The following is a 130,856-nucleotide window of genomic DNA, read 5'->3' on the forward strand; positions in this document are numbered from 1 at the left end:
CTGGGGAATAAGGAGTTCTAAACAAAAGCCCAAATCAGTGCTTCTTGGCTATTGTAATCTTCCACTCAAGGGGGAAATTAAAACAAATCAAAAGGAAGTTTCATCAGATTTTTCTTGTTGTGCTAAAAAAGAAAATTGCCATAACGATTCTTACAATTTATGACCCTACTATAATACAGCTGTGACACACCTAGCACGTAGATGGATACTGTATGGAGTGGCCTAAAAATTCCTGTAGGTTTTGCTTTAAATTTTTGTTTTTCCTGCAATTTACAAATCAACCTTACTGAAAGGAAATTTGCGACATTGCTAAATGCTTAGAGGCCAGGGAACAAAATTAGGGCTGGAAATAGTGACCTGGTTTCACTAGATGTTGCAGGAAAATTACTGATTTATAGGTCACTGATTTTTTTCTACCAGAAGTATCTGACTAAATTGGGTTACAGCCTGCAGGTTCTTCACCTGTCTGTCACATAAATAAAATTTCCCAAGAGCACCCTTTCAGCCCTACTCATTGAATGACGCACAAAGACATTTCAGCCAGTAGAAAGTTTTGTTTGTTTTTTTCAGGACACACTTGGTTCCCCCAAATGTGAATGGTATGAAAATTTGCTAAAAGCCAAAGGTGTATGATAAAAGAATGTTTAAAAGTATCCTTCTGTGTCTAAGATTCTAGAATTCTATGATTGTAAGATACAGAATAGAAATTAGTGAGATGTGTTTCACAAAAGTGAGCTGATCTAGGAGTAGAAGCATGTCATAACTTAAAGACAATCCAAAATTTATTTTTAGGGTACATGAATCTTTGAAAGTTCTTCACTTCAGAAACTAAACCTACTCTAGCTAGTTTAAGGGGGGGTGTAGGGGGAGGGAAGAAGAAGAATTTTATTAAAAGTTTTAAGTAGTTCTAAGAATCTCAGTTAGGGCCAGAGTATCAACCATGGATATTCACTGAGACCAGGAGCCACATGCAGGTTACACAGCATGATGGCTTCAGGGGACACACCACTGTCCCTGAGCACAGACAACCCAGTTCTAAAGAGCAGTGATGGACCTCTGGAAGGTGCTGCCTTTCCCTCCACCTGCCAGGATGGATTCCGTGAGGTACCTCACTCACTTCTGCATGGCGGTCTCAGTCATGTGGGTCTGACTGGCAGAACCTGGATTCTATACCCTAAAATCTAAGATGTCAAGAGAGTTTCTGACTTCTTCAGAGAGCAGACTCTGAAATTAGGACATTGTCCAAATATAAAATGAACCCAAAGGGAAAGGGTGGTCAAAACCGTGACAAATGCCACTTCAGTGAAGTAATATAACCTCAGCTTCCCCTAGGTGCCTGGAGAGACTAAATCACACCTTTCTAGGGGAGTTAATGGCACATGGGGCAGACTCTTGACCAATGGGAGGCTGGGAGTGCGAAAGAGCTGGCAGATGAATTCCTTTGCCTTCCTCTGTCCCAATGGGCTGCCTTGAGAAGCAGTATTTTGATAGCAGATATGGTTGATACCCCAGGAGATGGAATATTAACCATATTTGCTGCCAATAACTGACTGGCTCAAGCCTCCCTCTTATTTGCCCCTGCCTCCCTCTTCCCTCACTCTCTCTTCTCTGGGATTGCACCTCTCTAAAAAGCAGCAGGCCAGAAATGTGTCCCTTAGGCTCTGGTTTCTAACACCACCCAGGCTACAAGAGCATCTCGTTGCAAATGCAACATATTCTCACTAGATCCTTGCCTGGTCTCGAGGATCAGCTTCAATTATTTTCCCTAGAAAACTAGTAATAGAATCTCATGCAGATTTATAAATCTGTCCTTGTCATAACTGTCACTCATATAAAAAACAACTGTTCTACTGCTTCCAACTTATTTTTTGCCTTATATTAAAAAAATAAAATTATTTATTGGGAGGGGGTGAACTGTGAGGGTGAAGGTGGGAGAATTAACTTGTCAACTCTCAGAATAACTAAGAGTCTCCTAGGTTCAAGCTGAATTGGCTTTGTGCTTTGTTATAGCATGCTAACATTTTCATAGTTACCCAAACAAGCCTTTGTATATTTTTCTCTGTGCCCTCCCTTATGCTATTTTCTCTTCTAAGAAACTGTTTGATCTTCCCTTATTACTATAATTAAATGCTTCTTGTCCTTGAAAACTAAACTCGGGTGTCTCCTCTTTAAGCTCTCCAGAGAACTCCCAACCACAACCCTAATTTATGTTGAGCTATGTATTCTTGAAATATCCTGTGTATCATATTTATATGCCACACTGGACTTTAGCTTTTAGTCCTCCCTCAAAGATGTTAAGCCTCTTGAGGACAAGAATCATGTCTCATTTGTTTTTATAGCCCTAGCTTCAAGTAGTGTAACTCGTGTGTGATTATTCAATAGAAAGCTGTTGAATGAATGAATGAATGAATGAATGATATTTGTGGGATAACTGATCATTCCAGCTCAGGTCTCTGCCATGTTGTGGCAGTGCCTGGAAAAACCCCCTATCCAAACTGTTTTTTGGGTGGAAAAACTGCTCTGACCTTTCTCCCACATGTGAGATAATCAATAATGGCACTGCACCATCCTCGTTGGAAAAGTCATGCAATTTCCCTAGGAAGGAGCGAAACCCTGTGAAAAGGTTTCATGTCACATTTCCTGTTGGTTCCTAAGTGAGTGAATGAGCATGATAAGAAATAAAGTGTAATTTCACCTAGGACTTGCCACATAGATGACCGGTGTTTATGTCATCCACATATCACTTCTCCAGCAGACAAAAATAGTTAAAAAAAGACAATGCTCCCCTATTTGGCAACAGTTTGTCCCAAATGTCTAAAACTATCCTCATTTCATACACACGTTCAAATAAGTCCTAATTTTTGGTTTAGAAAATACATACTCATTTATTCATGGACCCACGTAACAAATATTGATCAAGGCCTACAGTGGGCCTGTGTCGGGCTGCAGGTGCAAAAGTGAGCGGAATGAAGATTCATCCCTTGTGGAGCTTGCATTCTGATAGGGGAGGCGGCAGACATTGCAATTCAATAACTTTCTTTAAACACGTATGTGTTAAGTGACATTTATTTATACTTATTAAGCACTTTATTTGTAAATAATAAGTAAATATAAACTTATTTATATTAAGACTTTATTTATATTATAAATAAATAAAATAAGTAAATATAAGTTTATTTATTTATATTTATTGAGCACAACAACTAAGGACTAGAATGCAAAGATACAGGGGTGCCCCATGGCGGTTACTCTTTAGCTCAGTCATCACACAAACAGATAATAACAAGTAACTGTTAGGAAGACAAAACAGTGTAGCGGGGATCCCAAGCTAGATGGGGCTGGAGGTGACCCAAGACCTGATGTTCAACCTGTGTCCAGAAGGATTATGACTAATAAGATGCAAGGAGAGTTAGAGGCCCACTCCTGGTTGGGCTGCTAACATGTGCAAAGGGTTACTGGTATATTTGCGGATCCAAAAGAAGCCCAGGGTGGCTGGAGAACAAGGAGAGAAGGAAAGGGAGGCAAGAAAGGTGGTCAGGCCCACATCATGCAGGATTTGTAAGAGACCATTGAAGGAGTCTGGTCACACACATTAGGGAATAAGAGATTGAATAAGACTGTTGGACTGAAAGAGATTGTTGGTAAAAGTTCATGAACTTCAAAGTTACTTGTCTCCTGTCTTTTGGTTTACATTCTGGTTAAGTCGTTCAGGTTTGCTCTTTTTAAACTGTTTATGTCATGTAAAAATTGGTAATATTAAAAATATTCTAACAACTTCCACTAAAAAGCTCTTAGATTTAGTATAAAATTTGGGAAACTGAGTACGTTTAAGAAACTAAAATGTCAGTTGGCAGTACTGAGAGTTGGAATATGAGAGTAAACGTTTTTAGCTGCCACAGATTCAACAGCTAAGTGCCTCCCTACCCCTACTGCTGATATATCATAAGAAGAACATTCTAATTTTCATACATAAAAGATGAAAGTTTTTCTTGTGCAAAGACTCAAGCATAGGCTCTGTACAGTTGTTTGTTGTTTCTCAGGTGACATCTGGTGGATAAAAACTGAAATGCAGTTTTATATAGTTAGAAAAATGGTGTTCTCAAATTCCACTGGTAGAAAATCATTAAAGAATATGAACTGAATTGGTTGACTTAATTTTGCTTATATTTGTGGCATTAGATTACCCCCAGTAAGTAGGCATTATGGTATCAGATGTGATAGAACACCTCAGTGCTCTGCTGGATTTGGCAGGCTCTGAGTTCTGCTCAAACCTCAGACAGTAGAGAGCTAAATGATTTGATTAGCTACAGACAGATAAGAATCAGATAATATTGGATTTCTCAGTGGCAATACTAAATAAAGGAGACAACAGAACAATATATTCAGCATTCTGACGGAAATTTTCTATCTTGAGGAATCTACCGAGTCAAACCCTCCTGTTTGTGAGCAAAAAAGAAGAATTTTTAGATACACATAAAAGTTAACCTTTCAGAAGTCCTCTCTGGGTTGCTAATTTAAAATGTCATCTTTACCAAATACTAGGTTTTACTTTGTTTTTAGGTATTTTTTCATGCTATTGCAATGTAGGTCTTTATTTTTTTAATCAAGATATGATTGATTCATTATATTTTCTCACTGGTTGTTGTTTGTATAGACGAAGACAACTGATTTTTATACAATAATTTTGTACCCATCCATCTCATAAGTCCTCATATTGTTTGTCATGGATTTATAATTGAGTTTCTTGGGTTTTCCAGGTGTGCAATTATCTGTACACTATAATAAATGTACTTCTCTTCCAATGTCTATACTTCTTACATCTTTCTCACCTACTCCATTGGTTAAACTTCCAGAATTACCCTAAATAACAGTGGTTACTGTAGCTATAATTGTCTCGCTGCAGATTTTAGCGAGAATGCATCTGGGGTCTCCTTATTAAACACAATGATGGCTTTTGGTATATATCTATCTTTTCTACTTTATGAAGGTTTTTAAAAGTCAAGTATGGGTGTTGAAATTCATCAAAAGCCTTCCCAGCATATTTGGATAAAATCATACAATTTTTTTTTCTCCTTTAATCCATTTTATCAGCCCGAGTTCAGCTGCAGGAAACAGAAAGGCATTTAATACAGGAACTGAAAATCAGTGAAGAGCTAGAGGAGGAGGCTCTCTAAAAATAAATCCCAAAACTACACCGCAGCACAGACCCGCCAAGAGACGTGCTCCCTCCCTCTGCCACATTCAAGAAGTCGCGCTTACACGCCCATCATCCATTAGCTCGGGGAGCACACCATCTTAATTTGGTCTGGGAATGAGAAGCTGCCCCCAGAATTCTTAGCTCCAAGAATTATCTGTCCCCTCTGGATCATGAAACTGATGCTAGAACTGTCAGCTCCAGAGTTTCACCACGTCTGCTACAACCTATCCCAGCACAATGTATGGCTCAAGCACAACTTCTTACCTTATTTAACTGAGTTCTGAAATCAAATTTCACGTGAGTGCCTCTGATTGACAAAATGTAATTTACAATAAGGACCCTAGCTGCAAGGGAGCTTGGGAAATGAGGATTCTGAGCTTTCCAACCTCTAGAGTATCGGATGGCACACTAAAAAGAGACTGGAATAAATGCCAAGTGAGCCAACAGACTGCACCCAACCACTTCCTAACGTAGTGAATAATATTGAATCATTCTTATGATCCTATGGAAAAAATATTGTTTTCATTCTTCAGAGATATTGCTAGATAATTTTGCTAAAACTTTGGTAAATATTTTTAAAATTAATATTCATAATTGTTTTTTGTCTGTTTTGTGTGCATGTGTGTGCTATGTTGTCAGTTTTGGATAAAAATCATATGCTACTTTTATTATTAGAAATTGGAAGTTTTCTTCTTTTTGTCTCTGTTCTGGAACAACTTAGAAAACATTAGAGCCTGTTTATGCTATAAGATTTGATAAGATTAACCTTTGAAGCCCTAAGGGTCTGGTGACATTTGGGAGCCCACCATTTTGACAACTTCTTCCTTTTTCTTAGGTTTTTCATATTTAATGTTTGGATTTTTAATTTACCAATTTTAGTAAATTATATATTTTTAACAAGGGAAAATGGCCAAATTTAATTATGTATGTATGTACAGAAACCCCACACCTATAAGAGGTTCAGACGCAGCAAGGTAAAATGAAATAAATGTGACAACCTAAATTTAGAATGAGGTAAGGAGCCTGAGCCTTCAGAGCAAAGGAAGATCTTCACAGGACAATAAGAACAGATATTGGATGTAATAACATCTAATAAGACAATAAGAACAGTAATTAGATGTTTGTCCAGCAATATAAATATATCTTTAAAAGGTATTTCTGGTAATAACTCTTATTATGAGAAAAGGTCCAATTTAAATTCTTTAAGGGAGAGGTGACAGTCTCTCTTGGACATGGCTGGTGTGGCTCAGTTGATTGGGTGTTGTCCTGCAAACTGAAAGGTCACAGGTTCAATTCCCGGTCAGGGCACATGCTTGGGTTGCAGGTTTGGTCAGGGCGGGTATGGAAAGCAGTCAATCAATGCCTCTCTCCCTTTCCTTCTTCCTCCCCTCTCCTCCCTCCAAAATAAAAAATAAAAATAAAAAAAAGTTTCTCTTGGGTTTGCAAGGTCTCTATTGCTTTTGGCTCAAAATAATCCACATGGTAATGTAGCACACTGGGGAGACTTGTTCTGAACACCATCTGAGATTATTTTGATCAGCTGCAATAGCATTCGTGGGTCATTTGTAAGTGGCAGAACCAGGGTTTCAGTAATTATAATAAGCAAAGTTTCTAGACTAGATAACTCTGCTGGTATGTTCATCAGTCTTTTAGTGAATGGGTAAATTTTTTTCTGATCAAAGTGTGTATCAGTTCTTTTGTTGTTTAGTTATACAGACAAGAAATAGGCAGAGATACTGATGCAACATTCAGCTTTAGGAGCAGGGTGGAAGCAGAGGAATTGTTACAGATATCTGTATGGTATCTCCTTAATTCCCCCTCAGCTATTGAATCTCAGCTGTCTGTAATTAAGTACTAAGTCACAAAATGGTTTGCATTGTGCTGCTATTTTAGCGTGACAGGCAGTCTTTCAGCATGGAAATTGTGAACAGTTCACCAGGTTGTATTTTTCAGAAAAAAAAATATTTATTTCATTCGGAATTTCAAATTTATTTGCAGACAGCTAAGCAAAATAGCCTTCTGTGATTTTTAAATTCTCCTTTTTTTTAAATTATGTATATTTGTACTTTCTTAATTTTAATCCTTGATCAGGTTAGCTAGTGATTTATCTATCTTAATTTGTTAAATTTATTTCATCTGGATCATCATTTATCTGGTTTTTATTTTATTATGTTCTGCTTTAACATGTCTTAATTCATTTATCCTTCTTTCCTTTCTCAGTTGTTGATTTTCACCCTAAGCTGGGTGGTTAATTCACTTATTTTTATTCTTTCTTATTTATTAATATAGTTATTGAAACTGCTAAAATTTTTTGTGAGGATTGCTTTAGCTGTACTCCACTGGGACTAGTATGTTGTATCACCAATGTTTTCTAATTAAATTGCAATTTTAGTTTTGTTATCCTCTTTGACTCTAGAGCAGTGATTTTCAACTGATGGCACACTGGTATGTCACAAGAATTTTTAAAATGGTGCAGCCACTGTGGAAAACAGCATGGAATTTCCTCAGAAAACTAAAAATGGAACTGCCTTTTGACCTGGCAATTCCACTGCTGGATTATACCCCAAGAATCCTGAAACACCAATTCAAAAGAACCTGTGCACCCCAATGTTCATAGCAGTGCAATTTACAATAGCCAAGTGCTGGAAGCAACCTAAGTGCCATCAGTAAATGAGTGGATCAAAAAACTGTGGTACATTTACACAATGGAATACTACACAGCAGAATAAAAGAAGGAGCTCCTACCCTTTGTGACAACATGGATGGAAGTGTAGAGTATTATGCTAGGTGGAATAATCCAGGTAGCAAAAGAGAAATACCATGTGATCTCACCTATAAGTGTAACCTAATCAACAAAACAAGTGAGCAAAATAGAACCAGAGACATGGAAATAAAGAACAAACTGACAGTGACCAGAGGGGCAGGGAGAAGGGGATAATGGGGGAGAGAAGGGGAAGGGTCAAGTCAAGGAACATGTATAACGGACCCGTGGACAAAGACAATGAGGGAAGGACTGAATGTGGGAGGTGGGGGGTGAGTAGGGCAGAGGAGAGTAATGGGGGAAAAGGGGGACAGCTGTAATTGAACAACAATTTTTTTTTAAAAAAAGCCATACCTGACAATAGTCCGGGGCACTGACCTCTTTTCCTTTAGATTGCCAGATAAAAAAATTACAATAGCCAGTACAACAATAACTGTCCAATGTGAATAAATCAAAAGTATACATATTTTTTTTGTCAGAGTGGCAAAAAACGTATTTTTTGGTTTGCCGCAGAATTTTAGTAATTAGTATATGTGTACCATGAGATGAAAAAGATTGAAAATTGTTGCTCTAGAGTTTTAAAATTCCAGGTAATTGGGTCTTTTTGTCTTCTCAGTTGGTTTGCTTTGTGATCAGAGAATTATATCTGCATTATTTCTGCTCTTAGGCATTTATTGAGGATTTGTGGACTAAACATACGGTCAATTTTTGTGAATGTTTCATGACTGTTAAAAAAGAAAGTGTAGTCCCTGTTTTCAATGAATAGAGTTCAATATAGTGGATCTATCTTATAAAATTAGATTTACCTTCTGAAGTATGTCATTTAGTCCACCGTATATTGAGAGCCCCCTTCACTATGCCCTTCTCCAAGTAATCTCCATGGATTAGTGGCCTTAAAGAGGTAGAACAGTACTGCAATAGGTGTCTGATAGCTACAATGCCAAGCTGTGCCAACGAGTGAACATCCCTGCCACCCAAGCGAAAAACCAGTCCTTGCAGAAATACTGATCAGCAGAGGAAACAGGCCTACAAGAACGAGTCATCATCTCTTGCGCATTTACACTCACTAGTAGTCACATCAAACACACACTTTGATTTACATATTTTACAAAAGCAAAAAGTTTCTTTTTGTTGTTTTTATGTTCTTTTTTTTATTCCATCAAGGTTTCCACCAGATACTTCCTTCACAGACTGCTCTATATCACCATCTGTGCAGTTTCTCAACACTGTCTACTTCCAAGCTCAAATCGGGGTGGAACTTCTGCTTCCGCATGTTTCCCTGTCCTTTACAACCTGGTCTGGTATCTACGGTCTTTTCTTGGTCCTAACATGTGTTGATTTTCTTGCCAATGTGAGCAAGCCATAAAATGTTTCCATGCTCCGTTATGCCCATCATTAGGCATTTACTTTCTATTATATTTTATAGGCATCGCTTAATGTTAAGCTGGCGGTGTCAGGATTATCTCAGCAAAAATACAAAAGCAGTGGTTTTAAAAATTGTTGGTTGTTTTTCTCCAATAAAAATAAGACCAGAAATAACCAGTATAACTGCTCAAATTAACACATGATAATTGTAAAAAAAAAAACAAGCAAAAACAAAAAAAGCCTGCAATATTACAGAAGTCCCAACCATTCACAGTTTTCTTTATTAGTTTCTTGATGAGTAATTTGTTAACTTCCACATTTATGTATAGGGATTTGTTTTTAATTAAAAATTCTCAAGCAAGAGTCAATATTTAATTGAAAAGTTATTTTGTTCCTATGAGCTAGAAGTTTCTGAAACATTTCCTACAAATGCAAAGGAATATATAGACGATACAACAGTTTAATTTCTATCTATCTGTAAAAGAATGACTTTATGATAACTTTTTCTGAAATTAATGTTAAGTCATAGGTTCATGTTCATTAAATGGGTTACAATTCTCAGGGAAAAGTGCTCTATTGGGACTAAGTGGTATAGTCATGAAACTATCAACCACACTGAAGATTTTTCATTTCCCCGAGGCTGACCTAAGGGATGTAAACCTGAGACTACCTGCAAATGACTAATCCACATCCATTTAAACGCGATTGATTGTCTTCTTTATTCTGAACTCCAAGAAAAAAAATATTTTTCAAAAGAAGAAAAATGTACTGGGATGTTTTTGTAGTTTTGGAAAATGAACTATTAACTCTAAAGTCATATTCAGTCTTAATGCTTGATTCTACCATGTTCTAGCTGTATTATCTTAAAAAGTTTGTTAACTAAAGGTAGGGAGGCAAGTAAATAAGAATGTTTGGCATACAATATGCAATCAAAAGTTGGGATTTTTCTTTTTTTAGCATTCACAATTTTTCGTTTTATCTAGTGCTACCCTCAGACTGCCTTAACATTAAAAGTGTTTTCACTGTTCCTGTCATCATTGTATTGTTAACCAATAACACTTTTTGCCCATCCTCAGGAAAATGACAATCTCTTAGAGAGTATCTGGTAAAATAAGAGCAGAAAAACTGAAAACTTTTTAAACCACTTTTTTTTTTTTTTTTTTAGGTTTCCAAAAACTGAGTTACATTTAAACAGTCGAACATTGTGTATGGAAATAGTCATTTAAAGGTTTATACAAGGAGCTCAACTGTTTTTATTTGAGAATGAAAATTGTGAAGGTAGTTATCACCCATCTATAGGTATGTAATATTGGTGAGCATTTATCGCATTTATTCTGACTTCAGGAGTCAGTAGGGATAAAAACAACTATGGGACATTAATACAACGGAATACTACTTGGCTATAAAAAAGAAGAAAGTTTTACCCTTTGCGATAGTATGAATGGACCTAGAAAACATTATGCTAAGTGACATAAGACAGGCAGAGAAGGACAAATACCGAAAGATTTCACTCATATGTGGAATCTAATGAACAAACTGAACTAACAAACAAAATAGAGACAGACTCATAGATAGCAGGATGACAGCTAAGGATAAAGTGGGTAGGGTGTAGGGGGACTGAGCAAAAAAAAAGGACTGTGTATAATGTGTACCCACATTCTGTGTGCATTATACATGGGATTATTAGAACCATTATTATACCAATTGTATGTAATCATTATACCCATGCATAATGCACATCCTTATTTATCCTCAAAAATTTCGGCAAAAAGTGCTCATTATACATGACAAAATACAGTATGTTGTGTTGGCATTTCACCTTTGATTCTGCAACTCTACTGAAGATATAGTTGTCCAAATATGAAATACTAGTGAATCATTACTTGTAACAGCAAAAGATTGGAAATCACCTAGACATCTATCAGTAGATGACTGGTTGAATGAAACAAAAGAGTATCATACGTTCACTTTAAAAATGAGGGAGATTTCTGTGGACCAATAGCAGTGAGTTCCAGGATACAGTCAGTGAAAAATGTCAGGTGTAGAGTATTATGCATAATATGTTAGGAGATGAATTGTGTCATCCAAAGAGATACGCTGATGTCCTAGTGCTCAGTACCTGTGAATGTGATTTTATTTGGAAATGAGATCTCTGCAGATGTAATCAAGTTAAAATAAGTTTATGTGGGATTAGAGTGGACAGTAATGCACTGACTTGTGTCCTTATAAGAAGAAGAAAATTTGGACACTAAAACACAGGACACTAGACCAAGCAAAGACAGAGACGGGCTGGAGTAAGGTGCTAACAAGCCGAGAACACTACTGATTGCCTACAACCATAAGAAGCTGAGAGAGGGCCATGGAACAGATACTCCCTCTCAGGCCTGCAAAAGGAACCAACCCTGCCACCACCTTGATTTTGGACTTCTGGCCTCCTGAAGTATGAGAGAATAGATTTCTATAGTTATTAACCACTCCTTTTGTGATTTTTTTTTATGGTATCCCTAGGAAACTAATAAATATGCTACATGTTTTTGTAAAAAGAAGAAAAAAATGAAAGTTAACATAGGTATATATATTTATTTTTGCAAGAAAGAAACATAAAAGAACAAGCCAGAACTTCATAAAATTGGTTACACATAATCAGTTGAAATGGTACAGAGAGGATGTGTTTGGAAGCAAGACTTCTTTAAGCATACCATTTTGTATCATTTTGAGTTTACCTATATTACATGTTTTACATATTTCTAAAGAGTAAACTAAAAAGAAAATAAAAGGTGAAACACTGAAATTGAACACAAATACAATCAAAAGAACCCAACTATATACAAACTGATTCTATAACCACAAAGAGAAAAGACAGATTTCAGAAAACTTTTCAACACAACACTCATCTGTCCAGGAGATAGTCTAAGGACAAAAAGAACTGCAAAATCATCTTAAACTTCGCTTAGTGGGTTATTGTTAGTAGTAGCATTAGAATTGTAATTTGAAACCACATAACTGTCGCAAGAAAAAGCAAAAAAGTAAACAGGTTGATATTCCAAGGAACCCAGATTTTCAGTATATAAGAGAAATGAAATGCACACATATTAAAATGTTAAAGAAAGACAAAAACCTCATGTCTTATGGCATTCCTGTCTCTGGCATCTGATAAGCATGGGGCATGCTTTGTTTTGTTTCTTTGAAAAGTGGAATATAGTTTATTGTTCAAGCCCGTCAATAATACTTTTTCATTTAGGTTCAGTTTCACTAGGACTTAGTAGAAACCTAGAAAGTTTTTTATTAAATATATCTATAGCTATAATCTATATCTATAGCTATAATCTATATCTATGATAGATGTAGGTATTTCTAGATATGACAAGAATAAATTTAAGTATGAGACTGAAAGATAATGAATTTTCCTGGAAGTTAGGGAGAGGTGCAGTGTAGAAAGATTTTGTTGAATAAGAGTAGATATGTTTCTAGGAAAAGGTTATACACAGCCCGGCAACTCGCAATCAAACGATCTGCCACCTAACTCGCGCCCCAGCGGGCTCCGCCCTGCGCTCCGGCCCCGCCCGGCGCTCGCGCTCCGCCCCGCGCCCCAGCCACGGCCCGCGCTCCGGCCCTGCAAGCCGACCGAGTCCCGCAGCGCAGAAGAACCGTATGGAGGCGGCAGCTCCCCGCGCCTGAACCCCCAGGTCACGGTAGTTGCAGCGCCCGGATCGTCTCTGGGAGGAAAAATGGCCGCCCTGACGACCGTCGTGGTGGCGGCGGCGGCCACCGCGGTAGCCGGGGCTGTGACGGGGGCGGGCACGGCCACCGGCAACGGCGTGGGAGCTGCTCTGGTGCCGCAACAGGTAAATCGAAGAGGGCTGACAACCTCTATGGTGGTGGACGTGGGCCTGAGGGGTCTGCAGGCCCGGGAGCCTGGTTGGGGTCCCCGGCCCTCGTTGAACAGGTGTCCTCTGCAGCGCAGCCCCCGGAGGCGCGGTGTTAGCCTTCCTTCGCTCGGGGCCTGGCACACATCGGGCATTGCGCTTTGTTCGCTTGTGCGTTTAACTGCTTTTATTGAAAGGCACCTCCCAGTAGTTTTGGAGTCCAAGACGACCTGGATGGAAACCCTGGCTCTGTCGTTTCCTAGTGTGTGATAGGAACATACTTATCCTCCCGGCGACACAGCTGCTTTTCTAAAAAAATTGGAGCTGGTAATATGCACCCTCCGAGTCATGGAGAAAGATTTGGTGCCAAATAATAATTGGTGGATGCTCTATTATTGTACTTGCTCTGGGAACACAAGGAGGAATCAAATATGGGATGGTCCGAGGCACATATGTTTCCAAAGATTCTTTTGGGACCTCTCTGCCCACAGTGAGAACCAGAGGATCCCTCAAGAAAAATTGTTGCATCCAGTTGCTCAGGTCAAAGATCTTGGCTTCTCTTATTCTCTCACAGACCACAACTAAATCATGGGCGATTCCCGTTTGTTCCACCGTCAGAATAAATGCAGAATCCCACTCTTCTCACCATTATCCTTGTCCACACCCTCATTTCTCCTTGGCTGAAATACTTTCCTAATCGGTTTCTATTTTTCCACTCCTGCCTTCCTAAAGCATTCTTAAAAGCCAGCGTGATTTAGTTCAGTAATAACACTGTACTTCTCAGAAGCCTCCAGGAGGTTCTTGATCTCAATAAAAGCCAACATCCTTTCAGGGCCTACGAGCTGCCCCCACCACCTCCCTGTCACCTCATCTTCAGTCCTTTGCTGAGTATGCTGCTGCCAATCTGACTTTCTCGTGGTCCTTCAAAGATGCCAAGCACTCTCCTATCTCAGGAGCTTTGCAGCTGCTATTCCCTTTGCTCAGAATGCTCTTCCCTGTGGTTAGCACTGTCATTGCCTTCAGATATCTTTGTTCAAATGCCATTAGGTCATTGATTCTTTCCATGACCTCCCCAAACTGAATCCTGTTACCCAGCACAACTTGTCCTCTTTTTTTGTTTTCTTTTTCTTGTGCCACTTATTGTCATGATGTATTACCTATTGTTACACCTATTTTTTGTCTTTCTCCATCGTCTACCCACCCCTGGGAAAGTAAACTCTATGAGGGCAGAAACTTTTGGAAGGTTCATTCATTATTGTATTTCCAGCACCAAGAACCTGCATATTAGTCCTGGAACATAGTAAGTACTCACTAAATATTTGTGGATTAGTCCAAACCTAAAGGACAGCCATTGTGAGCTAAGGAAAGGTTCCATTCTTTTCTTCCTCTGAGTAAATGCATGTCTTTACTTACATAAATTCAAGAAATATCACCTTAGGCAAATTTTCTCACACATTCTCTGTAATTCTCTTTACTATTCTAATTCTAGCTGAAATGACTCTGGGAAAAATATAATATGTGAAATATTTTTATTTATTTATGTAAATTATATTTTATTGACTATGCTATTACAGTTGTCCCAATTTTCCCTTCTTTACTTCCCCAATAGCACCCCCACCCCCTCAGGCAATCCCTACCACTTTGTTTGTGTCCATGGGTCATGCATATAATTTTTTTTGCTACTCCATTTCCTATGCTGTACTTTATATCTCTGTTGCTATTCCTATACTGTACTTTATATCCCTGTTGACTACTTTTTGTCAACTTCTTGACTTCTTGACAATTTGTACTTCTTAATCCTATCACCTCTTCACCCATTTCCGAAAATCCCCCATTCCATGTGGCACCATCAAAGTGCTTTCCATATCCATGATTCTGTCTCTGTTCACCTTGTTCGCTCAGTTTGTTTTTAGATTCAGTGTTTGATAGATTGCACTTATTGCCATTTTATTGTTCATAGTTTTCATCTTCTTTCTCTTAAATACGCCCCTTTAACATTTCACATAATAATGGTTTGGTGATGATGAACTCTTGTAGTTTTTTTCTTGTCTGGGAAGCTCTTTATCTGTCCTTCGATTCTAAATGTCATCTTTGCTGGGTAGAGCAATCTTGACTGTAGGTCCTTGCTTTTCATGACTTTGAATTTTTCTTGCCAATCTCTTCTAGCCTGCAAAGTTTCATTGAGAAATCAGCTGACAGCCTTATGGGAACTCCCTTGTAGGTAACTTAACTGCTTTTCTTTTGCTGCTTTTAAAACTCTTTCTTTATCTTTAATCTTTGGTGTTTTAATTATGATGTATCTTGGTGTGGGCCTCTTCGTATCCATCTTGTTTGGGACTCTTTGTGCTTCTCTGACTTGCATGTCTATTTCCTTCATCAAACTAGGGAAGGTTTTTGGGGTTTTTTTTGTTATTTTCTCAAATAGATACCCAATTTTTTGCCCTTTTTCTTCTCCTTCGGGCATCCCTAAGATGTGGATATTGGAATATTTTAAGTTGTCCCAGAGGCTGCTTATACCATTCTAATTTTTTTTTGCATTCTTTTTTCTTGTTGTTCTGATTGGTCGTTTTTTGTTTCCTAATGTTCCATATCATTGCTTTGATTCTCAGCTTCATCCATTCTATTGTTGGTTCCCTGTAAATTGTTATTCTTTTTTTTTTTTAGATTTTATTTATTCATTTCTAGAGCAAGTGGAAGAGAGGGAGAAAGAAAGGGAGAGAAACATTGATGTGTGAGAAAAACATCAACTGGTTGCTTCTCGCATGCCTCCAACTTGGGACCTGGCCTGCAACCCAGGCATATGCCCTGACTGGGAGTCGAATCGGCAACTGTTTGATTCACAGGCAGGCGCTCAGCCCACTGAGTCAGCCAGGGGTGTTCTTTATTTCCATTAGTATATCCTTCAATTCTGCCTGGGTCTTTTTTATGCTGTTGAGTTCCTTGAGCATCCTTACAACCATTGTGTTGAGTTGTGCATCCGATAAATTGCTCATCTCATTTTGTTCTTTTTCTGAAGTTTTGATCTGTTCTTTCGTTTGGGCCATATTTCTTTGATACCTCATTTTGGCAGCCTCCCTGTGTTTGTTTCTATGTATTAGGTAGAGCTGCTGTGACTCTCTGTCTTAGTAGTATGGCCTAATGTAATGAGCATCCCATAGGGTCAAGTGGCACAGCCTCCCCTATCATCCAAGCTGGGTGCTCAAGGTGTACCCTCCGTGTGGGCTGAGTACACCCTCCTCTTGTAGTTGAGCCTTGATTGCTGTGGCAGGTCAATGCAAGGGATTTACCCAGCCCAGTCAGCTGGAAGGACTGGCTATGACCACTGACCAGCAACCTCCACCCTCCGTGGAAGATAAACTGTGCAGGCATAATGTGATGATGCTTCGATGTGGTCTTTAGCTGTCCATTGGGTGCACAAGCTCTGGGGTTTCAGGATGGCTGCTACTTGTGCTGGGCTTGGAGGTTTCCTGGCAAAGCCAAACTGTGATCCAGAGCTGGCTGCTGCTAGTGCCAGGCCTGGGGCCTCTTAGCCAGAGGGGTCGGGGGTGGGGGCTCACTGAGGCTGGTTGTTGCTTGTTTGAGAGGATTCAGGAACATGTGAAGCCTGGGCCAAGACCAGCCATTCATGTGGAAAAGCCACTGTTAACAGTTGGGTGGGCCATAATTTGGGTGAGGTAGAGCCTCAGGGACTCCCCAGGGCAAAGCAAACTGTGTGAGCCATCTTGATGGACTTAGATACGGCTCCCACCTACTGGCTCTGTGGCTCTGTGGGGTGGGAGGGCTCAGAAAAGGAACGATGGCCTCTGCCCACCTTTCTGTCTGGAGGAAATCTGTCCCCTACCTCTCGCTCTGATGCCAGACACTTCAGTTCCTCCCCATATGTCACTGGTACCTTTCACCAGCTGCTACTCCAGTGCTGGAGCTCAGAGGGAATCAGTCTAAGTTGATGCATAAGCCCTTTAAGAGGCACTGCCTCGGACTCCAGGAGTTCCTTTCACTGACTCAAACCCCACTGGTTTTTATAGCCAGAAATTATGGGGGCTTTTTCTTCCTGGCACTGTAATTCTGGGCTGCGGGGCCTCTTGTGGGGCTGGTACTTCTTGCTCCCAAGATACCCCTTCTGAATTTTTACCCACCACACATGGGTGTTAGACCAGCTCGTTCTGCTTCTCCAGTCTCCTACCAGTCTGGATTAATGAGGTTTCTTTAGTTTTGTAGTTGTCCAACTTCTTTCAACTTGATTTCTGACAGTTGTGAATGATGGTTGTTCTGTAGTTTAGTTGTAATTTTGATGTGGTTGTGTGAGAAGGCAAGCAGTGTTTACCTATGCCTCCATCTTGAGTGGAAGTCCCTTCCCCTATGTGAAATACTTTTTAAATGTATGACCCTACTGAATTATCCATCTTGCTGGCTTTCTCCATGAAACCTTTTAGCTTACTTTAGTCAAAGCGATTTCTTCCCTAAATTCTTATAACCATGTTTTTTCCTCCTGTTTTGCTGTTCTCACAAGTTGCTTAATATTATTACTGATGTACACTTTTATCACTACACTACCGTGATTCTCAGAGGTTTGCCTTCCCAAGGGTTGGATCAGAATCACCTGTGGAGCTATTTCAAATCTTGTATCAGTCCCTGACATTTAGTAATGTCTTGTGACATTTTTGGTTGTCACAACTGTGAGGGGCTGGGGGAAAGTTTTGTGTGACACTAACATCTAGTGGGTAGAGGCCAAAGAACAACAAAAAGTTACCTGGTCCAAAATATTAACAGTGCTGAGGTTGAGACACCCTGCTTTATACCCTCTCACTCCTTTATGAGAGGCAGAGCCTCATAGTTGCCAGTGCCAGTCACAGCAGTAATGGGGTGGAACTCCTCAGGGGTGTAGAGGTTTTAAAAAAGGAATTAGAATCTCTGCTATACCCTATTGTGATTTTTTTATTTTAAGTATATGTTAATGTGTTATCTATCTTTGTACTCCCCACTACACAATTATACACTCAAATTCTATAGCCTAACACTGAACTTGAGTATTTGTCATATGATTACATGAATGAATGAGTGTTCCTACTAACTCTAACAGTAAAACCAACTGATGTTTTCTTAAGGTAATTTTCCTAATGACAGCCTCATGATATTAGAGATGTCTGCCAAAGTATCAAAAGTTCCTGTTTTAGTCTCCTAGGGCTTCCATAACAAAAATACCACAGACCAGGTGGCTTAAATAACAATTTTTTTTTTCAATTTTGGAAGCTGGGAAATGCAAGGTGAAGGTGCTGTCTGGGTTAGTTTCTGGTGAGACCTCTCTTCCTGATGTGTGGACCGCCACCTTCCTGCTGTGTCCTCATGTGTCCTGTTCTCTGTGCACATGCAGAGAGATAGAAAGAGAGAGATCTGGTGTTGCCTCATCCTCTTTTTATTAGAGTACCAGTCCTTTTTAATTAAGACCCAATCCTTTTGACCTCATTTAACCTTAATTATCTCCCTAAAGGTCTTATTTCCAACTGTAGTCACAAAGAAGTTAGGGCTTCAACATACAAATTGGGGGGGGTGCATAATTTAGTGCATAACAGTTCCCTGTTATGCACTAAAAATTATTTTGGAGTATTTATCTGAAGTTTTAGAAATATTTTATATTGTATTTTATTTGTATCCTGCAACCTCTGCTGGTTGTGAAATCCCATAGAATTCTCACCCGTTATGAAAAATAATAATGTACTCTATGTGTTTTAATATTTGTGTACTATTTATTTGTAAATCTCCTCAGCCATTGCCTTCCAAGACTGGAGACTACCAATCTCTTTATCCTCTTCTCAAATGCCATTTCCCACTTGGTCATTTTAACTGTTCAATTGTGACTTTTCTGAAATATCTCTAATACAATGGTATCACACTAGTGTATGTCCTAGTTTTGTACCAGGATAGGGCTGTGACTTCTTGGGGTTTTTTGTTTGTTTATTTCTTTGTGTGTTTCTCGTGACCTCCCTGTGATGGCCTGTATTTTATGGCACTCAGCTGCCTGGGCAGTTCTTCAGTAATAAGTATATTCCTTCTCTGACTTTAAATGATTATTCAAAATGGATTTCCTCGAAGATCACACACAACCATGTCCTGGTGTGGTAGACTGAAGAATACACACTACTTTCTGCCAAAGACCATCACATCCTAATCCCTAGCATCTGTGAATATTCAACCTTACATGATGAAAGGGACTTTGCTGCAGATGTGATTAAATTAAGGGTTTTGAGATGGGGAGATTATCCTGGATTATCTGGGTGGGCCAGTGTATTCGCAAAGGTCCTTATGAGAGGAAGGCAGGAAGATCAGACCAGTGGTAGGAGATGTGATGAAGGAAGCAAGAGGATGAAGTGATCTGAGGAAGGGACCAGGAGCCAATGGATGAATGAAGGTGGCCTCTAAAAGATGAAAAAAAAGTAAGAGTGGGTTCTCGTCTGAAGCCTCCAAAAGGAATACAGTCCTTTGAACATCTCAATTTTACTCTTGACCTCCAGAACTGTAAAAAAATAAATTTATGTTGTTTAAGCCACCGAATTTGTGGTGAGTTTATTATAGTACAACAGGAAACTGATACACCAGAGAAGGCCTGAGGTTTTACCTTTGGCTGGCCTTGCAACTCTTTGCAAAAAAAGGAAGTGAAGGCTAAGGTAGAGGTGTACGCTGCTTGCCCAGGTGTTTAAGTCATGCACCAGCATACACATAGATCCCCTCAGCAAAGTCTGGAAGACTTACTTGTAGAAAACCTCTGACCAGGCAATCATTAGCTAACAACTAAGCTAACCCAGCAGAGATTTCAGTGCTACACAGACAAACCAGACTTTATTGAATTAGTTCAGGAAATTGGCTAAGCAAACATCAGCAATAACAAACCTTTAGGGGAAAGAATCCATTGCCACATTGTTATTTAACATGTCCAGTTTTTGACAACAACAAAAAGAATAATATATGCAAAGAAACAAGGAAGTATGATCCACTCACAAGAGCATTTTTTTAAGGCAGTAAAGGTGCACTTCCCTAAGGAAGACCACATGTTGCACATAACAGATAGACTTAAAATCAGCTATTTTTAAAGTATATTTTATTAATTATGCTATTACAGTTGTCCCAATTTGTCCCCTTTGCCCCCCTCCGCCTAGTACCTCCCTTCTCTCCAGCAATCCCCCGCTTAGTTCATGTCCATGGGTCATTCGTGTAAGCTCTTTGGCTTCTCCATTTCCTATGATTCCTTCATTTCCCTATTTTGTTCCTACCAACCATGCTTCTTAATCCCTGCACTATTTCCCCATTCTCCCCTTTCTCCCTCCCACCTGGTAACCCTCCAAATTATCTCCATATCTATGATTCTGTTCCTGTTATGCTTGTTTGCTTAGTTTTCTGTTCTTTTGGTTTTTTTTAGATTCAGTTGTTGATAGTTGTAAATTTGTTGCTTTTTTAATATTCATTGTTTTGATCCTCTTTTTCTTAAAATCCCTTTAACATTTTCTGTAATAATGGCTTGGTAGTGAGGAACTCCTTTATTAGCTTCACCTTGTCTGGGAAGCACTTTATCTGCCCTTTCATTCTAAATTATAGCTTTGCTGGATAGAGTAATCTAGGTTGTAGGTCCTTGCTCTTCATCACTTTGAATACTTCTTGCCAGTCCCTTCTTGCTTGCAAAGTTTCTTTTGAGAAATCCACTGATAGTCTTATGGGAACTTTTTCTGTAGGTAACTTTCTGCTTTTCTCTTGCTGCTTTTAAGATTCTCTCTTTATCTTTAACCCTTGGCATTTTAATTATGATGTGTCTTGGTGTGAGCCTCTTTGTATCCATCTTGTTTGGGATTCACTGTGCCTCATGGACTTGTATATCTATTTCCTTCCCCAAATTAGGGACGTTGTCCTTCATTATTTTATCAAATAAGTTTTCAATTTCTTGCTCTTCCTCTTCTCCTTCTGGCATCCCTACGATCCGGATATTGGCATGTTTGGAGGTGTCCCAGAGGTTCCTCAGTCTGTCCTTGTTTTTTTTTAATTCTTGTTTTTCCTTTTTGTTCTTGTTCAATGTTTATTTCTTTCTTATGTTTCAAATCATTGGTTTGAACCCCAGCTTCCTTTCCTTCTCTGTTGGTTTCCTGTGGATTCTTCTTTTATTTCATTTAGTGTGGCCTTCATTTCTTCCTCGTTTTTTTTTCCCCCATACTCAAGGAGTTCTCTGAGCATCCTGATTACCAGTGTTTTGCACTCTGCATCTGAGAGGTTGGCCATCTCCATATTGCTTAGTTCTTCTTCTGGAGTTTTACCCTGTTCATTCATTTGGGCCATTTTTCTTTGTCTCCTCAATTTAGCAGCCTCCCTGTGTTTGTTTCTGTGTGTTAGATAGAGCTGCTTTTACACCATGTCTTAGTAAAGTGCCCTATGTAGAAAAGGCACCTGTAAATTGTGTGGGGCAGAGCCTTAGGTGATTGCCAGGGCAGGGCAACGTGCTTCACTGCTTTATGGCTAGGACTCCAAGAGGGGACAATGCCACCTGTTGGCTTCTGGTGGTTTGCCTGGTGCTCGCCTCATATCGTCACTTCAGCCCTTCCTGTGTGCAACTGGTGCCCTTCCAGCTGCTGCCCTGGTGGTGAATCCTGGTTGGGTTTGCATACATTCAAGACCATGCTGGCCCTTTAAATGGCAAAAAAAAAGAAAAGGCAATTCCATTTGCTGCCCCAATGCTCTGCTGGTTTTTACAGCCAGGGGTAAGGGGGAATTTATGTTCCCAGTGCTGGAATCCTGGGTTGTGCCATCTGGCCTGGGACTGGTATCACTCACTCCCAAGGTATCCCTTCCGTCTGTGCTGCTGCCTTTCCATGCCACACCGCCTCTCTGCCCATCTCCTCGACTCCGCCCCTCCTACCCTTCTGGATGAATGTGGCTTCTTTAAATCCTTGGTGGTTGGACTTCTATACAGCCTGATTTTCTGATACTTCTGGGTGTTATTAGTTTTGAGATCTAGTGTTAATTCTTTCTATGGTTGTGCGAGGAGGTGAAGTGTGTGTACCTATACCTCCATCTGACCAGAAGTAAATCAGCTGTTTTAAATGTTTGAAAACTAAAGGAAACCTTTCTCAAAGAACTGAAAGTGTGAGAATGATGTCTTACCAAATATAAAATATCTATAAAATGATAAAATTATAACAAAGGAATTAAATAGAAATTCTGGAGTTAAAAATACAATGGCTTAAATGAAAAATTCATTGGAGGGACTTAACCCTAGATTTAAGCTGGCAGGAGAATCAGTAAACTTGAAGATAGGTCAATTTAGATTATCCAGACTGAGGACTGAGGAACAGAAAGAAAAAAAGAATGAAGAAAAATTAACAGAGCCTCCGAGACCTGTGAGACACCATCAAGCATCATGTATAATGAGAGTCCCAGAAGGAGAAAAAAGGAAAAGGGGGAATGGGAAGAATATATCAAGAAATAATGGATGAAAACTTCTCAAATTTGATGAAAATATTAACCTAAATATAATCCAAACAGAATAAACTCAAAGAGCTCCATATCTGGACACATAATCAACCTGTAGAAAAACAAAAAGAAAATCTTGAAAGCAACTCAACACATACGAGGAGTCCACAACAAGATTCATGGCTGATTCCTTATCAGACACCTTGACCTCCAGAATGCGGCAGGATGACCGTCAAAATGCCGAAAGAAAAGAACTGTCAACCAAGAATTATGTCCAGCAAAATTATTCTCTGAAAATAAGGAACACTATATCAAACTAAAAAGCTTCTATGTAGAAAAGGAAACCACCACCAAAATGAAAAGGCAACCTACTGAATAGGAGAAAATATTTGCAAATCACATATTTCATAAGGGGTTAATATCCAAAATACAGGATCTGACACAAATAACACCCTTTTTTATTACAAAATCTTTTTTTACAAAACCATAGGCATGTAATAATTCTGTAACATAACAATATCACACTCAAGCATACCATAATGACATTTTAGGTGAAATGTTTAAACTAAAACTATAAATTATTATAGCCATATTATTACCGCACCACCCACACTCAGACAGACCTGCGTTCTGCTGGACCCTGTATATCAAGGACTCATTCAATTCAATAGCAGAAAAACAATACAATTAAAAAATGGGCAGAGGAACCAAACTGACATTTTTCCAGATATACAGATGGCTCACAGGTACATGAAAGGTTACGCAACATCACTAATCATCAGGGAACTGCAAATCAAAACCACAATGAGACATTACCTCACCCTTGTTAGAATGGATATTATCAAAGAGATGAGAATTAACAACTGTTGACAAGGATGTGGAGAAAAAAAATCCTGTGCACTTTTGGTGGGAATGTAAATTGGTATGGCCACTGTGGAAAATAGCAGACGTTCCTCAAAAAATTAAAAATAGAACTACTGTATGATCTAGTGATTCCCCTTCTGGGTATTTAAATGAAGGAAATGAAAACATTAACTTGAAAAAATATATTCACCTAATGTTCATTGCAACGTTATGAACAATAGGCATCAATGGATGAATGGATAAAATTATCCTGTGAGAAACTATATTATTGACATTTCATCTTTGAAAAAAATTCCACCTTCAGCTTTTACCTTTTTTTATTATTGTGGGTAAACTTATTTTTATTTCTCATGCAGAATGATGGCTGTTTTGGTACTTCAGGTGGAATTCGTCCTTTTCAGCTTCAAAACTGGAAACAGAAAGTTAGTCGGACTAAGAAAGCAGAATTTTTACGCACAGCAGAAAAATTTAAAAATCAGTAAGTATAAAAACATTATCTTCAAATGACATTACTAGCCATTTTATTATGAACAACCCATAAAGTTAATTCTACTCTACCCTATCCTATCCCACATTAAGTTACAAAATTTTGGTCACTAGCCTTTCAAATATAAAACAAGAGAAAGGTGAGAAGTGTGAAATAGACAAATGATAATAAGCTATTTAACACAAAGTTAATTTTAAGAACAGTTATTTAAATTGCATTTATTTTTACCATTTTGAACCAGTGTATTTCAAGAGAAAAAAAGCTGTTATTTCTTTAGACTGCATGTTTCAGATAACAGATTGAATACATTTTCATTTAGCAAGATAAGCACTTGGTAAGTATTTTTGAGTGAGTGAATAATTTTAATGAAAAATCTGTACCCTCGAGTTATATTTTTGAAATATCCTTTTATTTGGCCTCCCTCCCTTGGTCTCTGTCCCTTTCAGATCCATCCTGAACATTATGACTTGACTAACTGAGAAACTTTTAATTTGTAGTGTATATATATTTTTTAAAATCCAGGGATACGTATTGAATGTTCAGTGTTGACAGCAGCTCCATGATATGACATATATCATGAGGAATGACAAAAGAATTAGAACTCAAAGCACTCAAACCTACCCTATAGTTGAAACTTCATGAAAAGACTGCTTTGAAGTCACACAGTATCAGTTTACTAAAGAACTCAGAGAAAAGGACACTTTTGAAAAAGGATCTCCAGACCAGAAGTAGTGGCAGTTGTCTGTTTGGAAATTCTACCAATAAAAAAGTATACTGTTTGACATTTGAAAAGTTATACTATAGCTTTGGGAGATTGAATTCTCAATTACATTTGTATAGTACTTACATAGTACTTTTAATATTCAGAATTTGAGAATGTACAGGTTTTTTCTTTGATTTCTAAAATGTACTACTTTAGATAGAACTGGAGTCTACATTATGGATTTTGGTTTACGTTTCTCTCTAGATAGGTAATCTACAAAGTGGTTAACATCCATATATATAGTAAACCAGTAGATTATGCCAGTATTGATACCTTGTATGTTGGTTTTACACTTCTCATTAGGCTTTCTCTATCTGTGACAAGGTTTTGGAAAAACTCATTGGAAAAGTATTAGAAAAATCTGTTGGAAGAATATTTCTATCCAGCACTTCTCATTGCATACCAAGAAGAAAACAATTTGTAGTATAATTTTGTTTTACTTTCAGAGTAGGTAATACTCAATACGTTCACATGGATTAAAAATCAATACATATCAAAGGGTACCCAGTGAAAGGTTTCTGTTTGATCTGTGACCCCTAGCCACCCACTTCCCCTCCCTTCAGACAACCACTATTTTTAGTTTCTTGTGTGTTATACCATAGATATTTTGTAATCTGTGCTTATAAGAAAATAAGTACTTATATTTTGTTTTTTTTTATATAAATGGTAGCAATGTTCTGGGTCTTGCTTTTTTTTTTTTAACTTAAGAGTATATCTTAGATACAAAGGATTTGATCTTGTCAGGCATAATAATGGCATTATAGTGATATAAGTCAAATATCTATAATCTCTAGAGATGCACACTGAAGTAGGTTGGGGTGAAATTACATAATAGAGTGGATTTAATTTAGAATATTTAAGCAAACAAAAAAAAAACGGAAAAGAAAGGTGAACCAAGAGAAGAGGTAAAATTGTGGAGTCAGAGTGATACACAAGGGGAGTCAATATAGCATTTTTGTATTTTGGGGTATGAATAACATTTTCATATAAACTATTTGTTATAAAAAGAGTGGAGATCTTTGGAATCTTTTCTTATCAGTACATGGACTGATAAGTCTACTGCATTGTATCCCAACGTATGACTATGACATAGTTTAACCTGCCCCCTAGTGATGGACATTTAGGTATAACCTAATTGAATATATTCAGTCTTTCCTTTTAAGATTTTATTTATCTATTTTTAGAGAGAGAGGAAGGGAGGAAGAGAGGGAGAGAAACATCAGTGTGTGGTTGCCTCTTGAGTGCCCCCAACTGAGGACCTAGCCCACAACCCAGGCATGTGCCCTGATTAGGAATCAGTCCTGCCACCCTTTGGTTCATAGGCTGGCACTCAGTCCACTGAGCCACACCTGCTAGGGCTCTATCTTTTATTATAACAAACAATACTGCAATTAATTGCAGTATTCACATAACCACATCATTCTGCATATGTGTGACTACGTCTTTAGGAAATATTCCTAGAAATAGAAATGCTGGGTCAAAGGTATATCAATATGCATGTGTTGTATTGCCAAATAGTCTTCCATAGACAATTTATGATATTTTTATACAGTTTTATCATTAGAAAATATTATTTAAACTTGTGAATTATTTTGCCAGTCTGATAGGTGTACAGTGTTATTGTGTATATTTTTAATTATAATTTCTCCTATTGTGAGTGAAGTTGAGTGTTTTTGCATGTGTTTGGCAATTTGTCTCCATTATTATCTTTTGACTGTCTATATAGGTTAATATTTTCTAATCCAGGAATGGCTGGACTTAACTAACTTACTATAAGAGCATAACCTATGTCAATGCGAGAAATTTCTATTTGATCACAGTAATTTCCCCCACCCCCAGACTGGAGCATAGATGGGCTTCCCAGCCCCAGCACAGGACTCCGGGATCCACCCTCAATCCAGTAGAATTGTCTTGCAGGCTGAAATCTATATGGTGTCTCTGTTCTAGCCATGGCTTCCTCTGTGAAACACAAGTACTAAGTTATGATCCCCTCAGTCTTTGGGGCAGCCATGTAGGGCCGGGAGCAGTCTCATCTGTTTTCCCAAGTATTCCTTATAAATATCAAGTTTTTCTCTTTTTGTGCCCAAATGAAAAAGATCGGGAACTCTACCTTAGATAATTGTCTCTCAGGTTGTATGAAAGTAAATAGCCAGAGCTGCTCCAGCACTCCTTAAATCCAAGATTAGTGGAGAAGTATTCATATTAATTTCTACCTTCTGGGAGAGAGAAAACAGGTGTCAAGAAAATAAATTTCTTTTTCCAGCCAGAAAGTTTTCTTATTAGTACAGCGCTTGTTTGTCTTACTCCAGGATTCAAACTAACATTAGACCTTCTTACTGCTAGGGGGACTAAATCAAAGAAACTGTGAAGTAAATGTAGACAATATCTCTTAAATATACTAAAATTTCTGTCTTCATAGATGTCTCTTGAAGTGTTAGTTTTATTAATAATATTAATAACTTGCATTTCCATAGTGCATTTTTACAGTATAAATATCCCTCATGCATATTATCTCATAGTGTTAATCACAGCTCTGTTGGGTAGTGGAGAGCCGTTATTATTCACATTGTAGTGATCGGGAGATTCATATCAGGAAAGGGTAAATGTCTTGGTTATAAAGTCAGCAGTATTTTCTGATGAAAGCAGCCATCAACAGTGGTGGCGATTTTTCAGGCCACAATGAGACGGAGTTGGAATCAATAGTCAAAGGCCTATGTACTTTCAAAGCAATGCTATGACCACATTTTCTTAAATTAACATTTATAATTTAAATAATTCAAATTACTTGTGATTTTTAGTTGAACTTAATTCTTTTCTAACTATTTTGACTCCTTAGCCTTCTCATCCAAATCATTACATTTTGACTCCTTAGATGAATCAATCCAAATATAAAGTGCTGATTATTATGAGTGTCTTCATATTATAAATAATTAAAAATATATTTAAGTCATATTTATACCATTTGTTTCTTTTCCTAAAGAGTTATTAACATAGAAAAAGATAAACACAGTCATTTCTACAACCAAAAAAGTGACTTCAGAATTGAGCATAGTATGCTGGAAGAATTGGAAAATAAGTTGATTAACAGCAGAAAAACAGAAAGTAAGTTGAGTTCATGATGAACAAAAATTGTTAAGTGATATATAGTTGCAGTTTTTCCCTGTGCTTTGTATTTGTACATTGACTGTTATATTTTCTATCAAGATACTTTCTACTTAGTAGTGAGTTTGTCTTTTTAGGATATGTATTTATTTTTTCAGGTTACTATTTAGTGATTCTAGCTGGATTATTTTCTGTGTGAATTTCTTCTAATTTAATAGGAAAAAGAGGGTTTTGTTGTTGACAAATTGGTTAATGTTATTAAAATTTCTTAAAATAAACAGAAATTTATTCCTAGGCTGTCTGGTCTAAGCTCATCACCCTGATGTTGTTGTTGACTGAGACCTGGACTAAGAGAACAGCAACAGAGTTAGAATGTGTACCTAATGATAGTATGAAGTGATCAGGCCACATGATCTCGTAAACTTGAGTTTACTGTCTGTGGTATAACACCTACCACTTCTGCTTCAGGGTAACTGTACTGTCCGTCCCATGAGATAATATATGAGAAAGTGCCTTATAGATTGCATAGAAAATGTTTTATTCTTTGATGTGGATATCAATCATTGTTAGTAGTATACTAAATGTTAGCCTTAAAAAAGAATTCTACAAGTATACCTTATTTCATTGTAGAGTACATTTTATATATTAAAATAAAAATACTGCTTAGCATTGCTTAAAGGAAAAATAATGGTTATCAGCTAATTAAGCTTTATAAAATATTGACTTATATAGAGATTATACTGCTTATGGAAATCCCTTATAGCCAATTAAAAGAAATTCTTAATAAGTTTTTATTTCAGAATGTAGCATTGCACTATTTTAAAAAGTTACCTTTTGTCAGGTAGCAGCAAGAATCATTCTCCCTCTTCTGTTTGAATAACAACAGGACCTAATATGAAGACCAAATTTTCAGTTCTCTTTAATTCATAGAGAAATCTAAACATCCCTAGTTTAATATTTCTTAATTTCCCTTAGTTCTTTGTAGACAGCTTAGAGGCTGATCTCTCAGTCATGCCGCCAAGTAGAATGTCTTTATTCTCTGCATTTTAAGTCATTTCATTTTCTCTCTTTTTAAGAAAACTTTATTTTTATCTTTTTATTTCTTTTTCTGCTACATTTTTCCCTCTCTTTATTCACACTTGGTGTTTATCTTATTTAGGAGAGGAAGGAATGCAGTTAGTATAAGGATATAGGAGTTTTCCCCTTCCCCATATTACAGCCCAGAAGTAGAAAATACCTTTTCCTTACCTCAAATATCATGCCACAAATTTAGCCTGTGCTTAAGTAATACTGTACTTAAATGGTTTGCCTATAGAGTGCCAAATGAATAAATAAAAAATCACTTGCCATGTAGTGATGTTACTGCAGCTGATCAAACTGTGGCAAAAACAAAACAACAAAAACCCTTTCCTAATTCTTTAACTTTACTAGAGAAGTTTCTTGACCTGAAGTTCCAGCAGTGAATAGGACCCTATAAAAATACATTGGATAAAGTTTCTGCTTTTCTGGAACACTTGAATTTTAATTAAAATAAGCCAAAGTCATATTTTTGTTTTGGATATTAGCACCAGCTCCAGGCCTACATATAGGTAAATTTTTTAAATTGCTTTTAAGGACTTTCAGACAGAGCTGTTTTGGTGCTTCATGTACAATTGTGAAAATGTTGAAAAAAAATGGAAGGGCATAAATAAAGTACCCAAAGATGATAAAATGACATTACTATTAAATGTATTATACACATATAGATTTGTGAATGTAAATATATGATTTTAGCCTATAGTTTAAATAAAATACTAAAGTAAGATTATTATTTCATAGAGAAAATATGAAGGAGGAATCCAGTCTTTCTGTTGCTGATATTGAACATCTGAAAATGTATTTGAGACCCTCCTCTGTTTTTCAGGCTTATATTGTGGGCCTAACATTTTCAGGCTGGTCCTTTGGATGAGTTTGGCCTCCTGTAGGGCAGATATACTAACTGGCACCTGAACACTTCATCAAGACTGTAACAGTGACGCTATTGAGTATCATGAGCCCCCACCGCTCAGAGGATGTGATTAGATTAAGTTAATTTTCATTAGGAAGTTTGTCAGTATTCATAGAATTAATATTGTTTAGACAGTTTTAATATTTCCAGAAATAGAGTGTAGATCTATTTTCCATAAATTATAACAAGTTAAAAAGAAAAGAAAAATCTATTGAAGAACAAAACCTGGCAAAGCACTAAGCTTCTGATCCATGTATTTAAAACAGTGTCCAATAACTCTGTCTCCACAGAGGTTAAAAAAAAGACTTCTTCTTGGCACATGTTATAGTAGATTTAACCCATTGTGCTTTTAAATATTGGAAGAAAATGAGATATGCTTTTTTTAGAGCAAGGATACTTATTAAAATCTTCAGGCTGTTTTGACACCTTAGTAGTAACCATCTTTTGTTCATTATTTAATTGCTTTTGGCTACCTTTTACTAAGTGAAGATGATTTGTCTCAGGTGTAGAATTCTGATTTGTAACAATGTTTGTCATAGAATTATTTTAAAGTACATACTTCCTCCTTATAGGAGCAAAAATCCAGCAACAATTGGCCAAAATACATAACAATGTGAAGCAGCTTCAGCATCAGTTAAAAGATGTGAAGCCTACGCCTGATTGTAAGTACATTTAGATTTTATATTCTTTCTTATATATTACTGTTTTCTGTTGTTCACTAGAAAAATGTATACTTTTCTAACAAAACCTTTTCTATTTGACATTAATGGAACTAAACCTTACTTTATTGGTTAGGGATTGATAAGGATACGTTGGAGAACTGTACTATCTGATGTTTATGTGGTTTTTTAATCTTTAAAATACTATAAATCCTTACAAATTATGAAGTGGGCAGAACAGATAGATATTAGGGTCATTTATAGGATGGAGAATCTGTGCTATGTAAAAATTCAGATTCAGCTAATGAAAAGGAAAAAAGACTGATTAGGATCCTGATTCTTAGTCTAGGGGTTTTCCCATCATTTGCTTTCTGAAATAATTGCCTTTTAGGGGCATTTCAAATACCTAAAAAAACGGTTAAACAGTATTGGGGCAAATATTTGTCACTTGTAAAAAACAATATTATATCTTTGCTTCTCTACTTATATCAACATTCATTCCTGAGTGATTGAAGCAGTAAAGTGCTCATAATGAATGGACTTAAGAATCAGATGTTGAGTAGAATCTCTGATCTATCAGTTATGTGATTGTGGGCAAGTCATGTGATTTTTCTGAGCTTGCTTCTCCTCAGCTCTGAAATGGAAATAACCATAGGGCCTAACTCATAGGGTTGTTGGGGTGTTGAAGTGAGACAATTCACAAAAAGCACTTGGTACAGTGCTTGTAACATAGTAATAAGCACTAAAAAATAGCAAATTTGAATATTTTATTGTTTTGTTAAATTAATACATGGAATCATAAAAATACTAGAAGAGAACATGGGTATACATTTTCATAGTGGTATTATAGTTTATAAGAATGACAAAGATCAGAAACCATAAAGAAAAACAAAGATCAGAAACCATGGCACTCTCCCACCCTGGAGATCCCCTGAGGCTCTGCTCTACCCAACTTACAGGCCCACCCAAGCTGTTAGCAGTGGCTTTTCCATATGAAGGGCTGGTCTTAGCTTCTGCTTCACAACTTCCTAAATCCTCTCAAACAAGCAACAGCTGGCCTCAGTGAGAGCACTAGCAGCAGCCAGCTGAGGTTCACAGCTAGACTTCTGGGAATCTCCAAGTCCAGCACAAGTAGCAGCCATCTTAGATTGCTTTATAGCTTAGGCTGGGTGGTCCCAGGACAGAACACAGGTGGGGCTTGACCTTGGCTGTCACCTCCTGGGACACTCCAGAGCCTGCAAACCCATTAGACAGCTACAGACTACCTCTGAGCGCCATGACCAGTGCCTGCACAGTTGCAAGAGTAAAGCAGGTAGTTTCCTACAAGGGAACAACAATTAGACTGCCATCAGATTACTCAACAGAAGCATTTCAGGCCAGAAGGAAGTGACATGAAATATTCAAGGTGATGAAAAGCGAGGACCTAACCCTGGCTGGTGTGGCTCAGTGGATTGAGTGCCAGCCTGTGAACCAAAGGGTCACTGGTTCGATTCCCAGTCAAGGCGCATGCCTGGGTTGCAGGCCAGGTCACCAGTAGAGAATGTGCAAGAAGCAACCACATATTGATGTTTTTCTCCTTCTCTTTCTCCCTCTCTTCCCCTCACTCTAAAAATAAATAAGTAAAATCTTTAAAGTAAAAGAAAAGAAAAGCAAGGACATGTACAACCAAAGACACTTTACTCAGCAAGGCTATCATTTAAAATCGAAGGAGAAATACGGAGCTTCCCAGACAAGAAAAAGCTAAAGGAGCTTGTTAACACCAAATTAGTACTGCAACAAATGGTAAAGTACTTGCTTGAAGGAGAAGGAGAAAAAGAGAAAGAAAAAGAAAAACAGAGGAAAACAGTCTAACATTAAAGTGGCACTACATATATATCTATCAATAATCACCTTAAATGTAAATGGCTTAAATGCCCCAACTAAAAGAAATAGGGTAGCCAAATGGATAAGAAAACAAGACCCATATATATGCTGCTTCTAAGAGACCCATCACAGATGAAAAAGATAACACAGACTAAAGGTAAAGGGATGGAAAAAGATGTTTCATGCAAATGGAAAAGAAAAAAAAGCTAGGGTAGCAGTACTTATATCTGACAAAATAGACTTTAAAAACCAAGACTATGGTAAGAGACAAAGAAGGACACTACATAATGATAATGGGAACAATCCAACAAGAGGGTATAACCCTAGTAAATATTTATGCACCCAACATAGGAGCACCTATATTTACCTATATATGTAAATCAGTTCTTGATGGACATAAAGGGAGAAATCAACAGAAATACAATCATAGTCAATGTTTTTAACACACCCATTGACTTCAATGGATAGACCTTCCAGGCAGAAAATCAACAAGGAGACAGCGGTCTTAAATGACGCACTAGATCAAATATATTTAATTGCTATTTTCAGAGCATTTCACCCCAAAGCAGCAGAATATACATACAAGTATATTGCAAGTGCACATGGAATGTTCTCTAGCATAGAACACATTAGGACACAAAACAAGTCTCAATAAATTTAAGAATATTGAAATCATGTCAAGCATTTTTCTCTGACTACAACACTATGAAACTAGAAATCAATTACAAGAACACTGAAAAACACACACAAGATATGACAACTAAATATTAATAATATTAAACAATGAATGGGTCAACAACAAGATCAAGGAAGAAATCAAAAGATAACCTTGAAACATGAAAATGAGGACACAACAATCCAAAATCTGTGGAACACTGGAAAGCAATCCTAAGAGAGAAATTCATAGCATTACAGACCTATCTCAAAAAACAAGAAAAAGCTCAAATAAACAACTTAACTTCACATTTAAAGGAACTTGAAAAAGAATAACAAACAAAGCCCAAAGTGAGTACAAGGAAGGAAATAGTAAAGATCAGAGCAGAGATAAATGAAATAGAGTCTAAAAAAACAATACAAAAGATCAGTGAATCCAAGAGCTGGTTCTTTGAAAAGATAATAGACAAACCTTTAACCAGACTCATCAAGAAAAAACCAGAGAGGACCCAAATAAATAAAATCAGATGTGAAAGAGGAGAAATAACAACTGACACCAAGAAATACAAAGGATTGTAAAAAAAATATTATGAATAATTATATTCCAACAAACTGGGCAACCTGGATAAAATGGATAAATTCCTAGAAACATACCATCTTCCCAAACTAAACAGGGAGAATCAGAGAATCTGAATAGACAGATTATACCTAGTGAAATTGAAGCAGTAATTTAAAAAAACACCCAAAAATAAAAGCACTGGATCAGAGGGCTTCACAGGTGAATTTTACAGTACATTCTGATAAGAACTAACATGTCTCCTTCTCAAACTATTTCATAAAATTCATGAAGAGGGAAGGCTTCCAAGCTCATTTTATGAGGTCAGAATTATAGTTCTAAAACCAGATAAAGACACTACAAAAAAAGAAAATATAGGCCAATAACCCTTATGCATATAGATGCCAAAATCCTCAACAAAATACTAGTAAACCAAATACAGCAATGCATCAAAAAGACCATACACCATAATCAAGTGGGATTTATTCTGGGAACATTCACAATCAATAAATGTGATTCACCACATAAACAAAAGGAAGAGTAAAAACCACATGATCATATTAATAGATGCAGAAAAAGCATATGGTAAAATCCAGCACCCATTTATGAAACAAAAAACTCTCAGCAAAGTGGAAATAGAGGAGACAAACCTAAACATAGTAAAGGCCATATATGACAAACTCACTGCCAGCATTAGACTCAATGGGCAGAAACTACAAGTGTTCCCCTTAAGATCGGGAACAAGATAGGGATGCCCACTTTCACCTCTCTTATTCAACATAGTACTGGAAGTCCTAGTTACAGCAGTCAGACAAGGAAAAGAAATAAAAGACATCCAAATTGGAAAGGAAGAAGTAAAACTGTCTGTATTTGCAGATGTGATAATGTACATAGAGAACCCCAAGGACTCCACCAAGAAACTATTAGAAATGATAAATGAATTCAGCAAAGTAGAAGGATACAAAATTAATATCTGGAAATTAGTTGCATTTTTATATGCCAATAATGAACTAACAGAAAGGGAAATTAAGAAAACAATCCCATTCAAAATTGCTTCTAAAAGAATAAAATACCTAGGAATGAACCTAACCAAGGATGTAGAAGACCTATACATGGAAAATTATAAGGCACTGATGAAAGAAATTGAGGAAGATACAAGTAAGTAGAAGCACATACCATGTTCACGGATGATAGGAAGAATTAACATCATTTAAAGTCCATACTACCCAAAACAACCTATAGATTCCACACAATTTCTATCAAGAGTCCAGTGTCATATTTCATAGAACTAGAACAAATATTTCAAAAATTTATATGGAACCACAAAAGGCCCCGCATAGCAACAATGATTCTGAGAAAGAAGAACAAAGTTGGAAGAATCACGCTACCTAATATCAAACAATACTATAATGCAGCAGTCCCCAACCTTTTTGTGAGGGACCAGTTTGGGGATGGGGGCACAGGAGGTGGAGCTCAGGTGAGCTTTACTTGCTCACCCGCTGTGGACTGAGGGGGGACAACAGGTGCAGAGCTCAGGTGAGCTTCACTCGCTTGCCCTCTGTGGAAGGCTAGGGGAGGAGACAGGTGGCAGAGCTCAGGCAAGCTTCGCTTGCAGTTAGATTTCTAACAGGCTGTGGACCGGGGACCCCTTCTATAAGGCCAGAGTAATCAAAACAGCATGGAACTGGCATAAAAATAGATACAGATCAATGGAACAGAATAGAGAGGTCAGAAGTAAGCCCATACCTTTATAGTCAGTTAAAATTCGACAGGAATCATGTACATACAAATGGGCTAAAGATAGTTTATTCAATAAGCATTGTTGGATAAGTTGGACAAGTATAACAGAAAAATGAAACTAGACCGTCTTCTTATACATAAGAATAAATTCAAAATGGATCAAAGACTTAAATGTTAGAATCAAAATCATAAAAATCCTGGGAGAAAACATAGGCAGCAACATCTCAGACTCTGCTCATAGCAGTTTTTTATTGGATATATCTCTCCAGGCAAGGGAAACAAAAGAAAAAATGAACAAATGGGACTACATCAGGCTAAGAATTTTTTGCACAGCAAAGGAGCCTGTCAGCAAAATAAAAGGACAAGCCACAGGTTGGGAGCACATATTCATCAATAAACCTGATAAGGGGTTAATATCCAAAATTTACAAAGTAATTACAAAACTCAACACCACAAAAACAAAAAACCCAATTACAAAACAGGCAAAGGAACTGAATAGACATGTCTTCAAAGAGGTCATACAGATGGCCAATAGACATAAAGATTCTCTCAGTCATGAGAGAATTAAAACCACAGTGAGATACCATCTCATATCTCTCAGAATGACTATCATCAATAAATCAAGAAATAATAAGTGCTGGTGAGGATGTGGAGAAAGGGGAACACTTTTGCTCTGTTGGTGAGAATGCGGATTGGTGCAGCCCCTGTGGAAAGCAGTATGAAGAGTGTACCTCAAAAAATTAAAAATGTATCTGCCTTTTGACCCAGTGACCCCACTCCTGGGAATATATCTGAAGGAACAGAAAACATTAATTCAAAAGAATATAAGCACCCCTATGTTCATTGCAGCATTATTTACAATCGCCAAGATATGAAAGCAGCCCTAGTGTCCCTCAATAGATGAGTGAATAAAATAACTCTGGGACATTTACACAATGGAATACTCCTCAGCCATAAAAAAGAATTAAACTTTACTCTTTGTGACAGTATGGATGGACCTGGATAACATTATGCTGAGTGAAATAAGCCAGTCAGGGAAAGACAAATACCATATGATTTTATTCATATGTAGAATCTAATGAAAAAGCAGAACTAACTAGGAAAATGGGGACTGGCTCATAGAAGGAGAACAGATGACAGCTATTGGGGAAGGGGAGGTTATGGGGTGGAGGGACTGAGCAAAAAGGGAAAAGGACTCATGGACATGGACACCAGTGGGTGATTGCTGGGGGGAGGCAGGTATAATGGGAGTAAATGATAGTGGAAAAAATACAATAAAGATTAAATTAAAAAATAAAATAAACATTTTTGTAAATAATAATGATATTTAATGATATGTATACATTGGAAAAATATGTAATAAAAATTAGAGTCATAAAAATTAGCTTTTTAAGAGCACATTTTTCTTGTTCTTTACGCTAAGAAATGTTTTTAAATTAGGGGAACATTCCATTTTTTCCTAATATTCTTAGTAATTCTGAAATGATATAATTTAATTTTTTTTTTACAGTTGTTGAAAAGCTAAGAGAAATGATGGAAGAAATTGAAAATGCAATTAACACTTTTAAGGAAGAGCAGAGATTGATGTATGTTTTAAACACATTTTAATATAAAATTACTGACCTATATATATTCCCAATAAATCTCCACTAGGTTGTTATATGTAAATCATTTTATTGTTATGTTTAATATTAGTTTTATGCAAACACAGTGTAATACCATTCTTCTTTTGTTTTAGGTTTTAGATTGCTTTTTGTGTTTAAAGTGAATCCCAGATATGAATTTGAAAGATTGTTTTATTCTCTGAGGAAACTCAAGACTTAGATTTCTAAATGTAAATAATGTTAAGTGGAGAAGATGATGTAAAAAGAGCAATAATTTAAATAAGAGGAAAGACAAAGGGTTAATATGGATTGGTTTGTATCTTATTACTCAACTTTATTTTTGAAATTTTAGATATGAAGAGCTTATTAAAGAAGAGAAAACAACTAACAATGAGTTGAGCGCCATATCAAGAAAAATTGACACATGGGCTTTGGGTAGTTCAGAAACAGAGGAAGCTTTCAGGGCAATGCCAAGCAAAGTTCCTGTAGACAAAATAACACCAAGTACTCTTCCAGAAGAAGTGGTAGATTTTGAAAAATTCCTTCAGCAAACAGGGGGGCGACAAGGGGGCTGGGATGATTTTGATCATCAGAACTTTGTAAAAGTGAGAAACAAACATAAAGGGAAGCCAACATTTATGGGAGAAGTTCTAGAACACCTTCCTGGAAGATCACAGGATGAAGTTCAACAGCATGAGAAATGGTATCAGAAATTTCTGGCCCTAGAGGAAAGGAAGAAAGAGGTAATAATAATTATGAAAGCCAATGTTTGTTGTATATTTCTGTGTTCTATGTACTGTGCTGAATTTTTTAATGTTTATGAACTTGACAAGTCTATGAGGCATACTGCGGCTTCTAATCCCCCCTCCCCCATCTTATAGAAGGTGAAACAGGCATTGAGAAGTTAAGTAAGTTTACTTAATTAATGGAACTATGGTTTGACTTTCTCAAAGCTAAACATTTCTACCCCCAAAAATAGTACAGTGGGCCAGAAAACTTCTGATTGTGGGCAAAGCCCTGTATGTCCACCAGAAATGTGGGGAATCCAGATCTGCTCAGGCTTTGGATAAAGGCATCTTATCAGCAAAGGCCGCATGGTTTTCAATGAAAAATACAGAGGCAGTAGAAAAAGTTCTTTGACTCTTAAAAGTTTCTTTGAGGTTTAGAACTTCAGCCTCGTTGCTTATTTGAAAAGACTCAAAATTTTGACTACCCTAGAGAAAAGAAGCAAATCTCTAAAAAGTTCCATTTTCACAAAAATATTCTTCTGGCTTTAGTTTAGTTAGGACTTCCCAACCTCGGCACAGTTGACTCTTTGGGCTAGGTAATTCTTTGCTGTGACCACTGACATGTGCCTTGTAGGATGATTGGCAACATTCCTGGACTTCCATCCTTTAGATGCTAGTAACACCCCCTTAGTTGTGATTATCAAAAATGTCTCCAGACATTGCCAAATGTCCCTAGAGGGCAAAAATTGCCCCTCATTGAGAACCATGGGTTTAGATACTTGGAAGTCTGAGTCACACTTTTTTGTAGACTTCAGCTATTATAAACCTCAACTCATTTGATGTAACAACAAAAGTATGACTATTCAACAGATCACATACCTAGGGAGCATTAAAGAAATATTGATTCCATGTGTAGTCTAATTTTTTAGAGAAAATAGCTGGGGTTTATTGTTTTATCTATCCTAAATCAGTTAAATGTAGGCAGATTGAAATTTGGGACTTTAAAAACTCAAAATAACAAGCTATTAGGAATTATTTGTGCTTTTTTCCTGGATACTAAAAACATGGGGTCCCTGGACCAGCAAAGTGGTCCATGAACTAGCAAAATCAGCATCACCTGGGAACTTGTTAGAACTTACCAAGCCCCAGCCATAGATGTAATCCAAACTCTGGGGATGGGGCCAAGGAATCAGTGTTTTAACAAGTCCTCTAGGTTATTCTGTTAAAGGCTAAAGTTTGAGAAAAAACTCTCTAAGGAAAAAGAACAGACACGGTGCCTCATGTAATAAAAGTAAAGCACCTTGAGTCTAGCTTACTCTTGTTCCCAACCACTGCTTTCTGATATTTGGTGATTGAACGTAGGGGTGAGGTAGGAGGGGCTCTGAAAACGGAGGTGCCACTTACTGAAGTAGGGCATGTTGGAGGAGAAGGAAATTTGAAGGAAAGTATCAGAAATATAGTTTTAAATCTACTCAGTTTAAGATACCAAGTAGGAGATTTACCATTTTTATCTTCATTTGCGTAAATAAAGATACTTGTTTATAGACATGGCCTGAATTTTCCCTGATATTGCTGTGGACTGGCACATTGAGTGGCAAGCACTGTACTAGATGGCATTTGGTATTACTTTAATTATGTATGATTCCTATCACATTGCCTTGTATAGAGTACATATGCAATTAGGATTAATTGAGTGAATGAATGATACACCATGAAGGATGAGGGAACAGTTTCCTGACTTGAAAACAAAGAAGTTTAGTGAATGTCTCCTTTATGGCATAGAGAAGGCTGCTAGGATTTTAAATAATCCTCACATACCCTATGTAATTTAAGCTAATTTGTTGTTTTTGTTTTTGTTTTTCACTTACAAAGTACTACATGCCAGGCACTGATTCATTTAATCTTCACAATATCCCTGTTTGAGCGGTACTACCTACCGCTCAAAAAAAAAGTGGCACTTTCACAGATTTTGGAGCAAAATGAAGACAGACTACCTCAGTGACTCATCCAAGGTCACATCTAGTAAATGGCAAAGCCGTGATTTGGTCCTGAGCATCCTGGCTTCAGAGCCCATGCTCTCGACCATGCCACTTTTAATTCCTCTTCTGATAGTTGAACTAAGAAGGGTCACTCAGAAAGGATTCTAAGCTTAGGAGGATTTGGAAGCATGAGTGAGGTGATCAGAGGAAAAGGGTGTTTCCTATGAACACAAACAAATGAGGTGCAGTCCTTATGTACCTGGTGATTAAGAGAGGACAAGGAAGGGCAAAAGAATTAATAATTATTCAGTGTTTTAAGACACACATTAATTTTTTAAAACAAGTAGAAAAATTAAACTGGTTAAAAACAACAACAAAAAGCACTTGGAAATCTAAGACTATAGATCCTTCAATCAATATTCTTTCTAGAAAGATGGACTTGAGATTGTATTTTAAAGTGCTGTTATTAAGAATATTTTTGCTCTGTTTTCTTAATTAGTCTATTCAGAATTGGAAAGCTAAAAAACAGCAAAAAAAAGAGCAAATTTTCAAGTTAAAGGAAAAGGCAGAGAACATACCTGTGCTTTTTCATAACAAACAAGAAGGTAATCAAAAGCAAAAAGAAGAACAAAGAAAGAAGAAACTGGCGGTGGAAGCTTGGAAAAAACAAAAAAGTATAGAAATGTCAATGAAATATGCTTCCCAGTTAAAAGAAGAGGAAGAGAAAGAGAAAAGGCAGCAGAAAGAGCGTCAGCGCCAGTTTAAACTAAAATTACTACTAGAAAATTACACCCAGCAGAAGAAAGAACAGGAAGAATTTTTAAGACTTGAAAAGGAGAAAAGAGAAAAAACAGAAAAAGCAGAAAAAAGGAAAATTGCTGCTGATGAAATTTCCAGATTTCAAGAAAGAGTGAGTAAATTTGTTTCCTAAACAATTTGCAATGCTGCATATAGAGGTATTGTTTCTAGATTCAGTTCAGGAAAAATTGAGTACTTCTTATATGTTAGGCTGGAACCTACCAAAATGAATAAGCCATGCTCCCTCATTTCAAGTAGATTATAGTCTAGTGGGAAAGATAGATGTGCAAGTAGATTTCTATATAATGTGGTAAATAGTATGGTGATTGAGTTGTGGACAGGGAATTTTAGAAGGTGGATATGCAGGGAGGGAAGCTTACCATAGCTATTAGTATTAGAGAGAAGTGATACTTGAGTTGAGTCTTGAAGGAGAAGAAAGGAGTCTAACAGTGGTTTGTGGGGGAAGCCAGTTCTGAAGGCATCAAGTGGAAGATGGGAACAAGCAGGAGACAAGGCTGGAAAGGTAGCCAAGGCCAGGTCATGGATGTATTTTCTTTGCCAAACTGGGGGGCTTTGCCAAACTCTGCGGTGCTTTTCCCCACAGGCGATTTCCTTATTTGTTTGCTATCTTCCACCATAATAGAAGCTCCACAAAGGCAGGGGTTTTGTCCTTTTATTCATTCCTGTACACTGTACATTTGCAGGTACTCAATACATACTTAAAGGAAACAAGGTTATTGCTGAGGGGTGGCATCATAAGTGATTGTAAACATATATATACAAGAAAAATGCTAATCAGACAAAGAGATTATAATTTTATCAGACAAAAGTGGAATTCAGTCCAAAGAGTATTGAAAAGACAACGAAGTTTACTTTAAAATGAAAAAAGGTAGAAATGAAACATAGCTATTATAAATATAACTGTTATAAAATGTTATATGCATCAAAATACATAGCAACAATACTCGTAAAGCAAAACACAAGGATAGTACAAAAAATAGAAACATTATTAGTGGGATTTCTTTTAGTCTATTAAAAAAAACTCCCTAAATAACAAAATACCTCTTTCCCCATAAAAAGCAAGCAGGCCACATAATAAAAGATGTGGAAAAAAGAAAATCTGTGAAACAAAAAATATGAGAGATCTAAAAACCAGACATATCTGTATTGATAAGTGAAAAGTACATTTAATTCTCCTATTAAAAGGAGTTTTAGATTGAGCCATAAAGTAAGAGACATCAAAAAGAAAGTGATTCCAAAAGGATATGTGTGTATTATATTTATATTCAAAGAAAGTAATGCTTTATTCCTGTTGGAAAAGGTCAATATTGAAGGAATGTTAATATTTAAGGTGATTTAATTTTACTTCCAAGCAACTAAACTTTGAAACAAATTCTAGTTCTTTTCTTTTCTTTTTTTAAAGATTTTATGTATTTATTTTTAGAGAGAGAAGGGAGGGAAACATTGATCCATTGCCTATCGCAGGACCCTAACCCGGGACCTGGCCTGAAACCCAGGCATGTGCCCCAACTGGGAATCGAACCTGTGACCTCAGTTTGCAGGATAATGCCCAACCTGCTGAGCCACACCAGCCAGGGCTTTTATTTCCCTAATATTGTCTTTTTTTGTTGGTATATGATTTTTAGGATTTACATAAGCTTGAATTGAAAATTCTTGATAGACAGACAAAGGAAGATGAACAGGCAGAAAAACAAAGAAGACTGGCAAAATTAAAAGAAAAGGTACTCTGTATTGAGATTAATTTATTTTTATTGTTGTTATCCTAATTCCTTGATTTGTAAGGAGAAAAACATCCATTTTCTTTATATTCAGCTTTATTTCTATATCATCTTTAAAATTTATACTTATTTACATAACTATAGAGTAGTACAATTTAAGCAACTATTTTTTTAATTCTACCATTTCATACTATAAGCTCTCATTTTCTTTTATCCTAAATTAATCCTCTCTTTCTATTCTGTTCTTCATTGTTTCTGTATAAGCCTCTATTTAGACCAATGTCAGCTATGAGCATTGCTTAATTTCAGTGGTGATACTCAGAGCTAAAGATGTTGGTGATGCTCATGGATAAAACAAAGAACTTACTAGTCGTTATTTATCCTAAATTTATTGTCTGGTTATGCCACTGGTTATCACACTTTGCTGTATTATATTTCTGTCATAATAGATATAGAATAAATAATTGAACTAGAAAAATTATACAAAAGTAACAGTTTATTAATAGATTGATGTAATCCAGATTTTATTTTAGTTATATGAGCACAAATAAAAGTTTGCTGAAGAGGTTATTAACGATTTTATTTTTTAGTTAATATTAAATACATTTCTTAACGTTGATGTCTTAGTAAGATCCTTTCTATGGATCGTACTCAAAAGTACAAACAATATTTCAGATAAATTAACTGGCATTCATTTTACTGTTCATTACAGGTTGAAAACAATGTTAGCAGAGATCCCTCTAGGCTTTACAAACCTACCAAAGGTTGGGAAGAACGGACTAAAAAGATAGGACCAACAGGCTCTGGGCCACTTCTACATATCCCACACAGGTAAAAAGGAATTAGAATGGGTGTTCACTTCATAATATAAGCATGTAATAACTGCATGCTTATATGTTATGCAATTTCTGTATGTATATTATAGTTTATAGGAAAAAGTTAATAAAACAAATCTATATACGTTTTTAAAAGTTAACATTTATTCAGCACAACTCACTCAGTAGGTGGCCCACATCTACTCGGATGCATACTTTTTGCTTCTTTCACAGCAATGCCCGTACCCTGGCCTCTTTCTTTTTCTGTACCTGAATAAAAAACTTGCTTAATAAAAAGATAAAATAAAAGTTAACGTTTAATCAGTTAGGATTTTAAAAAAATTTTTTCCATGTATTTATAATTTCTCTTCTCTTCTTCTCCTTAGGGCTATTCCAACCTGGAGACAAGGAGTTTAGAAAAGAATATGAGATAATGAAATTGGTGTTCAGTTGATGAGAATGTTAGCATATTCTGCTATAACAGGACAGAGTGCTAACCGTGTTTTTTAAATATCACTAGCCCAGACAGACTGATTATTGTAAATTGACAGTCATTAAATTCCAAGTGGTATTGTCATTAGTATTTCCTGTTTATACTAAGAGGGCATTTAATGTGTATGTTGGCCTATTATTGATGTAAACGTTTTTTGAATGAGTTTATGTTACAAACAGTATTTCATTTAAAATACTCAGAACATTTCAAAGGTATTTTGTTTTTGTCATCGCACAGCAAAATAAACTGGGACAATCACAGAGTGACATTTTTTAAACCAAAATTTTGTAACATTTATATTTTGGAGGTAACCTTGAGTAACAAAAATGTAAGGTTTTTTTTATTTGTTTGAGTTTTGAAATGTTAGTACTTTTTCTAAGTTTAACAAAGTGGTAGTTTGTCAGTTACTAAATTTTTGTGTAATAAATATTTTGTATTTGTTTGAAGCATGCTTTGTTTTATATAAAAAATATTAATTTTTAAAATATGCCGCATACGTCACATCTCACATCTACTCTGTTATTCGTATCATTGATAAAAATCTTTGGGTTTCCTTTAGCTTTTCCAAATTTCCCTCCTGCCTTTCTGGACTTTACACATTTATAAAATCTTTGTGTCTTCCACATCTTCCTGGCTGATTCAGTTTTCTGCTTCTGTTTGCCTCAATATATTTGGTCAAAAGAGTTAATTTTAAAATTTCCAAACTCTTGTACATGACAATATAATATAACAATTTAACTCAGCTTTTCATATTATAAAATCTTAGCTACTAAATTTAATTAGTTCTCATCTTATAGGAAACTTATATGAATAATAAACTTATTAGGAAACATTTTTTATGACTTTTAAGAGTATCTTTTATTATAACTTGATATATTTAAGTCAAATGACTCAGAAATTTACAATGAGTAGTGGTCAAAACCTTTTCTTATTTTACACTTACTATCCAAAGTAGATATAACTTCCAAAGGAAACTGAATTCTAGTTATAGTTATTGGTGCAAAATAGAATTAATTTAAGATATCCTTAATCAGGAATGCCTATTTTATAGTACTCATTTTCCATGACTTTTTAAAATGATTTGAGGCAGCTTAGAAATAAAATAGAACAGGACAAGGGAATTTAAAAACAGAATTGAACAACCAGAATATACAGAAAAATACAGGTTTTTATGTGTTGCTTACTAATGTGTTGCTTTGTTTTGCACACAAATGCAGCTTTCAGTTTTGTGCATCTAAGGTAAGCATACTGGGCAAATGTGATTCTTACGGGGTTTTTTTGTTTATTTTTATTTCGTTTTTTAATAAAAGGTATGGAAGTTTGTTTGAAGAGAACCGTCCTAATAGAATCTAAAATGAGATATTTGTTACATGGATGCTTTCTATAGACTATGTAGAATAAACATAAATGTCTTCAGTTGCAAGCTCATAGATGTTAAACATTTCTTATACTGGTTTTAAAAGTATATTAAGACATGTAGAAAAACAGTAAAAATATTATAAAGCACCTATAATTCTACCACTTCACAATAACTTTTCCAAGAGTATACCTACATACAGTGTGGTTAATTCATTTGTAACTTGTAATGAGTACTGAGCAAGCAATGAGTGATGAAGCATTTTCTCTTACTGGGCAGCGTTGTGGCTCATACAAATTCTAGCAAGTGCAGTGAGCCCCAAGCAAGTGCCAAGTGCTGAAACTTTTTTCTCATCTAAATGGGACGAGTACAGGGTTTGATGAGTTCTGAAGCTGATGAGTACTGAGGTATGGCTGTATTTTTAAATAGCTACAGTAATAGAGTACATTTTAGTCATTATACTGTAGGCAGTTAACATTATGTTACACATTTTCCTATCTTTATGTATAATTCAAACTATCACTTAATGTCTAAATAAGATTCCATTAAATGGGTGCTCTTTCATTCCCATACTTTGAAGACTTGAGCTATTTACACTTCTTAGCTAATAATGCAGAGTAGCATTTATTGTAGGAGTTAGATTCTGTCATACACATGTCAAAAACCTTGTATTATCAAAGTCACCCATGAAAAGCCTTTTATTTACATAGGAGGGTATTATATTATTTCTCAATGAATCCACTGTAGAAATATTTCCTCCAGATTTGGATCAGATTGCTGGTTCTTGAGGTGAGAATCAGATGATATTTGGCTTCCCTTTAAGGGCCAAGTTGAATGGGATTGTCTTTCCAAGCACATGTAGAGTGTGCATAATTGATTCTATTTATATATAGTAAGTTAAATGCATGTGATATGACTCTATTTTGAACATCCTCAGACATTTGCTTGTGTGCGTGCGCACGCACGTGTGTGAGTGAAAGAGATCTTAATTTTAATAATGTATTGAAAACAACTCTAGATTGGGCATACCTGAAGGGCAAGGATTATGGCCTCCATACTTGTAAGGAAGCACCGACAACAGCCCTCTGCTTATACCCAGCCATTTGATAATGCAGTATTTGTTAAGACATACACAGGAAAAACTGTGAATAAAATAAGTAGTACCTAAAGTTATATAAGGCACTTTGGATTGTTGAGTAAGTATAACTACAGTCCACATGGTACATTTTTTAAGAAATACATTTTCTAACAAAGCTATTAATGAAAAGTATACCCAGACTTCTATTAGTTCGATTGATTATTTAAAAGAAAACAAAACAAAACAACTAGTTTAGGCCTGATCCTTGGGTGGATTTTTTTCCCCCTCAAGGTTTCCTTTTGAAGTTTGATAGGAAACATGGCTGAAGTAACTTACATCGCTCTTTTTGAAAAAATAGCTAGAAACATGTTATTTTTTTTTCTTTTTTTTTTTAGTCTATGCGCAGTTGGAGAACATGTGGAGCTTGCTGTTGGAAATTGCTAAAAACTGTGATGCTGGAGTCAAAACATTCACTCAAGAGTGCAATCTTAAAGTCGTAAAAGAAAACTGATAGAAGTCACACGTGCGAATATATGTATGTAGTGCACTTGGATACATTTTAAAGTGATTTCTGATACTCCAGAGAGGACTGGGAACGACTCAATTTTTATAATGTCAATAATTATTTAATAAACATTTATCCCCATAGCTTGATTTGTAGGTTTAGTTTCCGTATCCATTCAGGTTAAAACCGTGGCCTGCCCAAAGTGAGTGTTGGAAAATTGATACCGAGTCATTCCTGCTTTTATATATACCATATCCTCACTTTCTTTAGGGCCTTGATCTAAAACTATTGACATTGTGCTTCCTCTCAAATACCGAAAGAGTATAAAAGTTTGGGTCGTGCGTTGCCTAAGAAAAAATCCGCGCGGTAGAGTGCTACGTGCGACTTCTCGCGGACTGTGTACAGTCATTTCACCCAATTCACCTCTAGGGGTTCCTTAGTGCCGCTCGCCAATTCCTTCCGGGTCACGGCTAGGCGTCGCTTCCGTAGCAGTATGGCGACCACGGAGGACGAGCGGCAGGTTGGGGACTGTGAAGGAGAGCGGCTGGATTTCCTGCGGGATCGGCACGTGCGGTTCTTCCAGCGCTGCCTCCAGGTTTTGCCGGAGCGCTATTCGTCGCTTGAGACGAGCAGGTAACTGGTGACCACAGTTAATAGGTCCGGCCCGAGACCGCGGGCCTCAGCGGAAAGGAGCCCTGGAGCCCGACGGCTAACTAGGCGTCCGCAAGGGTCTGCGCCGCCGCCCACCTGGTACTGCTGGGTGCCTCCGCTCTCCCCTGGGCCTGTGGTCGGTCACTCACTTTCCTCTGAGCTACGGCGAGAGGGTGTGGGAGCTGTAAGTCTAGGGCTTTTGGAATAACCAGTTTCCGCCTTTTTCACTTAACATTTTTCATGTCAACTTTGAGCTCCCTCTTTACTTCGTCTTTCCGGCCTCATTACTTTCGAGAATAAAAGGAAAAAAAAGCGTTTGTTATCGTATTTTAAATAAACAGCGTCTCCTGTGTTTCCTTTTCTAATTCATTGACCCCCCCCTTTTATTTAATTGGTAATATTGGTTAATAACATGATACAGGTATCACATGTACAAAATAATTCGGTATCTGCATACGTATTGCGTGCTTATCACTGAAAGTATGTTTTCTTCCGTTACTGTCCATTGGGTTCATTAACTCGTACCTGGGCGACTGAAATTAATTGTAGTGTGTTTAATGTGTAGGAGCAGAAGAGATCCTCTAGGGTTTGAATAGAAATTAACTTTCCAGGAACTATAAATCTATAGAAGAAGATTGGCAAAGGAGGTGCAAAGTTGCGTGAAGCAGCCTGGTAAAGTATACTTGCAATAGCCTTGTAAGTTGGAGGTGGCTGAGGAGTGTGATCTGGCAGAAGCTAAGAAACTATGAATTAGAGTAAAAGTCTGGGGATGAGCAGAACCAAAGGAGGAGGCGACCTCTGCATTGCTGTGTTTTAAAGTGAGGCTCCAAAAGCTGCATGGGACTGGGTGGGAAGAAAGAGCAGATTGTTTTTAGCTCTAATATCTCTCCACGTTTTTCGAACTCGTAGTCTCTGGTGTATTTTGAACACTGAGACTGGGTGTGTTTTGGAGGTTTTATAGATTCCTTCTGCATACTTGTTCAAGAAATATTTATTATCTTAGGTGCTGGAGTACAGCTGACCAAGACAAGCAGTTTCAATAGAGTTCTATGCTATGTTAGTATAGGGTTAATGGGAGCATATAGGAAGGGCAGGTACCTAATCTTGATTTCTTTAGAGATGCCGTTTCTAATCACCCTTTGCAAAAGACACTGAAATTATATATTTATTGGTTTACTTCTTAATGTCTTTTTTCCCACACTGAATTGTAAACTTAATGAAGTTTACAGGGTCTTTGTTTATCTTGTTTATTTTTGTAACACTAGGGTTGCCCTGTCCAGTACAGTAGCCACTAGCCACAATTGGCTATTTAAATTAAAATTAATTAAATTAAAAATTCAGTTATATTTGCAGTAGCCACCGCAGTACAACTGCTCTGTTACCACATTGATCAGTGGCTTTTTTTTAATATTTCAATATTTCTGTCATCTCGGAAAGTCCTATTGGACAGCATTGTACTGGGACATTAAACAGAATTTAGCATATTAAGTAAATATTTGTTGAATAATGTGATCTGAACGCTGAAAGATAAAAAAAATTCCTGTTTTAAAGAAAAGAGTAAAGCATTATTTATATGCGTTTCTCTGTCCATAGGTATTGATTGACTAGCACAGTCCATGCCTCGACTTAAGATTTCCATTTATATAATGTCATTAAGCAATATTACCTCAATAAATTTAAGAAAAAGAGTTCCAGAATTGTATGATGTAGGATGTTAAGAAATATTTTAATAAATCACATTTATATTTTATTGGGATTAATTTTATGTGAATTCACAGCATTTGGATTTAAAAAATCTTCCTATTGTGATTGTTGATCTTTGCTTGTAGCTATTATAGGTCTGTGGTTGCATTTTCAAAATGCAGATGTGTTTGGTCTATTCTTTAAAATTTCAGCACGGACAAAAACCATATAGACTAATGCATGTTGGCAGTAAACTGTGTAGACCTGGTCACAGCATAAGTAAAACAGCAAAATTGTTTGAACTAATATAATAATTGACTTAATAACAGTACTATAATTTTAGGATCGCTGCCAGGCATTATATATTAAATAATAGATATATCGTGTTACTTTACATTAGTGAAGAGATATCATGTCTTTTTTATGCCTCATATTTGTCACTTGAGTAGAGCTTTTTAAAATCATTTTTGGTTTCTTATGGCTCAATTAATAGCACATTTAAGATAATCTGTACATATCAGTTTTTGTACTGATTTTTTAAAGTCAGAGTTTCAGTGTCCTGATTTACAGTCTTTATTTTCCTTAGTTTAGCATAAAGTTCTCTTGTGGTGTATGTGATTCATAACTGACTTTAAAATACTTGTGAGGAAGCTCCAACCCTTTAAGCTAAGGTGATTGGTCACAAAATTTCTACTAATACTAGAGTTTTATGATAAAACAGTGGGTTGACAAAGACACAGTTCTTACCCAGTACTGCAGTTCAATTCCACAGTCATTTATTGAGTGCCTGCTCTGTGCCTGGGTATGGGGATATGGTATTGAACCAGTGATTCAGGTGTTCTGTATTCATTCCTTTTTACTGATAGATATGAAACAGTTGATTCTTAAGAAGGCTAATATTGGACCTAGACATTTAGGTACTTATTTTCTGATCCACCATTTTGGCAAAATTATTTCATTTCCCTGTTTCCTTTAGTCTGACAAATAGGAATAATTTTTACTTTTCTAACAGTGGCTTTCTGAAAATTCAAGTGTGTGTTGCCTGTTGTTTCACTTGAGGTTTTTCTTTATTAGCTTTGAAAAGTGGTAGTTACTAGTTACCTCAAGGAAATATTAAACCTTGGGTTGTGAGCTTTGTCAATTAACAAGTTTGTTGTGGGTGGTTTAGAGAGGTTTTTTCCCCCACTATGTGTTATTGTTGTCATTTGTATTTAGTTAAGAGGAATCAGAGTAGGCTTTTTTTATTATTATTATTAATTGAGGAGCAAAATACCGAGCATTTTCTATTATGTTAGTTTTACAGATTCAGCTGTTCTAGGAGAAGGGTTTAGATAGTTTTTATTTTACAAGACATTCACAATCTATGTTATCTTTCTGCCTCTGAGTCTTTCCATATTCCCCTGTGTATCCTGTGTTGCAACTGTGGCTGCCAAGCATCTTGAAGCTTTTCTGTCTTTTTCATTTCCTCCCTTACCTGAAGAGTATCACAGTCTAGCAGTGTATCCCTCAAAGTATGGTGATGGTGGGAGGCTCTTAATCAGTGCTATCAGGGTACTTAAAAAAAAATGCAGGTACTTGGGCCTGTCCTCAGATTTGCATTGGACATTGTGTGGACCTGGGAGTCTAAATTATTGCAAGCATCCCAGGTGGTTCTGGTGTGCACTAAAGACAAATTGTTTGCCTGATAGAAGAAACAAATACACAGGTTACAGTGGTGCTGCCCAGCTCTAATGTGCATATGAATCACCTGGAATCTGACAGTGTAGGTTCTGATTGCATGGGTCTGGGTGGGTTATGAGATACTGCAGTTCTGACAAGCTCTTCAGTGATAACTGATGCTGCAGATCACCTCACCACAGTTTTAATTTGTTTGCACAGTAATTGTATTCATGGGGCATTGTGGAAGCCCCTACATAGCTCACCCAGTGTTTCCAAGCTTCTTAGAAGTATCCCTGGAGCTAAATATTAAAATATGTTGGGGAAGGGGGTCGGTTTGCTGTATGTATGTTTGTTGGTGGATTATAGGCAAATAGACAAATAGGACAATAAAGACAGATGAGTGCTGAGCAGAGAAACCTCAATCAGTTCTCTAATAGTTGTTCACAATGTAAAGTGGGCTTGGTAGGAAGTTAGTCTGGAGAGGTAGACTTGGGCCAGATTACGGAGGGTTTTGTGTGCCACTTCAGGAAGCTTGAATTTATTATCATGTAAGTGATGGGAAGTAGCCAATCACTGGATCTTCCTGGTTAGATATGCATTTCAAAGTAAACATTGGATTTGAGATTGGTTGTTGTATTAAGTGAGGCAAGACCGGAACCAGGAGACCAATTAAGGAAGCCTTTGCAGTGTCCAGAAGCCAGGTCCTGGGGCAGTGGAAGTAGGTATAAAAGGAGGAATGAAGGAAAAAGGAGGAGTCCCAGTATTAAAGGATTAAAACTACCATTAAGTCTAGAGAAAGAGTTGAAAGGAGCAGGTTTAGAAAGGAAGAAGAATAGGACTATAATAGTTCTTATCATGCAGCTGCTTAGTTTTTTCCTCCCATAACTTAACCTGCTTAAGGTTAGGAGGCTTGTTTTATTCATTTTTATCACAAAATCTAATCTGTAGTATATAGTCAGTAAATATTTTTTATTGAAAAATTACTTTGCATGTTAAATAGCTCCAAAAAAAGACTGTACTTAAAAATATTTATCAGATGAGTCAGCTATTTAAAAATGCCACAGATGAAGAATAAGGCTTAAAATTCTAGAATTCATTCAGTTGTTTATCAGCCATTCCATGTTATTTATGTGGGCCTCTATCTTCTATGTATTTTAACTCAATGATTAATTCTAATGTGTCCTTGAAGGCTCTTCATTTCCACTGTTAATTTTATTGAGCATCTTTGTTCCTATTTTTTTAAATGTAGCTACTTGTTTATAATTTTAGAAGTCTTTGCAATGTAATTTAGCTATAGCCTTGCCTAAGGTCTAGGCAGGGATGTAGCCCACTCTTAAAGACACTTGGAGATAGCATTAAAGAGATTGTATTAGAAAGGGGCAGAGCAAGTGATCCAAAGTTTGGGAATCTAGTCACCTCCCATAAATCAGCATTCCAGTGTACTCCCAAATGTTCACGCACCTGCTCTAGTATGACAATATACTATTTGCTTAGTGGCATAGGAAAATCATATTAGTGAGGCTAAATTCTTTTTTTCAGTTAGCCCAGACTGTTTTTCCTTTTTTAAAAAAAGAAGTTTTTTGGTTCTGTTTAATCTTTGTGTTTTTTTTTGTGTGTGTGTGCTTCTGCCCCTCTTCCCAAACAATTTGTTCTTAAGCCTGAACATTTTGAGATCTTTTGGAGACAACATTTGTGATCCGCTGGTGAAGCAACTTGATGTAGGGACAGAAAATGTTGCTTTTTCATCCATGAGATACCACACTTTTTATATGTATTGTTCAGAGTAGAAGAGGCAGGAAGACTTGGCTTGCTTTGGTTTTTCAGACTACAAAGAGTTCAATTCTAAGGGAAAGAAGAAAGGAAGAGAACAGGCAGATGGTCTCCAAGGGAAAAATAAGAATAAGAATAACCTCTCTGGCCTGATATTAGGTACATGCATGACAAAATAACCCTTCCATATACCTGTACTAGGGCAGGTTGCACAGCAATCTATATCCCAAGTAGCAGTCATCAGGACACCATAAAATCCCACATTATTTCTCTTAGAGGCCCATAGCCCCAAGTGCCTCCCTATTTCCTGGGACCTGTTTAATTTTCTTCCTCTCAGAGTTTTAGGATTACTCGAGAACTCTAGTGTGGTCAGAAAATGAATACTTTCCTAACCTACCTTAGGGTAGTCCCCAAATGACTTCTTGATCCTATCTGCCAGCCACTGATGAGCTCTTCACTTTATAAACGTAAGCTTTGCTCTGTAGCTGTGTTAATCTTATAAACCTAAGTTTCAACTGCTGTTGAAACGGGGTGTAGGTTTAACAGGCATAGGCTTAATGGGGCATAGGCTGAGAGGCCCCCCAAAAGCAGCAGCACAGGGATTGAGAGTTATTTTACATATCAATAACCACAGGCTAGCCTTCTAGCTTGCATAGAGCCAGGAAGATGGGCTTGACTTTGACCCATGATGTTACTAGGAGGCAGCTCCATGGACTGCAGAGCCTGTGCGAGAGCTTGGAGATGGTTTGCTCCATCCTGTGGGTACACGCCTGCCCAGGCTACCTATGGCAGCCAAGAAAGGCGGAGAATAGGGAAATGCTAGCAGGTGTAGCCAGTTGTGGGAGGATTCGGAAATAGGGTTATAGAGGAAGATCTGCACCAGGATTTAAACCTAGGTGTGGCAGCCAAGCAGGCACTTGACCACTTGGGTTTGGGAAGCCAAGAGGGGGCTCTCTTGACCTCATGGCTTAGGAAGCAGGAAGGCAAGATGTAGCAGCCATGTGGAACCCTCTTTATTAATGTTTGAAAGGATGCAGGAAGATTCCCTGGCTTGCCTCAAGGACGCGGTTTTGGATTAAGAATGGGAGCCTAACCGAGCTAGGGACTTCTACTTTCTTTTCCTGAGATACGGTACCCCTGACTGGCCTGGTTTGGCAAGGGGAGGCAGGACTGTGTGTGTTTGCGGGTGTTTTAAAGGGACTTCTCAATTTAACGGCGATATTCTGCCATTACTCTAAACCTGTATAACTTTTGAATAAGTAGTTGCTTTTTACCAAGCTCTGGCATTGAGTGGCACAGTTCATTTTGGCGGCGGGCAAAGAAGAACCACACAGTAACAAGACCCCCAGGGGCAGGGGTTTTGTTTCTGTAACACTATGAGTTGAAAATGCTAGACTTTTAGAAGTCTTTAATAATTAAATATGCAAAAATTTTAAATAGTGTTTCATCAGATGACTGATTTCTGGTATTTGCCTTCATACCCAGGAGCAAGTAAAATAAAAAGCAGATCATTAAATAACACTTACAAACAGATAATATGACTTTAAAGGATGGTTTCTCAACTTAAGCACTTAACATTTTGGACCAGATACCTCTTTACTTAATGGGGTTGACCTGTGCATCATAGGACATTTAGTAGCATCCCTGGCCTTTACCAACTAGATTACACAACCTTCCCTATTTGTGACAACCAAAAATGTCTTTAGAATGTTTTCGAGTGTCCACAGTGCCTTAGGACCGCTGCCTTAGGGCTTTTAAGTCTTAATCCTCTTTTAGAATCTGTTAGAAAGTTAAAGATTGCCTCAACTGGCTCTGCTGTAAGATTTTAGACCAGACAATTTGAAGTATTTATTTATCCATATTAGTCGTAGGAATTACTAGAATATGGAAATGGGATAACCATGCTCAACTAAACAACGTTCTGTAATAGATCTCAGCACGAAGGGAACTATACATAACAGGCTCCTTATGTGAAAAGCAGTCACTGAGGTACTAGTTTTTGTATGAAAGCATGTTTAGATTTCTGATTTAGTGCAGTCTTGGAGGGGGGAATGAATGTTGTCTTACCATTTTTCATTCCATCAAAGAATGATCCTCTTTGGGAGAATTGAGTTGAAATGCATTTGTATTTTTTAAGTTGTTCCTTTCTAAAATTCATTATAAGTTTTTTTCTAAGAGGTCATGTTTTTTGTTAACAAATTTAAATAAAAATGGATTTATTCTGACATTCCTTAAGAATTAAGCAGCAGGTATAAGCATAATTACTTTTACCAAATTAGTGAAAATTGAGATTTCTATATATTTTTCCAGGCTTTTGACTTTATTAGTACTGAACAAGTATAGGAAATTCTCTTTTTAAAATCTACTCTTAGCCTTCAAGCCACTAATATACAGGCTTCAATAAAGTCAGATGAGTAGGACTGGTTTCTTAACTCCAAAATATCCCTTTTTAAAAAATTGAAACAAAGGTTTGATTGTTACCACTTAATTATAAGAGTATATTTGTTTTTTGGCTTTTGCAAAATGGGAGTTTTGTTTAAAGTAATTGGAGAATTGGAATGAGTTTATTATTACTCTGAATTAGAAAGTCTTCAGTGGTTTGATAGTAAAGATGGAATCTTACGTTTTTTGGGTGTTTTTTTTTTTTCTTTTAGGTTGACAATTGCATTTTTTGCACTCTCTGGGCTGGATATGTTGGATTCCTTAGATGTGGTGAACAAAGAGGATATAATAGAGTGGATTTACTCCCTGCAGGTCCTTCCCACAGAAGACAGTGAGTGAGTTTTTTGCATTTTATTTTTAGTGTGACTAGTTGTACCTGGTGTAACCTGTTGGATTAATTTATCTTTGCATTTATTCATAAACTATTAATATATTTTATTCATCTGTGTTTTTCTTGTAATACGACACTCCCATTTTGTTCAGATATTTCACATAACAAGTCTAATCTTTAATCTTTTGGGAGAACAATTTCAAATTGTCATGGATTAAAGATTCACAATTGTAACACCGTCCTGTGTTGTGCACTTTCACATTGATGACTGATTATTAATTACCTATATTTCATTTATGTTTGATTAGTTTAGTCGCATTTGCTCTTTTGTGTGTGTGTCTTCAGTAAAAACCTCTCCATCATCAAAAAGTTTCGTTTCAGTCCTCTGGTAATTTTCCCTCTAATGTTTCATTAGCATTTGTTTAATGATTTCTTAGCTCTTACTTTACAGTTCAGTCATTTTTATACTTCTTAAAACATTACAGATTTTGATCAATTAAATAAATTCTCAAAATTTAGAAATTACCTGATAACTAAATACACACAAGTTTTATAAACTACTTTGTTCACTCTATTAAGTGTAAAATACCTAACAGTGATTTAACTTACGAATATTAGAAATTCTAACCTGGAAAAGATCAAGCTAAATAAGCTCCCAGGAAATCACACAGTTTTTATCAGAGGTCACCACATATCTCTTTTAAGGGTCAGCATTTATAAATTAACAGCGTTGTCCATTGTTTGGAGTAATCATATATAATCTCACCTAGATGAACTTTGCAAAAGCTTTATTTAGTAAGAAAGAGTTTTGATATATTAGCAGATGCTGTTGGACATTGTTTGTGGCTTTCTGCTTTGTTCTAATTGAAATTCCTAGTGTTTGTTTTCATATGACTTTTAAAATCTGTGCCTGTGGGTGAATTCTTGATAAAAATGAGCAGTTTGCCCTGGCTGGTTTGACTCAGTAGATTGAGTGCTGGTCTGTGAACCAAAGGTCACTGGTTTGATTCCCAGTCAGTGTGCATGCCTGGGTTGTTTTGTCAGGTCCCCAGTTGGGGACATGCAAGAGGCAACCAATCAGTGTGTCTCTTGCACATTGATGTTTCTCTGCCTCTCCTCCCTTCATTCCCGTCTCTCTAAAAATAAATAAATGAATAAATATATATCATCTGAACTAGGTTTATCAGAACCTAGTACATAAATATTTAATCTTTTTTCACCAGCTACATGAAGCAGCATATGTGATAAATTGCTCAGTAGTTGCAGATTCTAATATGTTGGCGAGTAGGATTTATTGAATGTTCTGCTAAGAGTACTCTGCTAAATGTGTGCAGAAGGGCTTTGATAAGTTACAAGATATGGTCCTCAGTCTCCAGGAGCTTATGGTTGACATGAGGTTCTAGTAACCTGCAAATGGAGGCAGTTTGTATTTTCCTTTTGTACCAGGATTTTTCTTTTTTCACTAGCCTAAGTGGAAGTCTGGGTTTTTGTTTTTGTTTTTGTTTTTTAACTTGGATATTAGACAGAAGTGAAGGTAGTATTAAAGATTCTAACTTTTGTTTTTATACTAAAAATGTACACCCTGTTCAAATTATACACTGTTGTTTCTTAAATATATCTCACATGGTACAGATAGGAAATTTGACACTGTTTTATATAGAAAAGCGATTCTGTAAGTTTTTGCCAAAATATACGTTGTATTTTATTGATAGTCATTCCCCTGAAATAAAGTAGCCATTGTTTCTATAGAAAAGTATGGACTGTAATATTTTAGTGAGAGAACTCATACTATAGGTTACAATTACCAGAATATTAACTACTTGTTCACCATGCTTCCTACTTTTGTCTTTTCTTATATTTTTTCCTCCACCTTTAAGAGCTGTTTGCTGGCTCTGTGATTGAGCTGTGTTTTTGTGTGTTTAGTATGTGTTTACTTTCCCCTACCATTTTATTAGTGAAATGAGTTTTTTATAACACTTTAACACCCATGTGTTTTTTCCATGGCTGCTTCCTTTTCCCATTATTTGATCTTTTGTTGTGAGAGATTTGCTGACTCTTTGAACTTTCCTAATATCCATAATAATTGTGTTTGCCACATACTCACTAGAATGGCTAAAATGAAAAAAAGCTGGGGGGAAAAAACAAGTGTTGATGAGAATGTAGCACAGCTGGAACTCTCAAATAATGCTGAAGGAGCTTTATCACTGTTATTTATAACTACCATTTGGCAGTATTTACTAAAGCTGAACATAATGTACATTCCATGACCCAGCAGTTCTTCCCCTGGCACAGAGCCGAAAGATACTATGTACCCAAAATATTATAAGATACTAGAATGTTTATTGCAGTACCTTTCACAAGAGCACAGAAGTAGGGACTATACAAACTCCTCATGTTGGTGTAGTTGATAAATGATGTGTTAGAATATTTACATAATGGAATACTGTGTAGTAGAAGGAAAGAAAATTTTACAACTGCGTATAAGATTTGAATGAATGTCACAAACATGTTTTAAGAGAAATAAGTACATAGTATATTACTCCATTTATACAAAACACAAAAATAGGCAAAACTATTCTCAGCTTTTGAAGAGTAGCCAGAAGGAATTAGGAGGGGGCTTCTTGGTGCTGTTGTTTACTTTTTCCTGAGCTGAGTGCTGGTTTTACAACTGAGTTTACAGTACTTTATAAAAGTTCATTGAGCTGTTTAATTATCATAGGTGTGATTTTCTGAAGTTTATTATACTTTGGTGAAAGTTTTTAAATTTTTTTAAATTAGGGATGGTACTCACCATCTCTTTTGAGACCAATCAGAATTCTCTTCTACATTGTACTATCATCTCCGTGCACTTCATTGGTTTGAAGCCTATTGCTAATTTTTTGAAAAATTATTGCTGCTTATCTATTGCTTAAAATGTTTTTGCTTACATCCTAACTGTAAACTTCTAGAGGACCGAAAATGTGTTTGCCTCACATTTCTCTTCTGTCACAGTACCCAAGCAGTGTTGCGTATCAGCAGCTGATGGATTGTTAAATCACTAGTACCTTCTCCAACTTTGCTGTTCCTCCTGAGTTTTCACATTTAGCCTAGAGCATCCTCTGCTCCCCCCCCCCAATATTTTCTCATTCATAAGGCATTTGTAGACTTGAGTGGGATATGCTTTCTGTGCCTCCTAGCTCTGTAATTGTCCTACTTTATGATAGCATATAAAATCTTAAAAATCTGTTGGGTTAGCTAAAAAGTCTGTTCATTTTTTTCTGTAAAATAAAAGACATGTTTTTCATTTTTACCAAAAACATGGTATAATGTTGATCTCAATTAATGTCTTTATTTGATCGATATTATCCTCAGTGGGTCTGCCTGACCATGGAGCATTGTCCAGTGAGAAATCTCTAGCACAAAACTTCACAAACCACTTTTGACACATTCGCTCAGTCACAGTAACTTCTCAATACTCTGCATAAATTCTTTTTTGCATTTCAGTTGCATTTTTTACCTTTCTTGAAATAATAAAGCATAATATGCCAAAAATATTGCATATTTTCTTCCATCTTCAATATGAAAATGGCTACACAAAAATTCACCAGTTTTGATAACTTTTTTTAATGTATGCTCATGTGAGAGCTGTAACAATGTAATCTTAACAGTTTTTTCAAATGAAGTTAAAGACAACTAAGTGCTTCTAGAGCCATCTTACAGAAAAAACCAACAAACTTTTTGACCAACCAACCCAGTAAAAATGTTAAATGAAAACCAGAGACCGTAAAGGAAAAATTTGATAGAGTTGACTAAATAAATATCTTAAATGTTTTGTAATGGAAGATAAAAAGATAAGTGACAGACTTGGAGGAAATTGTTGTGATACATAATAGACAAAATATTAACATTGTATATATTGCCTGCCACAAGTCTGTCTAGACTGAAGAATACTTAAAGATTAAGAAGAATATGATATATTACTTTAGAAAATGACAAAATATATGAATAGGTAAATCACAAAGGAAGTACAGATAGTCAACAAATACATAGAAAGAGAAATAACCTTATTAGAAATCAGGGAGATGTAATAGAAGCAATGATGTTACATTATTTTTCACCTAACATGTCAATTTAGCAAAAAGTTTTAAAAAGTTAGCAAGAATGCTGAGGAAAAAACACTTTAATATTCTTTTGGTGGAAGTAAAAATTACTATAACCTTTGGAAGGGCAGTTTAGCAATATAATTTTTATTCTGTCTTGACATATTCTCATGTGGGTTGAAAAATGGCACCAAAGGACATGTTGACCCAGAACCTCAGAGTATGACTTTATTTGGAGTAAGGGTCTTTGCAGATGTAGTTAACATGGTGATCTTGAGATTAATAACTCGTGTCCTTATAAGAAAAAGGAAAGAGAAATTTGAGACACAGAAGACAGGCAGAAAGCTAAGAGAGAGGCAGGAAATGGATTCTCCCTCAGAGTTCCAGAAAGAAGCAGCCCTGCCAGCACCTTGCTTGTAGACTTCTGGGCTCCAGAACTATGAGAAAGTAAACTTCTGTTGTTTACAAGACATCAGGTTTATGAGAATTTGTTCCTAGCCTTGGGAAACTAATACATGTGCACAAAAATGCATGTAGAAGAATGTTTTGGCATTATTTATTCCAGTAACAAATTAGAAGCAAAATAAATGTTCACCAAAAGTGAAACAGTCAAACTCTGATCTGGTAAAGAATACTATGCATTAGTAAAGTGATTGAGGTAGTTCTATATATGTACTGACATGAAATTGTTCATTAGACATGGTTAAATGATAAATACCAGTGTATACAGAGGCATTTTGTTTTAATAATTTATAAATATAAATATAGGAAAAACTCTGAAAGGATACATGGAGAATCTTTGTGAATGAATGGGGAAGATGAGAACAGAGATGGGGATGCAAAAATAACAATAAGATACTTTAATTTTATTCTATATATCTGCATTGCTTGAATGTTTACAATTAATATGTTTCAGAATTTAAAAATTCAAGTTAGAAAAAGTCAGCTTAACTTCTCTTCAAAACATCAAAAGTAAGCATTTATGAACTAAACTTAAAGTTACATTAAGGTTATACATAAATACTGATATTTTGCTCATGGCAGAAATAATGCTGTGCATTACTTATTATTTTATAAATTTCAAAAGCATTGTCAAGTAGTTTGTTAGATTTGTTCTTCCCCTGATGTGCCTTTCCTGAAAGAGGAAAATGAGAGGGAAGCAGTGTGATTAGGAGGCCTGCCCAGAGGCCACACAGATACGTGGTAGAGCCAGACTGGCTTCTGACTCAAAAGTCCCAGTGCTACTTTACATAGGAAGTATATATGTCCCCAGTGGAGACTGTCATGTGTAACACCTAAGTACATGGTGAATAATTAATCAAAATTAACCCTGGCCTTTCACTTAACTCCAGAGTTGTAAAGACCCTAGTGGTATCCTACTAATCAATGTGTGGTCAGACCATTGAAGGACTGGGACCCTTCTCATCAACCTCCGCAAATGTTTAGGAATCACGGAGGATCAGGCTGGGAATTGTGTGCTCCTTTCTCTGATCAAGAACACAATTAGAGAATTTTAGAGCTAGAATAGAGCAAGGAGTATTACAGCCTGTCATTTTACAAATTAGGATATTAAGGTCCAGAGAGATTAATCATTTATTCACAGTAATATAGCTAGTTAAGAGTAGAGGCAAATTAGAATAGTTTTTTGTTTTCTAGTGCTTCGTTATTTTCATTACTGGTATCTGTCCTTTAGTAGATCCCACAAAATATTAGGATTAAGTGTTTGACAATGTAGATAAGGTGGTTTAATATTAAAAGGTGAGATGCTTAATTATTTTATTAGTTTTTTAGTCAGATTACTGCCTTTTAAAAATCATATGCTTAAAATATAAGCAGTTTCCTGTGGCTAAATCTAACATGTTTCAAGTTTAAAAAATTGTAGAGAATCTGTTTTGAAAGATTGTCATCAAGAATTTTTTGTAAAGATCCCACAACGGTTGGTTTGTATTCTGAACTGTCCCTAATTGTTACAGAAAAAAAGTGAGGTTCAGCTGCCTGCCATCAAATATAGGCATAAGACAAAGGTTGTTTGGGAAGGAAAAAGGTCTTTATTAAAATGTTGCACAACTTGGGAAAATGTAGGACTCCCCAGCTCCAGGCTCCTCTCTTCTACAAAACATAGACAAAACCTATTTGTCTCCCAAAAGACTCAAACCCAGAATCAAGTCCAGAAATCCCACTCCATCTTTATCTGTCCTTCTGGAACCCAAGGCTGCTAAGCGGACAGCTCTCCAGCTTCAGGCTCCCTCCCTCGAGAGTCTACTTGTACAGGACCAGGGACACCATTGCTGCACCGCAGCTTCTTGCACTGGGGGCCCGGAGCCTCTGCTAACAACCGTACCTGGTCATGCAGGGGCTCTGTCCATGGATCCCAGAGGAAGAGAACAGCAAGTCTCTGCCCCCCCTGTATTTAAATCTCCCAGGGCAAGCCTCTGTGCTCTCTGAAAGCATCCAGCTCCCCAGGTAATCCCTCCTGTCTCTGATTAGACTGGCGGGTCAGCACCTTCCCCTGCAGCCATGTTAACCTTTAGGTACACAGGCTGGTATGACCTGTGGTTTTTCTTTAAATCAGGAACCAGAAAGGGATAGGAGGGGTTATCCCTTCATCACACTCTAGCCTTGTGCAGACTCCATGCAAGGACCCCAGCTGCAGCACCTCTGGCCAGGTTGGGTAAATCTGTCCTCTAAATGCTGCCCTACATTGGTTACTGGGGCAATGTGATGTTTGTTTACCCTTTACCAGGGATGCATCCTCTGCCGTGCTGCCCCAGGGCCCTCCCCTCTGCCTAGTGATCTCGCCATGTCTCCATGTGTCAGTGTATCTGATGGGCCACGCTATAAATCTCTAATTCTAAATTCTCAATTTACCATGTTGTTAGAGGAAACACTGTTAAATCTCTAATCTTCATGAAAGAAAATCTTCCACCTGCTTTTAATTGATTTAGGTGCAATTCTAAAAGTAATCTGTGAAATTTAGAAAATGTTATTAAAAAAACATTTTTAAGCCATAGAATTTTGCATTGGACTTACCTGTATCTCCCTTGACATCCAGGAAAGGGTTGTGTAAGGTGTGTCCTTTAGTAGGAAATCCTGTGTTTGTTTATTTTTTAATATATTTTGTTGATTATGCTATCACAGTTGTCCCAATTTTTCCCCCTTTTGCCGCCTTCCACCCAGTACTCTCATTCCCTCTAGCAGTCCCACCACTTGGTTGATATCCTTGGGTCATGCATGGGAGTGCTTTGACTTCTCCATTTCCTATGCAGTTTTTAACGTCTCCCTGTCTATTTTGTACCTACCAGTTATGCTTCTTGATCCCTGCACTTTCCCCCCCATTCACCCCTTCCTCCTCCCAGCTGATAACCCTCCAAATTATTTCCATATATATGATTCTGCTCCTGTTCTGGTTGTTTGCTTAGTTTGTTTTTGCTTCTATTTTTAGATTCAGTTGTTGATAGTTATGCATATTTTGCCATTTTAATATTCATAGTTTTGATCTTTTTCTTTCGTAAGTCCCTTTAACATTGTATGTAATAATGGCTTAGCGATGATGAACTCCTTTAGCTTTCCTTGTCTGGGAAGCGCTTTATCTGCCCTTCCATTCTAAACAATAGCTTTGCTGGATAGAGTAATCTAGGTTATAGGTTCTTGCTTTCATCACTTCGACGACTTCTTGCCATTCCCTTCTAGCCTGCAAAGTTTCTTTTGAGATATCAGCCAAGTCTTCTGGGAACACCTTTGTAGTTAACTCTCTGCTTTTCTCTGGCTGCTTTTAAGATTCTCTCTTTATCTTTAACCTTTGGCATTTTAATTATACCTAGGGTGGGGCAACTTGCTTTGCCTTTTTTGTGGCTTTGTGTGGGAGGAGGGCTTAGGCAGGGGATAGTGCTACTGCTTGGCTTCCGGAGGTTTGCCCAGCACTCGCCCTCTTTCCAGACACTTCAGTTACTCTCTGTATGTGACTGGCACCCTTCCAGCTGTTGCCCTGGTGCTGAATTCCAGAAGGGGTAGGTTTGTCTAAGTTTTAAGTCCGTGCGGGCCCTTTGAGCAGTCTCCTGAAAATTGGCAATTTCTTCTACTGCTCCAACCCTCAATGATTTTTACAGCTAGAAGTTATGGGGATTTATCTCCCTGGCGCTGGAACCTTGGGCTGTGTCGTCTGGCCTGGGACTGGGATCCTTTGCTCCTGAGGTATATCTTTCCCGATTTTTATCCACCACATGTGAATGTAGAACTGTCCGTTCCACTGCCTCTCGGTGCCACACTGGGTCTTGGCGCCTGTCTGCCCTTCTCTGCGTCTCCACCCCTCATGCCCCCTGGATGAATGTGGCTTTAAATCCTTGGTTGTTGGACTTCCATACAGTTTAATTTCTGGTTGTTCTGGGTGTTAATTTGTTTTGAGCTATGGTTGTAATTTTTTCTGTAGTTCTGCTAGGAGGAGAAAAATATTTACCTATGCCTCCATCTTTACTGGAAGTCCAAAATCTTTTGTTTCTGTAGTCATCAAATATAAATATCAAATTTTACATAGAAAATGCCACATTATTCACTTGAATTGTTTGCTTAGTGCAAAAACTGAACTTCTGAAATGAGGATTAGAAAGTTAAGAACATGACCAAATCCGGTTTTGAATTATATTTAAGGAGCATGATCACCATTAATAGTGCGGTGATATTTTAGTCTAAGATTGTTCTTTATTAGAAGCCCCTTAATATAGCTTTGAATGTATTTTTAGTTTATCTTTAATAACATTTTATCTTAAAAGAGGGGAAAATATACTTTCTTATGAAAAGCAACTCCACTAATTAAAATATTTTTAAACTTTCAGTAAACTTTTATATTTTATAGTTGATAACTTTGACTTTTTAAAGACTATAATGCACTATCTTTGCAGTGCTTGGCATACGGTTTGTGTTTATTATGAGCTTAATAGTAAAACTTTAAGTTTTAAAGTGAGCTATGACCCAATCATCAGGCAGGAATTAGCTTTGTGCTTAATAATTGTCTTTCATGCACAAGCATGCAAATAAAGGGATTGTTTTTCCTTATAGTTGATAGCTAAACATGGCATATTCTTTAATAACTCATCTCTCTACATACTCAACATATACACATATATACATATTATATCCACATTCACATTCCCAGTTTGGCTGCTGCTTTTTCCCATTTACCCAATTTCATTTTCTGAAGTAATATGGATTTTTATGATATATTACTATCTAAACTACTCCCATATAACAAAATAAACTTGTTTGACTTTATGGCTCTACCATGGTGGAGGATGCATCCACCAAATTAGTGGTTCTCAGTTCTGTGTATCACACAAGGATTATTTTCTCTTTTCACATGTGATTGTCCAAGCCCAACTCTCAGGGCTTTTATGTGGACTTGGGTGAGGACCCAAAGGCATCTGTATTTTTTTCTAGACTATACAATTGAGTCTGTTAGGCTGTCAGAACTCTTTCAGGGTTTTTGTTTTGTTTTTCTATTACTGAATGAGAACACTAGGTGGTGCCATCTAATAACCTCAACAAATTTAAACTGCCATGAGTGTGCATCGAGTTGTAAATTTGGAATGAATGGCAAGTTTATACTAAACAGTTGGTTAGTAACAAAAAAGGATCTAGGATCCTAACTTGCCATCCAGTGTCTATTGTGTTTATTCAGTTCTGGGCTTTGATGATAGGTAGGTACCCTTTGCTTAATTATAAACATAATGCACATATTTTTGTATCTTTTACTCTTGACTATATATATTTCCTCATGTTGCTACATACTTTCCCCTAATTATTACTTAATAGCAATATAGTGTTCCTTTTGAGTATATACAGTATGTTATATTTAATATGTCTAACAATCCCTGTGTGGTACACAGTCAGAATTGAGAACCACTGATTTAGTGGAGAGTTTTAAATTTGTGAGTAAGGTTTCCTAAATTGTTCAAAGAATTAATGTATAAGCTACTATTCTATGTATTTCAGGGTATATAAAGCTGAATAGAGCACAGTACCCGATTTAAAGAATAGAAGAGTGGCTGGAGCTCCGCGTTGGTCAGGCCTGAGTGGGCCCAAGGCGGACGTGAGCAGGGTCGGACCAAGATGGCGGTGCAGGCGGTTCATCTTGAGTCGGATGCTTTCCTAGTTTGTCTCAACCATGCTCTGAGCACAGAGAAGGAGGAGGTGATGGGACTGTGTATAGGGGAGTTGAATGATGACACAAGGAATGACTCTAAATTTACATGTGCTGGAACTAAAATGCGCACAGTTGCTGAAAAGGTTGACACCGTCAGAATTGTTCACATTCATTCTGTCATCATCTTGCAACGTTCTGATAAGCGGAAGGATCGCGTTGAAATTTCTCCAGAGCAGCTGTCTGCAGCCTCAACAGAGGCGGAGAGGTTGGCTGAACTAACAGGTTGCCCCATGAGAGTTGTGGGCTGGTATCATTCCCATCCTCATATAACTGTTTGGCCTTCACATGTTGATGTTCGCACACAAGCCATGTACCAGATGATGGATCAAGGCTTTGTAGGACTTATTTTTTCCTGTTTCATAGAAGATAAAAACACAAAGACTGGTGGGGTACTCTACACTTGCTTTCAGTCCATTCAGCCTCAAAAGAACTCAGAGTATGAGAGAATTGAAATCCCAGTCCATATTGTACCTCATGTAACCATTGGGAAAGTGTGCCTTGAATCAACAGTGGAACTACCCAAGATCCTGTGCCAAGAGGAACAGGATGCATATAGAAGGACTCACAGTCACACACATCTGGACTCAATAACCAAGATCCATAATGGCTCAGTGTTTACCAAGAATCTGTGCAGTCAGATGTCAGCAGTCAGCGGGCCTCTCCTACAGTGGTTGGAGGACAGACTGGAGCAAAACCAACAGCATTTGCAGGAGCTGCAACAAGAAAAGGAAAAGCTTATGCAAGAACTTTATTCTCTAGAATAAAGTGGGATACAAAATGGGGGAAATGAAAGTATCTAGATATAAAATTAAATAAGCTAAATCAATTTTGAAGACAAAGCGGAAGGACTCACATTACCTGACTTCAAGACTTATTATAAAGGAAGAGTAATCAAGATGGTATAGCATATGACCAGCTGATTTTTGACAAGTGCAAAAGCAATTCAGTGGAGGAAAGATAATCTTTTCAGCAAATGGTGCTGGAGTAATTGGACACACAAAGGCAAAAAATAAACTTTGACATAAAGTGCACACCTTATATAAAAAAAACTCAAAATGTATCATGGACTTAGATGTAAGATGTAAAACTATAAAAACTTTAGAAATAGCCCTGGCTAACGTGGCTCAGTGGATTAGGTGCTGGCCTGCAAACCGAAAAATCACCAGTTCAATTCCCAGTCCAAGCATATGCCTGAGTTGCCAGCCAGGTTCCCCAGTTGATGGCATGTGAGAGGCAACCAATCAATGTATATCTTGCACATTGATGTTTCTTTCCATCTCTCCCTCCCTTCCCCTCTCTCTAAAAAAAGATTAATAAATATATAAAGTCTTTAGTAAATAAAAATTTACCAAAAAAATTACAAATAAAATCACAGAAAAATTGTTATTGTCTTGGGCTACACAACAGGTTTACAGCCTTCACCCCAAAGTACAATTCTAAAAAGGAAAAGTTGTTATATTGGACTTTATCAAAATGAAAAACTTCTGCAAAAAATTTAAGAGGATTAAATTATTGAGAGAATTATTTCCAAATCATATATCTGATCAATCTAGAATACGTAACAGTAAAAACCAACAATCCAATTAGAGAATGAGCAAAGTACATAGACATTTCACTGAAGAGAATAGCATGTAAGCACAAGAAAAGATGCAAAACATACATATACCATATGACCTAGCAGTTTAACTCCTAGACATTTTATCACAGAGAAGTGAAAACCTATGTTGGCAAGAAAACTTGTACACACATGTTCTTATCGTCTTTATTTGTAATAGCCCAAAACAAGAAGCAGCCCACATGTCCTGCAATTGAGTGGTTAAACCAACCATAGAATACTATCCAATGAAAAGAAATACACACACAACCTGGATGGACCTCAAGGGTATCGTGATGAATTTTTTTTTAAAAATCTCAAAAGTTCACATACTGTATAATTGTTTCATATAACACTCTTGAAATGACACAATTATAGAAATATAGAACAGGTTAATAGTTACCAGGCATAGGGACTGGAGGGGTATAGAATATATGTGACTATTAAGGGCTAACACAAGGAGTTCCTTTGTGTTGGTGGAACAGTCCTGTACCTTGATTGTGGTGGTAATTAAATGAATTTATATATGCCAAAACTACATAGTCCTACACACACCCGCAAGTGAATGCCATGTAAGATTGAAATAAGTTCTGCAATTTGGTAAGGAGTATTGTACCATTGTATCATGTGAAACTGGATAAGGTTTGCAGTCTAGTAAGGAGTATTGTACCATTTTCAATGTGTTGGTTTTGAAGTAGAACTATACTTATCTAAGATCTTATTACTGGGGGATACTGGGTGAAGGGTACATGGGACTCACTGTACTATTTGCAACTTCTGTAAGACTATTGCAAAATAAAAAGTTATAAGTATTAAAAAACAGAAGAGTAAAAACCAGTTATTATGAATTAGTCATGTACCAGTCATAAGAGATAGGAAGCTAGTTCCTCAGCCTTTTTTTAAATAAACTTGATTTTTTACTAGCTATACAAGTACACCCTGTTAATACTACATTTCTACCTGATACATCTATCATGCTGTTTTTTAATTGTTGTGAGACTATTTTTTATTTTACATTTAAAAAAATTTATTCCAGCTTTATTGAGGGATCACTGATACATAACATGTAAGTTTAAGAGGTACGGGATGATGATTTGATAGATGTATATGTTGCAAAGTGATTACTACATAAGGTTAGGTAACACCTCTATCCCCTCACATAATTACCTTTTTGTGTGTGTCTGTGTGCTAATAACATTTAAGACCTACTCTCAATAACTTTCAAGTATATAATACAATACTGTTAACTATAATGACCATGCTATGCATTAGATTCCCAAAATTTGCCTTAAAATTCTGTATATTTGGCCAGTATGTCCCCACTTCCTCCCCCCCCATCCCCTAAACACCACTATCTACTAGTTTAATGATTTCAGCTTTTATACTTCACATATAAGTGAGAACAGAATTTGTCTCTAACTTACTTCACTTAGTATAATGCCCTCAAGGCACATTCATATTGTTGCAAAAGGCAGAATTTCCTTTTTGATGGCTGAATAATAATTCTCTGTGTATGTGTGACATTTTCTTTGTCCATTCATCTCTTGATGGATATTTAAGTTGTGTCCCTGCCTTTGTTTTTGTGAATAATGAATGCTACAATGGACATGAGAGTACAGATATCTCTCTGAGATAGTGATGTCATTTTCTTTGGATAAATACCCAGTAGTGGGGTTGCTGGATCATATAGTGGTTCTATTTTTAATTTTTTGAGGACCTTCCATACTGTTTTTCATAGTATCTGTACCACTTGATATTTCCACCAGCAGTGCACAAGACTTCCCTTTTCATGATTGTAACTATATTAAGTTCCTAGTTATATTTCATTGGTATCTTAAAAATGAAAGTTTTTTAGATAGAAAAAATATGAGTAAAATTTTGAACAAGTAGAGACAAAGTGGTAACTTAATGTGTTCTACATCAAAGCAGGTTATTAGACTCATAATGAGGTTTGTCTAATGCTAAACTACAAAGTACATACATTTTTGTGACTATAGATCAGTTTATACCTTCCACTTGCTCCCCCGTAAAGAAGCAATGTTTTAAAGTAAAAAAAAAACAAACAAAAAAACCCTGGATGGGAATAAGGATTCTAGATACTTTTGTGTTACTAACAAAGAATTACCTTGAACATGTCACTGAAATTGTGGGCTTCTGCTTTCTGTTCTGTAGAATGAGGGGCTGAATATGTTGATCAGAGAAGAAAAGTGAAAGCATTTTGTATACAGTAAGGTGGGTTGTAAACTAAAGGTACATTGTAGAAAATCATTATTTTGTCCTGACTTGTTTGGAAATTAAATGAGGAAATTTCCATAAAGCTCCTAGAACAGACCTGGCACATAGTAAGCATTCAGCATTAGCTAGTATGAAAACAGAGATAGTGACAACAGCTTTGGTACTAAAATACTCTGTTTCTGAAAGATTGTGTAATTGAACTGCTTTAGCATCTGTACAAAAGTAAGGGATACTTAAAGTCCAATGTTTTTATTTTCTAGGATCAAATCTAAATCGCTGTGGTTTCCGAGGCTCTTCATACCTGGGTATTCCATTCAATCCCTCAAAGGTCAGTTCTCTTTGGATCAGGAGAAAGGAGGAGGGAGGTGGGGAGATTTCAGTGAGGAAAGAATACTAAGAAAGGATACCAAAAGTACCAGGCTTCCAAGTTTCAATACAACGAAAAACTGTCTAATGTATATTATGAACTGGAACTCTTTAAGGGAAAGCTGTACCCACCTTGCTTCCTGGAATAATGCGCAATACATATACACAAAAATTATGCCTCTCTCATGTCCTGTGTGTGTGTGTGTGTAAATTATTGGTGATTTCCTGGAGGAAATGGAATTAAAGCACTTACGTGCTTGATACTTGCTCCCTAAGAAGCCCATGCACTTGTGTTAGAGGGACTTTAGAGATGCTTCTCATTTCTTAGTTTAAAAAACAAACAAAAACCAAAAAAAACCTCTTGCTAGAGCAGTAATTGAAGACCTGAGTAGCAATGAATTTGTTGACCTCCGTGGCAATAGGCAGAATATCTTCAGGATTATAACCAGAGGCTTTGGTACCAGCACACACAGATATAGAAAGCATTGAATCCTAACAAAGTGAGGAACTTTTTCTTCTTTAAAGAAACAGACCCAGAACAAGCTTTGTAGATATTTCATCTGTGTGCAAAACACCAATATTTTTCTACAGTGGAAAGCTAGAAAAACTTTATAATTTTGTCAGTAGGTTTCACAAAGCAGAAACTTTTTCCTTGATGAGGTCAGTTTGCTTTTGTATTGGTTACAAGGTAGTATCTGGCTATATTGAGTGTGTCAAGGTTTTCACCTCCAGTTGCAGTCTGAAGGCAAACAGCATATGCTGCCACTTTTTCTATACTCTGCTTCAAAATTTTGGAATAAATAGTAATTTTGTAGAATGTGACATGAGTTAATAGAGGCACTACTTGAACTTTTTTCCTTTGCCTTAAGCTATAGACCAACTTGCCTATGTTACAGTGATGAATTTGCCAAGGTGTTTTCAATCATGTATGCCTATTGCTTTTAGCAGGGAATCTAAAAAAGGATTTGTAAAATATGAATATATATAAAATTGAGGATTGTTTTTCTCAATCTGATGTCTATAGACAACATTTTAATTTTACCTATTCACTGAACTTATTTAATGAAATGAGTTTTTTATTTCATTTTACTAATTAACATAATTAATTTTGAATTCAGAATCCTGGAACAGCTCATCCTTATGACAGTGGCCACATAGCAATGACCTACACTGGCCTTTCATGCTTAGTTATTCTTGGAGACGACCTAAGCAGAGTAAATAAAGAAGCTTGCTTAGCAGGCTTGAGAGCCCTTCAGCTGGAAGATGGAAGGTATGAGTCATTCTTTTTACTTTCTTTTTTAAAAGAAAAATCTTTTGAAACTAAAAAAATGAATATAATTCTATATTAGAACTTTAAAGCTTATCATAAATTCTTATTAATCTGTACTTTTATTCCTTTAGTGATAGGAGGAGAAATGGATGAACATTGAATATTGTATTACAGTGTAGGTAATTTCTTGACACTTTTAAAGGATAGAAAAAGAAGTTAATGAGATCATTAATATTTGATGGTTTGTGTGGTGTGTCTAATTAAAGAAGAATTTTCCTGGAGAATTAAGGTGAAACTTTTTAAAGTCCAGGAAGTGATAAAGCAGTAGTGTTATTGTCTAAAGAAAAGACTGCAAATAAATCCTGCTATGTTTTAATTTCTTTGTCTTATCTACTGTTATCGCTACTTTCCTGTAAATGTTTTTAAAATGCTTCTCTTGATGAGGGGAAAGTTAATATCAACATATAAATTGACATCAATTGGAAATACTAGAATACTAAATAAGTATTTAACTCATGTACATGTGACTAATTTCTCAGTACTTCAGCAGTCTTTGTTTACAGCTACCTTATCTTTGTTTATAAATGAAGGAATAGATAAGAGATAACAGACTATTACCTCTCTAAAACTAATTAAGTAGGTAAAATATTAAATTCAAACACTCTGCTTAATTAATTAATGGTTATCCATATATAGTTAGAAGAAATTTCACATAACAAAACCTGGTTTTAACTGCTACTTTTTTTTTTGTTTGTTTTTTGTTTTTTTTGTTTTGCCTTTGTGCTGTAGCTTTTTCGGGCTGAGAACAAACTTACTCTTAGAGGTGGCATCTGGGAGGAATAACTGGTAGTATGTAAAGCTACCCAGAAATCAGAACGTTGGAGTAATGATTTAGAGATAATTATAGATTATTCAAGTTAATAGTTCTTTATTGAATAATACAAGTAGTATATGGTCTTTTAATCCATATTTAGATTTTTAAATCTGTTTGTGATAGAATAATATTATAGTACAGTATTATTAGTAAATCATATTGTTGTTATTTTCAGTTTTTGTGCAGTACCTGAAGGCAGCGAAAATGACATGCGATTTGTGTACTGTGCTTCCTGTATTTGCTATATGCTGAACAACTGGTCTGGCATGGATATGAAAAAAGCCATCAATTATATTAGAAGAAGTATGGTGAGTTATGTTGCTAAATTGACTTTTTTTTTTATGTTATTATTACTGGTATATCAGGGCTGCAGTTTAATGCATGCCTCATCTCTTCCAACAAGAATAGGGAAATAAGGACAGTAAGATCGCTTTTTGGTTATATCATGTATCAGAATAGACGTACATACATAATCTTCAAAGACAGATGAACTCTTTGACCATTAAAATTTAAATGTGATCTGATTGTATCTAAAGAAACAATGTCTTTTCCAAAAGATTTGTCTGCTTTAGAAGCAGGAAAAAATAGTAAAATCTCAAAGGCAAATATTTATAAACTGTCCTAGCAGGGACCCGTGGGGAGCTTTGACCAAGGGTTACAGAAAATTATGGCATCCTTGGTGAGGTTATTCCTATATTGTGTGTGAGATGTGAGTTCGTTAAGACATTTGACTTGCAAGACCCAAGTATAACAAGGTTTACTGGACCAACAATAGATTTTTTAATCACTTTTGGTTTCCTAGTAATTTGTTTTAATCTAAGGTTTATTTTAAGGAGAATACCAAATAGATACGTTATTTTTTCATATAATACAATTTAATCTTTTTATTGACAGCTGTAAGAAAATCTTAGTCTCGGCTAGAATTATCTTTTTCTCTACTGTTTAGTCTCTTATATAAAATAGGAGACATGGAAGTCCTGCTTCCCAGGTTTTATTACTTTCCAAATAAGAATTTTTTAAAATTTTATAAATAGAATATTTTAGGCTGTTAATTTAACTTTTTTACTAGTTAGAATTTCAAAATGAAAATGTAAATTCTTAGAGAAATTATTTTTAACTGAATGTGTGCATGTGAATCAGAGTTTGTAGAAGGCACAAATAGTACAACTTTTTAAAAAGCTGTGGAGGCAGAAAGAACAAACCTTTAAAGGAGTTTTAAAAGGAAAAGAGATTTATGTCATATACAGGGTGGGTGATAGGACCTTCCGCATCAATACTACAGAAGCAACACTATATTCTTCTTGGTGCATTGTATTTGGAGGTACAGATGTTGATCTGTTTATTTACTGGTAATGTTAACTTTGATCACTTAGTTAAGTTGATGTATGCCAGATTTTTCTCTGTAAAATTAGCACTTTTCCCTTTGTAATTATTCAGCATCTTATTGTGAGATATTTGGAGACTATAATTTTTATCTGCTAGTGTCAATACTAACACTAGTATCATGCATTGATGATTTTCCAGCACTGTCATTCCTTCTGTAATTATCAATTGAAATTCTTTTAGCAAAAGCGTTTTCTTTGCATCTGTCTATCTATCTATCTATCTACATTTCTCTATGGACACTAGATTCTTGTTTTATTCAAGTTTATTATCAGTTACCAGTATGTATTTTGCTGCTCATATTGTCCCAGATTTTGCCAGTGAGAAACCTTTCAGCAGGCTCTTTGTCCTTTTGATATGCCTGCTTCATTCTTTGAATATCTTGCTTTCTGGCACAAGATGTTTCCAGGTTCATCTTTTACTTTCCCAGCCTCAGCCCTGGACTTGGTCATGTCTTCAAAGAGCACTTTGAAAAAATGATCTTCTTATTTTTCTTATTTTCTTATCTTTCCAACAAGAAATGTCTTTCTTATTGGAGGTGGTTGTTTAGAAACCAGGATTTTGGCACTGGATATGCTCATTGGTATGGGGATATCATTGTTTCTAACCCCTTCCTCAGCAGGCAGAGCTAGGAAATGTATATATGTATGCATGTACACAGATACCGCCTTATAAAAACCTATATCTATTTCTGTATCTATTTATCTATTTACATATTAAAAACCAGGAGTCGATAGTGATACCTCAGATTTCAATTCATTATCTCAAGGTTCATTTTAATCTTTCTTTTTTCATTTTAACTTCCTTCTCTGACATTGATAAACAGGGCTCCATTATCCAGAATGATTCTTTCTGTTTAAAGCCTGAAGTTATATATTCAAAATATATTTAAGAAATACTTAGCCCCAGTTGGTGTGTCCCAGTTGGTTGAAGTATCATCCTGTAAACGGAAAGGTCCCAGTTCAATTCCTGGTCAGGCCACGTACCTGGGTTGCAGGTTTTGTCACAGGTAGGGATGTGTATATGAGACAGCCAATCAATGTTTCTGTCTCACATTGATGTTTCTCTCCTCCCCTTCCCCCGCTCTCTCCATCCTTTCCCCATCTCTCTAAAATCAATAAGCATGTCCTCAGGTGAGGATTTTTAAAAAAAAAAGGATAAAAAGCTTAGTTTCCTTCTTTTATTTCCCCCCTTTCAGTGTTCTGTTATTTATTGCAAAAAAAAAAAAAATGAAGTTTATTTCGGTTTCTTTTTAGGATTCCCCCCGACATACACACACATACATAGACTTCGTTGATTTTATATACCTCTGTGAAATATTAACCTGATTCTAGAAGTCAGAACTACATAAAAAAGTGTATTCAGAGATCATAACTTTGGGGTCCTCCTGTCCTTTCTATATACCACCCCCATTTTTAACCATGTTATTTACCACCTTAGCCCCATTCACTCTGTAGGCAACCATTCTTACTAATTTTTGGTTTGTCTTTCCTATACTTTTTGATGAGCAGATATGTATATTTTTATTTATCCTTCAATTTCTTACTAAATGGCACTGTACCACAAGTACTTTTTTGCAGTTTCCTTTTTTCACTTAACAATACAGCTTGAAAATCATTCCATATTAGGTCATAGAGATTTTCCTCATATTTTTTTTTTTTAACAGTAATGGTATTCCATTGTGTACAAGTGCCATAGTTTTTTCAACTATTCTATATATAGAATACATATTTTCCAAATACAATGTTGAAATTAATAACCTTCTGTATATATGCTTATGTATTATTCAAGATATATCTTTAGGGTAAATTCCTAGTAGTGGAATTGCTTGAGCAAAAAGACAAATGCGTATGTAATATTATTAAATGTTGCCCATTTTCTCTCCAAAAAGTATGGACTAAATTATGTTTCCATCAGTGCGTGGCAGTGCCTGTTTCCATGTTGCCTCACAGATGAAATATGTTTTCTTACTTTGATTTTTACCAATCTGCTAGGTGAAAAATGTAATCTCAATGTATTTTTTAATTTATTTTTTCAAATACATTTGTCTCTGCCTTCCCCCCACCGCTTTCCCTTGCCCCCTCCCCCCATATTTTTAATTTCCATTTATTTTGAGTAAGAGCGACCTCTTTCTTAACTCTAGGACTATATAAAACAAGGCCACAAGCCAGATTTAACCTGTATTCCTGGGTTGGTGACTCCTATTTCTAGTCTATTATTTGGCTTTTTCCTTTAGGTATTCCAGATTTGTATATGTTCTTTCTTCTTTGCTTATGTTTGATTTCAACCACTTTCTCCTTGGCCCTTCTTTACTTTATCTCATTTTATTCTCTTGGCTGTTTTTAGTCTGTCTTTAATGACCCTTACTGTCTTTTCATTTGATACTACTATTCTTTAGGCATCCTGTAATTTAGTCTTTGTTTCTCAGTTTATTTTTGGTCTTTTTCTTCCCTTTCTTTCCTGAAATCATTTAACTATCTCTTTATTTCTTTTTACTGATTTGTTTTTTCTGTTTTTCATTTAGAATTTTCTTTTCTTATTTCCAAATGCTTATTTGAGGACAAGTAATTGAGTTTGGGGTGCTGTATGAGTTTTTTTCTCCTTTATCACTGTTTGGGGGAGGTAGAAGCAGATTTTCATATACTAAGATGTTTTCATTTCAGTTTCTTTGTCTTCAGCTTAATTACTTTGCACATATTTGGCTTTTCTTGTTTACTCATTCAGTGTATTATTTTTCCTTACAAGAATTTTTTAGTTTGATTCCCAATTGTTCAATGCAGAAACAAAGTTTGACTTCTTCCTTTCTTTTTCTATAAATTTATTTTTTAAGTATATTTTTTTTATTATAGTATTACATTTGTCCCATTCTTTTTCTCTCCCTCTTATCCCCCTCTGCCCAGTACCCCTTTTCCCTCCAGCATCTCCCTCCATTACTCCATGTCCATGGGTCGTACATGTAAGTTCCTTGGCTTCTCCATTACCTATACTGTTCCTAACCTCCCCCTGTCTATTTTGTACCTGCCAATTATGCTTCTTTCTCCCTGTACCTTTTCCCCTGTTCTCCCTACGACCACCCCATTCATAACCCCCTGCACATGATCTCCATGTATATGATTCTGTTTCTGTTCTAGTTGTTTACTTAGTTTGTTTTTGTTTTTGTTTTTTTAGGTTCATTGTTGATAGTTGTGAATTTGTTTTCATTTTACTGTTCATAATTTTGTTCTTTTTTTACGTATAAGTCCCCTTAATATTTCATATAATAAGGGTTTGGTGATGATAAACTCCTTTAATTTTACATTATCTGGGAAGCACTTTATATGCCCTTCCATTCTAAATGGCAACTTTGCTGGATAGAGTAATCTTGGGTGTAGGTCCTTGTCTTTCATGACTTTGGATACTTCTTTCTAGCCCCTTTCTGCTTACAAGGTTTCTTTTGAGAAATCGGCTGATAGTCTTATGGGAACTCCTTTGTAGGTAACTGTCTCCTTTTCTCTTGCTGCTTTTAAGATTCTCTGCTTATCTTTAATCTTGGGTAATTTAACTATGATGAGTCTTGGTGTATTCCTCTTTGGGTCCAACTTGTTTGAGATTCTCTAAGTTCCTGGACTTATATGTCTATTTCCTTCGCCAGATTGGGGAAGCTTTCTTTCATTAATTTTTCAAGTAAGTTTTCAGTTTCTTGCTCTTCCTCTTCTCCTTCTGGCACCTCTATAATTCAGATGTTGGAACATTTAAAGTTGTCCCTGAGGTTCCTAAGCCTCGCCTCATTTTTTTTGTTTTTTGTTTTTTTTTGAATTCTTGTTTCTTCATCCTGTTCTGTTTGAATGTTTATTTCTTCTTTTGTTCTAAATCATTGATTCGAGCCCCGGTTTTCTTCCTTTAGCTGTTGGTTCTCTATATACTTTGCTTTATTTCATTTTGTATAGCCTTAGCTTCTTCCTTTATTTTTGTATCTATATGCAATCATTTCTGTGAGCATTCTGATTCACAGTGTTTTGAACTCTGCATCTAATAGGTTGGCTTTCTCCTCGTTGCTTAGTTCTTTTTCTGGAGTTTTGATCTGTTCTTTCATTTGGGTCATATTACTTTGTCTCACTGCCCCTGTTACGTTGTAAGGGACAGAGCCTTAGGTATTCACCAGGGCGAGACAACCTGCTTCCCTGAGTTGTGGCACTGTATGTAGGGGAGGGGTTTGAAAGCGAACAATGCCAGTTGCTCAGCTCCACCCTGCTTTCAGGAGACTGTCAGTTTCTTCCACCACCACAGCCCCCAGGTTTTTACAACCAGAGGTTCTGAGGCTTTATTGTGCCTGCCCTGAAAGCTGGGTTGCATGGTCTGTCTCACTCCCCAGTGATTTCTCCCCATTTAGCTGCATGCAAATGTGGCACTGCCCTGTCCACCAGCCACCACCTTGCCGTGAGTCCTCTCCACCCCTCCTACCAGTCTGGATGAGTGTTTCTTTAACTTCTTCGTTGTTGAACTGCCATACATCTCGATTTTCTGGCAGTTCTGGTTGTTTTTTTATCTTTAAATTGGTTGTTTCCTTCTTTTGGTTGTGTGAGGAGGCTAAGTGTATCTACCTATGCCTTCATCTTGTCCAGAACTCCCAAAGTTTGATTTCTTTCGTTAGTGTTGGGTGTTTTTTGCTTTTTTCTTTTTTTAGGATTTTGAGTTCTATGACTTTCAGGTAGGAGAGAGGTTTTCATGTTTCTCAGGTCTCTGAATTTTGCTCTTTTGAGTTTCCCTTTGCACACTGCCACCTTGACTTGCACTCTCTTAAGTCCCTTCCCTAAAGTCAGTGCTCAGAACTGTTTCAGTTCAAGCAGCTCTCTCTTTGTGTGGTAGTGCCAGACTGTAATCATGTTCATGCAAGCTGAAATGATACAGAGTGATCGTCATCAACTGGAAAAATTAGGCTTGTTCTGTGACCTTTACAATTTTTTTCCAAAACACCAAAAACTCTTTTACTGTCAGTTATAAATGTATAATTTTTTAATGGTGAAACCGATACTTATTTAGTATACTGTAATTTAAAACATTAGCGAAATTGAGAAATAAAGTGTTTTCTTTGTAAAAAAATTTATCAAGAGTAGTTTGGACAGTGCTTTGCTTCTTTCATATGACTTACAGTGTGAAGTGGAGCAAGCATCTTTTCTGTCTTGGTAAATGATTATGCTTCTTCATAAGTTTGTATCAGCTTCCAACATTTTATTCTTTGCATTTTCATTTTCGTACTGTATCTCTGAAAGTTTCTTTTATGTGAAGTTTTTTCCCATTATTGCTTTTCTAGAATATCTTTATTCTCTTCGACACAACCACTTTCTTCACCCCTATAGATATTTTGGCTTTACTTGGTTCTGACTGTAGCACTCTCAGCATTCCTACTATGATTGATTTCAGTTTCACTTCCAGTGTTACTGCTCTTCACTCCTTACTGCACTTTCATCTTCGGTAGGCACTGTCATGACCTCTTTTGGCTATGCCTTTTGTCATATGGGTTTGTCACTCAGAGAAAAGAGACAACACAACCGCCCAGTTGTTCTATCTGCATGCACTGAATAACATTTGCAGCGACAAATTACTAACAGACTGAAAAGAGTGATGCAATCAGTCACTTGTCATGATGCATATTTATTATTTATGTAGTGATTTGTGGACGGAGGAGCTAGCAGCAAGTTTATGCAGTTCCTCATAGTTAATGTACTGTGGTTTACTGAAATTTGAGTCATATTGTGTTATTTAAGCCATGGAACCTTGAATTTGTGCATATTGGAACGGTGCAAAGCAAGGACTGCCTGTATTTCACACTTCGGGCGGAGTCTCTCTTTCAGGTAGTGAATTTAGATGAGATCTCAGACCTGCCACTAGCTTCCCTCCTCTCTCTTCTTCATGATCTTTCAGATTGCCCTTGCTCTCTGCAAACGTGTCAAGAGTATGAGAGATGGCTTGCTGATTTGATGTGTATTTTTCTATAAACAGGTGATTTGAAACTTGAGCATGTCCTCCAGCTTTGCTAAGGTTTCAGTTTTATATAGTTGTATGGTTTTGATTTTTGTAGGATATGTGGGGAGATTAAATTTTAGGCAGTCACCATTATCCTGAGCTACCCAAAAGCCTCAAAATAGATTTGTTCTGTGTTTATAATGTTTTTGAGTATGAAATCTTTACATTTTCCTTAAATGCATATATTCTTGCAAGTGGGAAAGGAATAAGAATTGACTCTTTTTATTAGGTAGAAATTGAGTACAAATAAGGTGCCATCTTAGAACAATCTATTTTCAGAATGTGCCTAATGTATGCATTTTGTAATTTAGTGTGGTGAATAAGACAAGAGCAGGTACTTGAAAATGCCTATATATACTTCTTTGTGGAAAAGATATAAAAGAGAAATAAAATTAGGTCAAGTGTCAAAAATTAGCATAATGACAATTTATTTATTTCCCTATTAAACCAAACAATGTTTTTCTTTTTCAGTCCTATGACAGTGGGTTGGCACAGGGAGCTGGACTTGAATCTCATGGTAAGGCATCTTAAAGTAAATAAACATGTAGTTTCTTTAAATAACATCGTGGTATCTTCAACATGGAGGACCCTCAGAAGTTTGTGTCAGCCCTTTGTACAGCCTGACCATTTTCTTTCCTACTTCTGTCTTTTGACACTGTTGTGCCAGTTTAAACTTCTTCTAGATCAGTAATCACTTATAAATTATTCAGACCAGAATTTTCATACAATATTTTTTAGTAATCTTTTCAAGTGTTAGCTGCACGACAGTATCTTAGGGTGATTTCTTTATTCTTTCTTTTTTTTTTTTGAGGTTCTATTTATTTATTTTTAGAGAGGAGAAAGGGAGGGGTAAAAAGGAGAAAAACTCAAAGTTTGAGAGAAACATTGATGGGTTGCTTCTCCCACACACCCCAACTGGGGACTGGGTCCACAATCCAAGCATTTGCCATGACCAGGAATCGAACCAGCGACCCCTCACTTTGTAGGACGACACCCAACCAACTGAGTCACACCTGTTAGGGCCTTAGGCTGATTTCTTAAGATATTGTTAAAAAATAGCAAGTTTCCTTCTTTGGCATAACACTAAAAGGCTAGGTGCAGAATATTAAATATGAATCAGTGAATTTGTGAAGAAATAAATTTTTATTTACTGTCTTTAATGTAATTATCCTAAGTCATAGTCATAAAACATTTTGCTGCATAAAGTGTGTTCAGTATATTGATACAATCCCTCCCTTCACATTTTTCCCACTTTTGGCACAATCGGAATAGAGAGATAACAATCACTTAGTTTGTCAGCACATCAATAGCCTGAACTCTTTCAAATTGAATATTTCCACATAGAAGTAAATAAGCTTTCATGCTCCCTTTAAAAAAAGAAAGAGGCCAAATCAAGCAGGCTCTCTTGAGTGAACTCCTTGTGTTATCTTCATCACAGAGGGTTTTTTTTGGTACTCAGCTGTTGTGCCCATCCCTCTGCTATGCGATGCAATGGAAAGAAGAGGTCAGTATTCAGGTCTCACCCCTGACAGTAGCTTTGTGATCTTGGCTCCTCACTTACTGTCTCTGAAGGCTTCCTCATCAAGAGTAGAAATAATTGTATGTTTTTTTTAAGATCATTGTTAGGATTATAAGAGATGGGCGTAAAGTGGATTGTAAACTATAAAACGTGTATAAAAAGATTTTTTTAATATATATTCCTCAATCTCATATCCTTGTACTTCCCCTGGAATCTTGTCCTATCAGGTATCTTTTTCCCCCTCTCACATCTTACTGCCTTTTTTGATGTAGGTATTTATAGAGTGTGTCACTAAGGGTGTAGAAGAGTGTCTCGGGTTTTCCTCTGAGACCACACTGTAATTAGGAAGCCATAATTCTTGTGTGTGCCTGAGTGCACCTGAGATTAGCAATGGGGTAAGCTGGCAGGACAGTAGCAGTTATGTCACCAGTCATCACTGCTTAGTAAGGGAGGATATACTTACCGTTACACAAAGAGGAAATCTGGCATTTGTAAGTATTTCCGAGAAGATGGGGTCTGCCACTTACTCTTGTAAAGGATGTTAATGGATGCACTGGCTGAAGAGATACCTTCCCAGTATAGATGTGTGGGCCCGACACTGTTGTCCCCGAGAAATTGGGATTACATTCTTAGGGATGTGAAACAGAGCGCTGTACAAACATGATACTCTCTAAGGGATCCTGCCAGGAAAAAGCCCTTGCTGAGTCACACAAGTAGTGATTTTGAGTCAATATGACTTGCCTAGGATTGTACCCATCAAGATCAGCAGTGATGGACTGTGGTTCTTGCCAAAAAGCTTACATTCTTCTTTTATCTCTAAATTCATCTTGGCAGGTTGGCAGCCTAAAGACCTAGAAGAGGGCTTCCTAATCACAGTGCTCCATTATATTGATGGACCGCAAAAGGGTTCTAGATGTGCCAAGCTATTGCTCCCTTAGCTTTTGCAGCAGCCAAGAAGGAACTGGGTGTCTGGAGCCCCTGGTAAGGGGGCCTTTGACCAGGAGCACCCTCCTCAGGACACTTAAGTATGTCATACAGATATCAGATATTCTAGTTCTTTGTGTGTTCTGAGGTTAAATAGGCTGAAAAGTACTATTCTAGAGGACTTTGGGCTAGATTTCCTTCCCTGCCTTATTTTAGCAGTATTTACACTGATAAGTAAAACCTCTTTCTAAAGTGTAGTCTTGCAGGTTGGTCACCCTGTGAAGTCATTGTATATTCCCTTTTTCTTTCCATTGTTAATCTTTTTAGAATAGTGGTCCAAATATACTGAATGCCCTTCTATAAAACTGCCTTTTCTTTTTAATTTTTTATATGAGCCTTCAGCAACTTGGGGTTTCTCTAAATTTTAAAGTCATAAATAATCTGTATTTCAAATACAAAGTCTCTTTCTCATTCCTTACTTTCTCTGTATTGAAGCTTTTGAAGTTGTTAACCTCTCACCCTTTTTCCTTGAAACATCACATTTTTCTTTTCTTGCTTCCTGACAAGTTGTTTCTAGTTCCTTCACCATTTTTGTTTCTTCTAACCTCTTTACCTTAATCTTTCTTCCTTCCTTCCTTCCTTCCTTCCTTCCTTCCTTCCTTCCTTCCTTCCTTCCTTCCTTCCTTCCTTCCTTCCTTCCCTCCTCCCCTCCCTCCCTCTCTCTCTTTTTTTCCTCTCTTTTTCTTTCTTTCTCTTTCTTTCGAACACACTATCCCTCTCTTTCCTTTCTCTTTTTCTTTTCTTTCTCTCTCTCCACCCCCAGTTAACCCTTTATACCCCTCTCCCCCCTGCCAACTTGCTTCTTTTCTTTGGGTAGTTCATCTTTCTAAATCTCAGTGCTCTTGTACTTGCTCTTTGTGTAGAATCCTCCATCCCCAACCCTAGCATATATCTGGCTTTATTTCACATCCTTTAGGTCTTGGTTTATATATTATTGGATAAGCCCCCTGTTAAAATTGCAAGCCACCCACACCCGCACACACACGCCCTATTTAGAATCACAAACCAAGCACATATACGTGCCTTATTCCCTATCCCCTTCTGGCTTTATTTTTCTCCATGTCATGTATATTTTAGCTGTTTGTTCATTGTCTGCTCACATAATGTAGGCCTCATAAAAACAGAGATTTGGGCTTGTTCTATTCACTGTTTTATCCCCCATACCTTTAATACATGTGGCACACAGTTGAATGAACCAGCAGATGGTTCTTTATCAATTATCCCTGTGTTGATATTGCTCAAACTATGTTTCCAAACGTGGTCTGTTTCTGAGCTACATAGCTCCCTTTTCTATCTGCCTGCCAGGCGTATCTACTTTGGTATCATGTCAGCATCCCAAGCTGCACATGTTTAAACCATTCTTCTCTTTTCTTCCTCCTAAGCCTGTTCTTGTTATTCAGGAATGTGGAACTACTACTACCAGATCTGCTGATTTTTCAGAGAAGCCAGAAATCCAGAATTTTGGATGTTTTAATCTCTTGTTCTGTTATTTTGTGTGTGTATATAATTTGCCAGACATACCAGTCGTCCCCTGTAAGTCACCAGTTTTTAATGTTTGATCCTTAGACTGAAAGGAAAATACTTTTTCTTATTTAGCTGCTGCTGTACCAACTACCATTTGGTCTCATTTAATCCTCATGCCAGCCCTCTGAGGGCAGTCATCTTTGTATTAGATTCAATCAAAGAAGCAAAACCCCTACAAATATTAAAGAATAAGGGTTTATTACAGGAATAAGATTTTACTCAGTTGCAGGTAAAGATGGAGGAGGAGCAAGGACCTGAAATAAATAGTTGGCGGATTGCAGAAAAGTCACTGACAAGCCCTTCTGAAGCACTGACACGGGTTGGCCAGTGAGACCTTGCAGGGGACTCTGGAAAGCCAGGTACATCCAGCTGCCAGAATGGTGGAGTCCGTGGAGGGCTATTGCTCCTGCATCCGTTAATGAACCTGGTGTCATGGAGGCAAGAAGTAAGAAAAATTTGGATTCCAAGTATATGGGAGTATAAGATCAAGCAGGAATCTACCACCACCTCTGCCTTTGTCTCTTACATCCCCTAAAACAACCAAGGCAGTGGCTGCTGCTTCACTTCCACCTTACAAATCTTACACTGATTTCTCTAACTTAAGGCCATACAGGAAGTTCTAGCTTAGCCAAGTTATTACAGTACAAAACCACTGCAATAATTATTGTCATTCACTCAGAGACCTTAAATATAGGCTGAAGAGAGAATGTAATGTATTCCTCAAGTGTTCCCACATGCCTTTTCACCTCTGAACTTTGCTAATACTTTTTTTTTTTTTTTGTCTGAAATGCTTCCCCATTCCCCAACCCCCTACCTGCTTTTCCTTGTTTCCCTTTCCTTAACCTTCAGAGTTTTATCTCTCTTTCTATGCCTGGTTCCAGTGTTACATTCTCTGAAACTTCATCATCTGTTGTGATTCCCCTGCCCCAGCCCTGAGTAATTTCTCCCTTTTCTATATTTCTGTAATACTTGGGTCATACCATTTTCATGACGCTTACCTCAGTTTACTTGATTTTCTCTGCTAAAGCTGATTGTGTCTTACTTTTTGTCTTATTCCATATGTCCTTGGTTGTAATGGTTCAGTAAGTATTTAATGAATTGGTTATCCTATATTCTATATCTCAAAGCTAAGAAAGCTAAGTTTGTGATATGTACTGCCACAGTTAGGTGATAATCAAGTTCTTCGTGTGCTTTTCTTACTAATTCTGCAGTCTGAATGTTATTTAACACACTTTTTGTTGTTGTTGTTCATGCATTCTTCTCCAACTACTGCCTAACCTGGAGACTATTTGTCATGAAAACTAAACAAGCATGTTATACCATTCCAGGCCATGGTCATGTGATGAACCTATTTATCCTAGTGATTCTCATGATAGTATAGTTCGTGTTTGTGAGAGTTGGATTTCCATGCTTTTCTAGGATTAAAACTCTTTGTTCTCTCAGGATGCATAATGTTAAAGGAAAAGTTCAAATAAATTAATTTGATTTCATGATTCTTTTAAAATATCTGTACTCTTTAATGCAGAAGATAAATAAGAGTAAACTGTCTTTGGCCTAATTTCATCAAAGCATTCAACTTCTTTGAATCTACCTCATTTGATCCTTTTCATGTGATGTTCAAGTGTAAAATGGTATACTTATTTATTTACCTAATTATTTAGCTTTCTACTTTAGCTATGTATTGTTGACCAGCCATCTTAAATTATACATTTTAGAGCACATGAATTCTTTGAGATAATTTGGTATATACAAATAAATACTAAGAGAATGCTTACAATTGAGCTGTACAACCTAATGGGAGCAGTAAGTTAATTTATAACTGTGTTACACTTTTAAAATACAAGTAAATCAGCACAAAGAACTAGAGTCAGGAACACCTTTAGCCTCCACCTGGAAGACCTGGAGAAGGTTGTTAAAAGAGAAGCTCCATTATCTCTTCCAGTGATGTTTTATGACTAAGATAGTGTACATATATTAATTATTCATGTAACTGAAGGATACCACTTTAGGTGGCAAACCTTTAGTAATTTCAGATGGAAATCTTTTATTTTATGTGTCTTAATATTTTTACTTTTAATGCCTCTGATGAGGAAGGCTATGTACTTTTTTTCATTGTCTCTTTTTTTTTTATTGTTTATGCTATTACAGTTGTCCCACTTTTTTCTCCTTTGCCCCCATCCGCCCAGCCCACCCCCCACTTCCATAATCAGTCCCTTCACCATTGTCCTTGTCCATGGGTTCTTCATTTGTGTTCTTTGACTAATCCCTTCACCTTTTTTCAATTAGTCGCCCTTTCCCACTCCCCACAGCTGTCAATCTGTTCCATGATTCTATGCCTCTGGGTCTACTTTGCTCACTAGTTTTTTATTTTTATTTTATTTTTTGAAGTTTAGCATCATTTTTTAATACTGTCACACTGCACATTGACAAGTCACACACTTTGGTCTTGTGTTCGCAGTAGCAACTTAACAGTGAGTCAAAAGGCCTGAGCGCCAGACTGTCCTGCAGGGAACAGGCACTCTTTCCAGTGCTCCTCCCTCCATTCCTTGTGAATTCCATCAGGGGCCTGTACAGAGAGCAGCACCTGCCATAGACTGGTTTCATTTGAGTGTACACCAACTTTACACAGAATTATAAAAACGTATTTAGAGACATTCCACAGTGCTCCTATAATCGGGAGCAAAGACCCTTTTATCAAAAGGGATTATACCTAGGGCTGTGCAAAATTCCAAAGGATCAGATTCCTTTAAAAGAGTCCAGAATCCATTAAACAAAAGAATGACCCAGGCCCGTGGGAAGCCCCTATGTGCCAAAGATAAACCAATTATTTACAATAAATATAAATAAGATCATATAATATTTATCTTTTGCTGGCTGGCTTATTTCACCTAGCATAGTAGTCTCCAGTTCCATTCATGCTGTCATAAACGTAGAAATTCCTTCTTTCTGCTGCGTAGTATTTCATTGTGTAAATGTACCACAGTTTTTTTATCTGCTCATCTTCTTATGGGCACTTAGGCTATTTCCAAATATTGGCTATTGTAAATAGTGCTGCTGTGAACATAGGGGTGCATAAATTCTTTTGAACTGGTATTTTGGGGTTCTTGTACATTCCCAGTAGGGGAATCACTAGGTCAAAAGGCAGTTCCATTTTTTTTTTTTTTTTTTTTTTTGAGGAAATTCCATACTGTTTTCCCCAGTGGCTGCCCCAGCCTGAATTCTCACCAACAGTGCATTATGGTTCCCTTTTCTCCACATCCTTGCCAGCAGTTGTTGTTGGTTGATTTATTAATGATGGCCATTTTGGCAGATAGGAGGTAATCTCATTGTGGTTTTGATTTGCATCTCTGATGGCTAGTGGTGTTGAGCATCTTTTCATATGTGTATGGGCCATATGTATGTTCTTCTTGGAGAAGTGTCTATTCATGTACTTTGCCCACTTTTAAGTGGATTATTTGTCTTCCTGGTGTTGAGTCATATAAGTTCCTTCTATGTATAGTTTGGAGATTAAACCCTTGTCCGAGGTATCGTTGGCATATATGTTCTCCTGTTATGGAAAGCCAGACTCAAGACACGATTCAGGGAACGGAGTAAGCCTTTATTCACACGCGTGGGCTCAGAGGAGGCAGTCTCCAAATTCTGAGCCCCGAATCGGGGTTAGATCGGGGTTTATAAGCCCTAGCATTCCGGCGGGAAACGGATGGGCGGAAGGGATTAGCATTCAGGTGGGAGATTGATGTGCTACCCCAGGCAGGGGAAGGGATGTGAAAATGGGCTACAGAAGCAGATAAGCAATGATTAACAGTTAACCTGGGAGGGGGTCTCTGGCTAGGCTGCTCCTCCCAAGTCATCTTGCCGTTATCACTCCCATACATTTGGTTATCACGGGGAGAGCCATGGTGGAGCATGGGGCTCCCAGATCTGAGGGTTACTGTCCAGAGCCAGCTGAGGAGGGAGCAGGGCTCTGAATCCCGCAGAGCCCATCCTGGGGTTATCATGGATGGGGGCAATAAACACTAGTTGTCACAAACAGTTCTATGTTTGCCAGGAGAGGAGACATGGCTCTTCCCTCTAAACACCCAAACCCCTATGTCTAAAGGCTTTTATTGAGAACCATATGCACAGGGATATACAGCAAAGCTCATCAATCAATGTCAAAAGGCTGTATTTACAGAAAACAGATCATGGGTAACAATTGGAGGAACACAAGAGATCTGCCTCAGGTCAGGGTCTATGAATAATGTGAATCTCCTTACTTGTATGAGCCAGTTATCATCGCTTTTTAGGGGAAAAGCAAAGCATGCTTAGAGGAACTTAACTTCTAGGCCTTATTGTCCCCGGGAACCGCCTGATCCAGTTTAGGGCTGTACCTGCCTTTAGTATTGTTTCAAGCCTGAGCCAGGTGGCGGAGCCATGAAGAGATAAGGAGACTTTTTTCAGAGAGAATGAGGACTCTGGCCCTGTCCAAGCCAAGGGGTGCGGGCCTTTATACCCTTCTTCCATGTCCCCCAAGTCCTTGTGCCGCTGCCCGTACCAGCCAATGTCTGTCTTAGGTCATTTTCTCCACATGAGAAAAACTTACCCGTCATGGATCACCGACTAAAACAGGGTCAAGCAAGGTGATGTGAGGGAGGCTGCGCCCCTGCCAGGGGGACAGGTTTCATCTCCTCAGTGGCCTGTTTTCCCAAGGCCTCCTTGATTAGCTCCAGCCTTGGAGTCCTCTTGCCCGTCGGCGAGGCTACAGTCCCTGAAACCAGGAGGGACATTTCTCAACAGTTGGTTCCCTTTTTGATGATGGTTTATTTAGCTGTGCAGCAGCTTTTTAATTTGTTGTAGTCCCATTTATTCATTTTTTTCCTTTATTTCCCTTGTCCTAGGAGATATATTGGCAAAAATACTGCTACGTGAGATATCTCAAATTTTACTATGTTTTCCTCTAGGATTTTTATGGTATCACCACTTACATTTAAATCTCTTATCCATTTTGAGTTTATTCTGGTATATGGTGTAAGATAGTGGTCTAGTTTCATTTTTTTTGCATGTACAGTCCAGCTCTCCTAATACAATTTTTACTCCATTGTGTTGCTCTTGCCTCCTTTGTCAAATGTGAATTGACCATAAAGACATGGGTTTATTTCTGGACTCTGTTCTGCCCATTGATCTGTGTTTGTTCTGATGCCAGTACAGGACTGTTTTGATTACAGTGGCTTTGTAGTATCAAGTTTGATATCAAGTATTGTGATCCTTCCAGCCTTGTTCTTCTTTCTCATGATTGCTGAGGCTTGGGGTCTTTTTTGGTTCCATATAAATTTATGGAATATTTGTTCTAGATCTGTGAAATATGGCATTGAAATCTTAATAGGAATTGCCTTGAATCTATAGATTGCTTTGGGTAGTATGGACATTTTAATGATGTTAATTCTTCCAATCCATGAACATGGTATATGCTTCCACTTATTAGTATCTTAATTTTTTTCTTCAGCGTCCTATAGTTTTCTGAGTACAGGTCTTTTGATGTGGCTCAGTAGATTGGGTATTGTCCCACTAACATAGAGGAATGCTATTTCGTATCTTCTTGAACCAAGGCATATTGAACACAATTTAACCTTTTCTTGATGAATTCAGATCATTACTATAAGAAGCAATTCTTGTATAGTACTTTAATATAATGATGTAATATTCTTGAAGTTGAAGCTTATAGGAATCGTGTCTGCTGTTTTATCATATTCCTCAATTTACTTATTGTAAAGATGTTACTGTGTTTCTTGCTGTTTTTATGTCTAACATACTGCTTTTAATCTAGGTTTTTGGAACTAGTTTTTTAGAATTTTGTGTGAAACAACCTTTTAGGGGTAAATTTTGTTAAATGAATTTTAGCTTAAGTGTAGTCTTTTGTAATTACTTTTTTTGACTACTCAGAGCCTAAACTTCAGAAGTTAATACTTTCAAAATCTGGTGATTTGGGCAAAGTAAAAAGTAGTTCTACTTTGAATTGTACCAGTTTGCTTTAAAGAATCCTAGCAAGTAATTGGATAGTAACAATTAAATGTTTTATTTTACTTTTTAGTAGTTAATTTTAAAGATGACATACTATTAGAGGCTTTATATTTAATGATGTTATAATACCTGAAGTCATGTGCAAGTTTTCATGAAAGGGAAGTTGAAACTAGTAAGTTATTGAAGAAGAGCTAAGATTTATAGATGCTTAATAGAAATTATTCTAAAAGGTTATGATTGTTTTTACTTTTCTGTTTTAATTCGCTCATGACTAGCACAGATCTCCCAACTAATTGGGGAAAATTCTAAAGATTAAATAGTTTCTACTGACAGTAATCCATATGCTGTCATAGTTGCCTTTAGTTTTCTACAGGGAATGTTCGTTTTTCCTTTTCCAGAGAACACTTCCAAGATTTGTAACAACAGAAGGAAAGTTACAGGATGAGGAATATTAGGAACTATCATCTATTTAAATAGCTGAAATAAATAAAAATTACTAAGTGGCATCGTAATAAATTGGAAATATAAGTATTTTAAAATTGTTTGTAGTTGACAACAAATAGTGCCAATGGAAAGTGTTGTTTCTTTTCTTTATGGAAAAATACTGACTTTTCATTTCTTAGGAAAGTATTAACTTTGTGAGCATATTGGTTTTCTATTGCTGCTGTAACGTTTTACTGCAAACTTGGGGGTATAAAATGACACAAATTTATTCTCTTAATGTTCTGGAGGCCAGAAGTCTAAACTGCATCTTATAAGACTAAAATCAAGATGTCAGTGGGGCTGGTTACTTCTGGAGGCTGCAGGGGAGAATCTGTTCCTTTGCCTCATCCAGCTTATGGTGGCCACCAGCATTCTTTGACTAGTTGCCACATCACTCCAGTCTCTGCATCCATAGTCACATTGCCTCCTCTTTCTGTAGTTTAATCTCCCTCTGCCCTCTTTTAGTGACCCTTGTGGTTATATTTAGGGCCCACCCAGGTGATCCAGAATAATTTTCCCATCTCAAGATCCTAAACTTAATCACTTTTGCAAAGTCTTTTTTTGCCATATATGGTAACATGCACTGTTCCAGGGATGAGGACCTGGATATCATTGGTGGGTATTATTCATTCCACAGCAGTGAGTATGGATACTCACTTTTCATCTACTTCCAGCTACAGTTTTCTTCTCCCCTGCCCACACATACCATCTTCCTCTCCCCTCACTCAAACTTTTTTTCCTTAAATTTCTTAAGCTGACTAGGTGTCATATCTGCATACCAGCTCCTAGCTTGTTTATGTTATATGTGAAAATTAGCATGTAGCTTCAGGCAGATGGAAGCTCAGTTAATTAGTAATATACTATCTTTAAGGGAATTAAAATCATACTCAGGTGATAGAGTCCTTCACAGGAAATAGTAGTTTGTCCCATATTTTACTTTCAGCTCTGCCATTAACCATTTGATTTTGAAAAAGTTTCTTAGTTTCCCCAAACCTTACTTATTTTCATAAGTAAAATGTTTCTTACAGCTTTAACTTACTTTAAATTATTTTCTTTTTATCAAATTAATATTAAAACTTCAGTGCTTAGTGGCTATTTAAAATTATAATTATCTTATAAATTTAAATTACTTTTATCTCACTATTTTCTAGAGTTATTTAACCACTTTTTTTCCTCCAGCCATTTTATATCATTTTGCTAGGCATCTGTTTTGAAGTATACTGTGTGCTTTTGATTAACAGGAGGATCCACTTTTTGTGGCATTGCGTCACTGTGTCTCATGGGTAAACTAGAAGAAGTTTTTTCAGAAAAAGAATTGAACAGGATAAAGAGGTGGTGTATAATGAGGCAACAAAATGGTTATCATGGAAGACCGAATAAACCCGTAGACACCTGTTATTCTTTTTGGGTGGGAGCAACTCTAAAGGTAAGAAAAATAATAAAAATGAGAAACCTATACATTTTGTTAATATCAGCTTTGTGTAATGGGTTTGGTCTTGTTGCTGTCCATTAAATATTGTTAGGTTTAAGCTACTTTTTCCTGATGCTCTGGCAAAGCTAATGTCTATATAATTTTTTGATAGAATTCAGTTATCTGTTGTACTACTTGAAAATGTACATTTCTATAAAATTCAAGTGGCCCAGAACGTAGTTAAGAAAGTAGGTGTAAAGTCATAAAAAACCTGTTACTGAAACTGATCAGTAAGTAGTCCATCTGGAGCAAGGATCTATCTGAACATACCAGTAAAGATTTTATGGGAAGATATTAATCTTAAAAGAAAAATCACAGCTCATTTTTTAAATCATTTAAGGTTTTCTATTTTTTATTGATTTATTTGTGTGAACCTTCTGAAATGTATTGCTTGATATGTTCACACATCTTCCCCCATCACTACTACATCTTCATTTACCTAATTCCATAAGGTTATTAGCCACTGAATACCTGTATGCTTTCTTTTTCTTAAATTTGCATTTCATCTTTAGAAAATATCACCTAACTCTGATATTCTAGAATCTATTCTGGATTCTAACAAAAGTCTATGTTCATCTTCTATATAATTTCCTAACTTTTTTCTCTTAGACAAAATTCATACACATGGTTGAAATAAATTCAGAAAATAGAATGATTTTAAAATGAAGGCAATTTAAAATTGCACCATTTATAAATTTTTTTAGTTGTGGAAAATGTCAGCATATTGAAAAGTAGGAATGGTATATACTAAACCCCTCTATATCCCTCAGTCAGTCTCAGCAGTTCCATCCCTAAGCCAGCCTTCCTTCATCCATACTCCTGCTCACTACTCTCCCCCTCCTTAGATTATTTGAAGGCAAATCCCTGATACCACTTTTATATTATCTGGAAATTTTTCAATATACTTGCTAAAGAAAAGTACCATTTTTGAAAAACAGAACTGCAGTATTATCACATCTAAAAAATTAGTCATAATTCCTTATTATCATTAAATAGCCAGTCATTGATGATGTATATTTCCTGTTGCATCACATGAAGGAGCACATAATCTCTGGTTGTCTCTCCTTTTAACAAAGAGCTCCAGAGTTGTCAGACCTGATTTGTCAATTATGAAGTTCCCCATTAGCTTCTACTTTATTATTTTTTTATGGTGGTAAAATATTTGCAAAGTAATACTTGTAATACCAGTTTAACTGCTTCTAAGTGCACAATTCATTGGCAGTAATTACATTCACAATGTCTTGTAACCATTACCTCTATCTACACCCAGAAAATTTACATCATCCTCAATATAAACTCTGTACCCATTAAACCGTAACTCTCTCCATTCTTTCCTCTATCCAGCCCCTGGTAACCTCTGTCCTACTTTTTATCTCTATGAATTTGCCTATCCTAAGTGTGTCATATAAATGGAATTAGATCATTTGTGTCCGGCTTATTTCACTTAGCATAAATGTTTTCAAAGTCCATCCATGTTGTATCATATAAAAATTTCATTTTTTTTTTTATGGCTGAGTAATATCTGTTGTTTATCCATTTATCTGTTGATAGATGTTTGGGTCATTTCCACCTTTTGGCTATGTGAATAGGTGGCTATATAATCAAAAATATTGTAATAACTATATATGACATTAAATGGGTAATAAACTTATGAGTGATCATTTTGTAAGGTATATGAATGTTTAATCACTGTGTTGTACATCTGAAACTAATATATGTCAACTGTAATCGAAAAATAAATTTAAACAAAAAAAAGGTAGCTATGAACATTTAGGTACAAATTTATATTCAAGTCTCTGCTTTCATTTCTTCTGGATATTTACCTAGAAATAGAATTTCTGTATCATATGGTAGATTTATGTTTAATTTTTTGAGGACCCCCCTCAAACTTTTCCACAGCAGCTGCACCATTTTACATTCTCACTAGCAATGTATGAGGATTCCAGTTTCTCTACAACTTCACAAACACTTGCACATCTTTTAATCGGGCTGTTTGTTTTCTTATTGTTGGGTTTTACAGGTTTCTTTAAGTGTTCTGAATATTGATCCCTTATCAAGTTACATGATTTGCAGACATTTACTCCCATTTCTTGGTAGTCTTTTTACTCTGTTGATGAAGTCCTTTGATGCACAAAAGTTTTTTAATTTGATGAAGTCTAATTTATCTATTATTTCTTTTGTTGCCTATGCTGTTGATTGTTATATCCATGAAATCATTGCCAAATCCAATGTTATGCAGATTTATCCCAATGCTTTCTTCTAATAGTTTTATAGGTGTAGCTCTTGAGTTTAAGTCTTAGATCTATTTCAGTAATTTTTGTATGTGGTATAAAGGGTCCAGCTTCATTATTTCACATGTGGATGTTCAGCTATCTCTGTATCGTTTGTTGAGAAGTTGACTTTTGGGTCCTTCTGATAGACCTTGATAGTCTTTGACAACTTTAAAGGCAGCCACTTTTAAATGTTTTTTAAAAACTAATTCTTGTTGATAACTTTAAATAATAAATAATATGCTGATATCTTGACTCATCATCTCTAGGGATTATCTTTGATTCTCAACTATGAAAAATTAGCCTCCTCTTTTTCAGCAAGTTGTTACTAGTTGTGTGTGGTGGGGGGAGGGGGTGCTGTTTATAAGTTTGGTTTTTAGTTTTGAAACTTTTCTCCTCTTCCACCTTATAATTTGGTCAGTTTAACTTTTATAATGTCAAATTCAGTAACATTCATATTTTATGTAGTAATAAAATATTTTATGCTTAGCCTATAGATTGCTTCTAAAATTTAAAAATCAATAATCACTTATTATGATTATGTAAATACTGTTTTTTGCTGAACCAAATATAGTGTTAAGATAATTTCTTTTTTATGTGATGACCTATGTGCTACTTGATGGAAAATGTTTCCAACATCAGGGTTCTAAGAGTCTTTCCATATATTCTTTTTTTTCCTTCTTTTTAAATTATATTTTGTTAATAATATATATTACATTATATTGTTTATGCTGTTATAGTTGTCCAAATTTTTTCCCCTCTGCCATGCTCCACCCAGCTCCCTTCACTCCCTCAGGCAGTCCCCACACCTTTGTTCACATCCATGGGTCATGCGTGTATGTTCTTTGGCTACTATATTCCCTTTGCTGTACTTTACATCCCCATGGCCATTCTCTAACTACCAACTTGTATTTCTAAATCCCTTTACCTTTTTTGCCCATCCACCTGACCCCCATCCCATCTGGCAACCATAAAAACTCGTTCTATATCTATGGTACTGTTTCTGTTATGCCTATTTGCTTATTTTGTTCTTAAGATTCAGTTGTTAGATATACAGGGTCTGGTACAAATAACACCCCTTTTTTAATACAAAATCATAACCATGTAATTCTGTAACATAACAATATCTCACTCAAGCACACCATATGGCATTTTAGATGAAATGTTCAAATTAAAACTATACATTGTTACACCCCATTATTATCCTACCAACCACTCAAGCAGTCTTTACTTCTGCCAGACCCTATATATTTATTGCCATTTTATTGTTCATATTTTTGATCTTCTTCCTCTTCTTAAAGAATGCTCTTTAACATTTCATATAATACTGCTTTGGTGGTGATGATCTCCTATAGCTTTTTCTTGTCTGGGAAGCTCTTTATCTGTCCTTCAATTCTAAATGGTAGTTTTGCTAGGTAAAGTAGCCTTCGTTGTAGGTCCTTTCTTTTTATCACATTGGATATTTCTTGCCGATCCCGTCTAGCCTGCAAAATTTCTTTTGAGAAATCAGCTTACAGTTTTATGGGAATTCTCCTGTAGGTAACTGATTTTCTCATGGTGTTCTTAAGATTATCTCTTTGTCTTTAACCTTTGCCCTTTTAATTATGATGTGTCTTGGTGTGAGCTTCTTTGGGTTCAGCTTGTTTGGAACTCCACACTTCATGGTCATGTATGTCTACTTCCCTCACCAAATTAGGGAAATTTTCTGTCATCATTTTTTCAAATAGGTTTCCATTACTTGCTTTCTGTCTTCTCCTTCCAGCCACCCCCATGATGTAAATGTTGTGATGCTTGCAGTTGTCCCAGAGGCTCCTTATACTATCTTCATTTTTTTGGATTCTTTTTTCTTTTTGGTGTTCTGATTGGTGGTTTTTTTGCCTCCCTATATTCCAAATAGCTGATTTGATTCTTGGCTTCATTCACTCTACTGTTGATTCCCTGTAAATTGTTTTTTTATTTCAAGTAGAGTATCCTTCATTTCTGACTGGATTTTTTTTTTTTTACGCTGTTGAGGTCCTCACTAAGTTCCTTGATCATCCTTAACACCAGTGTTTTGAGCTCTGCATCTGAAGATTGCTTATCTCCATTTCGTATAGTTCTTCTTCTGGAGTTTTGATCTGTTCTTTCATATGGGCCATGTTCTCTGTCTCCACATTTTGTCAGCCTCCCCGTGTTTGTTTCTGTGTATTAGGTAGAGCTGCCATGACTTGGTGTCTTCATAGTGTGATATAATGTAATAGGTGTCCTGTAGGGTCCAGTGGCACAGACTGTCCTGTCACCCAAGCTGAGTACTCAAGGTGTGCCCTCCATGTGGGCTGAGTATACCCTCCTCTTGTAGTTGAGCTTTGGTTGCTTTTGGTCGGTCAGTGGGAGGGATTTACGCAGGCTAGTCACCTGCAAGGACTGGCTGTGAACACTGACCACCAAACTGCCCTCTGTGGAGGATCAGCTCTGTGAGGGCAGGATGGTGGTGCTCTGACATGGTCTGTAGCTGTCCACTGGGTGCACAGGCTCTGAGGTTTCCTGGATGGTACAGGCCAAGGTTAGCCCCCACCGGTGTTTTGTGCTGGGCAACCCTGCCTGAACTATGAAGCAATCTGAGATGGTTGCTACTTGGGCTGGGCTTGGGTATTCCCAGGCAAAGCCAAGCTGTGAATCTAAGCTGGCTACTGCTAGTGCCAGGCCTGGGGCCACTTAGCGAGAGGTACAGGACTTGCAGCAGCCAAGTGCTTCTTGGCATGAGCCAAGACAAGCCATTCATATGGAAAAACCACTGGAAACTGCTTGGGTAGGCTGAAAAGTTGGCTGTGACAGAGCCCCAGGGAATCACCAGGGTGGGGCAAACAGTGATAGCCATGTTGATAGAGTCTCAGATATGGCATCCGCCTACTAGCTCTGTGAAGGGAGGGCTCAGAAAAAGAACAATGGCTTCTGCCAGCACTTCTTTCTGGGAGAAAGTTGCCCCGTAGCTCTCACCCTGAAACACACAGTTCAGTTCCTCCCCGAATGTCTTTGATGCCTTTCAGTCTGTTGCCCCTACACTGGAGCTCAGAGGGAGTGAGTCCAAGTAAGTCTGTGTGGGACCCTTTAAGAGGAACTGCCTGGGATTCCAGTGGTTTCTGTCTCTCACAGCCTCAATCCCTGCTGGTTTTTACAGCCAGAAGTTATGGAGACTTATCCTCTTGACTCTGGCACCCAGTGTGGGTCTGGGACCCCCTCACTCCTGAGATACCCCTTCTGATTTTTATCTGCCACACATGGGTTTGGAACCAGCCTGTTCCACGTCTTTGCCCTTCCTATTTGCCCCTCCAACTGGTCTCGATGTGGTGGTTTCCTTTTTAATTCTGTATTTGCAGGAATTTCATGCAGCTCAATTTCTGATGGTACTGAAAAATGGTTGTTCTATTGTTTAGTTTTAATTTTGTTGTGGTTGTGCAGGAGGTGAGCTGTGTTCACCTCCTTGAACAGAAGTCCCTCTGTATATTCTATTAATTAAATCAAAATGAATATTGTTTCGTATTTGTACCATAACTTTTTAATTTTCTTTTTGAAAAATAATGCTTTTTCATCTTCTGTGCCCCTCTGAGTCATTAACACACATTCAGCTGCTTTGTGTCTTACAGAAATTTCTTGAACTCTCTTGCCTACTGCTCACCATCCCCTTCTCTTGACATTTCATTTAACTTTCATTTTTTCTATTTAATGGGATTTGCGAGAGAACAAATAATATGTGTCCTAAATCTTTAAGCTACACAATTTTTATGCTGAAATTATATTTGTATCACCTTTTATTTTTCCTAATTAAAGAACTAAATTGTTTTATTACTCTCAAACATAACTGTTTCTGGCATCTGGTTAATACTTTTTGTTGCTCTTTTTTGAAATATTTTTAGTTTTAGTTGCTAACAGGTTATAACTTAATAGCTCAGAAGCTTATCATACCAGTTAAAGTATGGATAGATAAAATTGTACTTTTTTAAATGACTGAGGAAGTTGAACTGATTGACAAAGTTGTGTCTTGAACATGGCTAAATATGATGCAAAGAGATTAAGTGGGCATGGCTCAGAAGAAGGAAACAGTGAGTGGGTCAAGAAATCAGGAGAGTAGATTTGACAAGGCAATAAAAAAAGATAATGTGGTTGACTACTTTAAGTGCTTGGGTCCCCACAGGCTTGCTCTGAGAGCCTTAGCTAGAAAAAAGCATGTTTAAATGACGTGTATCAGAAAATTGAGCACATTGTTGATTTGTACATCATGTCATTTCAGCTTCTGAAAATTTTCCAATACACTAACTTTGAGAAAAATAGAAATTACATCTTATCAACTCAAGATCGCCTGGTGGGGGGATTTGCCAAGTGGCCAGACAGTCATCCAGGTAATTTATTTTTGTATGAATCCCTGACAGTTTTCCTTTTGTTTATTTCTTGACTAAACCTTCAAGCCTCTTTGTCAGAAATGGCATATGATAGAAAATTTAGCTATAGTTGTAAACTCATGTTAAATAATACTTTTTTAAAAAGGTACATTGTTTTTAGGGTAGATTTAGGGTATTGGCAGTATAAAGGAAAGGTTTGATGATCTAGATGTATTGGTATAGTTTACACTTTTCCAAATACTTTATTTAGCATTGTTTTACTTCATTTGAGACACTAAGGCAAATAGTCTCAATAAGCACTGTCCAAATTAGAGAATCACAAAATCTTTAGGATTATTGCCATCACTTGAGCTACATAGAAAAACTTGCTTTCAATCCAAAAAGGAACTTGTTTTTGCTTTTTTCAGAAATTATTAAATCAAAAAATCTCAAATCCTGAATAAGTTATTTTTCATCGTCCAGAATTTTATTCTCTGGTTTTTGGCAGATGGGAGTTATTTTTTTAGATGCTTTGCTATCTGAATTCTCACCATTCACTATGTAAAACTCAGGAACCCACTTGATTCAGACAATATAGTATTCCATGCTTTCCAAACCAAGGAATGATAAAGATGTAAAGAGCAAAGGATTTATGTATTTCATAAGTACTTTTAAATGGTTTCTTTAGAAATATTGAAAGATCTGTGTTAATAATGACTTTTCTTTAAAATATATGAATAATTCACATATTTTCCCAAATGTAGACAGACTCCTAGACAAATTCAAGGCAGACCTTGTAACAGGCTGCTTACTCTTATATAAAACTGCCTGCTCAGTAACTACATAGATACCTTCCACAGCCCCTCCAGACCTTGCCTACCAACAGAATTTGTTATCTCCATGTTCCACCTGACCCCAAAACGTTAGTAGCATTGGATCCAAGTTCAGGCCTAGGATTCTGCAGAAGTCTTATCATTAGTCTTCCTGCCTCTAGTCTAGTCCCCCTCATATTGATACTTTGTATGTGTGTTATGTATATGTGCTTAAATGAGAGGAGAGGGACCAAAGCTTTTTTCAGACTCTCAAAGGGATCTTTGATGCAAAAGAAGGTTAAGAACCTCTAATGTAAACTCTTAATTATTAGATCTATTTTAAAAGTCAAAGACTTTCTCAGCATTCATAGTCAGTTCTTTGCCATGGCACACAAGGCCCTCCTGGCATTTGGCTCCTCTCCTACCTCTGGTATCATCTTCAGGCTACTGGTCCCTCCCCCTTATGTTTTTACCTCCAGCAAAATGAATCTATTTATAGTTTCCAAAAAATCAGTTGAAAATTTCTTAAAAATAATTCAGAACCCTGACATGTTTGATAAGCAAGTAGATAAATTATTAGCTATAAATATATGAAACTAGATTAAGGAATGATCATTTTTGCAGTATTGCAATAGAATCATGGCTTTTATTAATGGTTTAGAACCTTTTCAGCTCATCTCTTATCATAGAACTGCTCTGGTCAGATATGTTAGAAAAGTGACTCAAGAAAATAATTATTTTGGTTTTCATGCCATTGCTTTCAGTAAGTGCATGGCACTATTTTAACAAATAATGGGAATAGAGAAATGACAACCTCTTGGAAAGCATTTCTTATATAAACATACTTGAAATACATTTTGACTATTTGCAGTAGCTTTTTCAAAAGAAAATTCTTGAAGCTTTTTTCTTGCAAGATCAGTTTCTAACTTTAACATTTGTATAAATACTTAGATGAAATACTTTTTACAGGTATTTTACAATGTCTTCAGAACCTGTACACTAAAGAGCATAGAAAATCTTTGTGTGATAAGTTGAACTCAGGTCGATAATCCTGTTTCTAGAGCCTTTATTTATAAAAATAATTTTAATGAGTCTTTAAATTAGCTAATTCTTGGTCCTAATAAGTCCAGTAGCATATTTGACACAGAGATTTTATATACATTTATAGAGGAAACAATGTTTTTTATGAAAAAAAACCATATTCAACATCTAAAGTGCATGAATACATTATCACTTTACTAATGAGGAGTTGTTTTGGGGTGTTTTTTTTAATATTTGAGGTTTGAAACAGTTAACTGCTGGTTCATTGGATTTTACAAAAATCCTTTTGAGGAAAAAAATGTTAATTTTTACATTAACTGAAAAGTGTAAGACCCTATTTTAAGTTATTCTAGATGTATTTTCTCTTTCTATTGCATTTTTTTCTAGAAAAGTTTCCTCATTTCTAGATAGTAAAACAATGTTGCTTTGTATCTTTTATAATTTGAGAACAGCTGCAAGGAACATGTAATAGTTCAGGGAAATTCAGATTTTTTTTGTGTCTGTGCTTTGAAAATTAAAGGAAAATGAACCAGAAGAAACCTCAGCATTCTCTGAAAAGACAAAGAAGGGCCTCCATTAGTGAAATAACTTTTTCACAAATAACATATAAGCACAACTATTTGCTTTTCCTGTTTTGAAAAGTAAATGATACTTGTGTGAGTAAAACTTTCTCTTTAATTCTTTTGAAAAGCTTGACTTAGATGTTTTGAACTTTAAGATGTTTTGAACTTTAAGATGTTTTGAACTTTAATAGCTCCTTAGGTCATAAATGATGGCCAGATCAAAAATAGAAAAAGAATTTTACTGCTACAAAATCTGTGTTTCGTAGTGTTCCCATAACTGCAGAAGTCCATGTAAGGCTCTCGGGCAGGCAACAGCCATGTGATTTAAGTGGCCACTTGAATAGAAGAGGGTTGCTGATCCCTGAAGAACACTAGTAAGGACAGTATAGAAGAACTGTCACTCTATAAGCATTCACATTATTATAGCCAAGTAGAATGTAAGCTTGTTTTTATTGTCAGGTCAGATATGTTTAGAATGACTGACATTACCCTAAAGTGGAAAATTAAATATGGAACAGCATTCCAGAATGAGTTATTTTTGTGTAAGTGCTTTTCATTTAAAACAGTATTAGAATAGTATATGGCTTAGGAACTTTCAGAAGTAAGGGGAAGGGTATTGCTACTTAGATTCAGAGGTTTGTTTATTTTCATTTTTAAGAAAAAATTTTCCTTTTTATGATAATAGAGCTAAAGCTCCTTGTTTTCATATTCTATAGTAAGCAAAGGCAAAAACCCACTAAAGTGAGTAGTCTTTATTTTAGTGCTACTCTTCCTTTTTGTCCTTTAATCACAAAGGATGTTGGGATATCTGTTCTTCAGCAAGAACTGTTTTCCTTTGTTAATATTATTGTCTTGAATCAAATATCATCAGATTTTGATTACCTGGTTATTTAAAAATTAGTGTTTGAGACTTTGTGAAAGCAAACATTCCAAAAAACCTATATTTAGAATTTTTCTAAATTTGTAATGTAGTGGTGGGCTGATATATATGTAACTAAAGTATTTTGTAGCATGTACAAATCAGAATGCCTATTGTATTGTTTTTTTTTAAATGCTTCATTTTTAGATGCTTTACATGCATACTTTGGGATTTGTGGCCTGTCATTGATGGAGGAACATGGAATTTGTAAAGTCCATCCTGCCCTGAATGTAAGCACGCGGACTTCTGAACGCCTTCGTGATCTCCATCAGAGCTGGCGAGCCAAGGACTCGAAACAGTGTTCGGAGAACATACACATCTCCACATGACTGACCTTAGATTGGGGTGGGGCGGGATTTGTAGCATAACTGTAGCTCAAGGTTAAAAGCCATGTATAACCAAGTGTGCTCTTTTTTTAAGAGGTAGAGTCTTACAATGAAATCTTGTGCTGGTGTCACTTTGGGTATGGTCTTGAGCTAGTGTTTGTAGTGGGTTTCAAGAAAATCTTTGAAATTTGAACTGAAGTGGACTCTCTTGTGGTTCTTAAATGTTTATACTGTATTTCTAAGTTCTTTTGAGGAAAATTAACTGTATATATGTAGGTTATCTTTTTTAAAACTCTTCCTTAAAAATTGTATTATATTATAAATTGGACACAAATCTTCAAAACAAGTTTACAGTTCACATAGCAGTGATAATCTTTAGGCGAATACTTGGTGATCATTTTAAAAGTTTGAGTGCTGGTGGTAGAAAATTGCTTTAATGAATTAAGTATCTGTGATTATTCTTTGAAAACAAATCCTGTAATTTTTAAAAAGAATGACTTATTTTGTCTTATTCTTAAATGCGTGCCAATTAAACTTACATGGCCTACATAAATGAATTTAACTTCATAGCAAGAATGAACAGGCTTAACTAATACAATTATTTTCTAAAGGGAGATTATTTTAAGAAGAGTATTATGTAACTGAGGGGAAAAGTAATTTAACTGTACATGATAGTGAATGGGAAAGTTTCGTGTTGTGCAGGTCATTTATTTAGATGTTGCTGGGCTGAATAACAGTTATATTTGATTTTAATGTCAAATTATTAGTTGCTTTTTTTCTTTATGGGAAGAAAACAGTATTATCTGGAAAGGAAAGATGTTTAGTGGTCTTGTTTATTTTTTGACATATGTGATGTTATAAATTATACTTTTATAACTGAGTTATGTTTAGCCACTTAGATTACTTTAAGTTTGTTGCCCCATGTTTTAGCTGCTCTGATTTAAAACTGATGATTTTCTAATTTTTTCAAATTAAAAAGTAAAAATTTAACTGAAAAGCAGGACCACTTAAGTAAATGTAACGGTTTAGCTCCATACATGGTCATTTATATTTTTATATTCTCAGGTAAGTGGGAGGCATTAAAGACTGGGGTTTTACTTATGTTTTGTTTTCTTCATTCTGTGAACTTGCTCATTGTAAATGAGGTAGTATAAACATTCATCTTGTAAGTAATCAATTTATCAGCAAATCACATCAATCACTGTTGCTTGATGACGTTCAAAGATATGAAACCAGTACCAAAATGGAGAAGGAAAATGCTTCTCTAAAGGAGCTGGATTTTAAGTTAAGGCTTTGGTGATAATAAATGTTGAATTATTTGTTCTCCAAGTATTAGTATAAAAACTAAATTACTAATACAGCTGTTTAGGCATAGTAATATTTAACATTTTTTTTTCATTTCTTTCCTAAATTGGAGGAAAAAATCTTAAATAATGGTCCTTCCCAAAGGGATAGCTACTTTATACTTGGAGGAAATGATTAGTTTTAAACTTCAGTTTGCCAGCCATTTTTTAAAATTAGAAGTAAACTCAAAGTAGTGGAAAATATTAAAAAATACGATTGCTGATCAAAATTTAAAAAATACAATCAATTTTCTGATGATGGGGAAAACAATAAGTTTAACAACAGGTGTCAGCCTTCCATGAATTGCTTCTGCTTAAATTCAGGCAAGTTAAGACATCCACATCTCAAACTACGTCATCTTTTAGCCAGCAGGAGTTAAAACACCGTGTACGTGATGGCTTTAGGACTACATGCAAAACTCAGAGGGTTTTTCCTGAATCGACGTTATTGTTTGGAATGTTAGAAAGTTAGTAGCAGTAACTGTTCATAAATGAAAGAGAAGTCTATGGTAAAAGTATTTCGTAAAACTATTAAATATTTTCTTAATCCTTGTATAATTTAATAGCATAAGATTGTAAATTAAAATATGGTTCTAATTGATAATATTTGTGAGAGGTATTATAAAACTTTATGAACCGGCGATCGCCACATTCCATAGCAGCATATTGACCAAAAAAATACCAGGCTAGTGTGAATTGTAGAGAAACTATTTCTAACTTTTTCTAAACAGTTATTTGCAAGAAAATTACTTATTAGTAAAGTAAATTATAAGTAATATTTTACATATATACTTTGTTTTTTAGCAGTGGTGATATGAGAAGGGAAATATGAAGTCCAAAATCTCAACTCTGTTCCCTTTGCTGTACTCCTACCCTTAATATGGTATTTTTTAGAAGATAGTAGGAGCTTTGCTTTGAGCATGTTCATAAAAACAAGGTTGATAAACACAATTCAATCTATTTATCATCTGCAGTGTTTCTAGATTTGACCTGTAATGTGCATATATTTTTATTAGATGTTTAAGTAGTTATTTATAAATATTTAAATTCAAACAGAAGTTTTGCTGACAGTAGTACATAGTTTGAAAACTGTTGGACCTGATAATATTTAAGACTCAGTAAATGGTTCCTCTGGAATCAGACAATGGATCTAAATCCCAGATCTGCCAGTTCATCAATGAACTCTTGAACCCTAACTCCCCACTGATAAAACAAGGAGGGGAATCTAACTCTCATGGTTGAGGATTAAGGAGATGATACATATAAAGCACTTAGCATGGTAGCTGAATAACCATAAATACCTAATTATAATTCCTGTCATAACCACCATAAAATTATTATTATTATTATTATTAAAACCTCTTTTCTGCAATAGACATCTCCTAGAGTTTAAACTTGGGGGGAAATGATGGTGGCGATAGAGTTTTTGAGTCTCCTCTTAAAAATACAGAGTAACTAGGATAGCCACAGACCCTATTCTACAGAACTAAATGGTAGAGTGTCCCCATGAACAGGAATATCCAAATGAGGACAAATTACTGACTGACATAGTTTCAGCATCTGTATGGAGGGAGGAGGGAGGCAGGCAGCTGGCCTCTGACAGCCTTGAGAACAGGAGAACTAGAACGCTGCCGACCGCTGCTCACTATAAAGTGCAGTGGGCCAGTCTGAGAACAGAAGCTGAGAGTGGGAGGGGTTCTACAGGTTCCCATTTTCAGGTGAGTGTTACAGCAATATAATAAGGTGTGAGGATCGTGCTAGAGCAATCTGTACCTCTTGAGAGTAATGAGACAAAGCCTAGCACTGAGGAGAAACTTCTAGAATTAGGACAGGTACAATAGGACAGAGACTAGAAAGTCCAGATAAAAATTGGGAAGGAGAGCCAATAAGCAGAGGCATTATTTATAGACATGTATAATCTTTTAAATTACTTGGTAAAAATGAACAGGGAGTGTTAGGACTGCGGATCTAAGAAAAGCCACCAATCACCCTCCCTCCTAAAAGTAGAGGAAAACTCGAAGATGTGCACCGAGGGGGATTGCCTGGGCGGGGAGCGGGGCAGGGGTGCGCAATGGGGGAAAGGGCAGGACAACTGTAACTGAACAACAACAAACAAAAATTTTTTTAAAAATGGGCAACTGAAAAGGATTACAGTCAAATCCCATTCAGAGTTACAAGAACGAAGCAGATGAAATCCTCACAGGTGATGAAAGCACACCAGAAACACATGACCACAGGACTGATGGGGGCCAAATGTACATACTTCTAAAAAGCAGTTATGACAGAAAATCTATAATATTTAGAACTTCATCAATTAAAATGGAAGCAGCTCAAAGTTAAACTACCAAGTCTTAAAAACTGGAGGAAAAAGCAAACCAAAAGAAAGCAGAAGGAAGGAATTAGTAAAAAGTGGGGAAGGAGGGGAGAATGAGATACACAAACCACCAGCTAACCTACTCAAGAAAATGGGAGGAAACAAATTTAAATGACAGGAGAAATAACCATAAAACAGGAAAACTTTCAAAATTTTAAGACTACTTCCAGTAATTTTATATGATTAGGAAAATAACTTTTTTAGAAAGATACCAATTGCCAAAATTTACCCTAGCAGATAAAGAAATTCACAAACTAATTACCATATACCATAGAAGAAACAAATAGTTAAAGGATTCCTTACAAAGAAAAGCATCAGGCCCAGATGGTTTCAAGGAGTTTTATACCAAAGTTGTGTGATTAAATAATCTCAATATTTAAAGAATTCCAGAGGCTAGGAAAAGTATCTTGAACCTCCAAGTGCCAAAAAAAAAAAAGACTTCCAAACTCATTTTGTAAAGTGAATAATAGTGTCTCCAAAACCTGACAAAGTATACCAAAAAGAAAATTAAACTGTCACTTAGGAATATCACTGCAAAAATTTTAACAATATATTGGCAAACAATAGCACTTTCAAAAAGTAGTAAGTCATCACGAGGTTGGGCTTACAGAAATGCGAGGAAAATTAGACAATCTATTGATACTATGTTAAAAGAGTTAAGGGGGAAAATCATACCATTATCTCCATCTTTGCAGAAAAGGCATTTGACAGAATTGAGCACTCATTCATGTCAAATATACTCAAGTAGAGGTTGATAGTAATTCATTGACATTGGACTTCTGCCCAAAAGCCAGCAACTTAGTGTTGAAACAGAAGAGGCTTTCCAGCCAAGTCAGAACAAGACCCAGTATCTCCTCTACTTACTTCACATTGTGTTAGAGGGCTTAGTTAATGAAGTTGGATAAAAGAAAACAGAGACATAAATTGGGAAGGATGAGGTACAACTATTTGCAGATACGATTTTATATCTGGAAAAAAGGCATTTGTTGAAAAATGAGAACTTAGTAAAGTAGCAATTTATTAACATAGAAATATCAGCAGTCTTCTGCAGACACAAAAAGAGTGCATACTCTTTAATTGAAGTTCAAAATGGGAAAAACCTCTGGTGTCAGAAATCAGCACCCCCTTTTAGTCACCACCTCCTTTCCCAAAGTTATTATCATGACATAATCACCATCGATTAGTTTTGCCTGTTTTTAAACTTTATATAAATGGAGTCATAATGTATGTGTTATTTGTTCAACTGTCCTCTTGAGCTCCACAGGGACTGGAAGAGCACAAGGCAGCTTCTGTGGTGCTGCTGCTGTTCTGTTTTATGACCTAGGTGCTGGTTCCATGGGCACATTCACTTTATGAATATGAAGCTGTACACTTAATGATTTGTGCACTTTTCTGTATTTATAATTTTAGTTCAATAAAAATGTTTACTAAGAATAAAAGACTTTATATATATACACAAACCTAGTTAGAAAATATACTTGAGAATATCCCTTTTATGGCTTCAACAAAGAAACTTACGTGCAAACTTAAAATATGTCCAAAACTTCTGAGGAAAGCTTCAGAAATAAAACTCTTGAAAGGCTGAAAAGTCTTGAACAAATGAAAAGATACACCATATTCTTAGATGAGACTCAACATCAAAACATGCTTTTATTTCCCTTAGGTTAATGCATAAATTTAATTCTATCCCAATAAAAATTATGTTTATTTTTATTTGAGAGAACATACAAGAATAACTATGAAAACTAAAAGGAAAAAATAAAAAGAGGCGACTAGCCTAACTAGATATTAAAACATACTCTTATATCCTCCAATACCACATACATAACACAGATACACATATATAAATATACATATGTAAATAATATGAGATAACACTATATATTCTGTACTATAAATATTTTCCATTCAACAATATCCAGGGTCCGGCAGAAGTAACACCTGCTTGAGTGTGGTTGGTAGGGTAATAAGATGGGTGTAATAATTTACAGTTTTAATTTGAACATTTCACCTAAAATGTCATATGGTGTGCTTGGGTGTGATTATTATGTTACAGAATTACATAATTATGATTTTGTAATAAAAGGGGCTTTATTTGTGCTGGACCCTGTATTAAGAATGTCTTTCACTGTCCATACTTTAAACAATTGCATAGTATTGCAATTGTTTATGCAATTGCATTGCATAAATGTATCAATCAGTGCCTTATTTTACACAATCATAAAAATTTTGCTTAAGATCTTTGAAAATGTATCATTGCTTAAACTAAATTCATAGATGTGGACTTGCTGGGGCAAAGAACATGCACATTATAAATTCTGATAGCCTTTGCCACAGTGCTTTCTGAGGTGCTGGTGTACACTAACTTGACACTGAGATTTTTAAACGTGATCAGAAAGCACTCTTAAAATTCACTGGAGAAACTATGAATTTAGGCTCAAAGCCAGTTTCCCTCATTTAATCCTAGAGCAAGTCAGGGAGTTTGGTAGAGCTTTATGAAGTCTCTAAGGAATGAAGGAAAATAATCAACTTTAAAAAGTGTACATAAGTAGCTTGCTCTAGAATGTTAATGGATTTTCATCTTGTCATTTAAATTTCAGCAATTGAGTACCATGCTAGAATACTATGTGACAGAATGTCTTTTCTGTTGTAGGATGTACTGTAGAAAATTACTCAGTGGTTCAATTATAGAAATATGCATATAAGAATAATTGTTCAGACAATATCTTTCCTTACTTTTGTGACTGACTTATTTTAATATTTCTCACCTTAAGGTTATTTCCAATTTACAGATGTTGCTGTGAACATCATATATTTTTCTATGGTTTTCCTAGGTGGAAATTTCTGGATTAAATAATGTATACTTTAAAAAATATTGATAATAACTGTTAAATTGCCATCCAAAACCAGCATAGCTTTTCATAAACTCATCAACAGGTTATTAGATTACCTGTTTACTCATATCCTCTGCAATACTGAATGTTACCAATCTTAAAATTTTCCCATTCTTCATGGAAAAATAAAAAGTTTCCCTTGTTGATAACAATATATAAAAAATAAGTTTGGGGGGAAGTTTATGCTTTATATGTTGTATGGCTGAATGCTAATTGGTGTATGTCTATGATAGTGAAATCAAAAAAAATTTTATTATTAATGTAGGACTTGAAACAAGTTTTCAAAGTGTGTTCTGTAGAAAGGAGTAGATGCATCATCTGGGAACTTTCTAGGAATGCAAATTCTCAGGTCTTACCTTAGACCTACTGAATCAGAAACTCTAAAGGTGATCCTGGTCATCTGTATTTTAACAAGGCCTCCAAGTGGCTCTGACGCAAATTTGAGAACCAGTCACTGATTTCAAAAAAGCAGCTTGGGCAGGAGAAACGAGAGAGCACCCCATACACTTAAAAAAAGGGGGGGGGGGGTGTTAGTTTGCAGTAAGCGCAATATGATTCAACAATGTGATCTTTACTCCTACCCAAAAGAGCTAATAATGATATTAGTCCAATTTAGTACAGTTAAAAATGTCACAAATGCTCAGATATGCAAAGAAAAGATCCCATTTATTTTCTCAAATGAGCCCAATCTTCATTTGCTTGTATTTTCGGCTATCAAGGGGTAGGAGAGGGAGGGAACGGGGCCATTTACATTGGTCAGCTAATAATTTCAGTCTCTTCTAATACCAGTGTTTTGTTTTTATCTCCTGCTCCTTGCTGTGTGGGTATTGGTGGAGGCCTCTGCTGCAGGTTGCTGCTCTAGTTTGTTTCCCAGACTGGCGCCTACAGAGGTGTCTGCCACTGGTCTAGTGTGGCCTTTTGAGGTAGGTTACCTGCCATTTGCCTCTGATTGCACAGTCCCAGCATTATGGCCTCTTTGCCCTGATGCCAGGCCTCTACCAACCTACCTGATCTTAGTAACTCCATATGCACACCCTTCAGTCACCTACACACTCTTTGCCATATGCAGAAACTCCTCTTTGGCATATGCAGAAACTCCTAGATATTTATGCCTGAAGCACTGTGTCCATTTTGTGTATCTAGGTACCTCCCCCCCGCCCCCCTCCCCCGCCACTTCAATGCTACCGAGCCACCCTGGATGTAGATAACAGCTAAAATCTTCCCAGGACCGCAGTGCCTCCTAAGCAATGCCTGGAGAAGCAGTTCAGAGGCCACCTCACACACCACATGTCTAAATATTTGATTTACAAATCAAATAGAAAAATTGTGGCCACCTCACACACCACATGTCTAAATATTTGATTTACAAATCAAATAGAAAAATTGTGGTCTATCATCTTAGGCTGACAGATATCATGACATTTCAAAACACAGCAGGTCATACCAAATAATTGTTACTAGCGCAAACCCATGATCGACTTCATGCTCCATCCCAGGCCGTGATTTGGCAGTGACTGCCCCTGGGCTGGAGCGAAGTGGACAAGGGGAGATTTCTCGCTGGCTTGCTGGCTTGCTGGCCCTGGTTCGGTGCAATCATTGGGAATGGCCACAGAATAAAATCCACTTTCTCTTGGACAGAGGGAAGCGGGTGTTTCTTTCCTTCCACATAATCTCTCTTCATCCACCGGCACCCCCTCCTGATCTCAGTTTGCCTGTATTTCACACCGAGTCAGGCAATCTTTGCTCATAATGCATGCCCAGCCTCCTGTCCCACCAATATCACTCTCAAGCACCTCAAAGGAACCTGAGTTTTAAAGGCCAGGTTCAGATTCAGAAATCTTGGCCTGAGGGTTCCCAGCCCAAGGCCAGTCCTCCTTTTCCCACCCTAGGCACCTATCCACACCTTAAGGAGCTCCCTCATGCCTGTGAGAAGTTTCGTATCACCTCTGACTCCTCCAAACAGCTGTTACATTGTCACATCTTGGACGGGGGGCGTCCACACCCCGGCAGCACAGTCCAGAAAGGAGCCATGGGAGAACCCCATGCAGACCTTGGAAGTGTGCTCAGGCGAGAATGCCGGAATCTTTGGTACCTGGGGCACGCTCTGGAGGAGACCCCGCCCACTCCTGGGGAGCACGGAACGGGGTCCTCTACAGAGGACAAGGGCCCCTCTTACCCAGATCTCAGGGCAGTACTGGCAGGCCACCAGCCCCTATGTTCTTAGGTCTCTTCCTGACTGTCAGGACGTTGCTACTGGGCAATCCATACACATCTCTTGTGCCCATGTCTTTCATCCTTCCCACGCTTTCCCACAACTGGCGGTAATATTTCCAGCCTTGTTTGTGGCAGAAACTTTCCTGTCTTCATTTCCTGAGTTCTCGCTACCACTACCTTGACATGCTCATTGGAGTTTAAGAAATTTAGAATATCTTTTGTCAAGTGACAAAGCCTGGCTTTATGATTCTTACTTTGCTTCAGACTCTGAAGGTGCATATTTCCTTTTGTTCTTGCTAAACCTCTGCAAGTAAATAAGGGCCTCAGGTGGACAAGGAAATTCAAAAGCAAAATGTACATTAAATTTTTCAAAGTTAGTACCGCTGCCACATTAATAGAAATCAAGTAGCTAAAATGAAGGAGGCAGTGACACCACAGTGCTCTGTATTGTCAGCACAATGGGTTTGCGGTCAGAAGTAGGAAGATCAGGCTTTTCAAGGGGGCATGGAGAAATATTTAAATATGTAAAGAGCTCTTCCATGGAAGGAGGTTTACATCTGGTGGCAAATCCAGAATTTCTGTTTAGGACGGGCTTAGAGAGTGGACACCAGTAAGGAGAGGCCTAGAGGACTTGCCCTGAAGGTGACCTGTCTGTTACTGTACTCTTTACCGTGCATTTACTTTACAGAGAGCAGGTGAAGATAAGTTGATCTTAACATTTACCCTTCGTTAGTCACACACTGGCTCCACCAGTAACTGCATTGCTCAGAACTCTTAACAAATAACATTTGTTGAATAAGGGAATTAAATGAATTGCCACGTGGGAAACAACTCTGCAGCATCAGAGCTGCATGAAGCTGGACCCGCCAGCCAGGTAAGTCCCCTGCGGTTGGAGCGGGGAGGGGACAGAGCATGAGGACTTCGGGCTGGCAGTGTAGCTGGACCCACTTTCAGATGGCATGCAGTTCGGACAGAGGTGTTAAACAGGAAAACAATTATTTTAGAGCATTACTCCAGTTCTCTAAAATCTAAGCACTTACGTTGCCTCTTCTGAACAAACTGTATTGTCAGAGTAAACAGATCATGCTAGTTGATGAAGGAACTTTTTCAGAAAAGTTCTCAGTTCATACATGTAGAAGGAATGTTAGGGGTAGAAAAGAATTAAAATTAACAAATGTTGATTTTAGGCAGCAATCATCAGTACACAGAGAAATTACCAGGAGAAAAATTGACAGAAAATTTTTCAAATGGAAGCTTCACCCAAAAAGACTAACCCAACCTACAGTATCTAAAAGTGGAACAGGCAGGCATTACCAACTGCCTGATACAACACCATGTGAGGCGCGCTTACACAAATCCATCTGCTAGATCTCACTTACAACAGGTGAAATGGGAACAAGTGAAATGGCACCACAAGGAAGCAATCAGTCATATATCAGAAGGTAGGACTTCCCCAAAGACAAAGCTGGTCAGTGGCAAAAAAGTAGAGGGGGAAGGAGAAGCTTAGATTAAAAGAAATGTAAGAATAACACATGAGCTTGGTTTGGGTCCTAATTTGAACAAAATGATATTTTTGAGAGGATTAGAAAAATTTGATTATGAACTAGACATTAAATGATATTAAAGAATTATTTTTTATTTTGTTGCGATAATGGTTTGTGTTATATAAAAATACTTCTCATTTTTTAGAGATACATTCAGAATTTGGGTTGACAAATTCAGAGCTTTGCTTTAAAAAGATTATAGTGGCACTCACTTCCAAAACTACTTATTCAGAGGCTATAGTAGAGACAGGAATCTTTTTGTAGTTTTAAGCCCCATGGGAATTTCTGATGAGATGTCAGGTTTAGGGATCACCTTATTAAATAACTCAGAAAAGTCTCTTCTTACATGGAGAGTACATGATTTTAAGGTGACTTCGGGCTGACTAATGTCTCTTAAAGAGTAGTTAAGAACAGCATCTTTAAGAGGCAGTTAAGTTTCTAGCAAAAAATACTTTTTTTCCTGTAGCAAAAGTATTTTTTTTCCTGGGAGGTTCATCAGTAATTGGAGGTCCAAGGATTTGAGGAAGAAAAAAAAGGATCCCAGCAGCTTTTCGGTGTCTATATCAGGCCTGGCTGGACTAGGCTTTGCCCAAACTGGAGAAGGAAGACGTTCTTATTGAAAACACTTAAGAAGTGGGGTTTGGCTCTGTGTTAGTTATTATATAGAAAACATTTGTGTTTTACCTCTACATCCCTCATAAGTGAAAGCTAAAAATGTAGGAAGAATGACCACGTGTAAGTCCTATTAATAGGTAAGTAGACAAATGAGTTTCAGGGAACACTGCTATTAAGTTTTTTTCAAACATTTTACTGCCTAACAGGAGGAGAGGAAGCACAGATTACAGGAAGTAGAGCTCCAAACCAAACTATTTCAGCTTTTATTTTTATAACAAGCATGCACTGATGTTAACTTTAGTGTCTAAATGAGTTTGTAGAGCTTACGCTACTATATTAAAATGAGATTTTACTTAAGTCATAAGAGATTGCAAACTAGGTTATAACGAATGTTGAATACTTGGTATTTATGGGAAGCACAATAACACTTCTCTGCTTATAAATATATAATAGCATGCTGGAAGTTATCCATTAAAATTTTAATATTTGATAAAGAATATATCTGGCATGTGCTTTCCCCCAAAGTCCTATGATAGTGAATTTGCAGGGGAGAGAAAAGTTGGTGGGAGAGGCATCAGTGAAGATGCTTGACTGTTAAAGAAAAATGCCCTTCCCTCCAGTTCCTTTTTTGTTGTTATGTTACATCTCATTTCAATTATGTTTCACTGTAGTCTGAAAAGAGGGCAGAAATTGTCAACTGAGGACACAACTGAAAAAAATTCTGACTTACAGTGAATTTTTGATTTCAGAGATTTATTTCCTTATTAACATGCCCTGGGTAATTAGCAGCCTGGCTTTAAACCCAGGAGACCTAATGACTTTTATGTTTTCCCCTTAAGCACGCAGTATAAGAAGAGTTTCAAGACTCTCTGCCCCCAGAGGAAAAGTGGTTGTTACTCCCCAACCAGTGCCTCGACTCTTGTCTTTTCTTTTTTTACTTATTTTTTAATCATGTTTATTCTATTACAGTTGTCTCAATTTTTCCCCCTTTGCCCTGCTCCACCCCTCCCACCGCCCCCCTCACCCCCACAGTCAGTTCCCACTCTGTTGTCCGTGGCCCTGGGTCATTCATACATGTTCTTTGTCTAGTCCCTTCCCCTTCTTTCCACCATTGTCCTCCTTCCCCATCCCCTCTGGTCACTTTCAGTCTGCTCCATGTTTCCTTGCCTGTGGTTTATTTTGTTTATTAGTTTATTTTGTTGAACAGAGTCCACTTATAGGTGAGATCATATGGTATTTGTCTTTCACCGACTGGCTTATTTCACTTAGCATAATATTCTCCAGTTCCATCCATGTTGTGGCAAAGGTAGGAGTTTCTTCTTTTTTAAAAATGCAGATTGATTTTATTTTTTTAAATGTCAAAATCCACTATAAAATATTTAAAAATTTAAATCCATTATAAAGCCTCAGCAATTAAAACAACATGACACCAGCACAGAAATAATCAAGTTCGATCAATGAAATGAGTGTTCTAGAAACATATATCTGTCTAACAATGTAATATATGATTCAACTGATATTTCAAATCAATGGGGAAAATAAGGCTTATTCAACAAATACAGTACATGGACCACTATTGCTTGAAATAAAACATATAGGGCCCTATTTCACACATTATAAGAAAAAAAAAACATTCAGGTGAGTTAAAATCAATATGTAAAATCTAAGGAGTTTTAGAAGAAAGTACAAAATAATATTTTGACAATATGACTATATTAAACATTTAAGACTACACAGTAATATACATATGAAAAAGTTAAAGGACAAGTAATAGAATAGGAAAGTATTTGCATCACATCTCAAAAAGGGTTAATAGGTTTTTTAAAGGAAAAACTTCTATAAACATTTAATCAAAAAATTGATAAAGAATACCAAAAAGTCATTTAAAGCTTTCTGAAAGTAATAGAAAGAGGCAAAGAAATATACAGAAACAGGTTTAGTTTCAACAAATAATTAACAATTAAAATAACACATCATTGTCACATTAAGTATTAAAGTCAATAAGTATTAAAAATATTGGTAATATCAAGTACTGGTAACTGTGACAAGCCTGGGTATTCATAGACTTTTTTCTTCATCTTCTTAAAGCAGTCCCTTTAGCATATCTTGCAATGCTGGTTTGGTGGAGGTGTATTCTTTTAGCATTCTTTTGTCTGGGAAACTCCTTATTTTGCCTACCTTTTTTTAAAAAATATTTTATTTATTTATTTATTTATTTTTATTTTTTTGCCTTCCATTTTAATTGAGAGCCTTGCTGGGTAGAGCAGTCTTGGTTGCAGGCCTTTGCTTTTCATGACTTGGAATATTTCTTGCCATTCCCTTCTGGCTTACAGTGTTTCTGTTAAGAAGTCAGCTGCTAACCATACTGGGGCTCCCTTATATGTTACTACCTGTTTCTCCCTTGCTGTCTTTAGGATTCTCTGTTTGTCTTTGATATTTGCCCTTTTAATTAGGATGTGTCTAGGAGTGGGCCTCATTGGGTTCCTCTTGAATGGGACCCTCTGTGCTTCCTGGACTTGTGGGACTTTTTCTCTCCTCCACTGAGGGAAGTTTTCCATCATGACTTTTTCAAACAGGTTCCCTATCCCTTCCTCCTCCTCTTCTCCTTCTGGTGTCCCTATTATACGGATATTATTATGTTTCAGGTTGTCCTGCATTTCCCTAACTGCCTCTTCATTCTTTTTGAGTCCTTTTTCATTTTCTTGTTGTTTCTGGGAGCTTTTTTCTACCTTATCCTCCAGCTCGCTGATTTGCTCCTCTCCTTCATCTAGCCTGCTTTTGATTCCTCCTACTGTGTTCTTCAGTTCAGAATTGTATTCTTCATTTCCTCTTGACTCTTATTGATAGTTTCTATGTCCTCTTTCATGGTGATATAGTTTGCAGTAAGTTCCTCGTAGTTTCCCTGTAGTTTTTGGTAATTCTCTCTGAGGTCACTGAGCTCATTGAGCTTCCTTAGAACGGTTGTTTAGAACTCAATATCTGATAGTTTCCTTGCCTCTATTTCACTTAGTTCTCTTTCTGGGGATTCCTCCTTTCCCTTTGATTGAAGGGTGTTTCTTTGTCTTTCCATTATTTGTGAGACTCTTCTTTTTCGCTTCTGGTTCTTGAATTGATCTGTCTTGATTTCCTGACTTTGTGGTGTGAACTTCTATGGTAGGAGACTACTGTGTTTTCTTTCTGGCCTCTGATGATGTCAGATGTTGATCCTGTCTGCCCTTAGGCAGTCTGTTTGAGACTTCCAGGAATCTACTGCCTGTGGCTATTTCCTTCAGCTGTTAATCTAGTCACTTTGCACCTAGCAGTCAGGCTTAGGCACCAAAGGGCGGGGCAGAATCCCTCTTGGGGGTAGGGCTATTGTGTCCTCTCAAGCTGTTGCCACTGAGGGGAGTGGTCTGCCTGAGCAAGATGGCTGCTGCCGCCTGGGGGATGAGTCAGCCCTGGGATCCCGCTGGCTATTCTCTCAGCTCTCTCCCCAAAGCCTCCTTCCCCAGACTCTCCTCAAGTGTTTCTAGCCCTCTCTGCTCCCACCTTTGCTGGAGCCCAGGGTAAGTGGCTGCAAATAAAAATTTATGTGACTCTTTAAATGACTCTTTGCACCTCCAGCCACCTGTCTCTGGCAGAGAGCAACCCTGCCACTTTTCGCAGCAGGCTGTTATCTGTGTACTTTTTGGGCTCTGGTGCTGTAGGCTGGAGATCCCTGCTTATGGTTTATACCCCGCTCATCTCAGGGGGATCCAACTGGCCATTTCAATATCCTTCTGGTGCTGCTGCCCATGGGTGCCCACCCGCCTTTTCAAGCCTCTACTGTACTCTTTACCAGTTATGTTGTGTTACAGCTGATTCTTCTCTCCGTCCAAGATTATAAGGCTCCTCTCTCGCTGTTGTTCAGTTGTTCATTCCAGGAAATTTCTCTACAATTTAGTTGTAATTCCAGATTGTTCCTGGGAAGAGGTCAATGTGACTTCCACTCACTCCTCCGCCATCTTGATTGTGTTTTTTTCTGTTTTTTTTTAAAGATAAGCAATTAAATCAGAAAAATTTTAAACAGGATACAAAGGGTAGCACGGACAACAAGGTCGCCTTCCCACACCCAATGCCTCATTCCCCAGTGCTCTGCAAAGTATGGGCAGTTTGTTTTCTAGAAATGGACCTGTGGATACAACCACATATGTCTGAATATGTTTATACTCACACTTACATATAATGGTGATCCAGAGACCAACTGACTTCGCAGAAATTTAAATTTTTGTTTATTTGACATAACTTACCATTTTCCTATTCCATAGATCTACTACCACTATTAGGAAAAATGGCCAATTTAATAATCTTTGTTATATTTAAGAAAGGATTGAGGAATGTCTTAATAAGTAACTTATAAACCCATAAAAATAATTAATAATAACTGGAAGGTGATAGAACAAGATTTATTTTTTAATTCCACCACTCCTTATTGTTACTACATAAGAGAATCTTTTAACTTAGAGCCTGGTAATATCGGGCTGCTGCAGAAACTGCCACTGGCTGAGATGAACTAAGTCCCACTGCAGAGGTGAATTGGAGCTGAGATTTTCATCTCCAAATGCTTGATGCTTGAGGAGACAAGGCTCTGGGCCATGGCAGCCATTAACATCAGTTGCTTTGGGTAACTGGGACTATTTGCTGTGACATTACCGCTTCTTAGTAGAAAGCAAGACAGGACAGGCCTGGTTGTACTGGCTTTGCATCCTCACCATCTTCACATCATAGAACACATAGAAAATACTGTTTGTAGGGCACCCGCAGGAGGCAGGGTATAAACCCAGAAGGCAGCTTATGAACAGAATATCCATCCTCCTAGAAGCTATGTTAGCCTAGGTCTTACCCTTTGAGAGGAACAGCCTTTCTCTCAAAGGGCTGGAGGTATATATTAGCGTACAGGCAATCCATTCCAGGAACTGGAATTTGTAATCATTTACTACCTAAGTGAGGCCTTCCGACCACTTTATTGTAGCAGCAGCATCATTTGGAGTTTGTTAGAAAAGCTGACACTCAGACTCATCAATCAATACAAGCCCCGCAAGTAACTCCTGTGACATTTAAGTTTGCGAAGCATTGTTCTACAGATATCTACCTCCTTAGCATGCTTGTAAGGCCCTTGGAGAGCAAAGCCCTACCTACCTTTCTAGCCTCACCTTTGGTCATTCCTCTCTCCCAACCGAATCACAGTGATCAATTCCTGAAACAGTCTGCTCTCTATTCTTACCTTTACACTGGCTGACTCTCAGCCTAGAATGCCCTTTACCTACTCTTCCAAACTTTTACTTGTTCTTCAATTGTTAATTTAAAAGTCAAGCTTCACATTACAGGCCTAGCTCAAGAAACAAGAAAAATCTCAATTAAACAACCTAACCTTTCACTTAAAGGAGCTAGAAAAAGAAAAATAAAGCCCAAAGTGAGTAGAAGAAAGGAAATAATAAAATCAGCAGAAGTAAACAAAATAGAGTTTGAAAAAAAAAAAAACAATACAAAAGATAAATGCAACCAAGAGCTGGATCTTTGAAAAGATAAACAAGGCTGATAAAATCTTTAACCAGATTCATTAAGAAAAAAAGAGAGAGGTCTCAAAATCAGAATGAAAGAGAGGTAACAATTGACATCACAGAAATACAAAAGATTATAAGAACATATGCAGGGGAAAGTGGTGGTGGGAAAATGTAGACAAAGGTATCTGAACAATAAAAAAATGAAAATTCTAAGGATAAAAAAATATTATGAACAACTGTATGCCAACAAATTGGACAATCTGGAAGAAATGTTTAAATTCCTAGAAATATACAATCTCTCAAAACTGAATCAAGAAGAAACAGAAAATAAGAACAGACAGATTACAACTAATGAAATTGAAGCAGTAATCAAAAATCTTCCAACAAAGTCCTGGACTGACTTCACAAGTGAATTTTACCCAACATCCAAAAAGAACTAACACATATTCTCAAACTATTCCAAAAAATTCAATAGGCATGGAGACTCATTTTATGAGGCCAGCATTATCCTAATTACAAAATTAGATACAGACACTACAAATAAAGAAAATTAGAGGCCAATATCCTTGATGAACATAGATGCAAAAATACTTAACAAAATATTAGCAAACTAAATCCAGCAATGCATCAAAAAGATCATACACTGTAATCAAGTGCAAAGTTAGTACAATATCTGCAATCAATTAATATGATACACACATAAACGAAATGATGGATAAAAAACATATGATCCTATCAATAGATGCAGAAAAAGCTTTTGACAAAATCCAGCACCCATTTATAATAAAAAGTCTCAGCAAAGTAGGAATAGAAGAAACATATGTCAACATAATAAAGGCTATATATGACAAACTCACAGCCAGTGCCACACTTAATGAGGAAAAACTAAAACCATTTCCCTTAAGGAAGAAAACAGGAATGTATACGTCTACTACTCTTATTCAACATAGTATTGGAAATCCTAGGTCCAGCAATCAGACAAGAAAAAGAAATAAAAGGCATTCAAATCAGAATGGATGAAGTAAAACTATCATTACTTACAGGTGACGTTGTACTGTATATAGAGAATCCCCTAAAGATTCCACCAAAAACTACTGGGACTGATAAATTCAGTAAAGCAGCAGGATACAAAATAAATATCCAGAAATTGGTTGCACTTTTATATGCCAATAACAAACTATCAGAAAAGAAAATTAAGGAAATGATCCCATTTACAATTGCATCAAAAAATTGCCTACAAATAAATTTAACCAAGGATGTAAAAGACCTGTACTTCGAAAATTATAAGACACTCAAGCCATACAGATGGCTAATAGACATGAAAAGATGCTGAACATCACTAATCATCAGAGAAATGGCAAATTAAAACCACAGTGAGATATCACCTCACACTTGTCAGAATGGCTATTATCAATATATCAACAAACAACAAATGCTAGCTTGGATGTTTAGAAAGGGAAATCCTTTTGCACTGTTGGTGGGAATGCAGGTTGGTACAGCTACTGTAGAAAACAGTATGGGAGGACCTCAAAAATTAAAAATGGATCTGCCTTATGATCCAGTAATTCCACTTCTCAGTATATATCTGAAGAAACCTGAAACACTATTGAAAGTCTACATGCATGCTTATGTTAATTACAGCATTATTTACAATAGCTGAGATATGGAAGCAATCCAACTGCCCATCAATGCATAAGTGGATAAAAAAGTGGTACACATATACAAAGGAATCCTACTCGGCCATAAAAAGGAATAAATATTATCATTTGTGACAGCATGGGTAGACATAGTGAGTATTATGCTAAGTGAAATAAGTCAGTTAGAGAAAGGCAAATACCATGTAATTTCACTTATATGTGGAATCTAAAGAAAAATATAAACAAAACAGAAATAGACTCAGATACAGAGAACAGACTGACAGTTGCCAGAGGCAAGGGGAGTCGGGGGACTGGGTGAAAAAGGTGAAGGGATTGAGGAGTGAAGACTGGTAGTTATAAAATTGTCATGGGGATGTAATGTATAGCATGGGAAATATAGTCAATAATGTTATAATAACTATGTATGGTGCCTGTTGGGTACTGGACATATTAGGGATAGCACTGTAAAGTATATGGCTGTCCACACCTGAAACTAATAAAATTAATACTAACTGTAAACTGTAATTGAAAAAATTTAAAAAATAAAATAAGAATCAAGCTTCACCTACCTGGCTGATTAGGCAGAGCAAGACAGTGGCGCATCTTCCACCCTGTTACTCCCTATTTCTGATGATATGCCTCTGTTATAATAATTATCACATTGAACAGCAATGATCTTTTTGCTGTCTATTTTCTCAAGCAGATGTGAGCTCGTGGCATCAGCGGCTTTGGTGTACTCAGGTTGAACATCCGGCAGAGGTAGAAGGGAGTCTTGCTGGCTTTTCTGCCGGAAAACTCTTTCCTCTAGAGACAATAGTGTAAATAATACTTATAAATCATTTCAAAATAATTCTGTTTGTATTTCTCTGATTTATGGCCAGTTTTATAAAATACAAGGTAGTATGTAAACTCAATCCATATGCCTCAGGCAAAATGTAAAATTATGATCTATCTTTTTAGGATTTAAAATATTTGAACTGTAATAAAGTTATTTCAAAGTGAAATTAAATCATATCAAAATAAATTATCTTCTGATATAACTACTGTCTACTAAATCACTGTCCAGTGCTTCTTTTTCAAAAATGTAAGAATATTCATCACTCACTGTCTTTTCCCTAAAGATACTAAAAAAAAAAAAAAAATGTCATTTCTAGCTGGGCTGCGTTCACTTTAAAAATCAGATTCTTATGTTGTATTCTTCTTCTTCCCTAAGGCATTGTAAACTTACCTCCACATGCACCTTCTCTATGCATCACTTTTCAATCCTCATCTGGATGCGAGGGCCATTTCACTGTGTTAGGGACACTCATACAAGATGTTATAAAAGACCAATTTCTTATAGCTGAACAATTATTGGTGTAATTTGGCAAACAAGTATAGCCTGTGAGACCACATCCCGTGCTGAAAAAAGCGCAGCAGAGAGAGTCTCTTTTCTGAGTTTAGGAAAAGTGGATGTGACGGGAAGGAGGGTAACTCTCATAGGATCTGAGATGGGCATCTGCCTCTGAGAAGAGGAGCTTCTAGGGCATGAGAAGGGGCGGCAGTGGTGGCCATGATGACTCCGAGCAGAGAAAGAAGAAGACCCGTCAGCTGACGGCCTGTCCCTCAGAAAGCATGAAAAGAGACTAGATAATTTCAAAATATACAGAATAAAACTTAGGCAGCACAGACAACTTATTTGGAACCCCTGGTTTAGGAAACAGCTTTTCTAATGCAGAGACTCTCTATTAAAAAGAAAATATCACATTTGCAGAACGGGTCTTGTTTGGTGCCGCAAAAGGGAGACTTAGAGTCTTAAAGAGCTAATGTGGCCTCTTAAATCTCTCACAGGGACGAAGGGGGCCCAGGGAGTGTCTCCCAGATACGGTTCACAGCCTAAAAAAAAGTTCGTATCTCCTTTCTTTATTCACACTTCAAAGACAGAGGAGTGAGCCAGGTTACGTGGACTGTGGTTTTGCTATTGGTGCTTACCAGTCCCCGGGCCTGTTCTCACGGAGCTGGGCCATGTCGGAGTCACGGCCCTGCCGAAAATGGGCTGTAGTGCGGCGCCATGAGCAGCCCCAACGAATCCTTCCGCAGAGGCCTTGGGACTGTGAGAATAGAACCAAGAAACATAGTTCTCTAACTGGAATTCGCCCGCACTTCAGGCTGAGGTTTCTATCCCATGGCTGAATAGCCACCTTCTGTCTGGAGGTGCCTTTCCTCCCGGGTTCCTCAGTAATCTTTACACATCTGCCACGGCACTTAGCTTCTTCTAGTAAAATTACCTGTTGATAAGTGTGTCTCTCCCCAGTGACAACCGGTGACCCTTGAGCAGGGAACTAAACCTTACTCACTTTCAAATCCCAGTGCTTACAATACATACTGGGTGCTTGTTAACATTAGTTGAATTAAATTCATATAACCCAGTTTTCCTGCCCAGCCTACAATGGTACTGTCACTGGAAAGGGACTCGGACCAAGGCAGGTCTCCTAGCACAGTCTGGAATGTGGGGTTTGTTTTCTTTTTAAATTTTTAGTCAATATGGTACTGTTTTTATTTATGTATGTATGCATGTATTTATTTATTTTTATTTGGAGAAGCTTTATTTTTTATTTTTATTGTTCAAATACGTTTGTCTCCATTTTCCCGCCACCACTATCCCCTGCCCCACCCACTCCCACTGCCCACCCTCCATCCTTCCTCACTTTGGCTTTGTCCATGGGTCCTGTATACTCTTCCTTATTTTGACCCTTACCATTTTTTTCCCAGTTACCACCCTCCGTCCTTCCCTCTCAACACTGTCAGTTTGTTTTTGCTTTCAATGTTGCTGTTTGTATTTTCCTTTCCTGTTTGTTTTGTTGATTAGGTTACACTTATAGGTGAGATCATATGGTATTTGCCTTTCACCCCCTGGCTTATTTCCCTTAGCATGATGCGCTCCAGTTCCATCCATGCTGTTGCAAAGGGTAGTAGCTCTTTCTTTCTGCTATGTAGTATTCCATTGTGTATATGTACCATTATTTTTTGATCCAATCATCTACTGATGGGCATTTAGGTTGCTTCCAGCACTTGGCTACTGTAAATTGTGCTGCTATGAACATTGGGGTGCATAGGTTCTTTTGAATTGGTGTTTTGGGATTCTTAGTGTATAATCCCAGCAGGGGAATTGCTGGGTCAAAAGGAAGTTCTATTTTTAGCTTGTTGAGGAAATTTCAAACTGTTTTCCATAGTGGCTGCATGAGTCTGCATCCCCACCAACAGTGGACTAGGGTTCCCTTTCCTCTACAACCTCACTAGCACTTGTTTGTTGATTTGTTTATGATGGCCATTCTCACTGGTGTGAAGTGGTATCTCATTGCGGTTTTAATTTGCATTTCTCTGATGGCTAGTGATGCTGAGCATCCTTTCATTTGTCTCTGGGCCCTGTGTATGCCCTCCTTGGACCTGTTCAGGTCCTTTGCCCATTTTTTAATTGGATTGTTTGTATTCCTGGAGTGGAGTTGTGTGAATTCGTTATACATTTTGGAGATCAAACCCTTGTCTGAGTTTTCCCTAGCAAGTATATTTTCCCATACAGTTGGTTCCCTTTTCATTTTGTTGATGTTTTCTTTAGCCATGCAGAAGCTTCATATTTTAATGAACATGACACCAGCACAGAAATAATCAAGTAGATCAATGAAATAAAATGAGCATTCTAGAAACAAATGTATATATCTAACTATATAATATATAATTAAATTGATATTTCAAATCAATGGGAAGTAAGCCTTATTCAACAAATAAAGTGCATGGACCACTATTACTTGAAATAAAACAAGTATAGAGCCCTATTTTACTCATTTTACAAAAAAATATTCAGGTGAGTTAAAACTCAATATATAAAATTTAAGGAGTTTTAGGCAAAAATACAAAATAATATTACTCTTACCCTGAAGCAAAATATTCAGACCCAGAAGCTATAAATTAAAAAAAATGACAATATGACTATATTAAACATTTAAGACTATACAGTAATATACATATAAAAAAAGTTAAAGGACAAGTAATAGGATAGGAAAGTATTTGCATCACATCTCAAAAAGGGTTAATAGGTTTTTTAAGGAAAAACTTCTACAAACATTTACTCAAAAAATAGATAATACCAAAAAGTCATTTAAAGCTTTCTAAAAATAATAGAAATAGGCAAGAAATATACAGAAACAGGTTTACTTACAACAAAAAATAAAGTAACAATTAAAATAACACATCATTGTCACAATCAAATCAGTATTAAAAATATTGGTAATAACAAGTATTGGTGACTGTGAAAGGAACTGGGTATTCATAGACTCTTTCTTCATCTTCTTAAAGGAGTTCATTTAGCGTATCTTGCAGTGCAGGTTTGGTGGAGGTGTATTCTTTTAGCCTTCTTTTGTCTGGGAAACTCCTTATTTCGCCTTCCATTTTAATTGAGAGCCTTGCTGGGTAGAGCAGTCTTGGTTGCAGGCCTTTGCTTTTCATGACTTGGAATATTTCTTGCCATTCCCTTCTGGCTTATAGTGTTTCTGTTAAGAAGTCAGCTGCTAACCATACTGGGGCTCCCTTATATGTTACTACCTGTTTCTCCCTTGCTGTCTTTAGGATTCTCTGTTTGTCTTTGATATTTGCCCTTTTAATTAGGATGTGTCTAGGAGTGGGCCTCATTGGGTTCCTCTTGAATGGGACCCTCTGTGCTTCCTGGACTTGTGGGACTTTTTCTCTCCTCCACTGAGGGAAGTTTTCCATCATGACTTTTTCAAACAGGTTCTCTATCCTTTCCTCCTCTTCTTCTGGTATCTGTATTATACAAATATTATTACATTTCAGGTTGTCCTGCATTTCCCTAAATGTCTTTTCATTCTTTTTGGGTCCTTTTTCATTTTCTTGCTGTTTCTGGGAGCTTTTTTCTACCTTATCCTCCAGCTCGCTGATTTGCTTCTCTCCTTCATCTAGCCTGCTTTTGATTCCTCCTACTGTGTTCTTCAGTTCAGAATTGTATTCTTCATTTCCTCTTGACTCTTATTGGTAGTTTCTATGTCCTCTTTCATGGTGATATAGTTTGCAGTAAGTTCCTCATAGTTTCCCTGTAGTTTTTGGTAATTCTCTCTGAGGTCACTGAGCTCATTGAGCTTCCTTAGAATGGTTGTTTAGAACTCAATATCTGATAGTTTCCTTGCCTCTATTTCATTTAGTTCTCTTTCTGGGGATTCCTCCTTTCCCTTTGATTGAAGGGTGTTTCTTTGTCTTTCCATTATTTGTGAGACTCTTCTTTTTCGCTTCTGGTTCTTGAATTGATCTGTCTTGATTTCCTGACTTTGTGGTGTGAACTTCTATGGTAGAAGACTACTGTGTTTTCTTTCTGGCCTCTGATGATGTCAGATGTTGCTCCTGTCTGCCCTTAGGCAGTCTGTTTGAGACTTCCAGGAATCTACTGCCTGTGGCTATTTCCTTCAGCTGTTAATCTAGTCACTTTGCACCTAGCAGTCAGGCTTAGGCACCAAAGGGCGGGGCAGAATCCCTCTTGGGGGTAGGGCTATTGTGTCCTCTCAAGCTGTTGCCACTGAGGGGAGTGGTCTGCCTGAGCAAGATGGCTGCTGCCATATGGGGAGGTGTCAGCACCAGGATCCCTCTGGCTGCCTTCTCCATTTTCTCCCAAAAGCCTCCATCCCCAGACTCCTCAAGCGTCTCCAGACCACTCTACGCCCCACTTAGCCAGGGATCTATATCTGTGGTTACATGTGGGTTCTTGACTTTGTGCAGGAAAGATTTCATGACATGAATCCAGGTGATTTTGAAAACATGTTTATTAAAGTCATGGAGAGTGAAACAAAGTAAGACCTTAAGATAGAAGAGGCAAGATCATAGTAACAGAAGTGAACCTAGGTGGAGCCGCCTTGGCCCTTTGCCAAGAAAGTCACAGAGGCAGAAGAAGTAAGCCAGCTGGGCTGTGTGAACTCAGGAAATAAGTCATACAGGCAAAAGGAGAGCCGTTGAAGACAGGTTCAGAGGGTTAGCCTGGGAAGAGCTGCTACTTCCTGCTGCTCCCAAGGTTGCAAGTGTTACTGGAACATTTAGAACTGAGGAGAAAGAGCAAAGACACATGCCTTAGAAGGAATGGGGGGAAGACATGAGTGAGCTCGAGAGAGAGTGTGCCTTGGGTTCTTTGTCTTAAGGGTTATTATCTGCTTTCTAAAGGTGGGAATTTTATGGGAGCTCTGGAGGGAATCTCTGTAGAATATTCATCAGCTTTCTAGTGATGTTCTTTAATATGCTGATTCATCAAAATGAGTGTACAGATTCTTCCTCTGGTCAGTTTCATCTTCAAATCATGTCTCCCAAAAGGGACCAGGACCAAGGCCTGTCTGTCCCCATATGGTCTGGAATTTGTGAACCATTTGCTCCTATGTGCCCTTTGTTAGGGAAGATAAGATGTTGCAATTTATTATCTGGCTGTAAATTGCTTGGCCACTTACCTATCTGTTTCAGTTTCCTCATTCCACTTGCTAAAGAATTTTCTTAGCTTCTTATTATCCTGTCTCAGTACTAGGAAAGGTAAACACACAAGGCTCCCCACCCAGCTACATCCCCATTCTAATGATCTTTAACAAACCACTCCCTATGCCAGATCTCATTGCTATATAACACAGGAGTCATAAAATGTGCTACCTGGATGGGTAGAAATAGTGAAAACTGATGTGCTCCTGCCTATAAAGTGCCCAGAGCTCTTCAGAGAAGAGAGGAGGCTGTTCGGTTCAGAGTTCCTATTACCAAGAGGGCAGGATGTCAGACAGCCCACTAGAATCTCACATATATTATAGCACATTACTGCATTGCCCATGTTTGTTTTGTTTTAATAACATTTTTATTTTACACATTTTAGATTTACAGGATAATTGCAAAGAAGGACAGAGTTCCCAAATACTCAGCATCCATAAGATGTTATTAACATCTTATATTTGTAAGGTACATTTGCTACAGGTAACTAATATTAATGCATTATTAGCTATATTCAGATTTCCTTAGGTTTTACCTGGTGTCCTTTTTCTGTCCCAGGATCCCATCCAGAACACCACATTGCATTCAGTAATCACGTCTCCTCCTGGCTGTGACTGTTTCTTTACTTTCCTTGTCGATGACTAACAGTTTTGAGGAATACTGGCCAGGTATTTTGTCACATATCTCTCAATTACTTTTCTCATTATTAGACTGGGATTATGGGTTTTGGGAAGAAAGATTGAAGGAAAGTACATTTTTATACATTTTTACTTTTTAAAAATCCCGTGTCAGTTCCTCCCTATCTCCTTTACCCCCAAAAGCTGCTATTATATCGATAGTGGCTTTTAGGATCGAGGAAATGGGGCTTTATTCTGGTATGTATTACAGGAAGCCATTCTTACCTGATTGGATATCACTAGTGGGAATGGAGTCTTCAGAAGGATTTCCTGGGAGGAGTCCCTTAGAGCCACAGACTTGATAGTGAGTGAGCTGAGAAGAGGGACCAATCAAAGGCAGCAAGCTTGGCACAGAAAACAGAACAATCCTGGCAGTTGACTTGGGAAAAGATACTGTGGGATTTTCTAATCCTTCGTGCATAATGAAAGACTGGAATGTGGAATAACAAGGAATAAAAATATGACCACAGTCAGAGGCACCTGATCAAAAAAACACACCTGCACTCTATCCAGTGAGGAAAAGCAGAAAATGGAAAGCTTATGAATACGTCAGGCATCAAGTGGTAACAGAGCTTGCCTGTCTCCTGGTTCTGCCACTGCCTCTCCCGGAGACTTTGGGCAAGTCACTCCTTTCTTTGTACCTCAGGGTGATCGTCTCTGATGGGTGGATAGAACCGTACTTGCCTCAGAGTTTTATGGGGCTCAAATGGGGCAATATGAGTAAGCACTTACAGTAGTGCCTAACCCATGAGTGTTTGATACTTATTAGCTATTATCATCATTATTGTATTAGGATTGAAATGGTGTTGATCTGGGAAGTATCCTAAAGTTAAAATCCTAAGGCTCAGAAGGCTTCTAAATATCTGAAAAAAATATTCTGGAAAAGGTCAGGAAATCTCAATCTTTAAAAAAAAAAATGCCTTAGTTACCATTCATGTGCACCTGCTGGCAAGTGGAGAAGGCAGACCCTGAGAGTTTCTCAAGAACGAGTCTGAGTTCTACTTCTTCATGTCTTCTCCCATACAGTTTAAACTGGAATCATGTTCAGAGGGCAGCTAACCAAGACTAAGTGTGCTTCACTCTCTAGGGCCATGAGATGGAACCAAGCCAATTGGCCTTTACTGGCACAGTGAACTTGGACTCTTGCCACTCAGCCAGCCAGCTAATGACCTGCCTGCCAACATGAATAAGCTTCAACATTCACCCTCATTTTAGAACTCTGGTAAGGATTAGAGGAACTCAGTTATCTGAAAGTGCTCAGTTATCAGAAATCTGTAAAGTGCCTTTAATTGAGAGGTATTATCAGTGTTCTGTTAAGATCCTTGCCCAGATATCTGTCTCCAAAAAAATGTGGCAAGAAAGGAATGCAGTGATTTCTCCTCTTCATACACCCTTTTCTTTCACATTTATAATCCGGGTATTATATTATAGATGGTGCAAGTGAATAGTAACAACAGGATTCATTGAGCCCTCAGTGTGCTGGTTACAATCCTAAACTCTTTACACATATAAATTCATTTAATCTTTATAACAACTCTGGCATTGTGCTCGTTATTACAAATGAGTAAACTAAGATACAGAGAAGTTAAATGAATTGCTAAAGGTCAAACAGCTATAACGTGGCTATAGCAGTTGAGACTAGGTTTGGTTGTATAACAGGTAACTCAAATATCATGGTTTAAACAAACTAGAGTTTAATTTTCTCTTGAGTAAAAGAAGATGGGACTCAGGTAGTCAAAGGCTAGAATGGCAGTCTCACCATTCCTAGGGACTCAGGCTCATCTTTCTTTCTCCTCTAGACATCTTGGCACATGACTTCTATCCTCAGTTTCTCCTCAGCAGTCCCAGGTGGGGCTTGGAGTGCTAGGTATTGGAACTGTTAGAGGAAAAGGAAGGAGAGGGCCAAAGGGCCTTCCCAGAAGACCCATCTACCAACTTCCACTGACATCTCATTGGTTACCCCCAGCTGTCAAGCTGGGAGATGTGTTTTGCCTATTTTTTTTTTTTTAAAGTTGGGCACATTTCTGAATGGTCTATAAAGGAAAAAGAGAAAATAAATTTTAGATTCATGCAACATAGATTACAGTTTCTCAGAACAGAACTGTGGTTTTTGTTGGCAGGTAAAGATAAGGCTATATTACTGTTTTTATTTCCCACTTGCAATAGTCATTTGAAAAATACAAACAAGGTGATATATACAATTTTTTTAAGTTAGAACTTTACTTAGATTTCCAGTTTTCCCTTACCCACAAGTTAGTTACAATTAATGAGATTCTATATCTTCATAGTATTCAAATCATTATTTTAGACTTTTAAAATGAAGAATGAAAGAAAGAGGGAAGAAGAAAAGAAGAGGAAGATAGAAGAAAAAAAGAAATGGTGTTTAGATGCAATACTTTTCTTCCTTATTTTTATCTGAAGATTTTTTCTGCAAGACAGTACTTTCAGATTTCCCTTTCAAAGATGTCCAATATTAAAACTTTCATTTGTCTTTTAAGGAAAGAAAGGAAAAGACATTTGAATTAAATATTTAGAGAATTTCTTATTTGAGTTATACTGTACTTGATCAAGGCTAAAATTTTTCTTTTGACCTCAGTTTCTCCAGTTACATAGTCATTCATTCATTCATTAACTGAATACTTGTGGGCTTAAAAGATGTTGGATGCTTTATATGTGACAGTCATTTCTATCTCATTGTTAACAAAATAATTGTGTAATGAGTAACAAGTTATTTAAAGTTTGTACCTCAGTGAGTACTTTTACAGTTAAATAGAATGTATTTCTTTTCACACAGGTAAACCAAATTTGGTATATTTAAAAAAGAAACTGAAAACTTTTGGATTCATGAGATATCAATATTTCACACATTACACATAGAAAAACATATTATGAATCTTTACATATAAGGATACTAAATGATAAATACTAACAATTTTCCTTTTAAGAGTAAACAATATATTGTGAAATGCTTTTGTGAAATACAGTGCTCTCCCCTAGAGCTGATACAACTCTAAAGTAAATATATTTGCAGAAAATATTTTTCTCATTTATTGTAATGTAGCCATATTGCCTCTCTAAGGGAATATTTATAAATATTGCTACTATGTTCCAGAAATGTTTCAGGAAGAAAATCACTGTAGATGAAGACTTTAAAATGGAAAATATTATAATAACGTTTCCCCTGGTAGAATTCAAAATTGTGCATGTCACAGTAAACAAAAAGATATGAGTTCTACATCAGAGCTGAAGGCTATGGGGGGTGTCATGGGTTATTTTCAGATTGTTATTAATCCTGATTGCCTTCTGACACTAGATAAGCCACCCAAACTATTGAACTCTTCCCCTTTTGTTTGCCAGAGTACAGAGCCAGCAACGGCTGGGGAAGGAACGTTAGAGCACCTAGAAAAGGTACACAAGTAGGAGGCCTATCTAAATGTGTGGCTCCTGGGGAAAAAGGCCACAAAAATTGCTTGAGTCCTTAAAGTAACTCACGTCAAATTACAAAAGACAGAGAACCCTCCATTTTAATTATGGAATCACGTAAGAAGCAAATTAAATGAAGCAGGGACAATGGGCTGAAGGGAGGTGGCGAGAACAGCAAGATTTGAAGGAGTTTTTTGCGGAAATGCTGCAATGACAAAAAGCAGAAAATAGGTTAATAAATAAATTTCTCAACATGCTTTTCCCCTTGTGCCCTTGATCTTATTTAGAAAAAGATGATTTAAAAATTTAAAACATACACCATACCTTCATTTTTTGCCTTGGCTGGCTAGTCTGTAGTGTGGGGACAAGTGATAATGTGCCTGCCTCTTGGCCAAAAGCTTATCCTTCCTGCTCCTCAAAGTCAATGTTATTTTTATAGCAGGGTGCTTATAGAGTCCCTTTCTTAGCATTTTTCTTTCTGTTCTGCAAATTTCTTCCCAGACCCTCCTCTCTATGATAGAACAACAGCGGTGGGGTCCTTGTAAATACTTAATCAATGAATCAGTAGCCTGTATTGGTGGTGGTAACAGTCGTAATTTCAAGCTAATGGAGATATGAGCTGTGCAGTCTGCTGAGGAAGACTGACACAATGAGAAAGAGATTTTAAAAGTACGTCTTGGTGGCAAAATACAACAAAGGACACGCTTCATGATTTTTGTAAGAGCCAATCACCTTCTTGTTTGATAATCACAGAGCAGCCAATCTTACATTAATTACTACCTCTTAACATACCCTATTCTTCTCGCTCACTGCCAGGAAAAAACATACGGAATCTGAATCTGAGATCCTGTAAATTATCCTTCCTCCTTCCTCCCCATAGCTTCCCTCCCCCAACACTCGCAAAAAAAAACA

The 130,856-nt window shown here is 36.9% G+C and overlaps 3 protein-coding genes across 5 annotated transcripts; all 3 read left to right on the forward strand.

Annotated features, from left to right (window-relative positions):
* Positions 1 to 12,919: 12,919 nt before the first annotated feature.
* CCDC112 (coiled-coil domain containing 112) lies at positions 12,920 to 43,945 on the forward strand. Its single transcript, XM_054589947.1, has 10 exons — positions 12,920 to 13,168; positions 23,857 to 23,978; positions 27,731 to 27,852; positions 30,412 to 30,501; positions 36,822 to 36,897; positions 37,268 to 37,658; positions 40,122 to 40,532; positions 42,067 to 42,162; positions 42,872 to 42,990; positions 43,361 to 43,945. Exons 1-10 carry the CDS (start codon positions 13,052 to 13,054, stop codon positions 43,389 to 43,391), a joined length of 1,575 nt encoding a protein of 524 aa, XP_054445922.1. The 5' UTR covers positions 12,920 to 13,051; the 3' UTR covers positions 43,392 to 43,945.
* Positions 43,946 to 46,885: 2,940 nt separating this feature from the next.
* On the forward strand, positions 46,886 to 103,323 carry PGGT1B (protein geranylgeranyltransferase type I subunit beta). 2 transcript variants are annotated; one of them, XM_054589948.1, is made up of 9 exons: positions 46,886 to 47,040; positions 54,825 to 54,943; positions 69,307 to 69,374; positions 70,531 to 70,682; positions 71,732 to 71,864; positions 79,414 to 79,459; positions 90,691 to 90,875; positions 97,458 to 97,566; positions 101,028 to 103,323. In XM_054589948.1, exons 1-9 carry the CDS (start codon positions 46,901 to 46,903, stop codon positions 101,207 to 101,209), a joined length of 1,134 nt encoding a protein of 377 aa, XP_054445923.1. In that variant the 5' UTR covers positions 46,886 to 46,900; the 3' UTR covers positions 101,210 to 103,323. The 2 variants fall into 2 exon arrangements, with proteins under 2 accessions (XP_054445923.1, XP_054445924.1); XM_054589949.1 differs by lacking the exons at positions 46,886 to 47,040; positions 54,825 to 54,943 and adding an exon at positions 67,046 to 67,099.
* Positions 54,861 to 65,981, forward strand: LOC129083900 (lys-63-specific deubiquitinase BRCC36-like). Of its 2 annotated transcripts, none has more exons than XM_054589951.1 (2): positions 54,861 to 54,943; positions 65,007 to 65,981. In XM_054589951.1, the coding sequence occupies exon 2, from the start codon at positions 65,124 to 65,126 to the stop codon at positions 65,979 to 65,981; it is 858 nt and encodes a 285-aa protein (XP_054445926.1). In that variant the 5' UTR covers positions 54,861 to 54,943; positions 65,007 to 65,123. The 2 variants fall into 2 exon arrangements, with proteins under 2 accessions (XP_054445926.1, XP_054445925.1); XM_054589950.1 differs by having other exon boundaries at positions 54,862 to 54,947.
* Positions 103,324 to 130,856: the final 27,533 nt, after the last annotated feature.

The sequence above is a fragment of the Pteronotus mesoamericanus genome, unplaced genomic scaffold (genome assembly GCF_021234165.1).
Source record: "Pteronotus mesoamericanus isolate MK-2021 breed Mesoamerican mustached bat unplaced genomic scaffold, CSHL_Meso_final scaffold_167, whole genome shotgun sequence".
Classification (NCBI taxonomy): domain Eukaryota; kingdom Metazoa; phylum Chordata; class Mammalia; order Chiroptera; family Mormoopidae; genus Pteronotus; species Pteronotus mesoamericanus.

What these genes read in the sequence shown, in the direction of transcription:
- CCDC112 (XM_054589947.1), top strand. Translation starts at nt 13,052, where the DNA reads ATGGCCGCCCTGACGACCGTCGTGGTGGCGGCGGCGGCCACCGCGGTA. An exon ending in CTGCTCTGGTGCCGCAACAG is followed by an intron (nt 13,169 to 23,856) that starts GTAAATCGAAGA and finishes TTTCTCATGCAG; the next exon opens with AATGATGGCTGTTTTGGTAC. An exon ending in GCAGAAAAATTTAAAAATCA is followed by an intron (nt 23,979 to 27,730) that starts GTAAGTATAAAA and finishes CTTTTCCTAAAG; the next exon opens with AGTTATTAACATAGAAAAAG.
- PGGT1B (XM_054589948.1), top strand. Translation starts at nt 46,901, where the DNA reads ATGGCGACCACGGAGGACGAGCGGCAGGTTGGGGACTGTGAAGGAGAG. An exon ending in TCGTCGCTTGAGACGAGCAG is followed by an intron (nt 47,041 to 54,824) that starts GTAACTGGTGAC and finishes TTTTTCTTTTAG; the next exon opens with GTTGACAATTGCATTTTTTG. An exon ending in GTGGCCAGACAGTCATCCAG is followed by an intron (nt 97,567 to 101,027) that starts GTAATTTATTTT and finishes CTTCATTTTTAG; the next exon opens with ATGCTTTACATGCATACTTT.
- LOC129083900 (XM_054589951.1), top strand. Translation starts at nt 65,124, where the DNA reads ATGGCGGTGCAGGCGGTTCATCTTGAGTCGGATGCTTTCCTAGTTTGT.